This window comes from Xyrauchen texanus, chromosome 44 (assembly GCF_025860055.1).
Source record: "Xyrauchen texanus isolate HMW12.3.18 chromosome 44, RBS_HiC_50CHRs, whole genome shotgun sequence".
NCBI lineage: Eukaryota > Metazoa > Chordata > Actinopteri > Cypriniformes > Catostomidae > Xyrauchen > Xyrauchen texanus.
In genome coordinates, this window is record NC_068319.1 from 20,549,971 (window position 1) to 20,694,149 (window position 144,179).

Consider the following 144,179-nt stretch of genomic DNA (forward strand, 5'->3'; position numbering starts at 1 on the left):
ACTCCCAGCCTGTTTCATTACTCAAAACCGCAATCATGGGTAAGACTGCCGACCTGACTGCTGTCCAGAAGGCCATCATTGACACCCTCAAGCAAGAGGGTAAGACACAGAAAGAAATTTCTGAACAAATAGGCTGTTCCCAGAGTGCTGTATCAAGGCACCTCAGTGGGAAGTCTGTGGGAAGGAAAAAGTGTAGCAAAAAATGCTGCACAACAAGTAGAGGTGACTGGACCCTGAGGAAGATTGTGGAGAAGGACCGATTCCAGACCTTGGGGACCTCATGGAAGCAGTGGACTGAGTCTGGAGTAGAAACATCCAGAGCCACTGTGCACAGGCACCAGAAACAGCGGCAGAAGCGCCTGACCTGGGCTACAGAGAAGCAGCACTGGACTGTTGCTCAGTGGTCCAAAGTACTTTTTTCAGATGAAAGCAAATTTTGCATGTCATTCGAAATCAAGGTGCCAGAGTCTGGAGGAAGACTGGGGAGAAGGAAATGCCAAAATGCCTGAAGTCCAGTGTCAAGTACCCACAGTCAGTGATGGTCTGGGGTGCCATGTCAGCTGCTGGTGTTGGTCCACTGTGTTTTATCAAGGGCAGGGTCAATGCAGCTAGCTATCAGGAGATTTTGGAGCACTTCATGCTTCCATCTGCTGAAAAGCTTTATGGAGATGAAGATTTCATTTTTCAGCACGACCTGGGACCTGCTCACAGTGCCAAAACCACTGGTAAATGGTTTACTGACCATGGTATTACTGTGCTCAATTGGCCTGCCAACTCTCCTGACCTGAACCCCATAGAGAATCTGTGGGATATTGTGAAGAGAAAGTTGAGAGACGCAAGACCCAACACTCTGGATGAGCTTAAGGCCGCTATCGAAGCATCCTGGGCCTCCATAACACCTCAGCAGTGCCACAGGCTGATTGCCTCCATGCCACGCCGCATTGAAGCAGTCATTTCTGCAAAAGGATTCCCGACCAAGTATTGAGTGCATAACTGAACATAATTATTTGAAGGTTGACTTTTTTGTATTAAAAACACTTATTTTATTGGTCGGATGAAATATGCTAATTTTTTGAGATAGGAATTTTGGGTTTTCATGAGCTGTATGCCAAAATCATCAGTATAAAAACAATAAAAGACCTGAAATATTTCAGTTGGTGTGCAATGAATCTAAAATATATGAAAGTTTAATTTTTATCATTACATTATGGAAAATAATGAACTTTACCACAATATGCTAATTTTTTGAGAAGGACCTGTATATATATATATATATATATATATATATATATTATTATATATTGTTTTTCCATATAATAAAAGTGAATTGTGACTGAGGCTCTCAAGTCAAGTAATTTTTATTTGTATATGTCACGAACCCCACTCCTCTGCCCCATCTCCGCTTCCTCGAGCACGCACCCATACACTCCGAGTGTGCTCGCTTCCCGCTCCCTCGCTCCGCCCCCTTGAGCTCGTACGCTCTTTTTCCTCCCTCAGGCTTTCACGCCCGGTTTGCTATTACGAGCTCTCGCTCGTAAGCTCTCTCCCCCCTCTGACACACATGCACTCCGCGAGCGTGCTCTCTTCCCGCTCATCGGCCAGAACATTATGACCACTTACACTCACGCGCTTCCTATCCCCACACATTAGTTACACCTGCACTCGTCTCGTCACCTGTCATTGTTTGCACCTGCACTCGCCCCTATAAATACACCATCCTTCCGTTTGTTTCCTGTTGGTTATTGTATTTAGATTCCTGTATATATTTAGATTCCCGTGTTTATGCCCCCGCTAGTCTCGTCTAGTTTTGCCCCTGCTAGTCTCGTCTAGTTTTGACCTCCCCACTGTTTGATTATCTGTTTAGCTTGCCAACTCTCTCGTTCCCCTGTCTTTGTTCCCGCTAGTCTCGTCTTGTCCTTCGCCCTAGTTGTTAACTGTTTTCCCCGCTTATCGTTCACCTCCCTCATTAGATCTGCCCCCTTGTTTATCGTTGTTTCCCCGGCTTCCGACCTTACGCTCCCCCTCGACTACTCTCACTGGATTTGCCCTTTTTGTACATTGCACGCTTTTGTGTTTAATAAAGCAGTTTTTCCTCCGACATTGTGACTGTCTCGTCTTGTGTGTGTGTGTGCGGGTTACAGAATAACCAACCTCACCGTAGACAGTCACAATGTACGCCACGGATTCGCGCAGCTCTCTAGAGCGGATTTTTGTGGCGTGTTCTGAGCGCGGATTTGCGGCTGGGAGAGATTACCACGCACTCACGGCCCAGGGACAGCAGGTAAGCACTTTGTTTGACTTTTGTCACCCTGTTCTACCTGTGTCTGTCCCTGAGCCCGTTGATGCTCCCAGCGCATTTCTGAGCGCCGTGAGCCTTCAACCCCCTGAGAGGTTTGACGGCTCTTCGGACGCTGACCAAGGGGTTTTTTTGCGAGGCAGCGGTTATGTAACCCATAGCCCCGCCCTTAACATTGTGGAGCCAGCGGCTCGACTCGTGTGTTTGCGCCAGGGGAGTCGACCCTTGGAGGATTATGTTGTGGATTTTTGTGCCCTGGCCAACCAGGTGAATTTTAATGAGGTGGCTCTGAAGACTATTTTTCAATGTGGACTGAATGAGCCAACCTCATCATTAATGCCTGGTGGTCGCTGCTCCCTCAACCTGGCTCAGTTTATTGACCTCGCCCTACTGTACGCTGGTTCCTCGTTTACTGTGGGGGAGGCAGATACTGAACCAGCGCTCTACACCACGGCCCCCGCTTTGAAGCCTGTCACGGCCCCCGCTTTGAAGCCTGTCACGGCCCCCGCTTTGAAGCCTGTCACGGCCCCCGCTTTGAAGCCTGTCACGGCCCCCGCTTTGAAGCCTGTCACGGCCCCCGCTTTGAAGCCTGTCACGGCCCCAGTCCCTAAGCCTGTCACGGCCCCAGTCCCTAAGCCTGTCACGGCCCCAGTCCCTAAGCCTGTCACGGCCCCAGTCCCGAGGCCTGTCACGGCCCCAGTCCCTAAGCCTGTCACGGCCAGCGAGTCAACGGCCATGCCCGCCACGGCCAACGAGCCGGCGCCCATGCCCGCCACGGCCAACGAGCCGGCGCCCATGCCCGCCACGGCCAACGAGCCGGCGGCCATGCCCGCCACGGCCAACGAGCCAGCGCCCCTGCCCGCCACGGCCGGTGAGCCAGCGCCCCTGCCCGCCACGGCCGGTGAGCCAGCGCCCCTGCCCGCCACGGCCGGTGAGCCAGCGCCCCTGCCCGCCACGGCCGGTGAGCCAGTGCCCATGTCTGCCACGGTCAGCGAGCCAGCGCCTGTAGCCTCGACCCCCCCCCCCCTGAGCCAGCGCCTGTAGCCTCGACCGTCCCCATGGCCACGTCCCCTGTTGGCCGAAGACGTAAGAGAAGGAAGAGGGCCCCTTCTCCCCAGTCTCGTCTTGTGCTCAAGACCTCTGCTCCGCCCTCAGAGTCTTCCACGGCTCTGCAGACCTCTGCTCCGCCCTCAGAGTCTTCCACGGCTCTGCAGACCTCTGCTCCGCCCTCAGAGTCTTCCACGGCTCTGCAGACCTCTGCTCCGCCCTCAGAGCCTCCCACGGCTCTGCCGGGTTCTGCTCCGCCCTCAGAGCCTCCCACGGCTCTGCCGGGTTCTGCTCCGCCCTCAGAGCCTCCCACGGCTCTGTCGGGTTCTGCTCGCCCCTCTGAGCCCTCCCGGTCTCCGCCTCACGAGTCTCCAAGGGCCCCTCACGAGCCTCCTAGGGCTCCTCCTCACGAGCCTCCCAGAGCTCTACCCCTCGAGTCCCTCAGGGCTCCACCCTTCAAGCCTCTCACGGCTTCGCCTCTCGAGTCTCTCAAGGCTCCATCCCTCGAGTCTTTCATGGCTCCACCCCTCAAGCCTCTCATGGCTCGCCTCTCGAGTCTCTCAGGGCTCCATCCCTCGAGTCTTTCATGGCTCCACCCCTCAAGCCTCTCACGGCCGCCTCTCGAGTCTCTCAGGGCTCCATCCCTCGAGTCTTTCATGGCTCCACCCCTCAAGCCTCTCACTGCTTCGCCTCTCGAGTCTCTCAGGGCTCCATCCCTCGAGTCTTTCATGGCTCCACCCCTCAAGCCTCTCACGGCTCGCCTCTCGAGTCTTTCAGGGCTCCATCCCTCGAGTCTTTCATGGCTCCACCCCTCAAGCCTCTCACGGCTTCGCCTCTCGAGTCTCTCAGGGCTCCTCCCGCCTCTCAGGGCGTCCCCTCTCGAGTCTTTCATGGCTCCACCCCTCAAGCCTCTCACGGCTTCGCCTCTCCCGAGTCTCTCAGGGCTCCTCCGCCTCTCAGGGCTCCGCCCCTCCGAGTCTCTCAGGGCTCCTCCCCTCTCAAGCCTCTCAGGGCTCCCCCTCTCCGAGTCTTTCAGGGCTCCTCCTCCTCTCAAGCCTCTCAGGGCTCCCCTCTCCCGAGTCTTTCAAGGCTCCCCCCTCAAGCCTCTCCGAGCCTCCCAGGGCTCGGCCTCCCGAGCCTCCCTACGGCTCCCCCTCCCGAGCCTCCTCACGGCTCCCCCTCCAGAGCCTCCCTACGGCTCCACCTCCCGAGCCTCCCAGGGCTCGGCCACTAGAGGCTCCTATGGCTCTGCCTCCCGAGCCTCCTACGGCTCCCCCTCCAGAGCCTCCTACGGCTCCACCTCCCGAGCCTCTCATGGCTCTGCTCCCTAAGACTCCAGAGCCCTCTAGAGATTCAGCCTCTGGAGCCTCCTGCTGGCTCCGCCTCCCTCGGCGCCACCTCCCCGGCTCTGCCTTCCAGAGCCTACCAGGGCTTCACTCCTGGAGCCTCCTACGGCGTCACCTCCCACGGCGTCACCTCCCTCGGCTCTGCCTCCAGATCCTTCCAGGGCTTCACCTCTGGAGCCTCCTCTGGCGCCACCTCCATGGGCTCCACTTCCTGAGCCTTCCAGGCCTTCAGCCCCTAAAGCCCCCTTGGCTCCACCTCCAGAGCCTTCCAGGCCTTCGCCCCTAAAGCCTCCTTCGGCTCCGCCTCCTGAGCCTTCCAGGCCTTCGCCCCTAAAGCCCCCCTTGGCTCCTCCTCCAGAGCCTTCCAGGCCTTCGCCCCTAAAGCCTCCTTCGGCTCCACCTCCGGAGCCTTCCAGGACCCCACCTCTGGAGCCAACTACGGTGCCGCCTCTGACGGCTCCGCCTTTCACGGCTCAGCCCGGACTTCCTTACCCTCTACCTGTCCTGTGGCCTCTTCCCTGGCCTCCGGACCCTATTCCTGTCTGGTGGTCACCTTCCAGACCGCCGGACCCAATCCCTGTCCTCCAGTTGCCTTCCAGACCTCCTGACCCAGTCTCTGCCCTATGGCTGCCCCTAGACCTCCCGACCACCCGCCTGTCCACTATGTTCCCCTGACCTTGCCTTGAACTGCCCGTTGACCCCCATGGACTGTTTCATTCCCCTTTTGTGCCTTCTGTCCCCTCGAGCTCACACGCTCGTTCTGTCCCCTCGAGCTCACACGCTCGTTCTGTCCCCTCGAGCTACGCAACCCAGCGTGGCCGTCAGGAGCCGTCCTATTCAGAGGGGGGAGTACTGTCACGAACCCCACTCCTCTGCCCCATCTCCGCTTCCTCGAGCACGCACCCATACACTCCGAGTGTGCTCGCTTCCTGCTCCCTCGCTCCGCCCCCTTGAGCTTGTACGCTCTTTTTCCTCCCTCAGGCTTTCACGCCCGGTTTGCTATTACGAGCTCTCGCTCGTAAGCTCTCTCCCCTCTGACACACATGCACTCCGCGGCGTGCTCTCTTCCCGCTCATCGGCCAGAACATTATGACCACTTACACTCACGGCTTCCTATCCCCACACATTAGTTACACCTGCACTCGTCTCGTCACCTGTCATTGTTTGCACCTGCACTCGCCCCTATAAATACACCATCCTTCCGTTTGTTTCCTGTTGGTTATTGTATTTAGATTCCTGTATATATTTAGATTCCCGTGTTTATGCCCCGCTAGTCTCGTCTAGTTTTGCCCCTGCTAGTCTCGTCTAGTTTTGACCTCCCCACTGTTTGATTACCTGTTTAGCTTGCCAACTCTCTCGTTCCCTGTCTTTGTTCCCGCTAGTCTCGTCTTGTCCTTAGCCCTAGTTGTTAACTGTTTTCCCCGCTTATCGTTCACCTCCCTCATTAGATCTGCCCCCTTGTTTATCGTTGTTTCCCCGGCTTCCGACCTTACGCTCCCCCTCGACTACTCTCACTGGATTTGCCCTTTTTGTACATTGCACGCTTTTGTGTTTAATAAAGCAGTTTTTCCTCCGACATTGTTACTGTCTCGTCTTGTGTGTGTGTGTGCGGGTTACAGTATAGCGCCTTTCACAGCACACATCATTTCAAAGCAGCTTTACAGAAGATCAGACATTAACAGAAGATAAAACTGTAATATCTATAATGTCTTAGAGTCATCATTGTGTAGTTTGATAAAATACGATTGTGAATTGCGTTAATTATTAAATAATAATTGTATTAATTACCCCAGTGAGCAAGCCAAAGTCTTCTGTGGCAAGGAACGCAAAACTCCATAAGATTGTTGATTAATGGAGAAAAATAACCTTGGGAGAAACCAGACTCAGTGTGGTGGCCAATTCCCCTCTGGCTAACATCATAAATATAATGCCAATATTAATTATGTATAGTTGAAGTCATGGTTTAAAATTATTAAACTAAGTAAGTGTTAAGGGTCAGTGTTTAAACAAAGTTTTTTATGAACTGTAAGATTAATGACTGATGTCTTTGAAGTTCATCCTGGATTAACTGCAGAAGTTCACATAGATGCAATTGTCCTTGTTAGTAGGCTGATGAAAGGTTTTGTTGGCCATAAATTGTTAGTCTATATATTCCATTTCAAGAGTGTAGTCCATCATTAGACCGAGGTGATGCAGGCAGAGATCTGTAAGGTGCATCACAGTTCAACATTTCGGTGAGGTCTATCCTAAGTCCAATGTTCAGGCAATGGCATACAAAGTATTGCATGTCTTATGGTTGGAGTTTGTATCAGTTCATCCCCTGAAGTCCATCGTAATAGACTGAAGTGATGTTTGGCTGGCACCGGTTGCTATTAGTCGTCATCAGAGACACGTCCAACACGAAGCTGGAATGCAGCTGGATCCAGACGGTTTTGTGGACCTCAGGATAGGAGTCCCGAGGTTGAGACAGGGAAACAAATAAAATAATATAAGCATAGATGCCATTCAATTTATTGCAGAGTTATGGATCATGATCAATGTTTCTGGTTCCAGCAGACCTAACTAAAGCAGAATAATTGTGAGTTGAAGGATAAATAAGGTGAATGCCTGGCTAAATAGATGAGTCTTTAGTCTAGACTTAAACTGAGGGAGTGTGTCTGCATCTCGAACAGTGTTAGGGAGACTATTCCATAGTTTAGGAGCCAAATATGAAAAGGATCTACCACCTTTTGTGGATTTTGATATTCTAGGAACTATTAACAGGCCAGAATTTTGCGATCGTAATGAACGTGATGGAATATAGTGTGGTAGAAGGTCACTTAAGTACTGCGTAGCTAGACCATTCAAATCTTTGTACATAGTTAACAGAATTTTTCAATTAATACTAAATTTAACAGGTAGCCAATGTAACGACGATAAAATGGGGCTAATATGATCATATTTCTTGGTTCTCGTTGGCACTCTGGCTATTACATTTTGAAACAATTGAAGTTTATTTATTGATCTTGCTGGACATCCTCCCAGTAATGCATTACAATAATCTAGCCTTGAGTTCATGAACGCATACATTTTTTTTCGGCATCAGTAACAGAGAGCATGTGTCTTCATTTAGCAGTATTTCTTAGGTGGAAGAATGCTGTTCTACATACATTGGTAATTTGATTTTCAAAGGACAGATTGGTATCTAATATAACACCTAAGTTCTTCGCTGTTGAAGATGATGTACCAGTACATCCATCGAGAGTCAAATTATATTTTAGCAGCTTATTTTTAGAGGTTTTCGGTCCAATAATTAGTACCTCTGTTCTGTCGGAATCAAGTAAAATTTTCATTGATACACTCACATTGAAACAGAATTGTGAAATCTCATCAGGTTTTGAAGAAATATGAAGTTGGTTATCGACGGCATAACTGTGGAAACTTATTCCATGATTCCTGATAATAACTCCCAGGGGAAGCATGTACAAGGAGAAAAGCAGAGGCCCTAAAACTGATCCCTGTGGCATTCCATACTTTGCCTTTGTTTGGTTTGACAATTCCTCATTTACATAGACAACGTGGTAGCGATCTGCTAAATAGGATCTAAACTATGCTAATGCAACTCCACAAATGCAAACATAATTCTCTAGCCTATTTAAGAGAATGCCGTGATCTATCGTGTCAAATGCAGTACAAAGATCTAAAAGCACTAGAAGTGAAATTCAGCCACGATGAGATGATAAGAGCAAGTCATTTGTAACTGATAAGTGCAGTCTCTGTACTGTGATGAGGCCTAAATCCAGACTGAAATTGTTCATATATAGTATTTCTCTGTGGAAATTAACATAATTGGGAGGATACTACCTTTTGTAGTATTTTCGATATAAACGGGAGATTTGAAATCAGTCTATAACTAGGTTACAAACAGGCTACTAACACAGACTCGAGCAAGGCGCCAACAGCAACAGGTAAAATACACACAAATGAATCGGTAGAAAAACAGAAAACATGAAACACGCTGTAAAATGACAAAGGATAAAATGACGAACGTATAAGAATAACAATAAGCAATGCTAAGCAGGCTAGCTGGCTACAAACACTCATGCAGCCTGCTGTCAGCAACAAGAACTCCAGTGACATCTCATTCCATGGAGTTTCAAGAAAGAAAGAAAGTCAAATGTGTTTGGAACATCATGAAGGTAAGTAAATGATGACAGAATTTCCATTTTTGGTGATAATATATTCATATAAATATAATATTAATATAATATGGATATTTAGAATACACATCTATCACTTAGATGAAAAATATTGGCCATCGTCCATACAGACTGACAGAAGTATTGAACACTGCTGACATCTTGTGTTGAACTATTGGAAAGCCCACCTGGCAATAAATAATTCAATTAATTTTAGTGAGAAAAATAAATAGATCTGCACTTAAAATGTATTAATTTACTAAATAGACCATCCAAGCTATTTTCAAATTAATATGTGTGATGTCTTCGTCTATATGTTAAAATTGTAAATGCTAGTAGTATATTTATATAATATTGAACTGGACAATGTGTACTTTTACAGTAAAATATAGTTAAATATTGTCCAGAATCAGGGGAATTGAGCACGCATTGACGGTGCCAGTGGGGCAAGCACAGCCTTAGACACAGGGTTGCATAGGAGGTTATATGCCACACAAAGGGTATTATATAGTTTGTGCTGCAGATGTCTGCATAGCAGAGGCCTTAGGGTTGAATTTGGGGTGGTCACTGAACCTTGCATGTTTTGACCTGCAAACTCCCCACGAGATTCTTACTCCCCGCTAAGTGATTGGTCCATATCCAAACCTAGCCCTACCCCTAAATATAACCTAAATAAGACGCAGCTGTATTTTGAAGAACTACCGCAAATAATCTTAAAAGCACCATTTTACCTTCATTGAAATTGTCTGTTTCCACTCATGAGTTCTTGTTTAGAAATAGGTTTATGTACAGTAATTGTCCACTACTATTTGTACACTGAATACAATATCCAAACAATACACTTCAGTTTTATTTAACAATCAAGGTTGTTGTGGTTTCTAAAATATATATTTTAGAACATGTATTTAACATTTTTGTCTTTAAATTTGATTTCATAAAATAATTAAGTACTTAATTATTTACTTTAAGTAAAATGGTGTAAAATGTAGGCTAGTTGATATATATATATATATATATATATATATATATATATATATATTGGGGAGTAACGGAATACATGTAAATGGATTATAAATATAAAATACAAAATATAAGTAACTGTATTCCACTTCAGTTACAATTTAGTCCTTTCAGATGGAAAACATACATACATATATATATATATATATATATATGATGCAATCAAAAGTGCATTTGAACAGCGGTGAAACACTTTCTTATGATTAGCTACATTCATACGAGCAGACAGAGAATTAAGTTTGAAGTTTGGTGCAGAAGAAATATATAGGTAGCAGATATTTAGGTTTTTCAGAGAATTTATTTTTAACATGTGTATTTTCTATAGTCAAAACAAGTGAAAAAAATCAACCAGTGCTGAAGAAGTAATCCAAAGTATTTATAATACGTTACTGACCTTGAGTAATGTAACAGAATATGTTACAAATTACATTTTACAGCATGTATTCTGTAATCTGCATACCTGACTGTATACATTTCAAAAGTTGCCCTCCCAACCCTGTCTGTTTTACACCAAGAATTACGAGCAAATGTCCTATCATGTATGCCCAATGAGTCGGTGGTCTCTATTTTTTGTTATTATGCAATTATAGTATTTCTAAATTACCGATTGACCTGGCCTGGAATTTGATCTATAAACATAACTTTAGTCCCCACCATTATTTTATTTGGAATAACCAGGATATCCAATACAAAAATAAAATGATATTTTTTCCTGATTGGTTCAATAATAATATTCTTTTGGTTTCTCAACTTATGAATTCAAACGGTCTTTTGTTTTCTTTTTCTGAATTTTTGTCAAGAGTAGGCCTACTGTATTCCAGTTACTCAGGTTTGGGAATGTGTCCACGCTGTAGTATTTTGGAGAAAAAAATGTTTGTTTGTACGTACATCTATTTTAACTAGTTTTTCTTTGCTTTATAAAGACGTTTTATTTGGTTTCCACAGTTTTGATAACTTAAAAAGTGAGTATTTTCTGATTAATCTGTTTATTTTTCTTGCCAAGTTCTTACATAAGTGTACATTTATGTCTATAAAGCCTCTATATGCACTTTTTTGTAAAGACTTGAAATATTATTTAAATACTCTTTGTACCTCCAACAACTCTAAAGCATTGAAAACCATTGCACTCTGTAATGAATATAATGTCTTGGCATTATTGTAAAATATATCGTCTAGGTTACGTATGTAACCTCCGTTCCCTGATGGAGGGAACGAGACGTTGTGTCAGAGAAGCGACACTAGGGGTCTCTCTTGAGCGCCGATATTCACCTCTGAACTATGAAAAAAGGCCAATGAGAGTTGGCAACCAGTATTTGCATGTCCCGCCCCCGGACATACGGGTATTTAAGCGGCGCAAATACGGGAGTTCATTCAGGATGTTTCTGAGGAGCCGGAAATGGTCCGGTCACAACAGTGGCTCGGCACAGCGACGTGGCAGGGGAGACACAACATCTCGTTCACTTAAAAAGTGGCATGCGCTGAGCCGTGTACGTGAACTGCTGATACAGGAGCGAGCAGGTATTCTTACGTGCAGAACGAGCAACTGTATCAGGCTGCACGTACCCTTCCCCAATGCCCCATTTAAGCCATCAGACTCCTTATCGTTACCCTGGAGGGGGGAACAAGGTGATGGCCTCCAACATGGGAACGGGCCAGCCTGGCTGGGCCTCTTTTCTCTCTATGTTTCTCGCATAGAGCAACTACGGCCGGGGCCCTTACACGCATTGAGGGAAGGGGGTCTTAGCCCTCATTCAGGGTGGAGAAGACCCCTGCGGAGGCCACACCTACATGGGAGGGGAGGCAAACTTTAGTGGCAAATACATCAGATGGCCTAACTTAAGACCTATGTGGAAAAGTTGGTGCGGTGGTAGATCCAGCCTCGTAGAGGGGGGAAGCATACAGCACAGCGACCGAGGCAGCTGTAACTGCCTAAGGGAGACACGGGAGTCAACTCGTGAGGGGACAGTACCGTGGCATTACACACAGGGGGAATCCGAACAGGAGGCCTTACCTGTGGAGCACCTATACCAGTACAGGGTAGCTTGCGGTACCCGCAGTGGTTTGGGTCAGCGAGTTCCTCCGCTGAACTGCAGACCCACAAGGGCTAGGGAGGAGTCAACCAGCGGCCCAAAAAATGGGATCTCCTGGGAACAGAGGCGCACTGTTTTCCCTTGGTTAGGGGGAAAGGGCGCTAGGCGCAAGCGGTTCACCCGGTCAGATCGTCAGCGTGCTACTGAGTTCTACGGGCTCGGACCTGAGAAAACACGGGACGATACTGACTCAACTCGGAGATTATAGAATCTCGCAAAAGTGTTAGGTGTTGCCCAGCTCGCTGCTCTACAGATGTCTGCTAGGGCGGTGCCCCTAGCCAGTGCCCACGAAGACGCAACACTCCTGGTGGACTGAGCTCGGACCCGCAAGGGGGGGGCACGGCCTTGGTGTGATAAGCCAAGGAAATGGCATCGACAACCCAGTGGGCGAGTCTCTGCTTGGAGACAGCGTTCCCTTTCTGCTGTCCCCCAAAGCAGACGAAGAGCTGCTCAGAGCGTCTAGTGCTCTGTGTGCGGTCCAGATAAATACGTAAAGCACGTACTGGACACAGCAGTGAAAGGGCTGGGTCTGCCTCCTCCTGGGGCAGCGCTTGCAGGTTCACTACCTGATCCCTGAAGGGTGTGGTAGGAACCTTGGGCACATAGCCCGGTCGCGGTCTTAAGATCACGAAAGTGTCTGCCGGACCGAACTCCAGGCAAGAGTCGCTAACAGAGAATGCTTGCAGGTCCCCGACCCTCTTGATGGAGGCGAGCGAGAGGGCCCTGAGTCCAACTGAGTCTAGCGGCTCGAAGGGGGGTCTCTGGAGTCCCGCGAGGACAACCGAGAGATCCCAGGAGGGGAACAGGTTAGGCCGGGAGGGAGTCAACCTCCGGGCACCTTTTAGGAACCTGACAATTAAGTCGTGCTTACCAAGAGACTTGCTGTCTACTGTGTCGTGGTGGGCTGCGATAGTGGCGACATACACCTTGAGGGTGGAGGGGGACAGCCTCCTCTCCAGCCTCTCCTGTAGAAACACGAGCACTGACCTAACCGCACACTTCTGTGGGTCTTCGGCTCGGGAAGAACACCAGTCTGTGAACAGACACCACTTTAGGGCGTAAAGATGCCTGGTCGAAGGGGCTCTGGCTTGGTTGATAGTGTCTATGACGGCCAGTGGTAGGCCGGCTAGCTCTTCCGTGTCCCGTCCAGGGGCCAGACGTGGAGGTTCCAGAGGTCTGGGTGCGAATGCTAGAGCATGCCCCGTCCCTGAGAAAGAAGATCCTTCCTCAGGGGAATTCGCCAGGGAGGGGCTGTCGTGAGGAGCGTGAGATCCGAGAACCACGTCCGGGTGGGCCAGTAGGGGGCCACCAGAGTGACTTGCTCCTCGTCCTCCCTGACCTTGCATAGCACCTGTGCAAGAAGGCTCACTGGGGGAAAGGCGTACTTGCGCAGCCCCGCGGGCCAGCTGTGCGCCAGAGCATCTGTCCTGAGGGGAGCCTCTGTGAGGGCATACCAGAGCGGGCAGTGGGAGGTTTCTTGGGAGGCAAACAGGTCTACCTGGGCCTTGCCGAACCTGTCCCAAATTAGCTGGACCGACTGGGGGTGGAGCCTCCACTCTCCGCCGGGCAAGCTTTGTCTTGATAGTGCGTCCGCTATCACATTGAGGTTGCCGGGATGTGAGTGGCGCGCAGTGACTTGAGTCGCTGCTGGCTCCAAAGGAGGAGACGACGGGCGAGCTGTGACATGTGGAGGGAGCGTACTCCGCCTTGGCGGTTTATGTAGGCCACCACCGTGGTGCTGTCTGTCCTGACTAGGACGTGCTTGCCCCGAATTAATGGAAGAAACCCCTTTAGGGCAAGAAAAACAGCCAGCAGCTCTAGGCAGTTGATGTGCCAGCGCAGCGGGCCTCGGTTCCACCGGCCTGCGGCTGCGCGCCCATTGCAAAAAGTTTGGAAGCGTCGGTCGTAACCAGAACACGTCGGGACACCTGCTGCAAGGGCACTCCTGCCCTTAGAAAGCAGAGGTCTGTCCAGGGTTTGAAGGCTTGGCAGCAGGTAGTGGTAACTTTCACCTTGTGCATGCCGCGGCGCCATGCTCGTCTTGGAACTCGAGTCTGGAGCCAGTTCTGAAGTGGTCTCATATGCATCAACCCCAGCGGTGCGGCTGCCGCGGAGGATGCCATATGCCCCAGGAGCTGTTGGAAACACTTTAAAGGGACCACGGCACCTGGCTTGAAGGAAGCGAGGCATTTCAGCACTGACTGAGCACACTCGTTGGAGAGATGTGCTGTCATTGAGACTGAGTCTAACTCCAAACCGAGAAAAGAGATGCTCTGGACCGGGGTGAGCTTGCTCTTCTCCCAGCTGACCTGAAACCCTAAAAGGCCGAGGTGCTTGAGCACCTGGTTTCTGTGTGCGCATAGTAATTCCCACGAGGAGGCCAGAATGGGCCAATTGTCGAGGTAATCGAGTATGCGTATCCCAGCTCCTCGGAGCGGGGCAAGAGCCGCCTCTGCGACCTTCGTGAAGACGCGAGGGGACAGAGACAGGCCGAAGGGGAGGACTTTGTACTGATATGCCTGGCCGTCGAACGCAAACCGCAGAAAGGGTCAATGTCGAGGGAGAATCGAGACGTGGAAGTACGCGTCCTTCAGGTCCATCGCTGCGACCCAATCTAGATGCCGGACGCCAGGTAGAATTTTTTTCTGGGTGAGCATTTTGATCAGGAGTTTGGACAAGGTCCGATTGAGAACTCGCAAGTCCAAAACTCGGTCGTAAGCCGCCGCCTTTCTTGGGTACAATCAAGTAAGGGCCGTAGAAACCCTTCTTCGTTTCGGTTGGAGGGACAGGCTCTATCGCGTCCTTGATTAAAAGGGAGGCGATTTCTTCGCGCAGGGACTGAGCGTGTCTGTCGTGCACTGCGGAGAAATGAACGCCCACGAAGGGGGGCGGAGACCTGGCAAACTGAATTGCGTAACCGAGTCGAATGGTCCAGTGCAGCCATCGCGATGGGTTGGGCAGTGAAAGCCACGCCTCTAAGCTCCGTGCTAGGGGCACCAAGGGGATGAGAATTTTGGACGTACCTGTCGGGGCTTCACAGCGGTGCGGAACAGGTAACGCGGCGTCAGGGGGCAACGTGGCATCCCGAGGCTCTGGTGCTGAGAGCAAACTCAAAGCACTTACCTTGCTCCGCGCACCCGGCGGGGGGCGGGTTCGTGACTGAGGAGGAGGTCCGACGCTGGCGTCCTCTGGACTCGTCTGAACCGGCAAGCCAGGGAACAGTCGTGGGGCTGAGGGCGGGGGTACCGCATCCAGGAAGCCAGGACTGTTGAGGCCTGAAAGCAGAGTGCCGTGAGAACGACATTTGCGGGCCATGTGACCCAGAGGTAAAGGAAATAGTTCTTTTATTGAGAATTTGGGTACCAGCAAATGAAAAAACAAAGGATTCTCCTCCCGGCCCTCCACCGGGGGACGGAGCGTTCTTACCACCTCCGGAGCTAACTTCTTGCACTCTGGGTCCACTGTCTCAGGAGTGCCTGGGAGCCTTCCAGGTCCTCGATGGAGTCCGTGAGACAGGGGGCGTACACTTCCCGCAGTTTGCTCGACGCCGGGGCTGAGAACTGGGCCTGGGTTGAGGCGGAGCAGAAGGTCTTCTGGCCGTGGGAGGACGCTCTCGGCGAGCAGATGGGGCCTGGGCCGTGGCGGCAGGCTTGCGGCGAGGCATGATGTGGGAAATGGCCTCCGTCTGCTTCTTCACCAGGGAGAACTGCTGGGTGAAGTCCTCAATGGTGTCGCCGAAGAGGCCGAACTGGGAGACAGGGGCGTTGAGAAAGCGAGTCTTGACGGCTTCACGCATCTCAACCAAGTCCAGCCATTGCTGACGTTCCTGGACCACCAGTGTGACCATCGCCTGCCCGAGCGCCTGCGCTGTGACCTTCGTTGCTCTTAGGGTGAGGTCGGTCGCTGAGCGCAGTTCCTGCAGCGTGTCGGGATCAGGGCCACCCCCGTGTATGTTTCGCAGTGCCTTGGCTTGGAGGACCTGCAGGAGAGCCATGGCATGCAGGGCGGAAGCGGCGCGTCCGGTAGCGCTGTAGGCCTTCGCGGTGAGCAAGGATGTTGCTCTACAGGACCGGGAAGGGAGTACAGGGCAACCCCACCAGGTGGTAGTGCTTCCGGGGCATAGGTGGAGCGCAACAGCCCTATCGACCTGGGGAATCGCCGTGTATCCGTGGCGCGTTCCGCCGTCGAGGGTGGCGAGGGCGGATGAGCAGGTGGCGGTGCGACGAGTGGAGAGGGGTGCTCTCCACGAAGACATCAGCTCATCATGCACCTCTGGGAAGAATGGAACGGGGGGGGGGGTGAGGCTGTGAGCGCCGCCCAGCACCCAAGAACCAGTCGTCCAGCCATGATGGCTGTGGGGAGGATGGAGGGTTCCAGTCCAAGCCCACGCTGTTGGCTGCCCGGGAAAGCATATCAGACATCTGTGCATCGGCCTCTTCCTGGGCGTGCAAGCCCGAGGGCGGCAGCCCAGAGGAGTCCTCGGCATCAGATCCCACGCCCTCCGATGTTGCGGCGAACTCGTCTGCTTCCATTGCAAGAGGGTAGGCTGACTGGCTGTGAGCCCTCTGACACAACGAGGGCTGCCGCCACCTCGAGCGGGGATGGGAGTCAACGAGCGTGTCGGGGCGCGGGTGGTCCGAGGGGGCGTACCCGGCGGAGCTGCACCCGCTGCCATCCCCAAATCGCCTCCATCGCCAGCCGCATCGTCCTCAATCCCGTGGGAAGAAGGAGCGACGCGGGGGGCGGCTGGAGTGGCTTGCTTACGGTTGTAAGCAAGCCGTGACCACAACGTTGTCATGGTCATGTTCTCGCAATGAGAACATGAACTATCCACAAACGCAGCCTCGGTGTGATCGCTGCCCAGACACACGAGACAACGCCTGTGGCCGTCAGAAGCGGAGAGTACTCTACCGCATCCAGGAACAACACAGGGGCGGAAAGGCATCTTGAAAAAGACGCGTCCTTAAAAGGACGTTCAACGCCGCTGTGTTTTTGCTCTTTTAGAGGAAATTACTCTTAAATAAAATCACTCTTTTATGAAAAAAGAAAACGTAAGAGATCTTTATTATCTGCACTGTCGAAGCGCTCAGGGGCAGGAAGTGCACAGCCGTGCAAACAGGAGAAAGCCGCTGTTGTGCACCGAAGAATCCAACAGCACACAGCAGAGGGATAGCAGGAACTCGGTGTGTACACGCAGCAGTTGCAGACACAACCATCGGCTCCCTTAGAAATTTTCTGAATGAACTCTGGTATTTGCGCTGCTTAAATACCCATATGTCCGGGGGCGGGACATGCAAATACTGGTTGCCAACTCTCATTGGCCTTTTTTCATAGTTCAGAGGTGAATATCGGCGCTCAAGAGAGACCCCTAGTGTCGCTTCTCTGACACAATGTGGAGAGAGCGACAGAAGGGGAACTGTAGTATTGCGTACTATGTATACCCCTGGCTTGTTCCTAATTACAAAAAAAAAAAAAGGAAAAAAAAATGTATGCGAAGACCAAGCCAATAATAGTCTTTAAGGGGCGGAGCGACAAGTGACGTGTAGCCCAATTCAAAGGAGGTTCTCGTAATAAAACACAATTCACTCAACGGTGCAGCAGCATCGCGTTATTAGATTGAAAATGTTCCAAGTCAAAAGCTCTGGCAGCCACACCTATCATCACTTATTTCAGGTGGCCATACGCAAAATCCTAAAACAGATAGGAGGGCATATGATGTGTGCCTGCGTATGCCCTACCGTGCGTTCAGACCAGAGGAGACGAGAGCGTCAAAATTCGTTCTGGCTGCCCTGTCAACAACGCTATCGAAAGGTGCGTACACACTGCCAGAGACATCGCGCGCGACAACGACTCCATACCATTCATTTTCAATGAGAGCACAGCGACTTCTGGCGACACGAGCTGTCGCGACCGTTGGCGACTAGATGTGGGCGTGTCCAGCGACGCGACAAAGTTGAGACAAGTTCAACTTTATTCAAATGAAGAGCGACTTACGGAAGCGACAGCCAATAGGAGAGAAGATGGGAGAGCTCACGTGATCCTTCTCTCTCTCTCAGCTCTTGCAGTAATGGAAAGATGGATGAAAGGCTAATTCTTGCTGTTTGAAATTTTCCAGTGCTCCATGAAATATCTCTTCCCACGTACAAGACATTTTTTTAGAAAAATACTGCGTGGAAAGGTGTATCTGAGATCGCGGGGATTTTATGGACCCAGACAGACCGGCATTTGCATTTTCGCCGCAGATAAACAGCCGCTATGGCAAACAGCACGCCTTGTTTCTCATTCATCTTTGATATAAAGCATTTTATGTACTGATTCCATTTATATTTAGTCTTTTCGCTCCAAAATGTTTGTTTTTAGTGGCAAAAAAAGAGATTCGCTGTCAACAGCAATGGAATGGCATCCATGAATGTCATTTATAAACGTTACTAGGCAACCAGTAGTGGGAACGCCCACTAGCAACTTCACCGCCAGCCACTGGCGACCTGCAGCGACAAAGTCGCTGGCTGTGTGTACGCACCTGAAGATTCGTGAACGCTCTAGCTGCGTACACACTGCCAGCGACACCATCCCATTCATTTTCAATGAGAGCACAGTGACTTCTGGTGACACGAGCTGTCGCGACCGTTGGCGACTAGATGTGGGCGTGTCCAGCGATGCGACAAAGTTGAGACAAGTTCAACTTTATTCAAATGAAGAGCGACTTACGGAAGCGACAGCCAATAGGAGAGAAAACAGGAGAGCTCACGTGATCCTCCTCTCTCACTCTCTCAGCTCCTGCAGTAATGGAAAGATGGATGAAAGGCTAATTCTTGCTGTTAGCAATTTTCCAGTGATCTATGATATGGATATGGTATATCCAGCTGCAGCTCTTGCACCAGCCGGTGGTTCTCGCCATGCTGACTCCGAGATTGAATGGTTTTGTGGACCGGCGTTTGTGTTTTTGCCGCAGATAAACAGCCGCTATGGCAAAGAGCACGCCTTGTTTCTCATTCATCTTTGATATAAAGCATTTTATATACTGATTCCATTTATATTTAGTCTTTTCCCTCCAAAATGTTTGTCTTTAGTGGCAAGAAAGGCGATTCGCTGTCAACAGCAATGGAATGACATCCATGAATGTCATTTCTAAACGTTACTAGGCAACCAGTATTGGGAACGCCCACTAGCAACTTCAGCGCCAGCCACTGGCGACCTGCAGCGACAAAGTCAGAATGCTTGGTTCTGTGAACTATATTTCAAGGAGGCGCAAAACATCCAGACATGTCGACCAGTATCTTTTTGCTGACATATCATAAGTAGCTTATATCCTCATGAAATCTTTTACATGTGAAAGTAATCGATCGATCGATGGCAGAAAGTAATTAAAATTATGGTTGTTTGTTACCAAAATAATCCAATAGGTGAACCGCATCAAAGCTCATTACCATAATGTTTCCCGCACTTGAACTTTCCACTGACGCTCAAGATGCGCCGGCCATGGACGCGCTGCTTCTCGCTGCGGAGAGAGCTGGCTGCCATAGAAAATTTATGACTTCCAGTCGATTTGACGCTGTCGACGCCTCTGGTCTGAACGCACCACTAGACTACACAACCAGAACCTGTTTCTCTGATTTTGTATCATTACATCTACAAGGCACTGCGCAAGTATTTGCTATAGCCTAATACAATTTATATCACTTTGAAGCTTACGATTATTGTTCGTGGTAACCAAATAATAACATCCCTAGTTAAAAAAATAAATAAATAATTTAGAATCAATATTTTTGATAAAACATCATGATGCCTGCAGTATCAATACTTTAGGATTGATCCGCCCATCACTGATGCTAAGTACTGCATTCTTCAAAGGACGCATCCTACCTAGCACGCAGCCTTCCAAACGAGACACAGCGATTGCTTATGCCCCCTACACACACTACGTGACTTTCAAAGATGTTGGATCTTGGTACCGTTCATATTACACAACTGTCTGTCTTGTCATGGAATTCGTTGAGTTTTCAAATTACACGAGGAATTGGCTACAGAGGTGAACACATTACGAAACATTTCACAATTTGACAAATCCCCGACGACTCTGCCTGGACTCCAAATTACTTTTCAGAATAGATTACAGGGTAAACGGTGAATGGTCTGCACTTACATAGTGCCTTTTTAACATTAACGGTATTCAAAGTGCTTTACACTGTGACTCATTCACCCATTCACGCAAGGTGCTAGCCTGCCATTGGGAGCAACTTGGGGTTCAGTGTCTTGCCCAAGTACACTTCGGCATGTGGAGTCGTGTGGGCTGGGATTCAAATCACCAACCCTGTGATTAGTGGCCAACCCACTCTACCAACTGAGCCACAGCCGCCTCATGTGAGAAGTGATACGAGATACGAAAACAAATGATGTGTGTGTTTTTAATCATATATTTTATTGGTTACATTATGAAAAATCGACCTATTTGCTTACCTGACTGTCCAAGAGAATTGACAATTTCTCTTCAACACTTCTCTATCTCCACCTGGTTGTGGTACAGTTCAGAAGAAACATCAAATAGGCACTGATGCTCCTGCCAATGTTCCACAAATTTTTCCTCCATTTCTTCGGTCCAATGAGACTTTCTTGATACCACAGCCATAGTAGTTGATGTTCTATTGCAGGTACATCAGGACTTCACCCACTGAAACTTCCCTTGCCCCGTTTCTTGCTCTCTCATTGGCTTTAGGTCAACACTGCAGTTGTATTCAGTCAAAAAATATTTCACATTGCGTGATTTGGAATCGCAGACAGGTCCAGATATTTAACATGCTAGATATCTCACTGACATCGGCGACGTGTCGGCACTTCTCTCAAATCATGTCATTGATAATTCATACATTGCCTTTGTCGCTCACAGGAGCGAGCTCTGATTTGCCTATGATTTCAGGCTTTTGTCGGCAATCTCCACAAAACTATCGGTGAGTGAAAATCGGGCTTAAAATCATGTAGCGTAAACTCTGTATTAATGATTCAATGACTCATATCATAAATGATGCTCATTTGTCGCCACCTGCTGGCATAAAGATGTAATCTGTCAAATATGCCAAAATGAGAGAAAAATACTGTCTGTGGAAACACATGAAACATACATGGATAGTATGTTTTTTCCTTTGACACAAACAATATGACAAAAATTCTCATATGAAGCTTTTATTGTGTGAACATCGCACAATGCTGCTACAAAAAAATGGTGACAAGACAAATGACTATGAACAGACACATAATTGTTAGACATTCTCCATTGTAAGCGTGCAGTGCATGATTTGATAACACTTAAGCAGTATTACTGGACACTGCAATGCCACTACTGAAGGCAGTAACAAACCTGACAGTGGATGTAAATTCTATCCTTAAAGTAGCAATGGATAGACAACTGACCAAGCTTCCAAACCCAAGTAAATGTGAAGACAAAAAGCTTGAGCTTAGATATTTCCACAATAAACACTGTATTAGCTTTATTTGCACAAGAAGGAGTCATAGATTGTAGTGTCTTTTAATGGTCAAACTGAATAAATTATATAGACTCAGGCTCCATGCATTTTTTTTTAATGAATGATCAAGAAAGACACATTTTTGTATCAGAAATGTTGATATAGTGATTGTTGAAACTGTACTTTTACATATCAACACTAATAATAAATAAAAAAAAACATGATGTAGAGCGCCAAACATGTTTGTAATACAATAAATTAAGTTAGATCACATTGTAAGTGTAGTATAAGTGAGTACAATAAAAAAAAGTGATGGTCTACGAATAAAACTTTGTGTAAATATATAGGCCTATATTATAAATTTCTCTGGGCACTTTGAGAATTGAAAGGGACATAAGGCGTAAACAAGGGGGCTGGAGAAGTTTGTGAAATTAGTATTCCATCACTTATAATCCACTTCACAGATATGGAGCTTGTCTTGTCTTTAATATGTACATCGTAGACGGACATAGACTGCTGTATATGTGATTGAATAACAACTGGTTATGTGGTGTCATCTTGTTTGCTTATCTTGGAATATCTGCATAGCATCCGTTTTATATTAGAGTGGATTTTATTGGTCTCTCAGGAGGGAGAGAGTTTGAGTGTCCAAGTCCAAATGTCAGAAAAGGGATACTTTTTTCTTCAGGTCATTCCGTTTCCATAGTGACAGACGATCAAATTCTGTGATAGACATTCCAAATAAGCTCTGGAAGTCTTCTTGAGACAAATGTCTCTTTAAATGGGGAGACAAACAAAATAAAAACAATCAATCAATCAATCAATCAGTTTATATGTACAGTCAGGGAAGACACGTCCCCCATCCAACCATGTGATTACATCAAATTGTCCTGATTATTGTTTTCTCCAAGATGATATAGGATTTCCATTACAAAAATCTATACAGTATACAACATTTATTTAGCCAGCTTTAAATCATTGTTTTAAAACCCGTTTTCTAAAATGATTCCAAATGGAATAATAAAACAAATTCTCCCCTTTTTCTCCCAACTTGGAATGCCCAATTCCCAATGTGCTTTTTAAGTCCTCGTGGTCATGCAGTGATTCGCCTCAATCCGGGTGGCGGAGGACGAATCCCAGCTGCCTCAGCGTCTGAGACCGTCAACCCGCACATCTTATCACGTGGCTTGTTGAGCGCTTTGCCACGGAGACATAGCGCATGTGGAGGCTTCACGCCATCCACCGCAGCATCCATGCTGAACTCCCCACTGAGAATGAACCACATTATAGCAATCACGAGGAGGTTAACCCAACATGACTCTACCCTCCCTAGCAACCGGGCCAATTTGGTTGCTTAGGAGACCTGGCTGGAGTCAATCAGCAGGCCCTGGAAATCGAGCAAACTCCAGGTTTGGTAGCCAGCATCTTTACTACTGAGCTACTGACTTTTGGAAAAAGTCGCTGTACTCTTAATTTCAAACTGACTTGAAATCAAAGTGAATAGGTGCCCTTCAAGATAAATATATTTTTTTGTGATTTACCTCTAATCTGGTCCTGTCAACACCTGGTGGAAGTTTACTGCGCCCTCTGTGGGTCACAACCAGCATTTCATATGGATATATCTAAAGGGAGGGAAAATCATGAAGTTTTGTGAACATTATATGCAGTACTTGTCCTTTTTGTTTCACTAGACACAGAAAACTGTCCGTCTCACACACCAATGGCTTGCTCAAGAGAGAATGCGTACTACATGCTCAACCTCCAAAGTTTTCAGTTCGATATTAACTACAGTGATACAACCATATTGAATTCTACATTCAATGGATGCAAGGCTTAAAAGCAACATGAAATGTGAGTGAACGTATGGCATTGCGTTAGAAAATAAAAAATGGCATGAAAACTTTGGAGGTGTTCTTATTGTGTGTTAAGGCCGAAACATACTTTGCACTAGTACGTGAACACAGACACTTCTAGCAACTCAAGCTTAGTGCCACAAGGGGCACTATAGCAGACAGAGTGAACAGTTTTACTACTGTCATAAATGGAGCAACAGTTCAAAGAGAATATTGCTGAGCAAGTATGTAAAATATATTTAAAGCAACTTGCATGAATAATAGCACATCCGGTTTAATAGCACAGACTTATAAAGGTAACTCTTTCGCCCCTTTGATTACTGAGGTTTGTTACCACTACAGTAATGCAAGAACACAAGTTAAGCATGTCCATCTGGACCACACGCATACTGCGTACGCATACTTGCGTAAAACTTGTTTCTGACCTTAGATTCAAGTTACTATGTCTGCCTCACCTTCTGTTCCAGAATACTAGGAAGAGAGTTTCCTCTGTCGATTCTCGCAGTCTGTGGAAATGACCCCCAGGACAAAGGAGACCAAAATGAGACCGCAAATTTAAAGAGGGGGGCCTCACTACATCCACAGTAATGAAAGTCATTTGACTCATTATTAATAAGCATGCTTACAGAATGAAGTCAGAAGCCATGGTTAAAAGGATAGTTCACCCAAAAAATGAAATTTCTCTCATCATTTACTCTCATCATACCCTCATGCTATCCCAGATGTGGAAGACTTTCTTCTGCAGAACACAAACTAGAATAACATTTCAGCTCTGTTGGTCCATACAATTCAAGTGAATGGTGACCAGACTTTTCATCTCCAAAAATCACATAATGGCAGCTTAAAAGTAATGCATATGACTCCAGTGGTTTAATGTCTTCAGAAGCATTCAGATCATAATTTAAGTTTGTTTCACATTCTGTGGAGATTTTTGGTAAACGAGGATTTAAATATTGATCTGTTTCTCACCCAAAGTGATTGCATCGCTTCAGAAGACATATTAAATCACTGGAGTCATATTGATTACTTTTGTGTCCTTTATGTGATTTTTGGACCTTCAAAGTTCTGTCCACCATGCACTTGCATTGTATGGACCTACAGAGCTGAAATATTCTTCCAAAAATCTTTGCTTGTGTTCAGCAGAAGAAAAAAATGAATACACATCTGGGATGGCATGAAAGTGAGTAAATAATAAGAGGATTTTCATTTTTGGCTGAACTATTCCTTTAAAGGTGTGTATGCTAATGTCTGCTATTCAGTGCAAAGATACATTAATAGCAGGAAGAGGTAAACAGGAAAGAATATGGTGTCCATCAATTGACCAGCTGTAAGCATATTCTAAAATGCCATAGTCATGCGTATTAAATTGAATTAACACAACCATCTTACCTGAACACCTATGGAATGTACAAACAAAAAGATAATAATGTGTTAAAAGTATTAAATAATTTTGGAAATATTCTGAAAGAAATAGGCTATTTATAATATGTGGAAATATTAATATACAGTATGCGGACAGATTGTGTTTTTTACATTTTGCCTGCTCGTGCAAACTAAAACATTACCTATTTTTGCTTTTCCATTGTCTGTGGAGGTAAAGTCTGCTGATTGCAGCTACATGAATCAGGAAAAAGAATTACACCCATTAGAGATCATTAAAGGGATCATTCAAACCAAAGATCTGTCAACATTTACTCGCCTTTATATAGTTTCAAACCCATATTACTTTTTACCATCCATGGAACACAAAAGAAGAGAATGTTAGTCTTAGTCAACATTCACTGTTATTGCATATTTTACTATTCAATGAAAGTGAATGGTGACGGAGGCTATAGCCAAAGTATACTTGTATTTTAACATGTACGCTACCATATGCGTACACGCGTGACGTTAATTTTGTCATCAGCAGAGTGATCGAGCACTGTGCCCGTGCAGCCAGATTTTTCTAACCGTGTGTCCTTTGCGCTCATCCTCTGTTCATGTGCCTGAAATTGTTTGAACTAATTAGTGGGTCCACAAGGTGGCATCACCTACCGTTGTGCCCGGTAGTGCTATGGCGTTCATGAAGAACTGCAAAAAAGATGTCGTAGCACGCTAGTGAACAACAGGAGAAGAGGGTGGACACAACAACAGTGGATGTGCATGTTGAGTGTATGTGTGTGAGACTAGCATATGCATAAAAACATTCTGCCTAACATTAAGTTTTTGTGTTCTATGTTAGAAAGAAAGTAATTTAATTAGTAAGGAACATTTTAACAATCGAAGCAATTCAAGCTTGAAGTACCACATTTATGTTTTCAGCAGGGGGCAGTAAGCGCAACTCTAGCTGTATAGATGTGCAGCTGTACATGCAACAAAGCACACTTACAGACTGCAGACAGCTCAAACACAGCTGGACGGAGTGCAACTCCGAATGCAGGGGTCTAAAGACGTATTTTTCTAAGTTTCAAACTAATTTTAACTTGACACATTGTCCTAAAACACTGTGTTTATGACATGACGCAGTCAAAATGAGACGCTCCAAAAGCGTCCGACAGGCTTATGTTCAGTGATATGAAAATAACCAATATTTTGCCTTCTAAAGCCACTTTTTATATTGACTAATGAATTCTAACTTGTCTGCTACAATAATGTCATGCATTTTAATTATTTGAATGATTATATTTATTGTATATATTATATTAATAATTATTTAAATATGATTCTAATTATTGAATCATTATATGTTGAATTTTATTTTGAAAAAGTAGGCATTAAGTAGGTTTCAGTCTAAGTAAGGTGCATTTTATTTACCAGAAAAGCACGTCAAATCATAACTATCACCAAAACACAGCGAGCGCTTTTCATGAGGAGTTCAAAGTAGTGCCTGGTGGCTTCACGATTGCTATAGCAAAGAGAATAGCTACAGTCTGCCAGCTGATTAATATTGTGGAGGATGAAAGTTTAAGAGATTTAATGGTAGCCTGGAGAGGTGAGGTATCCAAGCCACATCAATTACTTACTGGGGTACTTCAGGGATCAGTGCTTGGGCCACTTCTATTCTCTATATACACAACACCACTGGAACCCATCATTCAGTCACATGGTTTCTCTTACCACTGCTACGCTGATGACACATAACTCTAATTGTCTTTCCAGCCCAACAACACCACAGTGACTGCTCGAATCGCTGCCTACCTGGCAGACATCTCGGCCTGGATGAAGGAACACCATGTGCAACTCAACCCAGCCAAGACCGAACTCCTTGTCTTTCCAGCCAACCCTGCTGTTGAACACAACATCACCGTGCAGCTGGATACAACTACAGTATCGCCTTCCAAAACGGTCAGAAATCTAGGGGTAACTATTGATAACAAACTAAATTTCACAGATCACATTTCAAAGATCATGTAGATTTACACTCTACAATATCAGAAAGATAAGACCCTTCCTCTCTGAACATGCCACACAACTGCTTGTTCAGTCACTTGTCATAACAAGACTGGACTACCGTAACTCTCTCATTACAGGCCTCCCTGCATGTTCAATTAGATGATCCAGAATGCAGCAGCATGTCTGGTCTTTAATGAACCTAAGAGAGCACGTTACACCACTCTTTGTCTCTCTCCACTGGCTGCCGGTTCATGCACGTATTAAATTCAAGGCTCTGATGCTGGCATACAAAACAGTCACTGGGTCTGCTCTAGCATACCTAAAATCATTTATGCAGAGCTACGCTCCCACCAGAAGCCTGCGGTCGGCTAAGGAATGTCACCTTGTCATACCAACACAAAAAGGCACCAAAACACTTTCCCGGACTTTCAGTTTCATCATAACACATTGGTGGAATGACCTTCCCAACTCCATCCGTGAAGCTGACTCACTCTCTGTCTTCAAAAAACTACTTAAAACACATCTTTTCCATGAGCACTTAACCAGTCACTAAGTTGCACTTTAATCTGTTTTGAATACTATTCTGATTCTAGTGAAATTTTGTAGTATAGCACTTTTGTACCACTATCTCCTTAAGATGATTCGCTTATGTTTTCCTCTTTTGTAAGCTCCTTTGTATAAAAGCATCTGCCAAATGAATAAAAGTAAATGTCAATTTAATGCACATTGCGATGAATATGCAACCTATGGGGAGACGTGGGTTGCAACTCCCAATTAGACTTTGGGAAAAGTGTTTGGTGCTATTTCAGTGCATTTCTATCTTTAAAATTTGGAAGGCTTTGTTTCTTTTTTACTAAGAAGGAAATAAATGCATTTTGACAGGAAAATAAATATATAGAGTCAAATTACTTACAAACTTACAAAATCTGTGATGAATCGCAATTAACTGCGAAAATGTATGCAATTAACTGCGATTACAATTTTTAATTGACTGACAGCACTAATAATAACAAAACAATTGTAAAAATTATAAGATGACCTCTTTAAATATGAATTAAAAAAGAAACTATCTCTCCTACCCTAGTGAGGCCTGTTCGACTGCAAGGAGGTAAAGAGGCAGATTTGTGTGCACTGGCTGATGATCCTGCAATGAAACATGAAAGAACAGTGGTCATTTTGAGATTGAGCTATCCATTCAATTTGGACAGGGATGATATAGGCAATTCATAATTTGAACACTGGGTATCCTCTGTGACTTGCTCGATGGGGCAACGTGCATTATATACTCTTTGTGCATTATGTACTTTTAAAGATCAGCAGAATGCAGTGCATTTCCTGATTGCATACAAACATTATATGGATGCACATGGACATACAGTACACCCATAAAATAGGACACAACCCCACACTTACTGTTGAATCTTTAAGGTAATACAATGTTTAATTTAAAAAGTAATCTTGACTTGTAATATATGGATCTACTATATCAAGAAGGTTCTGGTTATATATATTAAAGAGATGGTTCACCCAAAAATGAAAATATTGTCATCATTTACTCACCCTCATGTTGTTCCAAACCCATACAACTTTCTATCTTCCATAGAAAACAAAAGGAGATGTAAAGCAGTATGTTAGTCTCTGTCACAGTTCACTTTCTTTGCCACTTTTTCCATATAATAAAAGTGAATGGAATAATTATTGCTATTATTCGTTTTTTTGGGGGGGGTGAACTATCCCTTTGAATCTCCCTAAAAATCATTTACGCTGTATTGTATTATGTTTTCTACAACAGATTGTTTTCATATTAAATAATTCAAACACAATTTGTATGCACCTTTGAACACATCACATACCCAAGTTTATGTTTGTCCCATCTGGCAGGGAACGTGTTTTTCTGCGAGTGAGCACTGATTTCTCTATTTCCTCCTTCAGGATCAATTTGCCCAAGTTGGACTGTATCTGAAAAATTAACAGGCCAGTCATGATTAGAGAGCTGCATTAAGGCCTGGCCTCATGTGCATGCATATCCTTCAAGCAATCAATTTAATGGCCTCAAAACAAAATACTTAATCATCAAGCTGTAGAGAAATGAATCCCAGTCCTGCTATATTCAAGATAGACTCAAGACGGTGAATGACAGTTTTGGGGGTAACGTGATAAAAGTAATGCATGTTACGTAATCAGATTTCGTTTTCGAGTAACGAGTAAAATAACAATATTTTAGACCGTAATATTTGAGTTACTTTTTAAATAAAGTAATGCGTTGCTTTTGTACTCCTCTACTGTCCCTGTATTGCAACAAATTTGGAGTAAAAGTGTACAAACTTCGGGGCGTAAACATAGTGCATGATTGGCACTGTAGTTCTAGAGTGTGACACCAGAGACTATTTAGCAGAGAGAGACGAGTAACTTCTATTTAATGAATGGGAGAAATTGGAACACCCAACCAAGAAGCTCTAGCCCCCAATAGTCAATAGATGTATAAAGGAAGTCCCACCTTGTAGGTAAAACAGCCAATCACCTTTTAGATACAGACATCGCCTGTCAATCAACTTGCTAACAAGCATGCGCATTTCGCATTTTAGCGTAATATGAGGTCAGCAACATTCAGTTGAGTGAAACGCGATTGATTCATGTGTTAAAACACACTGCATTAAAAAAATCAGTAAACACATTTTGGCTTAAACAAGGATTATACGACTAGTCTTCCACTGGACACGACATGATACACAGGGTGAAATAATCACTCAGTTCACTAACTTATGCCACCGAACTGCTCCATGTTACAGCTCCCGTAACTGGGAGAATGGGATGAGAAAATATTCTGGATCGGTCTCTCTGCGCAACGTTCTACATCGATTGTGTACGCAGAGAAAATTTCTTAGTTTCTAAAAAGATTCTACTTTTTTTATATAATAAACAAGTAGCTTGATTCATGAAACAAACCGTTTTTATTACATTTTGGTAGCATTAAAAATGATTCCATTCAAGTTGATTCAGCATGCGCCTTTGAAGTTGTGGCATCTGTATGCACCGTGGATCAACTCAAAACAAGCGTGCACTAAGATGACTGAAGTGAACAATATTCATTTATACATCAGACTTATTCCTTGAACATATAAGGCTGGCATTCCTCACTGAATTTTATCCAGAAGTTGACTCTGACATTGTCGATGGGCACAGCACGTGACATATGATGCAGGTTTAAGTGTTGGACTTTGCTGCTTTAAGTTCTTTATTCATGTTGGCTGCCATGTTGATGGAAAATATGCATATTCATGTTATTCATTCTTTATTATAAATATGATATGAAGACCTACTTTCTAAATATCTGTTTGTTTACTATGTTGTTTTGACATGAGTGTTGTACAGTAGCTAGCATGACCTGTAATGTCTCTTGTATGCAATGCATGGCTTATTTGTATGGAATGCATAGCAGAAGAGAAAGTGGCAGTCTATTCCAGTGTTTCTGAACTGTGGGGAGAGTGACGTAGTGAAACTAGTAACTTGCAATCGTTTCTTTTTCTTTTTCTAGTCTGTCAAAACAAGCTCTTCTGGCACTATGGTTCATTATATGATTTAATGGACATAAACATGCTCGGCTCAATATATGACAATCTTTATTATGTGTAATATGAGCAATATTACTGTCCTGAATTTAAAACAATTTGGTCATGAAGTTCACCACTGTGACAATTGTTTCCATTGGCTGGTGGGTTTTAAGGCAACAATTTACATTTCCGTGACATTACACTCCTATATAATGTGTTTTGGGCACAGCATTTAATAATGTGTATTAAAAATGTTGATGCTTGCCCAGTCTCAAAGCCCACGGCACATGCCAGGGCTGTCCAGTGATGATAAGTGACAGTGGCAATGTTAGTCATGAGAAATATTTATTTGAGCACTTGAATTGGTCAGCAAGAATGACTTTTTAGCAAAACGGTAAAAGCTTATTTGAAATGATCTATGCAAAACCTAATTAATTCATGAGCTTTACCATTTTGTAACATCACAGCCAGCATGTCAAGACTTTCTGCTCAAACCTTTTGAAGTTCCTGTTCTTGCAGTCTCTTTGCATCTTCAGTAAGGTCCTCAAAATCATCATCCTCGATTGCTTTCCCCTCCTCAACTGCCTTCCTCCTCCACTCTATCTCTAAAAGAGTTATTGACGGGATAAAAAATATGACCATAACAGTTTAAGACCAGCTATGCTGTTAGGGTTAGGACTAACTCTTTAGTACTGGTTCGGTGCTGGTCTAGCTAGCTGACCAGAATAGCCAAGTTTCACAAAATGCAGAGGCAGGACCCAAAAGCAGAGTTAAAAAAGGGTATTTTTTTAAAATCAAAAAACAAAAACCGGGGCCTTGGTAGCTCAGCGAGTATTGACGCTGACTACCAGCCCTGGAGTCGGGAGTTTGATTCCAGGATGTGCTGAGTGACTCCAGCCAGGTCTCCTAAGTAACCAAATTGGCCCGGTTGCTAGGGAGGGTAGAGTCACATGGAGTAACATCCTCGTGGTCACGATTAGTGGTTCTCGCTCTCAATGGGGCACGTGGTAAGTTGTGCGTGGATCGCGGAGAGTAGCATGTGCCTCCACATGCGGAGTCTCCACGGAGTCATGCACAATGAGCCACATGATAAGATGGGCGGATTGACGGTTTCAGAAGCGGAGGCAACTGAGACTTGTTATCTACCACCCGTTTTGATATGAGTAACCGCTTTACCAAGAGGACCTACTAAGTAGTGGGAATTGGGAATTCCAAACTGGGAGAAAAGGGGCTAAAAATAATTAAAAAAACAACAACATAAAGTTCCCACAAGGGGTAATAACAAAAATAAACTACCCCAAAGGGGAACAAGGGTAATCCAGGCTGGGGCAGAGGGAAACAGGAACCAAGTGGGGGAAACAGGACCGACAGGGAAGACTGAAAACACAAGACTGGAAACAAGACTGATTAACAAGACTAATGGACAGGACCAACTCTAATACACACAAGATGGCAAGTAATGCGGCCAAGATGACATAAGTGCAATGCACCCACATCAATAACAGACAGACATGAAGCACAAGTGTCTGGATCCTGACCGAAACCGAACCAGGCGAGTCAGGGAGTCAGGATACAGAAACCTTGCTCCCGACACGAAACAAGACGGACCGAAGAGCACACGGCAGGGAATAAAACCGAAACCATGCGCTTGCACAAAGACAGACAACGAAACACAAGACAGACATGGGACGATGATGCAATGGTCCTGTCAAACCAAAACCCAGGCTGACAGAGTGACAAGACCATGACACCAAGGTTTTCACCAGCAAAACTTAGCTGGTGAAGGTGATACGCACCTGCATACACCTAACATTTTAATAGTCTTTGGCTTACAAAACTCAGAGTAACATGGAATTGATTAGGCTGGATAAGACACAATATATAAGACTGAGAGATGTGAACTTGTACCAATGGTTGTGCATTTACCCATAGTAGCTAGAGAGGGTGGACAGGGCCAGTACTCTGTCTCTATCTTTGAAGGCTGGTTGGGATCAGGTGGCTGGGCTGCTGGGAACTTGGAGGACTCAATGATATTATCCTGTTTATAATTGTATGTTCCAGTTTCTCTGTCTGAAGAGAGGGAGAAGATAAACAAACAAACAAAAAATCACCAGCACAATATTACCAGTCGGTATATTTGAAAATCAATTCTATATGTAGTTAAACTGTCCCTTGATAAAGACCTCAGTATACTTAAAAACATAATAAATAAATAATAAAGAACAAATACCGTGTTTATAAATTGGAGGCTTCATATAGATGTTTGAACCAATGTCTGAAATAAAATTTATTAATAATCATATAATGGTGCAATAGATGTACACCATGCAATAGTTGTGCAGTTACAGTAAGAAATAGACATAAAAAAAATTTAAATAATCATTATTTGGCAAAAAAAAAAAAAACTTTAATACATTTTCTGACCTGGTCTGTGAAAGTGCTGCAAGGGGCCCTTGGATGTGAGGCTGACCTTGCGAAGCTGCACTGTGGAGTCCATGCTGGATCCTCCAGGAGACCCCTGCTCAGACCCCTCCTTTGCCTCTTTTGAGGCAAAAATCTAAAGAAACAAGAAAGTTGCAAGCATATAACATGCCTTCTATTATTCGAAATGTTCAAAATGAAATGTTTATTCTTATGGTAGCATAACCTTTTTTGTGCTTAATCCAAAGTGCAAATTCTGACAACATAGGCACAAACTTATGCCTGATTGTAAATCATGCTAACAGCAGCTAGTTTTATGCCATTCTTCATTGTTAAGCTACCAAGTAATATGTAGGTTCTATAACTAAAATATTACTATGAACTCAAAATGTTCAAGAATATAATATTTTATCTTCTAAATTCCCATCTGATTCCCATTGATTCCAATTAAACACCATCATCCTTTCAGTGAAAATAATTCTGAAATAGCATTGATTGAGTGGATAAATAAAACAAATTAACCAATTCTTTTTTTAAAGGGATCGTTTACCCCAAAATTAAAATTCTGTCATCATTTATTCACCCTCATGTTGTTCCAAACATGAATAGCTTTCTCTCTTCTGTGGAACACATGTGTGAATAAAAGATGCACTGAGAGTGAATGGTGGCTGAAACGAACATACTGTCAAACACTCCTTTTGTGTTCCATAGAAGAAAGAAAGTCATACGGGTTTCGTACAACATGAGTGTGACACAATGATGACAGAATTTTCAATTTGGGGAGAACTATCTCTTTAATTTTTCAGAGAGATTAATGTGGTAGTTAAAGCTTGTGACCAGTGACTATCCTGATTGAAAGGCTTGATGTCTCACCTCAGGAGAAGGAGGGGGCGAGATGGAATGAGGTGACATTGATCTCTGGAAGAGACAGGGAGAGAAAACAGAACACACACATACATGCATTGTCTTCAAGGCCTGACATTCAAATGGCTCAATACTCTATATCAGACACACAAACATACACACAACAAATCATTTAACATGCATTAACACAGTTTGACTAATAACAACATATTATAGTTAAAATCTACATCTCAAGCTAGATAAATCTATATTCCTGTTCTCCAGAAAACATATATTGATTTTACTCTGTTGTACAACGTGCAATAAACCTTTTCAAATGCATCCCGATGGAACAATGAAACAAAGACTTGATCTAAAAAGAGACTCGGGGGCAAATTCACAAAACAGTTGTGGCAGTTTGCGCAAAAACTTGCGTCTTATTCACTAACCACATAAAATTATGTTTAACAAGCCGAGAAATGCACGGAAATAGCGCTCCGCTGTATTTAAGTTGTTAATAGTTTGGAGAACAGCATTATAACAAAACATGTGCTGTAGTCAAGTGCACTTCAGATGTCTGGATTGCAGTGGTGGAGTAAGGCAATACATTCCCAGTGAAGCATGCTAGATCCTGATAATCTGCTTCATTCGCCATCACCTACAGTAGGACTCACAAACAACCCCCATGTTGGGAAATTGCGCTGTGAAAATTGCATTAGTCACAAATTTTTTATGCAGATTACCATTAGTGAAACGAGGGCTAAAACAATGCAGACCGCATGTGCAAATAAACAATGCTATTGAATGTTGAATTTATATAGTGCTTTTTCTGACAATACACTCAAAGTGTTTCAGGGGACTCTCCTCAACCTCCACCAGTGTGCAGCATCCACCTGGATGATGCGACGGCAGCCATAGTGCACCTGTACGCGCACCACACACTAGCTAATGGTGGTGAGGAGAGAGTAGAGTTATAGAGCCAATTTACGGATGGAGATTATTAGGGATTAATGGGCACAATACATTCTTAGTGAATTCCCCCCTAATTCTCTTTGGTTTGCTAACCTCTCTGCTTTTGGAGAGACCTATCCGATCCAGGGCAGAGATATTGAAATGTGGCTCGTACACCATCAGATCTGGCCGTTCCACCTCAAGTATGGCTTTGTCTTTGGGGATGGCTGCCAAGTCCTTATATCCAATAACCTGATTGTCCATTCTTGCCTTTGGGGAAAAAGAGAGAGTGTAAAAACAGCTCGATTTGTAGAGAAAGAAATAGTTGTCATCTGAAATGCCTTGTGGGGTTCCTTGAAACTGGGATATCGAGCAGGTGCTCTATGCTAGATAACAGAATGGAATTTGTTATCTTTGAAACCGAAAGCTTTTGACTTTTAAGGCCGGTATCATACCATAATTGTAAGGACTAATTGACTAAGCTTTGCCAAATTTAGCTAAAATCATGATTTATTGTGCACAAATCTGATGGACTAAAACTAAATGACATACCACAATAGAGGTGGCCGGTGAGCCAGGTGCACTAGGACCACGGGAGGACGGCGCCGTCCCTACCTGCAGAAGTAGGCCAAATCAGAGGTCACAGGTCATAATTTAACTGCTCTGATTTAATGACAAGTTGTTAATGAAAACTAAGATCAATATCTAATATTATCAATAAAATGGATGACATATCTGTCACTTTCCCACGCCCCCTTTTATTTCTTACTAAGTGAAAAAACCCAGCACATCTAATCATACTTTAATGATTTTACAGGGACAAAAATAAAATACAGTGGATCAGCCTTTAAAAAGGTAAAACATATCATAAAACCAATTATAATGATCAAAATTGTCAAAAAAAACAGCATATTCAGTAAAGCATCATAACATCCACAAATTACCTTCTGCATTACTGGAGCAAACTATAAAACCACGTCTTTTGTTGTTCCAGTCACACAGTTCTGCAATAAAGCATAAAAGGGGCAACCGTGAATTGAAAATTGAAGCAAATTAGTTTATGGATCTTAAGAGGCAGCAGAAATTCAATGGTGCATTTAGACATGCTATGCTGAAGTTGGACAAATTTATTTGTGGCACTTGCTGAGGCAAGCAGCATTATTACTATTGCTCATACTTAACGTTATGTTTTTTTCAAACCCCTAAACCCCACACATTTGTGCTATAGACATAACCGATATGTCATGTGCCCTAAAGGGATAGTTCACCCAAAATTTGTATTTCTCTCATCATTTACTCACCCTCATGCCATCCCAAATGTGTATGACTTTCTTTCTTATGGTGAACACAAACGAAGAACATTTGCACAATATTTCAGGTCCATATAATGCAAGTGAATGGTGGCCAGAACTTTGAAGCTGCAAAAAGCACATAAAGGCAGCATAAAAGTAATCCATATGACTCCAGTGTTTTGATCCATATTTTCAGGTAGTTATGTAATAGGTATGGGTGAGAAACAGATCAATATTAGGGTCCTTTTTTATTATCAATCTCCACTTTCACTTTCTTCTTTTGTTTTCGGCGATTCACTTTTGCATATCGCCACCTGGTTGGTAAGGAGGAGAATTTATTGTTAAAAAGGACTTGAATATTGATTGTTACACACCCACACCTATCATATCACTAAGACATGGATTTAACCACAGGAGTCTTGTGGATTACTTTTATGCTGCCTTTTTATGCTTTTTGGTCTTTCAAACCATTCACCACCATTAACTTGCATTGTATGGACTTACAGAGCTGAGATATTAATTTGAAATCTTTGTTGGTGTTCAGCAAAAAAAATAAAGTGATACACATCTGGGATGGCATGAGGGTGAGTAAATGATGAGTGATTTTCCATTTTTGGGAGAACTATCCCTTTAATAACAACAAAAACAGGTGAAAAAATCCCACACACGTACATTCACAGTACTCATTTTGCAACAGTCTAACAACCACCCACAACATTCTAGCATTGTGGTGGTAAGTTTTGGACACATTTTCTTCATAAAATGTAAAGATGTAGTTTAAGTATGCTCTTGTACAATGCTCTGCTACGAGTTTTGATATAATAAAATATAGACCACAATATTACAAAGATTAAAGATAAAATGGCATTATCTGTTATTTACAAAACAGCTTGATAAAATTCAGTGCAGTTAATCTGAATTCCATCTGAATGTTGCTGTTTGGGCATAAAACATCACATTAACCCATCTGACATTAGAAGAGTGTATCACCAGAACAGTCCAGAAATTTAGGTAATCCATTTAATTTCCCTCCCACTGAGGGTGTTCAACACACCCACAGATATCAGGCACATTTCATAATTTCCCAGAGGATATTAAGATAAAAAGGTTATTCAAAATGTTGCATCTGTAACTGCAAAAATGTTGTATTCAGAAATGTATATCCTTTGTTTTATGGTAGAAAGATACCACATAATTCCTCTTAAAAGGACAGTTCATCGAAGAATGAACGTCCTGGCATAATTTACTTACCCTCATGTTGATACAAACCCATATTATTTTCTTTTCTTACAAAAGGAGATATTTAGCAGAAGATATATGGAGAAAAGATGCAATGAAATGAATGGTGACTAAGGCTTTGGAACAAAATGAGGGCGGGTAAACGATAGTAGAATTTTCATTTTGGGTTCAACTATCCCTTTAACAGCTGCTTTCAGAATGAATAGACCTTGTATACAGCGGTGCCATCTTTGATATTTTGATCAAAATGTGACTGAAGAGACTGTATGTCTATCCCTCACATGTTAAGTTTTTCATTCACATCAAAAGTCCATGATGGCACTACTGTAAATAAAGTCTATAGGCATGAAGGAGAGTCCACTAAAGGGATCAGTGGATTAATGTCTTTCTGAAATTATACTAATTTATTGAATGCAGCAATATCCTGTTAGTGTGGGGGAAGGGAAGTGACATCAAGCTTGCTCACCCAATTTCACCTTTACCAGCTTTACGGTCCAATAGAAATCTCAGATATGAGCTACGCTACATTGCCCATTGAATTTACTAGGTTCTATCTAGCATCAAAAACATTTCAATGAGCAAAAGTAGGAACGGAAGACAGTTTTTGGGTTGGCACTCACTCACTGAGCTAATTAGCTTTCACGGTCATTTCAATTTCATATAAATTCGAGGAACCAACAACCCAGACTATTTTGAGACATGACTCTCACTCGCCTAGGAAACAAGCTCTGAGTAGAGTACAAGAGCCTCAAGGCATTTTAAATCCAATTCTTTGGGTCAAAATTTGTAGATAATGAAGCTCTATTAGCAAAAATAGCTTTTTGATCCCAATTCGGGGTAAGTTCTCACTGGGAGCTATTTTTTTTGTGAAGCTTTACGCCATCCACGCTCAACTCACCATGCGCCCCATCGAGAGCGAACCACATTATAGTGATCACGAGGATGTTACCCCATGTGACTCTACCCTCCCTAGCAACTGGGCCAGTTTGGTTGCTTAGGAGACCTGACTGGAGTCACTCAGCACACCCTGGGATTCAAACTACAGAACTAGCATACCCCAGGGGTGTTAGCCAGCATCTTTTACCACTGAGCAACCTACTGAGAATGTTTTTTTTCTTTAGATATAAGGGTAAAATATGACCTGCTCATTTATTGACAGTTTTCAGGGGATTCATCCAACATAATATAATGAGAATTCAAAATTATATTACGAGATGGCTAATTCGGAATAAATCACCAACCAATCATACACGTTTCCCTCGTCTCCTTCAAAACCCTCATATTTCATTTCTTCCATCATATGCATTTTATCAATTTTGATCAATTACAATCAAGGGCACAGGTTGAAATTTAAGGTTAGGTTTAGGTATGCAGTTCATATATCACAAACACGCACGTTCTGAACCCGGAAGTTTCACTCACTTCCGTCATACACAAAAGGGCTTACAGTTCAATCATAGTTAGTGTTAGGGTCTTTGTAAAGTGTTACACTTCTTTGTCAGAGTGTAAAACAAAAGTTTGCACCTCCATGCTTCCCTGTAAAAGACAAAAGGCAGTAGGTCATGATTTCTAAGTCTGTACCAGCATCACTGTTACTATTATTCTAACAATATATTTTCCCCTTGTCTGATCTCAGCCATTAAGAGCTGTCCCTGCTAGTTAGGATGGTTACTGATCAGCTCACAGTCCACTCATGCGTGAAGGACGTTGAGAGACCTTTTGTGTGCTAAAGAAGCTCAGCACCTCTTTACTGACAAGATTGATCACCCTGAGCAAAATGTAAATGACCTCTCATCTGAGACGGAGGGACCCATCTGCATCAAGCTGTCTGTAATTCAAATTCAATCTGGCTAAAAGAGGGTCCCTGAGCACAATGCTCTGATAAAGTTTGATTTACCAGTGATTCACATGCTTGGGGGAACATTTAGTCCTTCAATAAATACTGAAAGTATATGGGTAACCTATATTTCAATTTGCAAGCATGGTCTATCTCTACCAACTTGCTAGTTATTTACTGTATGGTCAAAACCAGGGCCGTAAGTAACCACTATAGACACCACTTTAGACTTCCACTTCCAATATTCAGACTCTTTAAACTGACCCCCACTTCCATTTTTATATGATGTAGTTTGAAGAGAATTAAATTGTATTGCTGGTGCACATCACAGGTAACCTCAAATGGAGCCATCTGCTGTTCCAGCAGGAATTTGATACTGCAAATAATCACACTATGTACTTATTTCAGTGACAGACTTCTAAATAGGCAAAATTGTATGGAATATAAAAGGCAAAGACAATGTCATCGAAATAATGACCCAACTGATTTTAAGGTTGAACTGGGTGACAGCAATGGATCAGATACACAGAAATCTGTGGAAAATAAATTTGGACAATATTTTGAAGACCCCAAGACACTGCTTGATGAGTATTGTCAAGTAGTTTTTTTTCTTGTGTTGACACATTTCCTTTAAAACAGGAAGTTGAGGAGGGACATATCGAACACCTCCACCTTGAATGGGAAAAGACTGAAACCTCAAAACGGTTGGTCAATATTACGAGAAAACAAGACATTTCAAATCAGCAATAACATTTGACAACAATCATACAATAAATTCTGCTTCTTAGGCTCAGATCACACTCAAAAACTAGAGTAGTCAAGTTAATGATTTTATGCATTGCACTGCTGCCACACGATTGGGTGATTAGATAATTGCATGAATAAGCGGTGTACAGGTGTTCCTAATAAAGTGCTCAAAGAGTGTATATGGCCACAAAGCTAATTTACATGAACTAAAATCCACAAAACTCCAATGGTGTCTTTAAGATTCACTTATCCACTTAAAGTCTAATAATGCTTATAACTTATGAACAGCATGTACATTACTATCAGTATAAAATATAAACTATTATAAAGCATACTGATCAAACTCCTAAGAAAACAGAATATATATTCCTTTACCTTACCTACTAAGAAGCAAAATTTCAGATCTATTTTAATGTTTCTTAACCGGCCACTACAGAAAAGAGAGATTGTTAATAAGGAGGCAAGGCAGTGCACTCATGAGATCAAGAGCATGCCTTCATGTCCTATCAAAGAGGGAGTTTTAGTGTGCATGAGTAAGCAGTGAGGAAATATGAATGTAAAACCCTCACACCCTTATTGAAGCAAAAAATTACATTAAATAAATAACAACTTCTAACGTAATCACAATCACACATGTGTCCAACCATGAAGCTATCCCTTCCTTGAAATCTGTCCTTTTCTTTAATTAAATGAAATGATATCTTGATATTTAGTCCTATGCAGTTTATGACACAAATGTATTAATTTTTGTTTGTTTTGCTTTTCTTTATATTAGTTAAACCAAATCGAATCATTATTTATATGTTCAAATTCAAATCTGGTTGTTATTATATTCAAACGAAATATACAAAAACATGCAAATATACAATTATAATTCTCCAACAGTTAAAATCACAAATCTCTTGAAATTGTCCAAACAAGAGTCAACTTCACACTGGACCATTATACATTATTTGAATTAATTGCGAACATTGGTTTGGTTTACCCAAAATAAAAACTGAAAAGTTATCTTTATTGTATTCCATATTTCATTCATAAACTGTACAGAACTCAGCATAAAGATACCATAGATCTCAATAGATTAAAACTAAATAATCAAATAAAACAGAGAATTTTAAGGAATGATAGCTTTAAAATTACCAGAATTACATGGGCAGGATACACAACAGAATTCCACCTCAGCTCCTGCTCTGTGATGAAGAGGAAATCCTATGCTGAGAGATCCAGACTTCCTCTCATCTCTGTCCTGTTCTCCTCAGTCCTTGCCATCTCCCTCTCTCTTTCTGCACATTGCCTATAAGACCCCACCCACTTCTCTCTCCACCCAAACCGAAATGCACTTATCTCAGCAGAGCAAGAGCAGCCAACGCCCAATCAGACCCATCGGTTGTGTCGCCGGGGCAACGCTCCGTCTGACGAGAATTCTCCAGGCAGTGTTGATGGATACAGGATACATTAACTCAGTGAGGCCTTTCTGATCCATCGGGAGCACATGAGATAGGGTGAGGAGCTTGGGAGCTTCTACATGGCCTTGTTTGTGTTTCTATCTTGACATAAACAGCCCGAGGAAGCCCTCCTTCTTTCTTGTTAGAACAATGCTGCACACCATGGCTCATAAACAACCCCTTCCTAACTCCACCCCATCTTCTGAGCAGACTGTGGTGCACGTGGTCTGAGCAGCCATTTTTCTTGTTTCCAAGCTCTGTTTTATTCCGACTGAAGGGATATTCAGGTCATAAACCTGCAAGCTGTGTCTTCGGATTGACAGGGCTTAAGATTGTCTTGTCAGGGTCTTGCTTAGTTCAACTCGTTAGTCTAACTGTGAAGATCAGACCAGCGAGGAGACTGACTGCTGGTTTTGCTTAATCAGATTAGACTCATTGATTAAACCTGTGATGCTTCCCAGTTCCCTTTCATAGTCAAGCACTTCCCTGCAATCTGAATGGCAGGAAGTGACAAAATATCAGTCAGCCAGCTAGAATCTAATCAGAACTCTATTATAATGGATTTCCACACAAAAAGTCAATTTTACAATTTTGTATTAGATAGAATACAACATTAGCAACACGTCTTAATCCTAAACTACACTATCAATCCAGGTTTAACAAGGAAAAACAGTTGTCCAAGTCAAGAATATACAGTGGGGTCAAAATAATTAGACAACCTTAAAAAAAAAAATCTAAGATTCAAAATCTAATTTAAACCTGGAAACAACCAGAGAGAGATGTTGTGGATTTTGAAATTTGATGACGTTAATTGAATATTTCAATAAAACTATTTAAGATTCTGCACTATTTCTAGGTCACTAATGAATAAAATGTTGTGACATTGACCATGTTAACTTTATACAAGAGATCAGAATTTCTTGCTTCCATTAAAGGAATAGTTCAACCAAAAATGAAAAATCAGAATTTATTAACCCTCATGCCATCCCAGATGTGTATGACTTTCTTTCTTCTGCTGAACACACATGAAAATTTGATCTCAGCTTTATTGATCCTTTCAATGCAAATTAATGGTTGCCAGAACTGTGTAGCTCCAAAAGGCACATAAAGGCAGCCTAAAAGTAATCCATAAGACTCCAGTGGTTAAATCCATGTCTTCAGAAGATATATGATATGTGTGGGTGAAAAACAGATCAATATTTAAGTTCTTTTTTTTCTATAAATCTCCACTTTCATGTTCACATCCTTTCTTTTATTTTTGGTGATTTGCATTCTTTGTGCATATCACCACCTACTGGACAGCAGGAGAACTTTTAATAAAAAAAAGGACTTAGATATTGATCTGTTTCTCACCGACACCTATCATATCACTTCTGAAGATATAGATTAAACCAATGGTTCTCAACCTTTTTGATTCCAAGGCCCCCCCATTGTCAGAGAACATATTCAAAGCCCCCCATGTAGGCAATTAGATATTTATATTATAAGATATTTTCTGATACTACTACTATAATGGTGACAAAGCTTGTTTTCAAAGTTTTTTAATGAAAGAAACTAGTAGCGTCAAAAGATAAAAAAATAATCATGATAAATTTGTGATTCCAGAAATGTCTAGAACTGTATAATCTTACAAAAAAAAGCACGCTGTTGAGTGGAATTATTACATTTTTAGCATTTTCAGTAAGTGTAATTATAATAATTATTTAAAAATGATAGTAATCTACCTTATTTTAGAAAATATTAAGAGATCTGAGGTCCACCTGGAAGTGTACTGAGGCCCCAAGTGGGTCCTGACCCCCTGGTTGAGAAACACTGGAGTCTTATGGATAACTTTAATGCTGCCTTTATGTGCTTTTTGGATCTACAAAGTTCTGGCCACCATTCACTTGCATTGTATGGACCTTCAGAGCTGAGATATTCTTCTAAAAATCTTAATTTGTGTTCTGCTGAAGAAAGAAAGTCCTTTAGAGAGAATTTTACACTGCGTGCCCAATTATTAGGCAAATTGTATTCCTCAGGATTCATTTTATTGTTGAACAAACACAATGCTCTCAGTCAATCCATAATGTTATTTAAACTCAAACCTGAATGTTTAACAAAGGAAAAGTGAGTTTTGTCTTTCTCGGGGAATATAAAGGTGTGCACAATTATTAGGAAACTAAATTACAAAAACTATTTCTCCCAACTCAATTGTTTATTCTCAATTTTTAGTGTAGGTGCAACAAATAAGTAACAACAAAATGACAATTAAATAACATTTTTGGCCTTTCAAAAATATTCAACGATCAATATAGCCAATAACTGCCATGAGCCTTCCATCCATGGAGTCTGTCAGTTTCTTGATCTGTTCATGATCAACTTTCGCTGAAGCAGCAACCACAGCCTCACGAATGCTGTTCAAAGAGGTGTATTGTCTATCCCTCACTGTAAAGTTCACATTTGAGAAGGGCTCACAAGTTCTCAATAGGATTTAAATCAGTTGAAGAAGGGGGCAAAGTCATTATTTGGGCAATTTTGAGGACCTTGCTGGCTAGCCAAGCAGTGGAGTACTTGGATGCATGTGATGGAGCATTGTCCTGCATAAAGATCATGACCTTATTGAATGCTGAGGACTTCTTCCTGTACCACTGCTTGAAGAAAGTACTTTCCAAACTGGCAGTAGGTTTGGGAGTTGAGTTTAAGTACATCTTCAACTCGAAAAGTTCCAACATCATCCTTAATGATAGCAGCCCATACCAGTACCTGACTCGAAGTGGTGCCCTTTGTCCATTAGTGATCCAGCCACGGGCCCATTCATCTGGACCATCAAGAGTCACTCTCATTTCATCTGTCCAAAAAACCTTTGAAAAGTCTTCTTGTATTTCTTTGCCCAATCTTGACACTTCAACTTGTGAAAATATTCAGTGGTGGTCGTGTTTCAGCCTTCTTGACTTTGGCCATGTCTCTGAGCACTTGACACCTTGTACTTCTGGACACTCCAGGTGGTGGCACTGGAGGATAATGGGTTCCTGGTAGCTTCACGTTTAATTCTTCTCAAGTCTTTTGCAGATAATTTGTGCCCCAGTTGACTATTCGCATCAAAACGTTTGATTGTCTGGTGGTCACGCCTCAATAGTTTAGCTATTTCAAAAGTGTTGCATATGTCTGAAAGGCATTTTACGATATTTAACTTTTCAATGTCAGTTAAATCTCTTTTTTGGCCCATTTTACCTGAGGTAATGAAGCTGCCTAATAATTATGCACACCTTGATGTAAGATGTTAGTCACTTTCGCCACATCCTCCCATTACACAAATACATACCACCTGAAAATGATTGAATCCAATAAGCATTCAAGTTCATATGGTTTGGAGTTGGAAAATGTTTATGGAAGTAATGATAAGATCAGAATACTCACTTGCCTAATAATTGGGCAAGCAGTGTAATTTGGATGAACTATCCCTTTAAATCACACAAGATGCTCTTTGAAACATTCTTAAATTATGGTGGGTTAACATGAATAATCATTTCATATAAACTTGCCATCTTAAGCACATGTTGTCATTAAAATAAAAATAATAAGAAATTATAAAACTCATGTTCATTTTCCAATACAAATATTATTTGAAACTAAAACATTTGTATTAAATTGACAAAATGTTAAATAATTTCACTAGCTCTCTCAGATTTTAGATCAAACTGCAGGTTGTTAATGTCGAGGAAAGTGATCCATATTTTATTGCTGTATAACTTCTACAAAAAATCAGCCTTTGCTCCATATGGACCCAATTGAATGACAACATTCAGACATATCACTTCCATTAAGTTCTGCTACTTCGCTATGACATTGATCTTCCATTCAAATCCAATCTTAATCAAACAGTGAAGGAAAAGGAGGTAATTCACCGTCTAATTGGATTTAAAGTATCAAACAGATGTTCAGTTAAATACTTGTATGTTAGTTTCATGTATCTCCATCACTACAAACTATTTTCATCAGTTGTATTGCCTGATCTTCACTATCATGGAGAATATAAAATAAATGCACATCAATATTCAGCTACAGGTGGAAATTCCAGGTGTTCAATGTCAGCAGGAAACATGTCATCAGGAATTAAGGCATCTCTGGATCTCTAGACAGTCAACATCTTACATTGTGCTCCTTACATATGATGATGAGAGTCACAACATCATCAATGCTGTCAAATCAGAGTGTGTGTCTGTTGTTTTATTAGAGGAAACATGACAGCAAAAAACTTGTTTGTTTGTTCATTTTGTCGATCTTTAGTCCCCACAAATATGAATCAGATCTTTCGGTATTAGTCAAACACTGGTCATTTAATCTAATCGGTGCAGCTGTTGGGGGCGCGTGTCATGCGCGTCATGCGCGTGGAAGCAATAAGACTGTTGCTGTTTAGGTTCCTTCATTTATTTACTCTTTTTTGGTGTTATTTCGTGACACTCAGTGCTTGAAGTGGGCGGTTAGGCTACTCACCGGTACGCAGTACCTGCAATTCTTTAATTTAGTCTGCAGAATACCAGCAGATTTTCTTGTATAGGCTACCACCACTTCTCAGATTCTCCTGGTACGATGTCATTTATTCATTTAATATAAAACAGTGGATGCACTCCAATTAACCCCCTCCCTCCCCCTCCTTATTCTTCATAGTGTTGTTGAAGGTTATTGCAGTACATGGCCTAACCAAAAGGACACAGGCAAATTTGTTTCCTTGTTTGACTTTTAAAATCGTCGTTTTCATTTTTCAAATGAAAATACAATTCCTAGTTCCCTTCTAGTCATAGTGAGGCTCTTGTGAGCATATAGGACATTTCAGATTATGCGTTTGCGTCCTCGTTTGCATCTGTAGGTACGTTAGTGTGATAAACGCTTATGATAAATTACTTTAAATGTTGACAAAAAGTCACTCTTAACACTCAATATCAAAAGAAAACTAGACTCCTAAACCATAAATAAATCGAAACAATTTGATCATTTATAGACCGCTCAGTTTTCTTCATCCCACGCATCCCCAGCCAGCCATAAGATGGAGAAATAGCTCACCTCTTAGAAGCTAAAACAGCGGTTTATTTCGGTCCTTCACGTCCCAAGAAGCAGATTTTTAAGGTCCACTCAAGAACATCGCATGTTTTACGCGTTCAATTGCTCTCGTCACATTTGGCCGTGTCTCAACCCCCGGTTTGCTGCCTAACTAGGCGGCATTTTGGCCGTAATAGGGAATTCCGAGTCACCTGATTTAAAACGCGTCGATGAAGCCCAAAATACGCTGTCGAGGGATTGGACCGCGGCCATTATGGAGGAAACGGGCGTCTTTGAAGCATCTTTTACTGTATATGACGAAGTCATGAGCGAAATTAAAGGTATAACAACTGTATTCTAGACGGGACCGTAGTTCCCCCCGTTAGGGCAAATATTTCTCCTGATATTGACCCTCATGTGTCGGTCAAACCCCCTCTCACACATAAGCGCTGAGCATGAGCGCATGCAGTATGCTGGAACGGATGGAGACATGCAATGGGCATTTTTCCCCTTCGGCCTTTAAACGTCTTGTGATAATTATGACTTTCAAATAAGCTATTGTATACATTTAATAATATACGATTTTGGGACGTTTAAGCAATTTAAGATAAAGCTATACAAACAGGGTTAGGACGATTCTATCACATTAGGCTACTAACTTGAAATGCACATGATAATATTTGTAAAAAAAAAAAATTAAACACGTTTAAATAAGTAAATTACACATAGTTTTAACATGTCTTAACCACTAGAGGGCGTAAAGCATCTTATTATTAGAAAGTATTCTAAGACAAAATATTTAAAGGTGTAACATATTTTCTGTATTAAAGCATAAAATTATCATAATATGTAGCCAAATCCCCTCCGACACGTCTACTTACGTAAACTTTGATTATAGTCCCAATAAGGAAAAAATTATTAATGCAGCGAAGGACAAATTATGAGAAACTTATGAATGATTAGTTCACCTCTTGAGTCTTCTTTTCCAAGTCGTTTGTTGAGTTGTCACGTGACAGCCGTATGTGCATAGTGTATATGGCTATCATGTGACAAACAAATGAACAACTCGGACCAAAAGAGTTGAAATGTGAACTAATAATTTATGTTTCCTGTACAGTGCCTATGCGGTTTTCACGTAACAAACGAACGGAGGTTGCGCAATGCGCATGCGTGGCCAACACAAAATGAACGAATTACTCTCTGAGACTACTCGTTCTTCTGAGTCACATAAAAGATTCTTTCAAAATGAACGAACCGTTCATGAATGACCCATCACTACATACACAGCGCACTGCAGCCATGGAAGCCAGCAATACATCTAGCTAACTCTGTCAGAGTTATAAAAAATCCACATGAACTGGTTTATAATTTGCAAACAATAAAAACATTGCAAACGTATACATTAGCTGATCAACTTAGTGTAAGGCTCGTTGCTTGCCATTGTCAGTTTGCTCATTCCTGTTGCATGTCCTCAACCTGGCAACCCATGTGAGCGTCGAGTCTGGGGAGGAGGGTCGGGGGAGACAACTCTCTCCAATATTTTTATATTTTGGACCGCAGTACACATTTTAAACGCTTGATGTCAATGTTAGATTTTACTCTTTTAATTTGAAAAAAATAAATAAAAAGTATATTCCACATAATCTTTTTCCAGGGACAAAATACCACACTGACCAACCATCACATCCTACATGTACAACGACTGAAGCACTGAACAACAATGGAGAATCTTGCTGGTCTCTTGAGTACTCATGTGTGTCACCATGATAACATTCCCGGACTACCACAATATTAATATGAAAAATAATGCTTCAGCCTTCCCTTCATCCAGAGCAAGTACTCGTCCTTGTGTCAACATCTTTACATTCAGTACTTGCTGATATCCAGGTTTGGGAGGGTTATTTAAATGTATTCCACTACGGATGACAGAATACATGCTGTACAATGTTAATTTGTAACATATTTCGTTAGATTACTCAAGGTCAGTAACATATTCTAAATACTTTGGATTACTTCTTCAACACTGGTAGATTTGTTCACTTGTTTTGACAATAAAAACCAGTACAGTAACACAAAATCACCATGTTAAAAATATATTCTCTGAAAAACCTGAATATCTTATGCAGTGTTGTTTCTAAAGCAAGATAAATCAAATTGATCTTGTTTTAAGGATTTGTAGATATTTTTTACAGGAAAACAATACAAAAAATATTATGAAGTGTACGATTTTTGCCCTAATATTAAAGGTCTTACCAGATAAATAGAAATTATGATATAACATGAATTTTCTTGATAAGAAAATATGATTGTGACTGGTAACACCTGCATGTAAAATGGCTAGAAATAGCATTTTAGCTTAGCGTAAAGCTGACAATTTACACAAGGTTTATTTCTATTTCTTCTGCTCCAAATTTCTCTGTCTGCTCGTATGAATGTAACACATCATAAGAAAGTGTTTCACAGCTGTTAAAATGCACTTTGGATCGCAACATTTTCATGTATCAATTTTTTCCATCTGAAAGGACTAAATATTAAATGAAAAAAATGACAATAAAATGCTAAGTAATCTCTTCAGTATTCAAAATCCTTTTTTTTTTTTTTAATGTAACTGTATTCTAATTACCAATTATTTAAATTGTAACTGTTGTAGAATAGTTATTATATTTTATAGCCTATATGTAACCCCGTTACATGTATTCCGTTACTCACCAACCCTGTTGATAACACAAACTATCATCGAAATTAGGTACTTGCAACACATTAAGGCCCAAGGCTGTGTGTCCACCAATGCATTTTTTGCAACTGAAAATGCCAAGCGCTCTTCTGAAAACGACCAGCTGGGAGCGCTTGAGAGGCGCGGCGTGTTTTCAGCTGAGACGCTTTGGTTGCTATGACACGGAATATCCGCGTAAGTAATGTGTTGTAAGTACATCATTTCTCAGATAGTTTGTGTTATCAACAAGTACTGAAATGTAAAAATATCGACACAAGGACGAGTACTTGCTCTGGATGAAGGGAAGGCTGAATTATTATTTTTCATATTAATATTATGGTAGTCCGGGAATGTCATCTGTTACACACATGAATACTCAGAGACCAGCAAGCTTCTACAATGTCGTTCAGTCATTGTACAAGTAGGATGTGATGGTTGGTCGGTGTGGTAATTGTCCCGCCCCTCCTCCACTGTGACACGGCCTAAGGCGAAACTTCCTTTCTATATCAGTTGACCTTTGGTCGCTCAGAGCTGCTTGATTGAAGTGATCCGTCTCTACTAAGAAGTACTCCGCTTTGACTTAAATCACATGGTATGATGCGTAAAGCTCATCCGGGTCGGAAGGCGTCAGCATGGACACGGTTGATGTTCTTGCATCTCTGGTAGGGAATGAGTTATTATTTTAAAAGTGTCAAACACATCACTTTATAATCGTGTGGAAGCCAAAATTAATACTTTATTGACGTGCTGTTTACATATAACGACATTCCTGTACCGAATTAGGAACCAGAGTAGTAAATCTAGATTCCCTAGTTAGCGTGCATGCTAACAAGCAAGTTAGGTGCATGTGGCAAAACACAATGACAGCACTATGACACAGTGATACGAAGTCATCTCCATAATAACCACATATATCTGTATTCATCTTAAGTTGAAATGCTACTTAATTCATTGATTATGATTAAAGTCTAGGCTCAGCCAAATCAATACATTTTGTGGCCGTAGTTGTGAACTTCAACGAATGTAGTCTTTTATTGCATGCATTGTTTTTTTTAATGGGTTGAACTTTGTTAAATTTGAAGCGAGAGCTGAAATGTTTAATTTAAATATGTATTTATCTTTTTAATGAACAGGGGGTAGAGGGAGCAACTAATGCTGCGCATGCGCTCTCTCTTCCAGCTGAAGCATATGGAAATGATGTGAGTGGGGATGTTTTGATATTTGCAAATTAAGAAGGTTCAGACTTCTGATGTGATTAAAAGAACTAGAACAGAAGAGAATTTAGATTTTTAGGGTCATCGTCATACCCGTCCGTGTCAAATTTGTCCCTTCTAGGCCCAATTGGAAGTAATGTGGGCAATGAAAGCCTACAATCATGCAGAAATTTACTTTAATGTAAGTGATGGAATCGATCAAATCTATCATGTTATTTGGAACGCTCGAATGTCTAACTTAATGACTGCTTATTTTTCTAATCCACAGCTAATTTCCTCGGTTGATCCAAAACTTCTAAAACTAACAAAATCAGATGACCAGATCTATACGAAATTCCGGGAAGCTTTTCCTGACCTTAATATTCAAGTTCTGGATCCAGAGCTGCTGAAATCTGCAGAGGCTAAAGAGGTTTGTAAAGTTAAGTCTTATATTTGCCATGCATTTCTCATGGAGATTCAGTTCGGTTCTCCCTCATATGTTTTGTAGAAATGGAGGCCCTTTTGTAACCAGTTTGATGGTGTTGTAGAGGACTTCAACTACGGTACACTATTACGTATTGATTGTCAAAAGGACTACACAGAGGAGAACACAGTATTTGGTATGTGACGCTAAAATCTGCAGTTTGCTCAAATCTGCTGATTTCCTAGGAACCTAATTAGTGCATCTTATGGATGATAAAAAATAAATAAAAAAACACCAGAAGTGCTCTAAAAATAATACACTTAAGTGTTGCTTAAATCACTTTTTTAAACTGCTCATACATCTAAAACTGTGAGTGGCCTGCAGGTTGTTAAAATACGTTTTTATTTCAGCTACAAGAATCCAGTTTTACGCCATAGAGATTGCGAGAAACAGGGAAGGCTACAATGAGGTCGTCTACAATACCAACTCTAAAGCGAAAGAACAGAAGAAACATGCATGTTAATCATGTCAACAGATTTAAGGTGGCCATCTTCGTGTAGAGGAGCCCTCCCGTATGCTTAAATTCAAACAAATGTCCAGAAATGGAGCAACAACAGTTAAATGTCCTGTGTAAATGTATGTAATAAGTTACTTTTCTCATTTGTACTCAACTAAGTGTTGAACGTTGTGGATTGTTCAGTTTTGATTTGTATTTGTAATGTATTTTTTTTTTCCCCTCTCCTTTTCCCTGAAAATGGCTGTTTAATCTAATGTAGTTCCCGATCATTACTTCCCTTGCTTAACTTTAAAGTCAACATGAAATCAACTGACCCATTTACTATATATTTTGATAAACATTATTCTTAAGGAAAACAAATGCTTGTCTTAGTAATATTTAATCTCACAATGTTACAACTTCCTTGAAAGTCTCAGTTTCAACCCCTCTCAAACCTCATGCCATATAGACACCACTTTTTATGATTCAATTGTTTCCTTAAGGATACAATGAGTTAAATCCTACCTTTTTTCTCATTGAAAATCCAATTTTACTTTGTAATAAAATGGGTTGTGAACGCCGTTTCGTGTTGACCATTAGCCCTGAACCATGTGGGACTGCTAGTCACAAAATGTACACATACTAGTACAAACCAATGATGTTTATTTTGCAGTCACAATGCTTACACTATATGTAGCAGACATCCAAACAATTCAAACTTACCACTCAATGGACCCAACACACATTCGCCAAAAAAAAACTCATTCACGTCAGGGAACCAAGAGAAAGAAAAGAACTCAAATGACCATCCATGAGTGTAGGACTTGGTTAAGATGAGCTAGTTCTTCACAAACAGTTAGCAGCAACATCTGTTGAGTAGCAAAAGTTGCTAATATATTCCATTTGGGTTTCAGTATTATTCTGATGCATTGCATTTTTCTGTTATTAAAAATAAAACAAATCCTTCTGAGGGAGGGGGACATCAAAAGAAAAAAAAGTGGTAGAGTTTAAAGCTATAGACAACTGTTGAGAGTGATCCACTTCTGTTGTGATGACTCAAGTACAAGGGTCTTTTATTTTTAAAGGACACGGCAACATTCTAGAGGCTTCACTACTGAAGAACACCAGATCAACAATAAAGCCACAAGAGACCTTAAAGCCTGTGATGTAAAAAAAAAAAAAAAAAAAAAGCAGGAAAAGCAGTTGATGAAAGCTCAGAGCGAGCAATGTTACCACAACCATAAGTCACTTTATCTAATCAAATCCACTAAAGACAAGATCAAACCCATCAGAGACAAAGGAGTAGGGATCAGTTTAGCGTGTATTCTCCTTTAACGGAGGTCTCAGAATTAATTATACACCAGGGCGAGGCCAAATCGATAACGGTCAAGGCAGAGGCTGTTGTTTTAGGACTTCCCAGGTAGCAGATGAGAAAAACGGTCTCAACGATCAAGGCTGGGAGATGTCACGACGGCCCAAAGAGGGCAAGTTGATTAAATATTCAAAATGACTTAAATATTCCAAAGGTTATTAAAAAGAATGTTCTTGGTTCAATACAAGTTGAGCTCAATTAACCGCATTTGTGCATAGAGTTGATTTCCCTCCGTTTCAAAAAGCAACAAATGTGGTTGCACTGAGGCACTTACAATGAAAGTGAATGGGGCCAGTTGAGAAACGCTAAAATACACTGTTTGAAAAGAATAGCCACAAGAGGCAAATATTATACATGTTTTTGTACTTATGATAAGACCTTATCTGTGTAAACTTATATCCAATATACAACTTTTTTGTCATGACAACAAAACCCTGTAATCCTGGTATTGGGTATAACTTTACACAGATATGGTTAGTAAGCAATGTTTACATCTTGCCTAAGTGCCTTACTGAAACAGCTTTTTTTTTTTTTTTAATAATGAGGGGGCAAATATACATTATTTTCTTGTGATAATCAACATAATGTCACAAATTCTGTCAATTGCACTTTACTTTTATTGAACCTAGATCATTCCTTTAAACAAGGCCACTGGAATCCATTTGAACCTCTTGTAGACATTACTGCTCAAGAACATCTGAGGGTATAGTGTATTTACAAAGTCCTCTGTGCTCCCATTTTTGATCTATAGTTTCAAATGAAAGAAAATGTACAACATGTGATCCACCCTGCCCCGCCCACCCATCAATCCCACCACTCATGCCATAATCCCACATGTCACCCAGATATAAATGATTCTTTCCAAACAGACAAACCCACACTTCAGAACAGTTGCACTAAATTACTAGACTGTAAAAAGTTTTCAATCACACTCATTATTTGTCTTAAATTGTAATCATTATAAACATTGTTGAAAATGTTATGAAAAAAAATGTACACTTTTTTTTTTTTTTCTATGTGTTTCTATACAAGGCAGGCAAAAGCAGAGCACTATGTATACCAGCTCATCCAAAACCCTTCCTCCCACGGACACTCTCACGCGCACACGCACACAAACTATGCCCACATCCCCTCATCCCTCTGAGCGCGACGGACGTGCTCTGCCCACTTGAGTCCACACTAGTACCGTCCCAAACCCATTCCCTACCATTCCCGATCATTACCCTCTTTCTCTCTCTTTGGACTTTGAGCCTCAAATGACAAGATAATGACCGCTAGAAACTGGCTTTAAAATATGTATATATTTATATTTGTATATATATATAAAAAGGGGATGGGAGGGAGAGGAAAAGGAAAGGTGTGAGGGGAGAGTTCGTGGTGGGGATTATTTAGGGACTGGGAAGCGGGAGGTGCAGGCTTGCGCAGTGGTGGTCCCCCAGCATCCGGGCCAAGGGAGGGTGGGAGTACAGGGTGGGGCCGGGCCACATGGGCAGGGCCTGCTGCTCAATGGAATGTCAGCTCATCATATCGTTGCTGTTTACCCCATACGTGGAATTCTTCATGGAGTCATTGACTTCTCTTCTAAATACTGAAAGATTCTGTGTAAACCTGCAAGCAGAGATATAAATCTGAGTTTGCTGGAACAACAAAAACAAACAAAAACTAGATTATTTTAATTACCTAAAGAAAATGTGAGGTGCCTGTTCCTGCGCAAGTCGCATTACAATGATAGGGTGTTAGGAATGGTTGCCAGTGTGTTGCTGGTATGTTGTGCAATTTTGCAAGGGTGGTGCATACTAGCCCAAGTCAAAAGAGCCCATTTCAAAGTCTCTATGATAATATGGTCCCTAGATATAGGTTGGGACCCACCATTAATGTATGGGTGAAAATCACAAGTCTGATTACTTAGAAAAGTAGGGATGTCCTGGTACTGCACTCACATACTTATACTTGTCAAAATGCACTGATATCAAAAACCAATACAGTCTGATTGTCAAAATGTAAAATGTAATTAAATGTAAAAATTCAGTGAACAAATTAAAATGTTTCTGTGATTATTAAACCACAAAGGCTGCAATGTAATTAAATAAACATACAATCTGCATATGCTGTACACTTCGAATTGAATTTGTAAAACCGGACGCTCATACACTGAAAACAGGAGCATAGTGCACTTGTGTGTAGTCGATCAGAGGTCCCCAACCCCCAGGTCGCAAACCAGAACTGGGCCAAGGAAGCATTACTACTGGGTCGCGAGAACTTTCTGGTAAAAATATCTGTGCATCACTGATATACGCCCTTTGCCCTTTATGAGGCACTATCCAAACGTACATAAAAGGTACGATTTCAAAAAACATTGGTTCAACTCTTTCTATAGATTAAGTTAATGTTTACAAACAAATGCTCGCCCTGCCCTGCCCATTCCTGGTTCTTTTGGTTGCCCAGAAAATAACTGCTGTCTATTGGCGCTTTGCTCAAACTGCACTGAAACTGCCCACAAAGTGTATTCCACAGATTATTGGAGATTAGGGCTTCTTTAAATATCCACCAGATCATTGCATCAGGAAAAACACAGATTTTACATAAATTATGATAATTCACAGGTCACCTTCACGGTTACCACGTCTGCTCTATTAGACACAATTTACCCTCAGCAGCTGTTGGTGGATATGAAAATTTTTCTGAAGAAATCACACAAACTGATTGCAAACAACAGTTTTAATTTCCAAAGTGTTGTCGCTGTGACAGATACGAGGTCAAATATGATCTAACGATTAAAGATAATCATATATGATATAACGGAAGGAACAGATCCCGTCTCCACCACTGCAGAACATGGACTACTGTTTGTGAAATGATAAATGAATAAAAATGTAATCCTGTGAAAATTATGTCTATGCATTTATTTTGAATGCAGTAAATAATATATTTTAATCGAAACGGCTGTAATTAAGATTTGATATGGAATATATTCATACTTCATATTATTTATTGTATGTGGTTTAATAATTTAAGCATTGAAGACACATATTTCATTTCTAGTGGTAGTTTTTATAGATCACATTTCTTGTGCTTTAGAAGCTAGTTAAACATGTGAGAGTTAAAAAGTTTAGTTGCTGAAACCAAATAAACATGCTCTCCTCAAATCTCACAGCATTGTTTTTTGAAAACTGCAACACTACAAATTTTTTAACAATAAACATAATATCGGCTAATACCGAATAGAAAGTATCGATACTCGTACTCTGTCTCCAAAAAATGGTTTCAAGACATCCTAATAAAAAAGTAATCGTACACCTACCATCAAGCCGCATTATTTATCATTCATGCCTGTAGCATAGACAGTGTGGGGCAAGCTATACAATAATATAAAGTTTAATGTTTAGGTTAGGGATTTGTTAAAATAGTAATATTGGTAAACTTGCCTTAGCATGTACTGTACTACTAAATATGCTTTATCATGATCTATTCCATAGAAATCAGAGTACATTCCAATTCTGCATCCATGAAAGATTTTGATCGCTTAATTGCGAAACAGGTTGGAAATCTCAAAAGAACAAAAAAAATTACCTGTCCCTGTTTTTTGTGAGTAAGTTGCGCTCTATGCCTTCCATGAGATTTTCAAAGCATAAGTGCATGGCTTGCTGCTTTTCTGGTGGCTGGCTGTTCACAATGCTGTTCCTCAAGTCTGCAAAATACTGTATGTACAAACACAATGTTCTGTTAAAGTAGTGCTCAAAAGAATGACGAGGCCTCTCATTCAACTGACCCCAATGACTTGATAGTTTGAGATTTACTCTTTATATATAAGAGCATCACACCTTCTCATTGAGTAGAATTAAGCCAAGCAGTGGCCGTGACATTGACCACTGATTCCTACAATCTTCAAAAATAATGATATTCAACACTGTGGACAGCATCTGGAAAGTAAGATTGACAAGAATTCTGTCAGATTAAATAGCGGTAACACATTTTAAAAATGTAAAAACATATGACAGATAAAGATTTTTTTTTTTATAATAAACAAATGACCTACTAAGTAGTGGGAATTGGGCATTCCAAATTGGGAGAAAAGGGGATAAATTATATATATAAAAATCGAATAGATCATTTCAATAATAAAATGCATTGACCTGCTAAAAAGGTATGAAATCCTTCGTGATTTACAAAAACTGAAAATGAGTATAAGACAAGCTGCAATCTTAAAATCTGAAGACTTTGAAAGAAAAATAGGCCAGAAATGAACATATACAGACAATATTAAAACACATGCACGCAAGTTGGTCTACCTATCATTATGAGGACTTTCCATTGACATAATTATTTTTATACTGTACAAACTACAGATTCTATCCCCTAACCTTACAGAAAACGTTCTGCATTTTTACATTTTCAATAAAACAATTTTATATATATTTTTTAAGCTATTTAAATTATGGGGACACTAGAAATGTCCTCATAAACCATATTTATAGCATAATACCTTTGCAATTACCAGTTTGTAACCAAAAACATTGTCCTCTTAAACCACATAAACATGCACGTGCACTCACCTTAATAACTGCATGTGGAACAACAATTTATGCTTTTATGATCTAAACATTTATTTCATACTAACAAGAAATGTGCATTTCAGAACTTAATTGGCACTGCTAGCTTTAAAAGCCTAAGAAAGCTGCAGATGGAGCTCACCTGTTGAATCATCTCAGGGTGCTGCTGCATTATGTGAAGGAAGCGATCGCTCTCCTGGGCCATGGGTGCTGCTCTTTTCTTAGTGCTGCGTGACAGCTGCTTAAATAGATAAGTTACTATGTGGTCCAGGCTGGAGCAGCAACCAGTGCAAACCATTGTGTCTGTGAGAGAATGGAATAATTCAAACACCACATGACTAAAAGAGGACTTCAGCTTTATGCCTTAGGCCTGACAACTTAAACAGCCATCACCCATGTAAGGAACATCTGAGGGAAGGGAAAAAAAAATGAAGTGCAACGTTTGTGATGGCAGTCACATTGAGGCAATTCTGCTTACCAAGTGCTGTGAGGCCCTCTGATATTGAAGACAGGATGTACATGACCACATGAGGCTCCAGACTGGCAATGAAGTTCATATGGTCTTGGGTTAGCACCTCCAGAAGCGAGTAGTAAGACTGACTAAGCTTTGGATAGTCCTGCAAGAACAACCACCAACCAAAATCAACCAATCCAAATTATTACTGATACTTGTAATCCTGTAAAGAAGAGCTGAATTTACATTTGTATGAGCTGCCATAGTTGAATACAGAGAGTAATGTTACCTTCATGCCCTCTACTTAGGAGTTCAGAAGCAGTAATTTGCAACGTAATGTGCGTTCAAGCGATTTTGGTTGGAACTAAATGGCCGTGTTTGACCATGTCAAATATTTTTCCCACTTTTTACCTACTAACAACTCAGAAGCTAATTACGTTATTAAGGGTGTTTTCGCACTATCACTTTTAGTGCACACCCGGGTCATTTGATGCTAAAAGTTATGCAAATTTTGTAGCTGGAAATGTTGTTTTTCTAAATAAGATGCACACCTCCATATCGCAACCAAGTCTGCTTAAAAAGGTGGTCTTGGGAATGGTTCATGTGAAATTTGGAACGGTTTGCTACTGACATGAACACGCAAAACCTAAATCGAGGAAATTATCCACTACTGATGGTGTATAATTTACATCTTTACATGTTCCCAGCCACACTTATGACACAACGTTATTATGCATTTCTGCTAGCCTCAAAATAAATTGCCTTCAGAGAGCAGCTTGCATTCTTCACATCTCTTGCAATGCATCTGTGGCAGACAAAATCAAGTGCTGTTCTGTTCTGTGCATGTGAAGTTTTGGATGTAAATCCAAAAGATACAAATACTTAATAATAACACATTGAAAGAGTTGTACAGCTTCACAATAACAACAATATACTGTGGTGTTGTTCACATATGTTCATCTTGTAAACATACAAATTTCGAAGTGACTTGAATGTTTCATTATGAATAGGGCTGGGTGTCGCTGCAAATGTTTTTGATATCGATACGGATATCTTGACTTCCGATACCGGTTCCTAAACGATACTTTTTTCGATACTTTGGTAAAAAAGAAAAAAAAAAAAAAAGAAAATTACGAACACCAGTATTACCGCTGGTTGGACGCTGGTTGGACGCTAGATGGTACTATGGGATCATTTTCGGTAAACATAGTTAGGGTTAAGCTTCCACAATAAAGCGAAACACCTTGATTTAAAACTTTGAACTTTATTTTTTATTTATTTTAACTAAAAGTTCAAATGAAACTGGAAAAAAATAAGTGCATTTAAACTGTGTTGTTTAACTTTTTGAAAGATGGCTTTACAACAGTTCTGAACATCTCTCTGGCAAAGAAGCTTCATCCGTGCATTCTCCACCCGTCGGTATTTCGTTATCCAGGAAAATATATGTGTGTGAATAAATTAGTTTTTTTCCCTCCTTCACAATATATATATATCCAATTACATCGGAAACATCAGGGCTTAGGGATTAGTGAATATTCTTGCTTTATTGATTTTGCATTGAAAATGTATTTAAAAAAAAACGAAAAACTTAAAATCAAAAACAAATTTCTAAATTCTAATTGCACTCCAAACTAAACGAAAAAGCACATATATATAATATATACACACACACACACACACACACACACACACACACACACACACACACACACACACACACACACACACACACACACACACACACACACCTTTCCATTTACTGTCAGGCAAGTATCTGTCTAAACATGCAGGTGGAAAATTACTTGTACAAATGAAGACATAAAAACAATTATAAATGTAAAAATAATAATAATGATGATAAATCACTTTTTTAATTATTTCTACATTTTGTATTATTTGATATAGTTTGTATTATTTTACAGGCTGCTGTTCTGTGGATATAAAGTGAACTGAACTCAAAAGCACCTCCTGAACTGAGATGTCTGAGGTCATTTTCAGCACTCATAAAAACAAAAAATTTGAAGGCAGAAACAAAGAGTGAGATTCTTAGATGCGCGTGTTCTATGAGACCGCATGCTGCGCCTCTGTATCAGCGCATCATATATGCCCATATACGGCTTTTCTGTCATCTGTACTTAATAATATAATAAAGAGTGTTTCTTCAAACACGTGTCTGTGTCTACAGGCAAATTATTTGTAATATTAATTTGATAATAAATAATAATAATAATATTTGAATACATGGGAAAAACAAGCCAAATATTGCCATGACATCGTCAAAGGCATCAGCTGTTGGTGATCACTCTGACCATCATTGATCCAGGGATCATCGTCCAGTTTGCTCAACCAGAATGTGCATTTCTCTATAAATGAACAAAATGTTCAGACAGTCTCTTGCTGTTTTTTCCGACACATTTAGAATCATTACTGCTGTGGCTCGCTTCCCGTGTGCGCTTGTAAAAATGATATTATAAAGGCTCATTATTACGGTTTAGTATTTCTCTGTAATGTAGAACAGTGTTCGCAATGTTACTGATAACGTTCTTTCTCAGCCCTGGAACTCAAACCATTTTCTGATACTACTGTTTTTCCTTGATGCCTAAACACAGCCAATCACCAGCACTTTTAGATTTGGGCACATCTAGCATGCTACATGCTTATTACTGACATACCCCTTAGGTATCGAAATTTGGTACCAAACGACAAGAGATTTTTCAATACTCGATTGTTTAGGCAATTCGGTCGGTGCATAAAATGTATCGAATTTGATACCCAGCCCTAATCATGAATATGTTTTATGCCACAGAGCTTGGTTCAGTATGCTAGAAGTAACAGATCTCACCAAAAGGTCACTGTGAGGGATGGACAAAAGCAGCTTTATAAATGTCTGCAGAGAGTTGTCCAATGCATCATCACCATACAGTCGGAAGACGCCAAAGTTGACATAGTTGCCACTTAGTACGGCTTTAAGCATGGAGAAACATATGGAGATTCCCTTCAGTTTCAAAGCGTACACCTGATCTTTTGGCACCTCACCTAGCGTCAGGATCCGATTCCCTTGAAGTGAAGAAAATATAATATGATATCATCTAAAAATTTGTATAACTTTTGCTTTGCAAAGGTAAAAGAAACACAAGACAAGGTCAGAAGGAGAAAATGTACCATATGTTGTTATCATCTTGCTCGTCTCCCTAAACAGCAGGATGCCATTTGGTGATGACACATCAAATTGTAATCTCTGTGACCTAAATGATGAAAAAACCCTCTTATGAGCCACAACACATGCATTGCTTGAAGATGGTGGTAGTGCATGTACTACAGATTTTGTACCTGTTGTGGACGAGCTCAGCCATGAGTTTGAGGACCGGTGTAGTGCAGGCCGGTATATGGTACCAGAGCTCTATCGCCCTTTGTAAGATGGGAATATAAGATGGGTAACTGTGCAGAGACATGTCAGTTAAGGAAGATTTTGAAATTAGCATCCCATCACAATCTAAAAAGGCAATTTGGCTTTGAGAAATCTATATTTGTATCATTTTATTCACAACTTTTAAATAAATAAAAAAAAAATGAGTTAAAAACGAAGAGCCTAATTAATAAAAAGAGCATAATGCAAACAAGCTGTAATGGATACATCCAGTCAAATAGCATCATAAAGCTGGTCTTGGCATTGAAAGCAAAGGCAATTCCCCTCAAATCTCTCACCAGTCCTACTAAAGTCCTCTGAATGGAAAGAGAGAAAAAAACAATTCTCAAAGATCATCACAAGTAAATACTGGGCACATCATGAAGGACAGTTTTGAATGGTAAACAAAAGAATATTTCAGAAATGCTGCATGGAATTTTGAGGTGATGTTGTACAATTAAGAATATCATATCTCACTTTTGCTTCTTGTTCATTGAAGGTGTTGGTGCTGAACATCTGAGCGATGGCCTCAAACGCTGCAGTGAGAGGAAGCATGAACTGCTCAAACTGGTCCTCATCCTCTCCTGTCAAAGACATGACAGAGCATAACAGTGTTCTTATAATTGATATGCTTAATATATTAAAAGGGGTCACATCATGAGAATGTTCTTTTTATACAAAACAGCTTGATGTACTACAAAATACAGTAACTTCCAGAACCCAAAACTTTCTTTCCAGTCCAAAGCTAATTGCACTGATTGAAACTATGTTGCAAAAACGTTCTAATGCCAGACAGATTAATACATTATCATATGACTTCCCAGGTTACCACATCAACTAAACTAACACAAGTACAATTTGAATAAAATGTGTGAAAGTTCACAAACTCTTTATGATTGTGTGTAGCACCTACAGCTCTGCATATCCTTCTAAAGGAAACCAATGTTAGAAACGAGTGGCTGAGATTTATAATTTACACATGTTAATGACATTAGGGAATGACAACCCTGACATTAGGGAAAAATTATTAAAAAGACATGTATGAAATTACCCTTTTATTGTTTTGTTACATAGTAGTTACAATAAACAATGTGAATTGAACTTGATATTAAGAAAGCCCACTGTATTTATAACTTTAAAAGGTACACTCTTACCCAAATCAACCATAAGAAGTCTTCCCAGGGCTGTGTAGAAAGTGGTGCGACACCTCATGTCACTGAGGTTGGCCTGATTGTTCACACCCAGGAAAGAAAAGTGCTCACTCTGTCACATGAAAGAAATGAGAAATCAAAAGTTTGTTAAAGTATTAACTGACAAAAGAAATGACGGTTCTAAAAGGGGAAAGCTCAGGATGGTGACTTACTGTATGGTTGTTTAGCATGAATTGAACAGCGCTGAGTTTTACTAGTTTTCTAACACTGCTGTATGTAAGAAAAGAGGTTAAGGAAACACACAAGACAGTATTCACTGTCACAACATCTCACACCATTCTATATGCTTGCATGAAATGGAGGTTAATCAGTTTAAACCACAAGGCTGATATTATCAAACGTTATGTAGATAAGGATATCCAATAGAGAGGTCGTTGAGAAGCTGTAGTGTCTTAGATGTGATTGGTTCACACTGTCCCCAGTACTTCAGGTTGGTGATTCTGCATCAACACATTACTTATTAGTTATTATTATTAATAATATTGTACATATCATGAACCAACATATACTCACATTTTTCCAATGAAAACACTGAGTACCATGGTCTCATCATTTAGGCCAAGAACCTCCGATAGTCTTCGATACAACTGGGGATCAAAATAACATTGTTATCTTGTATACTTTAGCAGGTTATGCTTGTTACCTGCTAAACTTATGAAAAAAGGATTCTAAATTAGTAGTTGACCAATATTGTTTTTTAACAGCTAATGCTGATACTAATATCTAGAGGTATAGGCTAGCCGATTAAATTCTGACTTGTATATTACAAAGACATACTAGTACAAATACATTACTAAACAACATTTTGTGAGTGAACACTTTTTATACAATTTCAATATTCATTAACAACACTGTTGGTACATTTTGAAACGGACACAAATGGGAACGTCAAATTCTGTTAATCAGCCAAGTGGGCATTTTTATTGGCCAACACAAATTATCTCAAACTGGCCAAATGTCGACCAATTCGGCCAGCACAGTACATTGGTTTATCACATCTAATTCAAGAGGAACATGGCCAAGAGAAGCAACCAACCAATAAAATAATTCAAAAAGGTGGTGACCCAAATCCATAATGACAATAGATTTTGTTGAGAAAATGGGGATGGCTCAGAATTAATAATTTTTTTTAAGAGCAGTTTTAATATGTCTTTCTACTTCACTAAAATGTTTTTCTACATCGCTTATCTTCGCTGTTCACAGTTTGGAAACTGAGCGAAAGGAAAAAAACTGCAGCTTAGTTGAGACAATATGCTTTCATCTCCGACATAAACGGTTTATTTTCAGCTTACATGTCCATAAAAAAAAAAAAAAAAGTCTTAATAAGAAAAAACAAAGCATTTAAGGACAACAAAGCATACAGTCTGAGTCAACTGCAGAGTCAGCTGTCTCTTTTCAAAGCCCAGATGCAACACCATCAAAATGGACAAACATTCAGAGAGTTCAAAAGGTAAAATACTGTAAACGCTTAAGAGATCAATAATTAATTCACTGCTAGATGACTTTTTTGTTTTTGATTTGCTGTCCAAACAAACACGTAAAGGAGGCATTCAAGCTTTCAAAATCTTGAAGTTTGTGCTCATGCATATAGAAAAACAGACAAAACAAACAAATGCACTAGCTCTAATTACCTTTGATGATTTTTGCACCTGGTCACCGATGTAGATTTTGCGAAACTGTTCAAAGAAACTGAGCATGGCTAAATCGAGCTTCTCATTTCCTGCTTGGGCCAGCCGCGAATCGGTGAGATTCATCAACTGCAAGACTCTGAAAATTATGAAATACAAAATGTACATTACAGCAATAAGTCACAAGAGGCTGTGCTTTAGAATCAGTAAGTTTACAGGTACTTTAAAAATGTATTTCAGTTGGACTAAAACAAAACAATGATTGACTGATTAGTTTCTAGAGAAAGCCGTTTCTTTTATTTGCCATTTTTGACCTAATATTGACCTTAAAACATGCCAGTATATAGCATATTTTGGCAACCCAAAAACAAACACAAAGACAATGTTAAGCATCTTTTAATGAACCAACTAGCTCTCAACGGTGTTTGATATAATGGCAAGTTCTATTACAAAATTAGCATGATTACTCAAGGATAAGGTGTTGGAGTGATGGCTGCTGGAAATGGGGCCTAGATGGATTTAGCCATAGATTTGATCAAAACTGACTGAAAATACTTTGTGATCAGTTGAATGACACTTTGGTGAATTAAAGTAACAATTTCCTTCCGAAACAGCAAATTCCGTACATAATTCCAAACTTTTGGCCGCCAGTGTATATTGATTATTTTTTACCATGGGTTGAGTCAGAACTAGAGCATGTGAGCGAAGCGGAGCGGTGTGACGCTCAGCTCAATATTCCGCTCCATGCGCGTGCGCTCCACTCAGTCGCTCGCGTCCCAAGCGAACGCTCCACTGATGAATCGCTCACGCTCACCGGTAAAACAAATCCCGCTCAGACATAAAATGTCTCTGTTGGCTACTTGCTTTCTGTTTGTACTTTGTAATGAATATCTGGAATACATGTATAAATTACAGTAGCAAGGATTGTAAATAGAAGTTATTTCGTGGTGATTCTGAATAAAAGTCTGTTCTTTTTAGTCATTTAAATGCATTAAATTAACTTAATTAAAAAACATGTCTAGCCCTTTGGCAAACTTGCCTATTAAATGCAATAACTGAAAAGGTATATTTGATTTTCGTTATTTTATTTCCGTGAACATAACTGCAGTTGCAAAACAGGCATATTAAAACGCACAAACAAGATGAAATGCATGTAGAACTTCACAAAACACGTATGGACTATAATGCTCATAAAAGCACACACAGGTGAAATGCACTTAACAACATCTTATCAAAGCACACCTGGATGATTTACTGGCATTAGTAAAAGAAACGCGCGTTCTAAAGTTTATCTATTAATTTATTTTCGAATGGTATAGGCTATAGCTCACTTTTTGCTGCACTACCATGTTTGCATAGCACATCCTCCTGCTTTCTGGCAATGTGACGCTTTAGATTCCAATATAAATCTTTGCTAACTCTCACAGTCTCTCCACACTCCCTTTCAATTTCTCCTCCCTGCTCGTTCTTAACTGTGATTTTTACTGTGCATTTATGCATAAGGCTCGCAACTTCCTTAAAACAATATTTGAACTCCATAACCAACCCACTATTGCTTTAGCTAATTCACCGATTCTCGAACTAGCAAATCACAATAGGGCATTCCGGGTAGAGCGAGCGGCGCTGAGCGGACGGAGCGGAATCTTCAGAAAGGCGCTCTCCGCTCAGGAGGAAGTATTGCCGCTCCGCTCCCCGCTACGCTCACGCTCCGCTCACATGCTCTGGTCAGAACTATCTGATTAATCACAAAATGTTTCATATTTGAAGCATAACAACAAGCCAGTGTGTCCAGATGATTCCTCACCGACATACAAGCTCTCCATCCATGGCATCCTGCTCATCTGTGCTGGCAAAGGACACTCTTCCTCCAATTACTGCACCAATGATGTACACCAGCCATGTCAAACGACCTGGACAAAAAATAACACAAGTATACTATCAGAATTTGTGCATTCTGATAGGTGAGGACTCTGAAGATGTGCTTTATGCTCACCCTCCTGCACTGCAATGTCCATCGTGCTGGAGTTGGTGGACTGCAGCAGCTCCTGGTAGGACTGGGCGGACTGATCAAAGAGCTGGACCAGGAGGGCACAAGTCTTCTCATACTCGCATCGCCCGATAGTGGAAAGCTGATCTAACTGTTGTTGCACTAAGCCGGCATCATCCAAGGGGTCTTCAAGACCATCCCTATGTAGACCAGACATAACGTTAATATAACATCTGCCAATACCACAGGTACCAATTGTCCCCGTCTTTAGTACATTCCGTTAAAGTTTTAGTTGAGATGTTCTCAATCTATTACATAAATTTACACCAAACCAATTGCTAAAACCTATTCACCAAGTCCAAATATTCCAAAGGTTATAAAATGCAACAAATGCATCTCTTTGTCATTCAGCTTGAGTCTAGAAAATTAGTGTGCATTGATCGCCATTTTCTTTTTTTTCCAACATTATTAATTTCTTCAGCAAATTCGGCATCACACTTTGTGAGACAAGTTTTGTTGGCAAAAACTGCTTGAAAATGTTTTATTCTTTAATGGTTGCATTGGATTGGTGTGGTTTAATGTATATTTATGCATATACTACAAGCTGCATTGCAAGTCAACTCCTGAAATTTGATCTCTATTTAAGAACTCACTCTACCTCAAAATGATGTGCACGGACTCTAGGCGAGAGGTGATGTAGGCCTTGGTCACCTCGGGCGTGTAGGTCTCTAGCATGTGGGGCTCTGTTGCCTTAACATAGGGGACAGAGGCTGCCAGTCGCTGCCACAAACTCAGCAGATAGTGCACACTGTTGGGGGCAAACTCCCAGTGCTGTGACACATCAAAGTTATTATCATCAGTCTTTACAGAGCCCATTTTTATATCATTTTCAGTTTATTTACATTTCAGCAGCAACTTGACAAGTAATTGGCAACTGGTTGGTTTTAGCTTCTGTAACAATTGCAAACATGACTGAATACAAAACAGAAAAGAAGTCAGTTCTGTGTTTAGCATGAAAAGTTTGACTCACCTGCAGACTAGTTACGGTGAAGTTAGCAATCAATCTTATGACCTCGGGGTAGTTCTCTACTTTAACAAGCTCTCCCAGCTGATAGTTACTCTTGAGTCGCGCCAGCAGTCGGCAGAACTCATGGTAGTTGTTTGGGTCCGACAAACTCTATAAAACCAAATCAGGATATAAACAACATAAATGCTTTTACCTAAATAACCTCAGATGTCAATCTTTCAAAAACAGTAACACTTAACAAGGTTGTATTTGTTAAAATGAGGTAATAAAATAGTTATAAACTAACAATACATTTTAGCATTAAAAAGTGTAAATATTAACATTAGTTAATACATTATGAACCAACATGAACAATGCACAACAGTATTTAGATAAATAAACATTAACAAAGATTAATAAATGCTGTAAAAACTCACTGTTCATTGAAACCTAATGCATTAAATAATGTTAAAGAGTATACCTTTATTGAAAAGTGTTACTCACGAACATTGTCAGAAACATGCCAGTTCATATATATATAAAAAAATATATTTTACATAAAGGGAAATAAGCCTTTATAGGACCATTACAATGTTTTGCATTGTAAACATCAAGCATGTGCATGAACCTTCACCCCGACCTCAGGACTATAATAGGAAAAGTCTCCTTCGATTTACTGTAATGCACGAAAAAATAATGGCATATTTAAATTGTGAAGTATTGTAATTGTCATGAAAATAATGTCAATGCCAAACATCTTAATGGTTTAAAATAGGCTTTATTTTCTCCATGTTTCTTTAATATTTATATTTCTGCTTCTTATAAATGTTATAGTAATATTTTAGAATAAGGTTGTATGTGTTAACATTATTTAACTTTATGACTTACTACAAATATCAAATGAACAATCCTTTTGAGCAATAATTAATCTTGGTTAATGCTAATTTTAATTTATACAATTTTAAAATTCAAAGTTGTATATTTTAACATTAGTTTATGCATTATAAATTAACATGAACTAATTAAAATTGTGTTCTTGTTAGTTCATGTTAATTTATAATGCATAAACTAATGTTAAAATATACAACTTTGAATTTTAAAATTGTATAAATTTAAATTAGCATTAACCAAGATTAATAAGTGCTGTAAAAACATTATTCATTGTTAACTATACTAATAAGAAGGGGGGGTTAATGCATTAATATAAAAAAGGGGAAAAAAATAACTTTATTATAAAGTTATATCAATATTGCTTATTTTCCTTTTCTGGGGTGAAATATGACTTGAACAATTCTTTGTGAGATTCCCCCACATATAAAGAAAAAAAAAAACACCTAAACTCAAGGGCTAATTTCCATGTTACTGATATATTGAGCAGTATGTTACAATGTTTAAGGGTTTTTCTTACTAATATTTTTTATGTATCTTAAAAAGGCACTTAACAAGTAAACATACTTGAGGGTTCTCCAATATTCTCTTCACACCATCAACTAAATGGGAGAGGAACTTTGCTCTCTCTGCATTGTTGAAGAGAGACCTCCTGACGGATGCTATTTGGACTAGACAAGACAAAACCTGAAGGAAAAACAAATGAGCAGCACATTTAACACTGAACAGCTCACACCACTAGAGAAGTGTCAAACAATATCTGTGACGCTTGAATGGTGTTGTTTATCTTGACGTGCACATTAGGCTGTTTATCTTGCACTCACCAAGGGAGACAGTGAGGGAGGGATGGAATGATACAAATCAAAAAACAGCTGCAATGTTGAGGAATCCAAAAAGGCTGCAAATGAGAGAAAAAAAAGCCAAGTATGATTAATAAGCACAAAACATGAACAACTTTCACAAGCTTTTTGTATCCATGTCCTTCAAAATAAATAACAGGCCTACTATTTCAATACTTCAGGGTTCCCACACTTTTTGACTAATACTTTTTCATGATCTTTCCAGTTGTTCATGATTATTCGATAAGGATTGAAAAAAAGATGATGATGATTATATTTCCATTTGTATGTCAGGTGCCAACATTTGGAATTAAAGGTTTAGTTCACCCAAAAATGGAAAATCTGTCTTAATTTACTCTTTTGTTGTTCCAAAGATTATTTTCTTCAATGGAACACAAAATATGTTACTTATAGAACTACTCACCTGAGATATTCTTCTAAAAATCTTTGTTTGTGTTCTGCAGAAGAAAGTTATACACATCTGGGATGGCATGAGGATGAGTAAATTAGAGAATTGTATTTTTTGGGTGAACTAATCCTTTAAGATACAAATTTTCATGACTTTACAATGCTTTGATCTGATCAAAATCTTAAAATTCCCCAGATATTTCAGGGCACAGTAACAAAACATGAGACCTAAGTAAAAAAAACACCATTCATTAACTGTTCATTCACATAAATAATTCACTAAGCTCACCTGATCTCCAGCTGGTGGGGATCTGGACAGTGCACAGATCGTCTGATGACTCATCGGTGGATGTACCGATGAAATCAAAGTTGAGGCAATTGTGGGCCAGTTTAAGTAGCTGCATGAGCAGCCCATGCTGGCTCTCATCATTTAGATTCAAGTTCTTTCCAGATGCCTGTAAACATACAGAAGAATACAGTCACTGAACACATCTGAGCCCTTTATAAAATGTTGCAAGCTGGTTGAGCAGTCAAGAACCAGAATATAGGCCTACTACAGCTTTTCTGAATGCTCTATGAGGAGTCTCCATTGAGCATAATTCCCACCTGCTTGAGGAGGTTGCAGGAAAGAGTAAAGATGTCAAATAAAGAGGAATCTCGAAATGACGAGGCAATCTTCCTGTGTTTTGTAAGCGGATGTGTTGAATCTGCCTGGAGAAACAAAAGGAGAGTTTAAGAAATCTGTTATCCATTTTTAAGTGTCTTTGTACATTTGTAAAACTCCTTTTGGGAGAGAAGGTGAAAGTCTCACTGAATTTTTTTTAAAAACTTACTTGGTTAATCTCACTGGTTAACTGGGAAAGAATTGTGACTCCTATGATGCAATGTTCAACACTATCCTGAAACAGAATAGTAGCAGTTTCAATACTTCCAAGTAACTTCAGTAAAATAGTCAAACTTAATATTCGATAACAAATTTTGTCCTTAGGCATTCAAACATGAACAAATACCTCAAGAGTATGAAATGTTTTTTTCATACTCTTGAAAAAGAGTATGAAAAACTTATACTTTCAAAAAAAGTTTTGTTTGAAACTGAAAATTAAAGATGATTTTATCTATATTTATCTTTTGGATATTAAAACCACATTTAGCCCACAAAAAGTGCATAGGAATACATCAAAACGCACAAATGACATACAATGTATATTGCTTCTGGTGATTGAGAGTTTAAAAACAATGGACATTGCATTTGAAATTTTGCAGGCATTGTACTTTGTTGTACACTGAAATGTAAATGCCAAAAGGGCATTTGTATTATGTACCACATTGTGCGAGAACAAAAAGGAAATTGCAGACTGAATTGGCACCTACATGCATAAATGGCTCAAATTTCTGGAAGACATTGAATGCAACATTCAATGTCTTCCAGAAATTTGAGCAATTTATGAAAATTGCATCAAATATATCATACAGCAAATATGTGTCTCATCAACTGTATATGCAGTCTCTTTATCTGGCAAAATATCATCCAGCATCAGTTGTAGTTACCGTTAAATCCAATTGAACCTTGATCATTGTACGTGAATAAGTTAATATTTATGTGAATGTGTTTTAAAATAGTCTACCAAGATTTTCAGTCCATTTTCTTTTTTGGACATATAATGCCTTATTTGGCATCTCTTCCTAGATTATAAATGCAACAGGACAAAGCAAGAAAACATTTTCAGAAGAAGTAATTAATGTACTTAAGTATATTATTTTCTTTAAAGAACACTTAATAAGTGATCTTACCTGCAGGAATCTTGTCACATCGACAATGACATTCCTGAAGATGTAATCTTCCTTTTGGCAGTCAAACCAGCCAAGCTTGGTGATTCTGGCATAGAGCTGGATCAGGGCTTGTGTCACAAAGGCAGCAAGCTTTGGCCGGGTTGCCAGATAATTAAGAACATAATTTCCTGTGAAAATGTATCACAATTAGGCCAGACTTTATAACATTTTTTTTTTTTTTTTAAAGTATCAGCAAAATAAAACAATTTCCTGGAGGAATTAAAACCAGCACAATCCAATAAAACATGAGATTGTGGACCAAACCTGTATGACTTGCTTTATTATGCACAACACAAAAAGAGATGTTTTCATGAATATCACGGTTCTTTCTTCAATATAACAGCAGTGGATTGTGCCTCACTTTAAAACTAAAAAAACAGGACCCAAAAGTATCATAATAGTGGTCCATGTGACTCCTGCGCTATATTCAGTCTTCTGAAGGCATCCAAAAGATTTAGGTGAAAACAATCTGAAATTTAAGTCATTTTTCAGCGAGAATCTTGATGTCTCTTGCACGTTCATGAGAGGCCGTTTTTTGTGTTCTTCATAATAAAGAAAGTCAGATTAGTTTGGCACAACATAAGGGTGAGTAAATGATGACAGAATTAAAATTTTGTGATGTACTATTCTTTTAAATAAGTTAAAACTGCTAAAACTCAAGATCAAGTTTAAGTCCCTGTCTATCTTTTAAACTTACGAATGTCAATGCGTTGCTCCAGGGGAAGTGGGTTGCTTGTACGCGATACCAACTTAGAGAGACAAGTCGCAGCCAACAACTGAGAGTACGAGGACTGTAAAGATTCCACAAACACAGTGTCAGGTTAGCAATTTGCACTGCAGGACAATGGAAGCATAGTTCCATTTCAAGTAGTTGCTGAACTCAAACAAATGGAGGAAGAACAGGGATTTTTGTGAACATTGATGACAGATCATTCCAGATATCTTGTTCTTCACAGTTCCCAAAAGGGTTAATTCTTACACTTCCTCTCTCCAACAACAGCTGGCATTTACTCAGGCAGTCCGGACTGTTGGTAAACTCCACCAGGGCTTTCTCCGCCTGCAGACGCGTGGTGGTGTCTGTGGTCTCATATAGCTGCTTGCACAGGATCTCTAGCTGGGCTAGGCTCTAAGAAAAGAGACCCACATGAGTTTAGTGCAAGCAAAATAACATACAGTGGATATTTGTGGAGACAAAGCAACAAATTTCCAGTTCTTACCCATTTTCGAAGAACACACTAAAGGCCTTCGCACATCAAATGCAATTTCTAGCCGTGATTAACATTTGAAATAAATACAATGGATTCCTATGAAGCCATTCATACTAGAGGCGAACATTCGCATACTGACAAAGCAATGTTTTTTTATTTTTTTTATTACAGTGAGTGTGCTGATTTTTATTTTCCCAGCAATGAGATGTCCTGACCAAAAAAATATGAGCTTTGGATCACGTGTCAGGAGCCGCTGCAGTTTCCAAAATCAGTACAACCGGTGGCGCTAAAGCACAGAAAGCTGTTTTGACCACCAACTTTAAACACTTGAGGAAACAAATACTGAACCAGAAGTGAGGACGTACAATTTATTTGCACAAAAAGGCTTAAAAACAGAAATTTTGTTCTCATTCCAGTTCTCGTAAAACAATTCATGTTGCCGCATGTCTGCCTTGCACCCCCTTTAAAAAAAAAAACTCAGATCTTTTGTGGATTGTGTTTATAATGTATTCCCTTTTGATGCATTTCATCTTACACAAGTTCTCTTATATCTCTAATATAATACATATTGAGCCACAAATGTAGTTGTTTTGCCACAAAATAATGTAATTGTTATTGCTGTGCTATCATTAAGTCGTTTAAAAGCTGTGCTGCCATTATAAGGTATAAAGGGTCAGACTGAAAATGGGTGTTTTGATGTCGTCATGTTTTGGCTAATTCATAATATGCAGTAATAGGGTTATATGTCATGAGTAAATGACCAATCAACACTGTATTCGGTATTTGTGGGGGAGAGGTGGGAAAGAGGAAAGCAGCAAGAAAGATGCATCACCGAGAGGACAAGCCATTTTCAAAGTAGAGTTGGGCGATCTGGCGATTTTATATCGTGATCGTTCTTTAAGATGTCCACGATCTACTTTTATGTCCTCATAATAATGTTAAAACTAAAACAATGACTGCCTATTAGATGGCTGTGCTGATTGGCCAAATTATACCACATGTCTCTATCATGCGTCTTTCATGCGTGGTGACGTATTAAAAAAAAAATTCAAAATGAACTAGCAGCATGAGGGATGAGGAGCTGGTGCCGAAAAAAGACTCAAAATCAGTTGTGTGGCAGTGGTTTGGCTATGCACCGTCAGACATGTCTCAGAGTATAGTTATATGTGAACTTTGTTGGGTAACGGTTGGCTCTTCCGGAGGTAATACAACAAATCTTTTCAACCACCTGAAAAGGAAGCATCCGAAGGAACATGCCGAGAGTGTTTCACTCAGGTCGGTAAAACCCCACTCATGTCGGTAAAACCCCACTCATCTGTATCTCACAAGGTCCCGAAATATAAACAGTTATCACTGGAAGACACATTAGAGCAGTCGAAAAAATACAACAAAAGCAGCAAACGATGTAAAGAGGTGACAGAGGCGGTCACCTTCTACTTTGCTAAAGATATGGTGCCATTCAAATCTGTGGATTTATTTTATATAATATAATCTATTGGCTGCTGATTGCCACTTGAAGTTGTAACAGAATGTTTATTTTACAGAATGTGAAAAGTGCACACCTTTGTGTTGTTTATATTGTATTACTGTAATATCTGAGTACTTTAAAATTGTGTGTTATTTAATGTTTATATATTGACTGCTGATTACAACCTTAATATTTCAAATAAAGTTGATTCTTTAATTCAACGTTGTGTTTTAAATTGTACAAATATTGACTGCTGATTACAACCTTAATATTTCAAATAAAGTTGATTCTTTAATTCAACGTTGTGTTTTAAATTGTACAAATAGATACATTTAGGGCTGGGCGATAAAACAATATCAATATTTATCGCGATAAAAAAACTCCATGATATCGACAATAAGCTTTTGAGTAATTTTTATATTTAGCCTGTGTTCTACATCTAGACATGCGTGCAGCAAAAAACACTAGCAGTTTGGCTTTCTTGTTGTATGTTTCCACTGGCGCGTGCTGAGCGAATGCTTTCAATTCCTTCCTATGGAAGCCGAGCGTCAAGCTCGCGAGGTGGATTGTAATATTGACAGCAGCCTCAGACTGTATGAAGTTGCTATTGCACCCGCTACGCAGGTCACCGCGTTCCAGACCCCAGATTGATTCAATCTTGACTGCAAGATATCATGGCGACGGTTATGCCATCTCATCGTCTCTAGTGAGCAGCGCGAAAAAAAACAACATTGCTGGTTACATCATATCTGATCTTTCTGCACTGTATTCTTGAATATTTTTCTCTAGCACTGAAACACGCTTCACTGATGCCCTGTCCCAGGCAGCACCCGCATCCTCTTTTCCCCACATGTGCGTAAACAAGAGGTGCGTATTTCCAGAGAGCCTTTAGACCATAACGTTTTTTTATTACTAAATGTAAATGTTTATTAATCAGTATGTTCCAACCCTTATACAAACAAATAGATTTCAGTTCTAATTTTGTGAAATTAGATCAGATTTCATCATCTCTGACAAGGATGAAATACAAAATAATTACTAGTTTGTAGCCTAGTCTCTCACTTTAATGAAAATAGGAAAAAATGGTCCATTCAGACTTCTACATTTTCAAAAGTTTCTCTCTGGAGATACCCCTGAACCACCACCATACAGTATCATTCCTCATTCACAAGGGCTTTTATGCCCTCATACTTGGATGTCTCTATGTAAAGAAATATGAAAATAATTTTTATGTAAAAATAATATATATATATATATATATATATATATATATATATATATATATATACACTGTCATTATGATTCAAAATGAACAGATCATCTTATACCATTCATATCCAAATGCACTCAATTGATAAACTCATAGAAGATCCCTCAGACACCACTGCATTTTCTGTGTCTGGGCCCCCATGCATAAAGACTATTTAGACTTTTTAAGATTTTGTTTTCTCTTCTTTTTTTTGGAAATTCCCAAAAATGTGCAAATGTGATTCAATATCGATATTGAATGATATGAAAAAGAATATTGTGATAATATTTTTTGCCATATCGCCCAGCCCTATAGATAAATCCATAGAATTGTTCCAGTCTGCATATTCTCTATAGTAAATCTCAAAATAGGGAAGATTGCAATTCAGATCATGGATCGTGATATGATTTTTTGGGAAGATCGCCCACCCCTATTTCAAAGGTAAGAATTCAGATACTGAAGTCCGGGTCCTGACCTCGGATTTGTTCCATCCGAACCATGAGATATCATGACAACGGTTGCCCATCTCACCGTTTCTACACTTTAGGTTAGCAGCGCAACAAAACAATGGAGCGGTGTAAACCACAAGCACTCCAGGGTGTAGAGAGCACTAATCTTTCCGCGCTATATCCTTAATTATGTTTCTCTAGCACCGAACACGCTTCATTAATGCCTTTTTGCGCTCCTCACTCATTGTCCCTCTACACCGGCCCGTGACATGAAGCGCCACATTGTAGAGCTGCATACATGGTTATTTTAACAACAGTAGACCATAGCAGAAAAAAAAAAAAAAAGAAGAGTGAGCAGCAATATAGATGGATACCGGAACTGTTTGCTAAAATACACTGCAGAAAATGAAGCAGAAACAATTTAATGTGTCTGATGTGACTCCAACGGTTCAGCTAAGCAAGGTTTGTGAATAGACAATTGGTTCCAAAGCGCCTTTAGACTAGAAACTACTTTTTTCCCCATCTAAAATTTGTGTTATTAATCAACATTTTTCAAGCCCATTGATAATATATTTTGTGAAAATTAATCAGAGATAACAACATCTCTGGCATGGATGTCAAGATAGACAACCAAAACTTTGAAATTACGAGTTCTCTGCTTATGATCAAAAATAGTTCCATTATTTGATAGTCAGCACCTTTATATTTAACGACAGCAAACAGTATTAAAACTGCAATATTAAGATGTATATATTGTTTGTTTTTGGTAGAAGGAAAATATAAAAACGTTTCAAGTCTTTTACATACATTTTCTCTCAGGAGATACCCCTGAACCCCCATACAGTAATTTTCCTATGTATATAAACGGTAGAAGATCCCCCATATCCACTACTTTGGTTGTCTTTGGGCCACGATGTCCTCATTCTTGCCCGGTTTTTAAGAAACGTTTTGACTGTTGATTTAATATGTACATTTTTACTGGAATGTATAACGGCCCCAAATATTGGTCATCGGTCTCCTTGATTACTAATAATCATTATTGGTATCGGCCCTAAAAAAGGAAAAAAATAAATAAATAAATAAAAATACATAACTTAAATAACTTCTATTTAAAAGTCCACAAAAACAGAAAATAATATTCTATAAAACACATTAGTACATTCTTTACATGCACATTTTGAAAAATTCCACATATATTTTGAAGTTACTGTACCAGGCCACTTACAGAATACCTGTTTTGAATACGGAAGACTAAACGGTTATTGGTGAAAATGCTAGTGATAAAATTGGTAATACAAAGAAAGGCAAGCAAAGACCAAACTTGAGTTATGCAGCAACAAGCCTTTGACTGTAAACAGCCTTTTATTCCCTTGTGAAGCATAACTAAACAAAATCAGAATCAGCAGAAAAAACAGCAACCGCAACAAAAGCAGAGCTTCAACGTTAGTGTTAATGTACAAAAATGTTAGCAATTGTGCTATTTCAAAATTTCTTATTGCAATAGTTAGTACAGGCTAACTTTTAAAAGCACAATCTGGAAAAATTAGCAACTTGAAGTTTGTATTTCATGCCCACGCTTGATGCAGCCTGTTGATAACTGGATCAAGAGCCCCAAAAAGAACAGGGAGGACCCCAAAAGATACAAGGAAAAAGAGATATAATGCATTTTGCATCCTAACAGATAACATGAAAGTTGTATTTGCAAGGAACTGCGCTGGCGAGATAAGAGGAATCCAATTTGAAGAACCCAAGATGAAGACGCCATGCATGGGTTTTACTAGAACTAATGTCATTATCAACATATAATATGGTTATGCCTACTTCGATCCCACCAGTTAATGGCTGAAATGCACCATTTATATGCTTTCTGCCCCCAAATATTGTACTCAAATTCAGTAGGGCCATCTTTCACAAAGCAACAGTTGAAGTTGTCAAGCCTCTACTAAAAATGAGTCTGAGTCATATCAACTCTCTGGTCCAAGATGCAATCGCTGCCACTGAAATGTCTTTGAAGACAGAGGGCTGTGTCTGATGCGCAGATGGTTTTAATATTCTATTACCGCAAATGGAATGGTTTCTTTACCACCTAGTAGGTAACAGGAAGCTTGACAACAACACTGGAAAGCTCATGTTTACAGTTGCCTCTGCATATGAGAGTCAGGTTAACACCAGCAACATCCAACACACACACAGGGAATAAACAGTTATACAACAATAAGTGTTTAACCCCAAGACCTGCATGACCGTTGCCTCCAAATGACATGCCCTGACATTGTCATGGACAGCTTTTTTTTTTACAAGATAATGTGCCTGAAAAACAAGTGCAGTGTTTAACACCTATGGTGCCCAAAATGCTGTCTAGGTAGGCAGATCAATACGTTTTCAAGACACCGCCATATTGAAGCTGTCAAGAGCAACTATTGATGATGCGAGAGAATGAGAGGAAGCAAAACACAGTTCGTTTAATGCACTTTTTCTGTCCATTATGTCCGAAACGAGGTTGCCAAGTTGGTCTAATTAATCACAAGCAATAACAACAGTGGCTAATTAATTTAGATCGGATTTAAATTTAAGGTGCGCAGCCTCACAGTAGACATCATTCGTTTAAATAAGTAATTAAATTAAATGATAAATACAGACATACACGATCAAATAGGTTCATAAACAAAATTACATATTTAATATATATATTTTTTTAAAAGTCCACGATTTATTTCTGGTTCGATTCATTACTACCCATTATATTACTTCATGTACTTATGGCAGTTATTCAGAGTAATTTAACAGCAACACTCAAAATAAATATTAAAATCATAATTAAAAAGGGAAATGTATAGGCAATGCGAGATGTTAAGGTATTATATAATTTTAACGTGAAAGCGATTTCTGTTTGGGCTTTTGGTTTGGCGAGGTGGCGCGCGGGAGAATCTCGTGAGTTAGCACGCGAGCTAGAGGCTAACAGCGCGAGGAGGTGCAGAGCGGTGAAACAGAACACATTTGCTTACAGAGATGACAGATAACTGAATGTAAATGTGCTGGAGGACTTATTGAGATGATTTGCTAGCTGAATACGAATCACTGTCACGTATGTCTAAGGCCAGTGCATTCATTGCATTGCCAGCGACTGGATGAGGGATGATGGCTTGTTTACAATGCAAAACATGACTGTCGCTATAGAGTTACATGCTGCAGAATATAAACGATATATCTGGTTCTGCCGTTAATATGTGCTGCTTAAAAATACAGTCTTTTGAATCTTGTTTAAAACAACGTTCATCCATGCTGCAAAGTTGTATCGTATCCTCTACCAGATAGTTAAAAATCAACATAATGACAGGCCACAAGTCAACACTTGGTAATCGCATCCAATAAAGCATGCGGGTCAGTGTCTCCCGCCGCGCGACGCATACATTTAAAATACAAAAAACGCATAGCCAAAATAAGCCCGAGAACGTATCATAAGACTGCACTGGATAAAAAAACCCATTAATTTAATATTAGCAAAACAAAATAATTTACTTACCTGCACATGATCCGCCATTTTGCTCCATTCATGCTCCTCTCACTCCCCCTGACAACGAGCATGCGCGCATCGGTCCACAATCACTGGAACAGTTACGCAATTTGCGCATGCAGTAATAAAGTCAGATGGGCGCTCAATGCTTCGAGAATACCATTTCAGATGCATCTACCGCCGAAACTAGCCTTTGTTTACATGTCTCTTAAAGTGAAACGGCGAATTCAGATATTAGAGGTCACGTGGATGTATGATTCCAATAATACAATATGATTGACTTGTACTGAAGTTGAGAAATAATTCCAATACACTTTTTAAAGAGGCTTATGTGTGTCTATTTGAACACCTCGTCCTACCTGCTTTAAAATGTGATGCTCTTGAAAACATATGACCGACATTGCTGCTATATGTTCAAGGGCATGATATAATTTGTTATCAGTTTTAATGTTTGCATTTTGCCAATACCTTAATACATACTTCTGTATAGGTCTTTAATATTGCCATTTTTGGTATATGAACCAACATCATAATTATTTTTGACATCAATGATGCTCATTAATTTAGTGTCATAATGTACATGGATTTGTTGTTAGTTTTTCCAATCATCATTATTATTATTATTGACAACATGCACATTGGACATGTACATTATTGAATACAAAATGCACGTAGATTAAAACAACCGTCAGATAAATCAAATAAAAATAATACAGTTTACAAATTATACTAATAAATCATTTCAACAGTTCTCACTGCTATACTTTTCTATAGACATTAAATCATTTTGCAGTTTTGTATATAAACCAATAAATAAAAAATTCAACTCTTGAACTTCCATTCATAATTGAAACATATATTACAAAAGAAAGCTTGACATCACTTACTATCCATGGGACATAATAATAATAACTTAAAAGGAGATTCTGCAATTAGTTTTTCTATATACATATTGGGAGACTTCCTTTACAGTTAAGCAATTCCAAAACATGAGAAATGGGTTCTGTATTGCACAACTCAGAATATTCAACATCTGTTGACATGAAACCCATCTTTGTGTTGTGACATATGGATTTCAAAATAAAAGCCCAATATAAATGGCATTTGGTACCCTGCCTCTTAGCCACCTTGAATAAATAATAATTAAATTGAACATTCATGGAAATGCATATTTAATGAAGCCATAATTTTTATTTTTCTCCGTAGTTCTCACTATGGTTTGTGACACTTTTGTTTATCTTAAGAGTGAATTTACAGTTAATGATAAATCAATTAAAACTAATCCACAAGCAATATTTTCTACAGTCATATTAATGATCTACATAATTACTCTAGAAAATTTATGAAAAATGAAAAAACATCATAAATAATTATGATTTAAAATTAACAGAAAATGTAGTTTAGGATGGATAAATAGATAGACAGAGAGACAGACGATGGATGCATAAATAGACAAACAGATGACAGACAGACAGACAGACAGACAGACAGACAGACAGACAGATAGATAGATAGATAGATAGATAGATAGATGGATGGATGGATGGATGGATGGATGGATGGATGGATGGATGGATGGATGGATGGATGGACATTTTAAGTGTTCAATGAAGTGAAAGACAGCGTTGAGTCAGGGAAAGGATGATATGTGTTTCCACCTTGAGTTCATATTCTTTGTTACTGTAAAGGTTTTATAGCACTTTGACTCACTTACTTTCAGCCTGTCACCAGTTTTGCAACTACCATTGAGGAACTTACCAACTGGAGACAATGCCCTGCCTTTCAAAACAGAAACAGACAAACAAGCCATAAAGTGGTTTCTTCAACTTGTCAGCTTCTGTTGACCTGTTTACATAAACCTTTATGAAGCACCCCACTTAAAGCACTTTTCCAATGTCTGTGAGAGCAAACGAAAGCACACATGGTGACAAGAGATGACATTTAAAAAAATAAAATAATATACACTTAAATGAAAGGCTTAAACCAACTGTGAGGTTTCACATCCTGAACATAAAAAAAATTATTAATGCAGCCAAGCAGCCTGATAAGTAATAAATGAGACATTTAAAAACATTTATGTGAAATAAGTAATATCAGCTTGTTTATTAGTCATGTCCCCTTTAAAGCCATAATACCTTATGGTACTTAGACAGTTCCCTACAAATCATTACTTACAATTGTCTGGTGGATGAATATATGCACTTAATTTTGTGATAGCCTAAATATATATATATATAAACACTGATTAGCCACAACATTAAAACCACCTGCCTAATATTGTGTAGGTCCCCATCGTGCCACCACAAGCCACAGAATGCTATTCTGAGATGCAGGTTGCTGCTGTTTTGGTGGCACGAGGGAGACCTACACAATGTCAGGCAGGTGGTTTTAATGTTGTGGCTGATTGGTGTGTGTATATATATATATATATATATATATATATATATATATATATATATATATATGTGTGTGCTTGTGTAAAAATTTGAATATGTAATTTTACCAGACTCCTGCAGACCACAATGTGAAAATGACAATGAAGATGACAGCAGAATATCACATGACAGAATTTTCAGCATGTTTTTGCATTTAAAATAAAATACAGCATTTGTATTCAACAGTTGTTGTATCACTCAGTAGTTTCACTTGCTTAACCCATACTTTGCATTCAAGGAAATGTTAAATCTGAAAAAAATAGGGCCAACTGAATCTTTCCAAAACACCATAAGACAATTTTTGCTAAATATTTCTCAGGTTAAATGTATTTCTGAAATACAATTTATGAATTGAAATACATACATGAATTCTTGGCTAATTAATTTGTTTATTTTTAACCTTTCTACTCATATTGCTAGTAAAAAAATATATAGTCAGTTTATGCACCTTTTGTGACAAACATGCACCAATAACATGTTGCAACACTATACCTGGTAAGCTGTCTGCAAAAATGGGAAAACATTGCTTTGGACAATATACATTATAAAAATTGTACAAAATGACAACATGTAAAACGCATTTGAAAACCTTCCTAAATATTCATGTCACAAGAGAAAACATTTATGTGGATACCTACTGGACCTTCATAATAAACTGATAATACATAATAATAAAATATAAAAAAATAATAAAACATGCCATTGTCACTGTTGTTTGTTTATTGAGTTCATCTGTTTTAAGAGCTAATGTATTATACAAATATGACAGACTAATACTGAATTTTAGTTTGGATCATGGCATTCACAGGAATTACCCTAATTTAAAAGGGTTTTGAGCTAGTTTTATTTAAACCAGCACATTGCAAAAAAATTAATAAATAAAAATGTAATTTCAATCCCTTTTATCTACTGAGATTTAGCACTTGTGACAACTAGCACCGGTCTCCCCTACTACTTACACTACAGTTTTGATATCAGATAAATGGATGTGTCAATGTACTTGTATTAAAAAACTGAGAAAAATAAAATACATATGGGACCACCATTCGTGTTGCGGGGAGGCGGGACCCTGTTTGTGATATGATTTTATGTTTGTGAGTGTGCTGTAATAGCCTCCATTGGACACAGAGGGGAACTCTAGATGCATGATCAGAACTGTGTCTTAACAAGAACATCCATTCTAGTTCAGCTGATATGACCTTTACACAAGACAGTTTCCTGCGGTCTTTTCAAATTTCTTGAGTTGACAAAAGTACCTATGTTGCATAACTTTTGCACAAGTTCCACATTATAAAGCACAAGTATGAAATATCTTCTAATCCTGTTCATTCGCAATGCTTTCAGTTTTATGTCCTGTTTGCAGATAATGTTAAGTTTTATAGGCTTATTTTATGTTAATCTTATTTGGGATGACAAATATGTTATATGTAATATATGTAGAGCATTTGTTGTTGTAAGATGTAAGAAAAAAAGGAATCTTTCCCATGATCATGTAATTGATTCTGGTGTGGCAACAATAGGATGTTCAATCGTGTTCACACATTTTACAGATGTCAAGATATTTAGTCTTCACCCATAAATAGTGTCAAACAGGAAGAATCATATGAATATGAACCTAAGCCACAGCTGCACAGACACACACCCACTCATCTGACTTCTCCAAGACTGAATTACACTTCATGTGAGACAGGAAGTAAGATTGACAAATCACTTAAGGTCAGTCTGCCATTCACAAATGCCACAATCTTAACAGCAATGCATCTTAAATGCAAGCATACAGTTATATGAGTTATATAAACATACTATTTCTATTTCATAAAATAGTGAAAGGGTGGGATATACGTAGATAAAACTAAGTAAAATCCTGCTGAAGAATCATGGAGGAGGACATCAGAAGAAAAGGGGTGCTTTACATTCACCAGCAACGCTTTGGCAAGGTGAGAGTCAACATAATTAGCAGTATTCAAGTATTTTCACAAGATAAGCTCAAGAAATGCATTGACGGATGCATTCAGCATGCATTGGTGGACTGAGGGCTACAAAGATAGAAACTGCTGCCATTGATACTGCCATTAAGTTTTTATAAAACAATAAATAATTGAGCACAATCTACCAATAAAACCTAATAAATAAATACAAATAATGTCATGTTTGTATATATAATTGTAAAACAAAAAACATTAAAATGTGATGGAGCAATTTTTCTTCAGAATATCACATTTTGTTATGTATTGCATCTGTATAGTGTGGCATCTCAGTAGCTGTCTATTGGTACAGGGTTTTGAATTATTATTGATTTGATTATTATACTGACACAATGAGCATACAATGAGTGAATTAAAAAAGTGGGTGCTGGATCTTCAAATGTTTCAAAGATGATCTCAGAATTAGTGGGGAGACAAATATAGACATTTCTAAGAACAATAATGCTGCTATGCCCCTGAAAAAGTTGAAGTTATAGATGACAACCTTCATAGACATGGTTCAAATGTAAAGCATTCATTTGTTGTGTATGTATGTGGTAACACTTCACATTAAGTGTTATATTCTACATACATTATATTTGTTAACATTAGTAAATGCATTGGATATCATAAACTAACAATTAACAATATTTTTACCGCATGTATTAATCTTGGTTAATATGAACTTATGAATGTACAATTGTTAATCGTTAGTTCTAAATGTATTAACTAATGTTAAAACATACACATTTTATTATTAAAAATGTATTAGTATATGTTGATAACAAACCGCCGATACAGGCTGCACTGGTCAAGGGTCTGTAATTTATATTCGCTCTAACTGTTACTCATACAGTATTTTAAACTACAGAATAAGTTTATTTTATATACATAAATCCAACTTGTCACCAAAGAACCACGATAAAAAGTTTATAGTTCTTATACGCACAGTCAATACATCAAACGCAATCTTCCTTTGATGCGTGCTGCCATTTGATTAAAGTACTTGCGGTTGATATTTGTAAAACAAACAGCTACTCAAAGAGTCTTTTCATGCACATGATATGTTTATTTTATGTAACAAACAGCCTAATTGTCACCAAAGTACCGTGATAACAGTCCACAGCTTGTATATGCACAGCCATAATATCTAAAAGCAATCTTCCCATGCATGCAGCCATGTCTGCTTAGGTGGAGATGCGTTTTTACAGTTAAAAAATTTATAAAAAAATAAAACAAATACAAGACAGCAGACATAACCCATTTGTTCAAATGTGAATTTTATTATTAGTATTTTATTTTATTTTTTATGACAAGAAATCACAAATTAAAATGATAAAAAAAAAACATGTCCCCCACTACCCGCTGTATCACAGTGTCATATACAAAAATAACTCACTCCAATGGGCACTACATGGGAATTTAGACCTTACACATGAAAAGCTTAACCAAGTTTAAGAGGTGCTGTAAAAGTATTGTTCATTGTTAGTTCATGTTGAGTAATGTAGTTAACTAATGTTAACAAATACAACCTTATTGTAAAGTATATACTGTATGTATGTGTATATGTGCAGTGGACACAAAAATGTTTTTGGACACTTAAAAATTAACAGTATGTCTGAAAGTCACAGACAAAAAAATTATATCAAACCAAGTGGAATCAGCAAACAAATTATACTAGACATTCAATTATATTAACCATTTTTTAAATGACTTTTACTCAACTAGTCTCATGGTCATGTTTTGTGAATTTAAGTATTTTTCCTTCAAGTGTCCTAGTAGCCACAGGTTTAGTTTATTTTACACTAACATTTGACAAACAGAAAGTGTTCAAATATACTTTGTCTTTTTAACTTCCTAAGACCTGAACATGACTGATGTGTGCATTTTCCATTCCCCTTTTTATCTGTAAAGAGTAGACCTTCAGAAAAATGCCAAAAATAAATAAATACAAAACATTCCATAAAATTGATGTACACATATTTGTACTAAATTGTGACATATTCATGTTTTTGAGACATTACAGACATTAAATAAGAAATTAGAATATATAATTCTGATTCAAAGTACAACCCCAATTCCTAATAAATTTGGGACAGTATGTGAAATGCTAATAAAAAAAGGAGTGAATTGTAAATTATTGTAATTGTAAAATTGCTATATTGAAAGCACAACAAATACACATTATATGATGTTTTAACTTGTGAATTTCATAGTTTTTTTGTAATAATTTAAGACTAATAACAATTTGACAAGTTGAAATAACAAATACAGTACATCAGAGTATGTACTGTATTTGATGAAGGACACACTTCTCAGCTGGTTAAACAGTAAGTTATTTTGGTATGCAGGTGAATAGTATGAACAGATTCTGTACATCATTCATCCGGTGACGTGGGTATTGACCCATGACTCGAATATATGACATAATAACAACAATCACGAAAATAATGTACTCTGGTTTTGTTAAACAAGCACAGTGATACAACTTTCTTGATATACAGTATATCACTTACTTTTGAAAAGAGCTGTCCGCACTTCAGAATCTCAACAGAAATAGTAGGTTAACTGGGTATTTCTTGCTTACTGTATAATGAATGCTGAGGTTTCAGACATACTCCTCCATTGGCAGACTGTTTTTGACATACTACTATAGTAGGAAAGTATAGCTATTCAGACTGCATATATATATTTTGTCTTTTAAAACGTAAAAAAAAAAAAAGAAATTTTATGAAAATATTTTGCTTAAAAGTGTGCTTGTTCTATATTTATTAAATCATAATAGTTATATCTAAAATATATTTCTAATGCAAAGATATTGAACCATACTAAGCATTTTATATACTATAATGTGCATGTATCATCCTCAGAGATGGAGAAAGGTGTGGTGTGTGGTGGTGGCAGAAGGCTGGCGCAGTGTGGCACGATTGGAGCTGTACGAGCACAAACATATGTCCTTAAAGGAGGGCTCCAGCAAACGCAAACCCGACAAACGAGTGATCAGACTGAGAGAATGCATACGGATATCAGAAAACAACATGGCTGACTGCCCCAAAGACTGTGCCACCTTTCTTATGGAAACATCGGAGAAACTTTATGTGTTTGCTGCCCAAAATTCAGAGGTGAAAGGCTGGATCACAAGCCTGTGTGAGCAGGCATTCCCAGTAGGTTGATTCACATCAAATCACAGCACGTAATGATGATACATAATCACAGTACATTTGCTAATTAGGTAAGACTGGGGGCAATGAACTCACTGACTGTAATGATGCATTTCTGCCTTACTTTAGAAGCATAAATCAAGCTAACTTATATATATATATTATTTAATGTAAATGTATAGCATTATTCTTAGTGTTATATTACCCTGCCATTCATAAAAAAGTGTTTCTATTACAGCTGCTGAGGGATTGACAATAAATTTGGCATCTTTCGTAATCCATCCCTCTCTATTCTTTTTCCTCTTTTAAAAAGTTGTGGAAAAGTAATAGTGGATGATGTCTTTTGCTGTTAGAGCAAATGTGAACACAAACATAATATTTGCTACAGAAGTTTAACCCACTCTTGAAATCAGGGCCCTATGAAATCAGTTTTACACCCCCCCCCCCCCCCGCGCCCTAATCTATTGGAAGGTAGATTTGTAATAGTGTGTGAGTTATAAAGGGAAATAATAAAAAAACTAATGCCCCTGTCTCTCCTACTGACCACATAATACACATTTCCAGACACAAATGAGAATTTTTTCAAAACCAGTTGTGTTTTTCAGGACGTGCAGTCTGATCAAAAATTAACAAGACAGAATAATATCTACCCTGAATCTGCGAGCAGTTACCAGTCCATGGAGATGCAGGAAAACTCTCTCTATGAAACAGCAGAGATCGGTAAGGCAACTACGGTCAAACTAAAAACCAAAATATAAGTACATGCTCTATCCATGTAAAATACATGTTCTATTCTTTACTATTCTACCATCTTTATCACTCCAAATGGGGTTATAGAGGCATAATGACCCTAAGAAACTTTAACCTTTAAGATCAAGATTAGTTTAAAAATATTTGTATTACTCTGTACTGCAGGGGTGGGGAACATCAGGCCTCAGGCCCGGGAGACCATTTTACCTGGCCCGCGATGCCATTTGAGAAATAATTTGAAAAGAAAAAAATGACCTTGATTCAATTAACCTGAAAAAAAAAAAATTCCTTTCAAATAATGTTTAAAAATAATTTAAAATGATAACAACACAGTACTGAATTCTCAGGGCCATCAAAGCCTTCTCTGATGGCCTAACATGCCAAATAAATAAATATTTTTCAATCACCTTTTTGCCTATGTAATTTTAATCACTCTCCACTCTTAATTAATCTACAAGCAAATAGAGAAAAACTAAAAGTTTATTCCTTGATGCTTACAAGCAAAGTGTGACAAGCCGATGCAGCTCATGAGTCTGAGGTATTTCCATAGAATCCCTCAACAGTGCAAATGAATGAGCAACTAAAGTCAGATTGTCAGATTCATCAGCCAATCAGATTTATTTATTTGTTCTTGGTGGGTGTGATCTTTAGGATATGTCCCGGTCAAGGCCTTCTAGCTGGCATTGAATGATGCAATCACTCTTTAAGTGATGTATGTAATTTAAAAGCGAAAGAAAGAGATCCTTATGGATTTAAAAACACAAGATGTTCTACATGACTGTGTGATTACTTAATATATTAATCAGGAAAGGAGGACTAATTTTCACTTCATGTAAATTGGTGTTTTGTGCATTGTTATAACAACATCAGGAGTTAAATTAGGCTTGCTTGAGCGTGTCGGATCAAGTTAATTTAGTGCGTTCCATTCCACTTTGTAAATCTGATTTTACAACTTCCTACTTATAACCTACTTATGATTTTACAACTTCCTAAATATGATTTATATTGTTAAGCCAGTTCTCGCCTTCCGTTTACATCATGCTGGTGGCTCCCTGGCCTGAGAGAACAAGGGAGGAATGTGGCAGGGCGGAGGGCGAGGTCAGGTCATGATGCTGCACACCTGGCCCCTAATCAGACTAATCAAGCCTCAGAGAGGGATAAAGGCTGACTGGAGAGTGCAGTGGGACAGGTTTACAGGCAGCTGTCTGAAACCTTTGTGTGTGTTCGCCTTTTTTTCAGTTTTCTTTTAAAACTATTGTTTATATTGTCAAGCTGGTTCTCGCCTCCTCCTTTCCTTTGATCCCTTTACAGATATATTTTTCCAGGTATTATAGACCTCCTTGGTAGATTCATATGAAAAATTATGATTTTTGAATGTCTGCTTTTTTTTTTGTTGAGAAGTTCATTTCACCAAACAGTCATGCTGCAGTTAAAATGAGGCTTGCTTGAGCATTAAGTGTTCTGGCTTTCGTGCGTGGACGTGTTTTTAAAATGTAAATTGGTATTACTAGTTAGCTGCGACATAATGTATGCTGCCCAAAGGCATAGGGTGTCTTATTCATTGTGAAACTGTGTTTTCTTAATGACATGAATCACACTGAATGCCTAGAATTTTAATGCCCGGCCTGCCACTGAACAACACAAAATATTGTATAATAGACAGACCTTTTAGTGTTTTTGGTGTGTGAGCACGTAACGGAATGCGAACATAAAGTTCAACCTACAATCAGAAATTGCAAGCAATTATATGGCCCGCGAATAATTTCTTAAATACTAAAATGGCCCTTAATGGAAAAAAGGTTCCCGACCATTGCTCTACTGCATACAATATCTAATCCATTATAAACCCCATGGTATCAAAGTTGGAGTTTTATAATTTTTTGTCGGTTTATTAGCAAATTACTGCCTATTATCTATTTAAAAAAAAAAAAAGTTGATTCCTTTTTCAATAAGAAATATTTCAACAAAAGTATGAAAACTGCACTTGTCAAGCGTTTTTATTGGGTCTTCAACTTTCCCCAAGGGTTATAGTGAAAAAAAATATCTAAAGAAATATTTTTTTATATTCTGTTCAACATGACATGGAAATGTATGTGGCATTTAGAGAGGATTAGGAAAGTATAATATATCCACATTTAAAAAAATAGGATTCCTATATTTATTTGATACAAAATAAGTGTTTTTAGTTTATTATTTCATTTGCTGAAGAGGGATATCGCTTACATTTTTTCCACCTTAACAGGTGATATTAGAGATGTTGGAGGGTCAGATAGGAGAGAGAGAAGCTATTTTAGATTGTCCTGTTGCAAGGACGAACAGCCTCTTTTTCGAGAGAAACCTCAGGCCTGAGCCAAATTGCCCATTTGGGCCACAGGTGGCCAACCTTGATTCCATTAAAGGACAGTAAAGAGGGGACACTGTTTTCAGGTATATGTATAGAGAGAGCTTATTCAGGGGAGATGACAAATGAAATGAAGCAGAGGGTTGAAAGCAGTCCTCAAATTCACCCAAGGCCATTTCTTATTGACTTCCTTTTCATTTCAGCTTAAGATCTTCTATTGGCCCATAAGTATCTTTGAGAGTAGGAGACAACATTTGTCAGGGGAGTTTTGACATTTTCACAGATATCCTCTGTTTGACCCCCATCACCCACAACAACCCATCATATAGTGGGAGCAACTTTTGCAAAGGCAACCTCCAATCACAAATGTAGTGTTTAATTGTGTTGTTGAAAGCTAGAATCTCAGCCTCAAGTGCTTGTGAGTTTCAGACAGTGTTTGTCAGAATATTTTGGGAGCTGAAAGAACAGAAGGCCAAAAAAAGAGCTCTAACTTCCGTTTTAGCATTGTTTGTGAAAGACCTCAGACTGTCAAAGGTCTGGGTTTCATTGTGCTACTTTTTAGAGCGGCACTCGCAAAAATGCAAAAAGAGTGGAGGAATGAGAGAGGTCAGCAAGAGACAAAGAGAGAGAGAGAGAGAGAGAGAGAGAGAGAGAGAGAGAGAGGATAAGGAAACTTGCTTGACTGAAAACCAGAACTTTATGAACTTGATGCAGTTCTATTTTCATCAGAGGAGAGGTGACATTTCTTCATTTTGCTGTTCCAAATGCCATCATATAAGAATTCTTTAGATAAATCAAGACTTCTCCATTTATAAAGAAGAACTGGACACTATTCAAAGCTATGAGAGCTAAAGACTATTCAGGTTCTGTAACTTATCCTTGAATGCAAAAACGTGTAAATCTCTTTGTATCAAACTACACCAAAAGGACAAGTTTCTGTGTCATTGATTGAGTATCTGAGGAAATTGCTCTCAATTATGAGTAAATCACTAGACTGACTCATGAGCATTAAATGACTATTAATTGTGCTTTCTAAGGCAAGAAAACATTTTTTAAGTGATTTTAAGCTGGTGGACAAAAAGAAAAAAAAAATCCCATACATTTACACTGAAGGAGGATCCTGAGCCATGGGGAACTGTATAAAAACTTGGGTGGCAGTAAATAACCACCTAGCAAACACCCATAAAGCCCAACAACAATCGAATAGCAACATACTAAAAAACACTCAGAACACATAAATAACCACATAACAATTTCTTGGCAACGACTCACATTATTTTAGAAAGTTATTAATAAATGTTCTTAAATGTACATTTAACAAAATGCCCATTATTCAAATAAAACGTACAAACTAACAGAATGTTTTGTAAGAAAAAGGTAGTTCCATATATTTGTCAAGCCGACCTGAATTACATTGCAGTCAAGCTGCCTGTCTCTTAAATCCAATGTGATAGTTAGCTTAAAGATATCTGCTAGAGGTCAGGCTTGCAGCACTTCAGAGTTAATTGGATTGCAACCATCCCCTGACAGATTTGATTGGACGAGCAAGACTGTTTTGAGTCGCATGGTTGTGGGTGGTGTATGATGTGTTTTTTTAAGAAGCTTGACATCAAAGAAACACCTGCAAGCAGGTGGAATCTAAACATTTACAAAGCTTTTCATGTGATGCTGAAATTCTCACAATCAGAAAGGCAAGCAGACCAGGCATTTTTGGCATCTGTCTTAATGTTTTCATAACCATTTAAACAGCATCAGTGATTTATTCATAACATCTTTAAATGTTTCGGAGTGTTTATGTGAATGTTTTTTAAGGCTGTATGATTGACAACGCAAGCAAAGCAACACATGAATATCATCTGAGACTTTTTAATAGTCTTTGATTTAACAGATGCAAACTCAAGCTATGTTTGCAATGGAATACTAGCATGCTATGACAAACTGGAGAGTTTATACTGAATATTGCCTACAGTATTTTAAAACAGCACATACTGTACTTTTGGTCCTTATTTTAATATTATTTTATGTTTCACTAATTTACTGATATGTGTGTGTGTGCTGTTGCAATTGTTCAGAAACATCTGACTCTTTGAACCCCAAAGCGTTCTGAAACATTTGTGTAAAAGAGTTTATGTTTCAGATGTTGTCAATACATTAATATTTAATGTAATGTTTCGGTGTCTATGCAAACGTACCAAATTAAATGTGTGACTGAATCACAATTTATGTACGAATACCTACAAATATTAAAGTCCATGCATAGAAATGTGCACACTGTGCATTGTATACATACTGCAGAAATAGTATGAATAGTATGCTATTTTGAACATAAACTAATGTAATGTTAACATGTGTTTCACACATTTTCTGATTTGTGTGTGCATTTGCAGTTGTTCTGAAACATCCGATTATTTGAACCCTACAGGATTGGAAAACATATGTACATCTCTAAAGTTGTTTAAATATAAAAGGGTTTATGTTTCAGATCTTGTCAGCACATTGATATTGTGCGTTTCGGTGTCTATGCAAACATTCAAAATTGTATGTGTGATTGAATCTTTACATACGAATACGGTCTCAAGTCCAAGACCACATTTTCATGGACTTGGTCTTGTCATGAACTCGTGAGTACTTTCACTCGGTCTTGACTCAAACTCGAACAAGTGTGGACTCTGACATAATATATATATATACAGTATACAGTGAAAGCTTCGACTTATTTGACAAACATTTTTGACTGACAATATTAGATCTTCACGTATGTCCCGCATTTCAGTCTGCTGCATAGAATCAGAACTAGTGATGCCCAATTCACAAATAAATAATTCTACTGAGTTGGTCCTTTTCAGCGAATTGGCCAAACAGGTTAGCAAATACAGTGTCCCTCTTGCCACAACGCTGTACTACCGCTGAAATTGCCGGGAACCTGTCTCGGCTCCTCAGCGCAAAACCTAAATGAGTGGTTGCAAGCCATCTCCTTTTATATCCGTATGTCGGGGGAGTAGCGTGCAAATTCCACTCGCCAATTCCCATTGGCCTTTTCTCAAAAATCAGAGGTGTTTGGGGCACCCAAGAGTGACCCCTAGTGTCACTACATCGACACTCTTTCCCCCCATCAGGGAATGGAGGTTTCAACAGTAACCAAGACGTTTTTCACGTACATTTTGTTAACATTGACATCCCATAATTGTAATACCGATTTGTTCTTTTAACCTAGAACGTGTCATTTATTTAATTTTTATTCTCAGTTGGTAATATTGTAAGCTTAAGCTTAAGAAAATGATATGTGAGGTTTATTTGATATATGAGCCTATATTCAATAGTTCTTTAAAATATACAATTAATACTTTCATAAAAAACTCTTGTCTTGGACTCAGACATTACTGGTCTTGGACCTGACTCGGATTTGACCCTCTTCTGGTCTTGGTCTTGAGTCGAACTCAACCTACTCTGGTCTCACACTGGGCTTGGACTCAGATGAGCTGGTCTCAACTAAAACACTGCACCCTGTACTACAGAAATAGTAGGCTATTTTGAATATAATCTAATGTAATTTTAACATGTGTTTCACATGTTTCCTGATTTGTGTGTGTATTTGCAATTGTTCAAAAACATCCAATTCTTTTAACCACAAAAGATTTGTCTCTAAAGTTGTTTAAACGTAAAAAGTTTTACATTCAAGATGCTAATACTGTACATTTTGGTGTCTTTGCAAACATACAAACTTGTGAATGTAATTGAATGACACTTAATGTACAAATGCTAAAAAATAACAATGTGATCACGGTGCCCATGCATAGAAATGTGAATACTACACAGTATACATATTTACAGCATATATATGAATAAACTGCAGAAATATTATGAGTAGTATACAATTACAAACATAATCTCAAATTTGTCGATGCAAAACAGACAAAATGGGAATCTGGATATGTGTAAGGAAAGGATGAATAAAATGGGTGGTGTCAGATGAAGATGGATGACTTTGACAAACATTCAGTTTGGGGTAGTGCTGTTGATGCTGTAGACCATTTTAAGCCCATAGATGCTTAGTGTGTTCACCCATGAGCTAGACAGGAAGGAAGTGGTGTGCTTTCTTTCTTTCTTTCTTTATTTCTTTCTTCCTTTTTTTCTTTATGTTGAGACATAGTTTGTAGTATCTGTAGCTTGCTGCTGGGATTACATTTACTATATCTTGCCTTCCTTTACTGGAAAAACTCCAGACACATCTACAAAATACTCTGTGCAGTCCCTGGATACTTGTCCCTACTATCTTATTTATGCAGGTGTTGCAGTTTCACATTGAAGTGAACTTCACATCGGCCTTGTGGTGGTCTCTAATAACACCACTGACAATGCTGTGGTTTTGAGCGTGCCTTTGATACAACTGTGGGATAAAGGCATAGCACATGAAAAGAAATCAAATGAGAGGCAGTATTTAATTTATTTTTATTTTTTTTTATCACACATCGTTTGTGATGTCTTCAATTAGTAAACAGATGATGCTTGAGAAATAAAGCGAGAAATTTATAAATATATAATTGTGCTACCCTACTATATATTTCACAGCTAATGTATCAAGTAAATGTATCATCTCTTCTCATTTTTGTGATATGCTGATGAACAGAGGTCATTAAGACTCTTTTTAATCAGTGACCCAACAATCAGAGACTGATTAACACTTTGCCAGTTCTCATCAGACACCCTTGAAATCAAGATGCGTAATTTAGCGTAAATCAATGAACACATAAACATAATTGCCTTGTCCTGATTTGAGTCAAAGCACAGATAAAATCAGGAAAAATTAGCATCAAAACAGAGCATTTTTTTTAACATGATAGCCTAGACAACAAACAAAACTCCTTGACAACAGCATTATTAACATCAAGGGCATTCAAGACACAGAAATGGAACCGCCTAAGTGACTTATTCGGAACACTCAACATACATACAATGCTGCCTTAGAATTTGACCAAAATTAGGTATCTTAAATATAAATAAAAATAAATGAAACATATAAATAAAAAAATAAATAAAAGAGTAATAAAATCAATACAAATTATATTAGGGCTGACTACAACCATAACCCCTCTTAAGCAAATAGTGTATAGCTGCAGGCATCGGGCAGCCCCTAACCCTTTCCCTAACCTTAACCGTGCGTGGAAGTGACACTTCCTTTTGGAGTTGGTGCAGCAGCCTTTTGGAGTAAACCCACCCCCATTAGGAGATGCCGCCCCCATTTGGAGGTCTCTGGCCTACTTGTCTTGAGGCCAATATATACTCTGTGTAAGGACATGAACACAGAGGCTTCTACCTACGATAGCTCGATTTTGTGCATTGTTGCATTCCAAAATGTAGAAAATGTTAGAGAGTATACTTATAACGTTGCATCAAGAGGCGCTATAGCAGACAATACAGACCTTATGTCTGGATCAGTACATCACATATTCTATGTTTTCATTAAAACAGTACAAGATCATGTTTATTTGTGCATGTCCTTGTTAAAATTAATGAGCCAAGCCTTCGCAATTTTCGTGAAGTCATGCCCATGTCTTCTGCCATTTATTAAAGCTTGGATTCATTACAAAGTTTCTGTCTTTAAATCTAATGCTTTAAGACTGACACTAACAACAGCGTGTGTCTGTGAGTCATCTAGGTTAACTCGGAGTCATGCTTTTTGTGTGTACTCTCTGTATCTCTGGATTGGATGCGAACACTGCATGGCTGCATGCAGCTTTCTCCCCTAGCAGCACTACCAACTAGAATGAGCAGAAAAAAATAATAAATCTGACATTCACGGTCACGAGTGAAGCCTCTCAGGGCAGCAAGCCAACACTCTGAGAGCTTATTTCATCCTGGAAGATGTAGAGCGGGGAGGAAATGACAGCTGTTAAAATCTACTGAAGGAACAAAGGCTGAATTTAGACAAGGCTGCATTCTCTGACTTCTGCCTGCTCCCATGGACATCGAATTTAAAATTTCAAAGCTATCTCCAAAGGAAAAGCAGTAGGTTGTGTTCCCTACTGACATCTGGTCCAAGTGCACAGTATGTTTCAGTGACAGAAAAATCTAAAACTTGGTGCAGCTACATCTTCTTATCACTGATGTAGAAAAGTTAGTAAGAAATGAGAGTGGATGTAAATACATTTATTTTTGTTCTGTCCCACTTTTAGATGTTTTGTTGACTTCCAAAAGACTTAGCCAACACGTAACAAGATAACTATAATAATACTTGGCTCTAGAGGCGTAATTTTAGGTAGGGATGATAGGGACTAGGGCTGCACATTTAATTGTATTTTAATCGTGATCATGATTTCTGCCTTTCACGGTTAATTAAGCATAATCGTCTGTGATATTAGCTAGCAAACAGAAGGTGTCAGCCAGGTAAAGTTGCAAATTGTTGTTTATTTTCATTATAGGCTGTGTCTACGCATGATAGACCAAATCACAAGTTCTTTCCTAGTCTGTTTTCACCTCACCTGACCAATCACGCTCTCTTCAGAAGTTCTCTACTGACCAATCACTGTTTCTCTTTCGAGCACACACATAAATACAGAAGCACACCGCAGATGTTTACGAGTCTCGTATGTGTGGCGCACCAGGATAATTATACGCCATTCTGTGCTCGATGCACATAAAATGAATTCCATTTCGTTGTTTGATAATATATGTTTTATCAGTAGTGGTTTTAACCACCATGCAAACCCCGCAATTTCGTGGGGCCCCGGATGTCGGGGGCCCCCCGGCCTAAGTAGGAATGCTCTGTAAAAACCGCTTGAGGGGTGACATGTTGTTCAGGGTACACGTGCGAATACGCTGATGTCTGTGGTCTCAGAGCAGTTCACGAAGCCGACGGGTTCGGGTCAGTAGGACTTTGAGTTCGGGTTTGTAATTTATGAAAAAAATATACAGGCCTTCCGAACTTGTTTCGCCCATGCACGCTCACTCACACATGAATGAGGGGCCGTTTACACTGAACGTGTTTTTGCGTGCTTCTTCTCAGTTTTTCCATTGTTTTTCTATGTTAACAGGTGCTTTATGAACGTCCTTGACTGCTGTACCACGTCTCCCTGTTTTTTCAGTGTCTCATGAAGGACCTGCAGATTTTCAGACACTATGTCAAGTTAAAAATAACGTAAGAGTTAAAAACACATGTCGAGACACCGGCGTTCTGTTTCAGTCGTTGTGCTGTGTCAAGACTGTTTTTAGTGCAGGTGTCACAAAGATTTAGCGCTCTGAACAAATTCAGGCTGCAAAGAGGTGACTTTTAACATTTTTAACATTATTCAAGATTATTCTGCACCAAGCCAAATTTCAGCCTACGATGCTTAGCCTACATAAAATGCAGCCTTTTTCAACATGATGACCAAATACACTGCAGCATTAGAATATAAGCTCCAGGTGAAAGTAAATAAGACAGAAATACATAGCGGTCCACGGCCACCCCCTAGCTCCGCCACTGATTAGGCTTCCTTCAAAATAGACACTTGAGACTGTATAGCAGGGATATAATAATAATAATAATAAAAAAATTATCTTAAAAGAGGACACAAGAGTAAACACCCGAGTAACTGTTTCAATTAGCAGTAAAACATGGGCAAAACGTGCCTTAATTTTGGTGAAAAAAGGAATCATTTACTAGTTTGCAGTTCTAACAACTGTTTTGATAATTGATATGTATTTTGTTCTTTTAGAATCAAGATATAAGCAGTAATAATTTATTTATTGTTCAAATTGTGCAGCCCTGTAATTAAAAAAAGTTTTCAAATAACAGAATAATCGAGATTAATAATCGATTAATGTCCCGATCAACATTTGGACAACTTTATAACACTTTAACTTTACACTATATTTGTATTTTCTATAAAATTTCCTTATTATAATTATGAGTAAATGATTGTCCTACCTTTTCTAAAGTGGCACTTAAAAACAATGTTATCATGTGTCACCTGTTATATTTCTCAGCGCTTTTCTGGATACACCAATCATAGTCGTCTGTAAGATTTAAAAATATATATATTTTTATGTTGATTACGCGGGTGGATTTACATTAGAATTGTACGTGAAATCCTTAAAATTTGTAAATTTAAACAAACATACATTTCGTGTACAAAATATTTCCTGGCAAAAAGTAAAAAAAAAAAATAACATAATGCATTTTGAAACTCATTAACATATCCTACCTCTTCTGCATTACTTTACACTTGCACTGTATATAACTTATTTGTAACTTATTTGTAACTTATTTGCACCTCTGACACTGATTGTGTCAGAGGTGCAGGCTATTCCCAATGAAGGTTTTATTATGCACATTGGAGAAGAACATAAAAAAAGTCATTAATTGTAGGCTAAGCCTAAAAAATACTATGTTCAGGAGGCCTACTTTTTCAGATAAAAACGTAAGTAGGCCTACATATACATATGCAATAAAAGATTATGTGGGAGTGAGGGGAGTTGGAAAGCAGAAAGTGGGTGAAAATGTAAATGTTCCAATGTTCTATTTCCTTGTCATTTTGCACATGTACATTTTTAATTCAGCATTATTTAGCCTAATGTTTATCATTTAGGTTTCCTTTTTTTTGCTAAATGAATAATACATTTTACAGAATGCCACTTTATGTCAGCTGGATATTATTTTCTCAAGGTAAATCTTCTTGAAAAAGAAAACATTTGATTTTGACCCATTAAACTTTGGTTTATCGCATCCCATATTATGCTGTAAATTAACCGGGTTCTTTTGCATATCACATATTTCCTCCTAACTGTGCAGTATTCATTTCTTTGTTTATTTTTCAGAAATTCTAAAAACAAAAGTCTAATATTTAATATGGAGGGACAGAGAAATACTGTTAGAAAATATACTTGTTATTTGAGGTAAAAATGTTATTTTGCCTATTTAACCAGACAGACTTTCATCGGATTTTCTTAATACCAACATTTTGAATATGATCTTTGATACAGTACAGTAAAGCTTGCTTCCTATCCAACACTTTTTATTAAGTAATATAAATATGGTAACTAATTCAACATTAATTCATGCACTACAAATGACAGATGTTGAATGTTTTGTAATACGATTTCCTTGACTTGTTCCAAACCCTGACTTTTTTATCTTTTCTCTTAAGTGAAACACAAATGTTATTTTACTATTAAAATCATGGTTAGGGTTAGGGTTTTGGTAAGGGGTTAGATTTAATGCTTAGGCTAGTAAAATCGCTAATGGGTTTGTTTCTTTTTCTCTATACTATTAAAAGTCGTACCTATTTTTGTACATACCACTCATTCGATTTCAGCTTCTCGTGCTATTATTAAGATGATTTGTCATAAGGCCGGGTCAAACCACTAAATTAGACTGCCCACATCCCTTCAGTCACAAGCCCTCAAAACACATGTCTGCAAAAAAATAGCTAAAGAGCATTTCTGATGGGCTTAAAATGGGTGAGCTCACTCTTAATGGCAGTTTACTGACCTTAGGGCTGCTAATACAGTGGTGAAAAAAAAGTACAACTTTTTTGTTAGCAACCCTACTGAAAAAGTCGCACACATATTTGTCACCAATTAATAATTTATTCAGAGACTGGCAATGGGGGTAACCAATAATGAGTAATTTTCAGCTTGTCATGTAATCTCCCAACATGGCAGCCAACACGATGCGGTGACCCTCCTTATATGTAAAATAAAACAGCCTTTTCAAGGCCACTGATATAACTGGGGTCTTCTCATACAGACTGTACATGTAATTTAATTTTTTTTTAGCAAAAGTACTTTTTTATTTCTTTAGGTAAATGACTCGGTACACCTTTAATAAAATGTGTTTGAAACAGGGTGGTCTTTACCAATTGACTAGATGTTTCCCTGTCTTTTCTGATGTCATGTTAACACTCATGATGAAGTGTCTTTTATCTTACAGTTCGAGATTATCTGGTCATAGCTGTGGGTACAGAGGCTGCGCTTCGGTGTAATCTGTATGGGGAATATATCCTTACTCCACAGTCTGATTGCTTACTCCTGAAGCACTGTAAAACTAAGGAGGTGCTTTTCAAATGGCCATACTGCTACATCAGAAAGTTTGGACAAGATGCGGTAAGCTGGTAAAGATTTGACCATTAAATAACATTTTTGGTGAACTATTCCTTTAAGACTTGATGTAAATATGTCATTTGATTCCACTTGGTAATTTCTGAGAGAATGCCAATGTTGTCATTGTACAGGTGTGAATTTTGTCATCTGCGATTTTTTTATTGAATTGCTTTGAATTTAATTTGCATGCATTTTTCTCGTGGGAGATAAATTACATGTCTCTATTATCGCTCGAGTGATTGTGGACAAACATTTCGGGCCTGAAAATAGATTCCATAGCTTTCTCTTCTCTTTTCTCCACAGCTGTCTTTCTCTTTTGAGGCGGGTCGCAGATGTGAGTCCGGGGAGGGGAATTTTGAGTTTGCAACCCATCAAGGTGAAAGGCTGTTCACTGTTGTCTGTGCAGCCATCCAAAATGTACCCAGATCCTCCACAGCACAGCACAGCCGCCTTAGCCGTGTAGATCAAAGTATAGTCCAAGAAACTATGGCAACAGATGAAACATATGACAACACCACAGTCGCCCTAAGTCTTAAACAATCTGACTGTTTACCTGTGGGCGATATGCAGAGAGCAGTTCAGAAACAGCGTTCACCGATGCTCAACCCCACTTTGAGGAGCTTTTCTTTGAATGCAACAGAGCTACAATGCAAAAGTCAAGTGACAAGCATCAATAACAACCTTGAGAATCAAGAACCAGTATATGCCATAGTGTCAAAAGCTCAGCCAAATCCTACTTCCTCTAAAATGCACTGGCAAAACTTGAGAAAAGCTATCCATGAGACTGCATCTTTTCGAGACTCTTTCAAGGCTGACTCTGACATTTCACAGTCATCTGCTCTTGCGTCCTTTCATGAAGGGGGATCACATGAAGAGACAGTGACCGAAGAAGATCTGACTGATTTGTTGGGTGATTCCATCCAGCAATTAGCAATTAACGATACATTAAAAAACATCAGTGCAGAAGCAATTTACGCAGAGCCACAGGACTACCAGTTCAAAGCTGAGTGGGATTTCAGCGCTGTTTACGATGAACCAAAGGAGATCATCATTGCCAATCAAAGAGCTCACGATGGGGCGGACCACACAGCTGAACATGACTTTTTCTACAGTCCTGACACTGACCCTTCACATGCCATGGGGGCCCAATCCAATCCCAATCAAAGTTCAGTTGAGACATTTTCAACTCATGACAACTTTAAGTTAAAGGGGAGGAGAATATAACATAACGTGATCATTTCTTTAAAATCAAAACTAAGGGGTAATTTGCTACTAATAAATTGATTGATAATTTAATTGATACCATGGTTAATTCTACTTGGTCTCAGAGAATCATGCTACTATAACTATGTTTTTGCAAAATTACTTTCACGTGGCTCGTTGTACATAGAGCAACAGTTTTCTGGTGAAATAAACACTAGTTCACTTTCACACAAATCATGGAAATCATGGCAGAATATCAGTTTATAAACACTTTTCAGTCTGCTCCTCACAAGATGCTATCTTATCGCATCTAATCACTTTTACTATAGCGCATGAGTTGTAAGGCAATACATTTGAACATTTGCATTACATAAACTACATATACAAGCTTGTTCAGTTGTGCCTGATGGAGTGTTGCACTTGCAATGCAAAAGATAGTGATTCTTAAGAGTCCTAAAGAACGCATGAGTCAACATGTGAGCCAAAAGTGACAAGGTTGCTTCAGCAATTGCATTCTTCATATCACACTTGCTTTTATGACACCGTTGATTAGATTTAGGTTTAAGGTTTAGGGTAGGAAGTTTGGTTCCCCATCTGGGGGACTTTTTGAAGGCCTCAGTTACCTCTGAACTTGAGAAAAGGCCAATGAGAAATTGGCAGACAGAATTTGCATGTCCCTTCCATGGATATACAAGTATAAAAGGAGGGAATCATGCGTCTGTCCATTCAGATTTTCTTCTTCGGAGCCGAGTGGTTGTGCGATTAGCGAGCTGAGATCACTTACTTTTCCACTCACCTCTGCAGAGCTTACGCTGTTGGATCCTATGGTGCATATCAGTGGCTTTCTCCTTCTCTGCACGGCAGTGCAGCTTGCTCCTGGGCGCTTTGACAGCGCTGCTAAAAGAGAATATTTGTAAAATAGTTTATTTTCTCTAAAAGAGCAAATACACGGCTGACGTAGCATGTCCTTTTCAGGACGCATTTTTATAAAGATGCCCTTCCACCCCTGTGTAGTTCCTGAATGCGGTCGATTTCTCTCCGTTCCTTATGGTCACAGGCGCTGCCTCTTGTGTCTTGGCAGCAATCACACGCATGTTCTCACTGCGAGAACCTCACCATGGCAACTTTGCGGTCGTGGCTTTCCTTCTTACAGAGGAACTTCACTCCAGCCACCCCCCGCATCGCTCATTCTTCGCACGGGATTGAGGATGACCCGGCTGGCGATGGAGGCGATTTGGGGATGGCAGCAGGCTCGGTTTTGACAGGTAGATCCCCACGAACCACCCGTCCCCTGGCACGCTCGTTGACTTCAGTCCAAGCTTGAGGTGAGAGCGGATCGCCTCACAGCCAGTCTGGTTACTCCCTCGTGCCCCCCGAGCTGGATGATGAGTTTGCCGCTGCATCCGTCGTCTGACGTGGAATACTCGACTGGACTGCCACCTTCGGGTCGGCATGCCCAGTCTGAGGCTGACACCCAAATGGCCAACATGCTTGCTTGGGCCGCTGTCAGCTTGGGGCTGGACTGGAACTGTCCTCCCCATAGCCTTCACAGCTAGACGACTGGTTCCTCGTGTCTGGGCACCACACACAGCCACGAGCCTCCCCGCCCCTCCCTTGTTCCTTTCTACCCGGAGATGCATGGTGAGCTGATGAGGTCATGGAGGGCACGTTTCACTGCCCACAACCGACCTCCTCACTCATCCACTCTCACTACCCTCGACAGCGGGGCGGCCCACATGTACTCGGAGGTCCCCCAGTTCTCACTTCCTAATCTGTCGCGCTGGTTGGCCAGGACCATCTGACTCGGCTACGTGATTCAGTTCACCAGGCCTCTGCCTCCTTTCGGCAGCGTCTGCTTTACCTCGGTGCACAGCGAAGACGCCAACACCCTGCGTGCAGAGATCGCGACCCTTTTACTCAAAGATGCGATAGAGCCTGTCCCTCCAGCCGAGTTGAAGAAGGGTTTCTACAGCCCTTACTTCATCGTTCCCAAGAAAGGTGGCGGCTTACAACCGATATTGTACTTGCGAGTTTTCAACCGGGCCTTACACAAACTTCCGTTCAAAATGCTCACGCAAAGACACATTCTAACTCGCATCCGGGATCAAGATTGGTTCGCAGTGGTAGACCTGAAGGATGCGTACTTCCATGTCTCTATCTTGCCTCGACACCGACCCTTCCTACGGTTCACGTTCGACATCCAGACGTATCAGTACAAAGTCCTCCCCTTCGACATGTCCCTGTACCCTTGCGTCTTCACGAAGGTTGCAGAGGAAGAACTTGCCCCGCTAAGGGAAGGTGGCATTCACATACTCAATTACCTCGACTACTGGCTCATCCTAGCCCACTCTCGAGAGTCACTATGCGCCACAGGGACCAGGTGCTAAGGCACCTCAGCCGTCCAGGGCTTCAGGTCAACAGGGAAAAGAGCAAGCTTACCCCGATTCAGAGTATCTCTTTTCTTGGCATGGAGTTTTATTCAGTCTGAATGACAGCGCGCCTCACCAATGAGTCGGTGCTGAAATGCCTCACCTTATTCAAGCCAGACACAGCGGTCCCTCCAAAACAATTCCAGAGGCTCCTGGGGCATATGGCATCCTCCGCGGCGATTGCACTACTGGGGTTGATGCATATGAGATTCAAGCTTCAGACTCGAGTCCTGAGATGGGCATGGCGCTGCGGCACGTACCGTGTGTTCCTTACCCCCAACTGCCACCAGATTTCAACCCCTGGATAGACCACTGTTTTCTGCGGACAGGAGTCCCCACACGTTCTGGTCATCACAGATGCCTCCAAACAGGGTTGGGGTACCGTAAGCAATGAGCACACAGCCGCCGGCACCTGGACGGGGCCCCGGCTGGGTTGGCACATCAACTGCCTAGAGTTGCTGGCTGTAATCCTTGCCCTGCGGAGGTTTCTCCCACTAATACGGGGCAAGCATGTCTTGATCCGATCAGACAGCACCGCTACGATAGCGTACATAAATCGCCAAGGCGTCGTGCGCTCTCGTTATATGTCATAACTCGCCCGCCATCTCCTCCTTTGGAGCCAGCAGCAACTGAGGTCGTTGCACGGCACTCAACCTCAACACGGCAGTGGACACACTGTTGCGACAAGGTATGCTCAGTGGAGAGTGGAGGCTCCACACCCAGACGGACCAGCTGATTTGGGAGCGGTTTGACAAAGCACAAATAGACCTGTTCACTTCCTAAGAGACCTCCCATTGCCTGCTATGGTACTCCCTAGTGGAGTCTCCCCTCAGGACAGACGTGCTGGCACAGAGCTGACCCCAGGGGCCGCGGCTGTGTGCTCATTGCTCACGGTACCCCGACCCTGTTTGGAGGCATCTGCTATGGCCTTATTCTCGGCTCCTCAGTGCAAAACCTGAATGGACAGACACATAATTCCCTCCTTTTATACCGGTATGTCCAGGGAGGGACATGCAAATTCTGTCTGCCAATGTCTCATTGGCCTTATCTCAAGTTCAGAGGTAACCAAGACCTTCAAGAAGTCCCCTAGTGTCGCTTCACTCGACACAATGTCTCATTCCTTCCATTGGGGAACGGAGGTTACAACAGTAACCTAGACGTTTTGATGACTGGTTATTGTGCTCTTTTACATAATTTTATCATCATCTGAAAAATAACTGCAGCCATGATTGTTAAAAAATATACACATACAAATTATTCAGGGCACTGCAATATTTCAGCACATTTATCACCTGTTTAAACTGTATTGCTAGTAGTGAGATAATAAGACGAAATTTTTGGTGCTAAAATATTGCACACTAAATTGACGCAAATGTTTAGTGAAAAAACAACAGAAGCTCTTCTGCCATTTCATCTATCATGCCTTTCCCTTCAACAGCTCTTCCAGGAAATCTTTGATTGCTAGCCTGAGAAATATTGAAGAAATCTGCTTGGCTGTAATGGAACAGTAATTATTACAGTTAGTGGTACATGCATTGGTGGCAGTTGGGACTGGAGGGGATCTTTCTCTCACAGACTGATTTAATTAACAGTGCAAGGGGACCAGCAGCTTGAAGCTGATTGGGATCCCGACCTGCCTGAGAATGAAGATGTCACAGCGTCCCATTCGTCTCTCAGTCATTCTCTCAGCAGAGACAGACACCTACTGTACCGGACCAGTGCACAATGGTGTGGTGTGGAGAGCCTTAGTTTAATTAATTTTATACTTAAAAAGTTTGTTTTCATTTAATCAGAGGATGATTAATATAAGTAATCGTACAAATTTTAAGTAGTAGTCATATTTTACTAAATTATGTATTGAAATCGAATTAACATGTTATTGAGAACCATTCCCAATCTCTGATGATACCTAAGCAATAAAGAGATCAGCTGGTTAGCCTGTCCTGTTAGTCCCTACTGGCAAATTATGTAACTGTACCATTATGCTGCCCCCCAAAAAAGCCTGTTTTTCTTTTGTCAGCCATTCAAAATTAACCTGATGAAATATTTTTTTTTTTCAAGCATCATATTTATCGCAAATATTTCATTATATTATAATAGATGTTATACCAGTGCCTGATTGTTTTATCTTCATATTTGTATTATGGCTGTCAATTGATAAAATGTTTTAATCAAATAAATGAATTACATAATATGCTGATTAATTAATCAAAATTATTATGGCTCTTGCCATAAATGCCACATTTTTTGATGCTGTGCCATGTTAAATGTAGTTTGAAACTTTTACATCATAGTTTTAATCTCAGGTCCCTAGCAATCAGCTCCATTCAGCTGTCGATGATTTGTTCAGCTGGAGCTGCGCTGACTGCCCCCTACTGACCGTGACTTGCAGAAACATGAAGGTGGAACTTCAAGCTTGAATTGGAAAATTCCTTATTACGAAGTTTACATACATTTAGTGGCTCATGGATAATTGCATTTACACATAATGTTTTTATAATTAATCACAATTAACAAGTTAAATCGACAACCTTAATTTTGATATTTTCCCTTGTCTGCTTCTTTGACATCACAGCCAGGGGTTGCGTTATCCAAAATTCTCCTTCATCTACCGATTTATTGAAAGGTTGATGGAAAATTTCAAATACGTTCCATCATTTTGAAAGATAAATATTTATTTATTTATTAATTATTTCTCCCCTTTTCTCCCCAATTTGGAATGGCTAATTCCCAATGTGCTCTACATCCTCGTGGTGATGTAGTGACTCTCCTCAATCCGGGTGGCAGAGGACGAATCTCAGTTGCGAATTTTATCACGTGGCTTGTTGAACGCGTTACTGCGGAGACATAGCGTGTATGGAGGCTTCAAGCTATTCTCTGCGGCATCCATGCACAACTCACCACGTGCCCCACTGAGAGCAAGAACCAGATTATAGTGACCACCAGGAGGTTACCCCATGTGACTCTACCATCCCTAGCTACTGGGCCAATTTGGTTGCTTAAAACACCGGGCTGGAGTCACCCAGCATGCCCTGGATTTGAACTTGCGACTCCAGGGGTGGTAGTCAACGTCTTTACTCGCTGAGATACCCAGGCCCCCGACAGATAAATATTAAGAAAATATTTTCAACTAGTGCATCAGTTTTGACTTCACTGTCTCTCTCACACACACTCCCGCTGCATGTGTGTGTGCCCTATTTATTGCCTGGTATTAAAATGTGTATTAACAGGCATCCTCACCATTAACCCCTGGTAGCACATTTTGTTCTGATTTCGAGGAGAGGTCTGAATAATTGACTGCATATCAGTAATTACATTAGGGTGTCACTTTATTAATAAAGCACAAAAAAGTATAGGAACAAAATGAAAACGGTGCATAGTTTCTGCCAATTACTTGCATTTAATCTAAGCATAAACATTAGCCTATGTTTAGAGCTGAATAGTCAGTTATTTTAGAGGAGTACCTGCATTAGAGCTTCAGAGATTCATGTGCTTCTCATCTGTGACTATTGTTATAGGCTATCAGGAACATTGAAGAAGTTCTGTGAACCTGTGCATATCCACTGTCATGTATATGCCATTATAATGGATGCTATGCCCCTGAATGTAGTACTTATAAAATTCTAAGTGCATAGTCGCTAGTGAAGGGCTTGAGACTGTGCATGTTCTTTTGCTGCCATCACTCATTCAGAATTCTCATAGCATCATGTTCCTGCACCTCCAGAGTAAGTCACATGACATTTACGTTAAAAAATGTGTGCCCAGAACTAGAGGCCTGCGCGGGCCCCTACCCAGCCCGAATGATACGTCAGATTGTAAGCCCAAACCAAAACAAAATCTTTATCATTTCTTCCCCTAGCAAGTGCTGTTGCAATATAATTTATGTAAGCATATAGGCAACATTCGTAACAATATTGAAACAGTAAACATATACAGCTTTAACAAGGCATGGCAGCCCCTTAGCACACTAGAGCAGAATGAGGAAAAAAGCATTGACTTACCATTTATGCACTGAAGCTTTGCTTGGTGCAAAACCATCTGGAATAAAAAAAAAATAATGCAACAGTCCCCTCTTTACAAAAATCGCTACAAAAAGGCCTCAACTTGTTAAGAAATGTTTCTCCTAATTTGGAATGCCCAATTCCCAATGTGCTCTAAGTCCTTGTGATGGTGTAGTGAATCGCCTCAGTCTGGGTGGCCTCCACATCTGAGACCGTCAACCCGCACATCTTATCACATGGCTTGTTGAGTGCATTACCGCAGAAATATAGTGCGTGTGGAGGCTTCACGCCATCCACCGCGGCATCCACACCCAACAGAACTGATTGCCCATGAGACAAGATGGCAATAAGTAGGTTGTGTTCTTCCAGTGGATCAATGCTCCAGCTAAGCAACTGCCATTGAGGTGAATGTGAATGTTAATAGACAGCTATTTCCAGGTATTATTGACCTCCTTTGAGCAAACAAGCAAGAGAGTGCAGATCCACATTGTATGGTGGTAGAAGAGATCAAGGACAAACTATCTCACAATTTTAGGGGTACTGAGCAAAGAGAACTGACATACACATAATACAAATACAAAAAATTATATATTTCTGTATGTTCACTTTAAAAAGCATACAAAAAGAATGATTCTTTACCCCACCTTTTAATGTATACTTTGATCATCTGACACTAGGGGGCAATCTCTCTCTCCCAACTCATATTGACTGCATGATGTTTGTGTGAGTTCTGCAGATCTAAAAGATGTTTTGCAAAAATACTGTTTTGCAGATCTAAAATATGAAATGATCAATTTGATATGAGTCTCCTGAGAAACCAGTGAGTTTCTGTGGCTCTGATTTGATTTTGCATTCAGGAACATTGCAATGAAAACAAGTCCACTTGAAGTCTGATTTTCTATTTTTCACAAAGAGGGTTGGGTCAGGCAAAAATACAGTTGCGTAACTGAAAAGACACCATTCGGTTAGTTTACACGTGTGAAAAACCCACAAATGCATGCTAAAATCCATACAGAAAAAGCAAAAATAAAGAAGAGGCTTAATTGTTCAACATGATTGATTCTGAGGCAAACCACACATTTCTTTGCCCAATTTTTGATTTGCCCTGTTCTTTGACAGAACATATACTCGGAAATGAACTGATATTTATATTAACTGGCCATCTGTACCTCTCGTCAATGTAAAATTTTGGTTAACTTTAAGCCTTTCTTCAAAATTTTCAGTGATAAAATGATAAGTTAATCCTTATAATAATAATAATTTGATGGGTGTATGGACAGATGGATGGTGGGATAAATGGAAAGTAATGCCATGTCAGCACCAAAGGTTATTTTCATGGGAAAGAGTAGTTTAAAGCATAATTAAAAAAAACAACAACCTTTCACATCACTGTAAACAGATGCTAATAAAAGAGATGTAAGATGTAAGATTAAGGTCCAGTATTTCACAAACACCCACTGCGTGATTTTGGGGAGCTGAGGTGGAGGGAGAGGGAGATATTTGATGAGCGGAAGAGTGTGCCGGTGGTACATTAACAGAAGCCACATAGTCACTGCTAGAGACACTTCCAGGCTTCTTTACGTGCACTAAAAACCTATGCATTGCACAAAATTATCTCGTATTACATACACGCTCACATGGTTTGCAAACGCTTCTTGAATGTGCCGTTGCTTTTGGCCAATGACAAGAACAGAAAAATACTACAAATTTCTGGTGCTCATTTTTGTGCTAATTTTTTGTGATTGGTTGGACGGTACAGCCCACCCTCATTGTTTGCAACACATAGCCTGCCCCCAAATTGCTTTTAACCAATGCACAAATAATTAAAAATCAAATATTTGATTTAGTATTGTGTTTGCAAACATTTGATTGGGTGGGCAAGACTCACATTTGCCCATGCTTGCATCTGGCCGCACTTGTAAAGTATTATCGAAGATTGAAAATGTATGTGTATATGTCTCCAAAAAATGTCTCCCGCTCTGCTTCGACTCTGGCCTTAATTATAAGTCAGATCTATAGAAGCTCCTCCACCAGTGTCATCCAACAGCTTCAGAGGCATCTCACTGATAAGACAGCTGGATGTTTAATGAGCCTTTTCTCTCTCTTTCATTAGTTGTTGGTGTCACACTGTGGCTTTACACAGGCTTTCACAGTGCTAAATAAAAGCATATATAACCCCCCTCCCTCGCCCAAGTTTTCACTGGGAAAGCGCTAAGGCAACCAGGTTTGTTCTAACACTGTGGTCTGTGGGTGGTAGGTAATCTGATTAGTCAGTGTTCACCCTCATCCTACTCTTACTCTTACTACTCCTACTCTTTTATTACAGGGGGAAAGGGGATGATGGATGTTTTTTATGGGTTTCATTGGAAACATATACCAGATGACACATATACATTTGCACGCAAACTACCGGGGGAATTCACTCAGAATTAATCACACCCACTAATGGCGTTGTTTATGTGCACATGCTGTCTGCGTTGTTTTAGAACTAGACTCCTGAACCGGCTCTTTAAAATTTCGAAAGTGTGCTCAACGACACATCATATCTGGATAAACAGCATCACATGGGAAATCGACATGTTGTTTACAAAAGTTAATGTACCCTAAAATCAACCACATTCAGCTGATATATTGACAAGCAACAACCTCAAACAGATATTATAGCGTGTTGCGTGAGCAACCTCCAATATGTGTTCTGGAAACCAGGAAGTTTTTTTTGTTCACATAAACAATTATGAATGCAATTTGAAGATGTATTTTCCATTTAAAATAACATTTTTACTCCACAGACAGTTAGGTTTAGGGTTGAGGTTTGTGTAAGGGTTAATAAAATATGCATTCCAGTTCACTGTATTACATCATGTACAACTCGCTTTTGGTGCCACTCCATGGAAATTTCCTTTGGAAACTGGAACTCATGCATGCCCATATGTTTAACAACACTTCCAGCTACCATGATGAATAAAAAATATAAATATTTTTTTTAATCAAATTCAGTTTACCACCTGCTTTCTGTGGGCGGGGCAGATTATGAATAGTGAGGTCCCTGGGGCCAAGTTTCTTTAAGGGCCCTCCTCTGCCAATTATCTTCTAGATTGAATTATCTTAAGTTAAGATCCACACAATCCATTTTCACTGATGTAAGTCTCTTTTTATACTCTTTCTGTTATTTACAGTCAGATTAATTCAAATCATACAGATGTGGTTAAAAAAAAAACATTCAGCTGAAACAAATTCGCTGAGCAGGCGCTATTCCTAAAGAGACAGTATACAATTTTAGTGCTTGTAATACGTATCAATGTAAACTCAATGTAAATAATTGTAAAAACTGCAAATTATGAATACAAAAACAAGCATGTAACAAAATATGTGATAAATGTGTAAACATACATAATTTAAAGGGATAATAATACATTATTAATACCTGCATTCTGATACCATATGCAATTTCTTGACATATTATAGTTAAAATGAAGAATCTGTACATTTTTAAAAAGCTAAAATGTGATTTCAAATGATCTCCAATCATGTAACTGTAGGGTTGCATTGCAGTGTACACACGGAACATTTTTGACTGTAAATGTAACAGTGCCAACTAATTTAAAAATACCTGTCATAATCCCTATAATTTGATTATACCGTTGTGTGGATCAAAAAAATAAATAAATACTAATCAAATTCTTTCAAATATGCATACTGCTTTATTGCTTTGGAGGCCATTTGATGGAATTGTATATTAACTTTCACTATTTAAGCAACATCCAACAAACTCTGCAAAGACTTCAGGCAGTTCTGGCTCACACTGCTTTATCTGTTCTTACTCATCTGAATTATAATAATAAATTGAATTTGTATAGCGCTTTTCTCGAACTCAAAGTCGCTTTACAGAGCAAGTGAGAGAAAAAAAAAAAAAAGATATTATTCAGGGACATATAGAGTTGGGAGGGGCAGGGGGCTATGGATAGGCAGAGGTGAATAGATGGGTCTTGAGGCGGGACTGGAAGATGGTTAGAGACTCAGAGGTGTGGGTCTCATGGGGAAGAGAGTTCCATAGCCTGGGAGCTGCCCTGGAAAAGGCTCTGTCCCCAAAACTGCGGAGCTTGGACTTGTGAATGCAGAGGAGACAGGCTGAGTTGGACCTAAGGGACCGTGAGGGTTGGTAGGGGGAGAGGAGGTCAGTGAGGTATGAGGGGGCCAGGTGATGGATGGCTTTGTAGGTAAGTACCAGGATTTTGTATGTGATCCGGTAGGAAATGGGAAGCCAGTGTAATTGTTTTAGGACTGGAGTAATGTGGTGCCAGGATTTGGAGCGGGTGATGAGTCGGGCAGCTGCGTTCTGGACCAGTTGGAGTCTTTTTATGTAGTTTGAGCTGATACCAAAGAGTAGTGAGTTGCAGTAGTCCAGTCGTGAGGAGATGAAGGCGTGAATGAGTCTTTCAGCAGCAGAGGGTGTGAGTAAGGGTCTGATTTTGGCGACGTTACGGAGGTGAAAGAGGTTTTAATGACATGACGGATGTGAGGCTCCAGGGAGAGTGTTGAATCAAAAATCACGCCGAGGTTGCGGGCCTGGGGAGATGGGGAGACAATGGTGTCGTCAGTGGTGATAGTGGTGTTATTGGTTTTGCTGAGAGTGGATTTGGAGCCTATGAGGAGGAATTCTGTCTTATTGCTGTTGAGTTTGAGGAAGTTGTGTTGCATCCAAGTTTTAATAGCAAACAGACAGGAGTTGATGTGGGAGAGGGGAGGATTCTGAGGGGATTTGATGCTGAGGTAGATCTGGGTGTCATCGGCATAACAGTGGAAATTCAGTTTGAAGTGGCGAAGTATCTGCCCAAGGGGGAGAATGTAAATGATGAAGAGCAGGGGGCCGAGTATGGAACCTTGTGGAACGCCTTGGGTGACTGTGACTGTTGCAGAAGTGAGGTTATGAAGAGAGATGAAGTGGGATCTGTCGGAAAGGTAGGAATGGAGCCAGCTGAGTGCAGTACCTTCGATGCCAAGGTCTTTGAGTCTGGTGAGCAGGATGTTATGGCTCACAGTATCGAAGGCTGCACTCAGATCGAAAAGAATAAGGATGTTAAGGGAACCGGTGTCAGCGGAGGTGAGGAGGTAATTGAGAACTTTAAGGAGAGTGGTTTCTGTGCTGTGTAGGGGGCGAAAACCAGATTGGAGAGGTTCAAATTGGTTATTGGCATGAAGATAGGTTTGTAATTGTGAGGCAACTATACGTTCCAGGGTTTTAGACGGAAAGGGGAGGGTGGATATTGGGCGGTAGTTGTTAAGGGAAGAGGGATCCAGACCAGGTTTTTTGAGGATTGGGGTGACAGCGGCAGTTTTAAAAGCAGAGGGGACAGTTCCAAGGGACAGTGAGGAATTGAAGAGGTTAGTGAGGTAGGGGCAAAGGACAGGGAGGCAGGACTTCACGAGTGGAGTAGGGAGGGAGTCAAGTGAGCAGGTAGTCGGTTTGGAAGAGCTGATGAGTTTAGAGATTTCCAGAGTGGTGACCGAGTGAAACTGGGAGAGGAGGCAATGTGGAGAAAGGGGAGGGAGGTCAGGAGGGATAAGGGGGAAAGGGGCCGTGTTAGGGACTAGATTAGATACTGGGAAGTCGGATGCAGGGGATAGAGATTGATAAATTATGTTGATTTTATCAGTGAAAAAGTGAAGGAATGAGTTACAGAGATCCGGAGTAGAGGTAGGGAGGGTATTGGTCCGAGGCTTGATGAGGTTGTTCAATGTGGAGAAGAGGGTTCTGGGGTTTTTACAGGGGTTAGTGAGGATAGTGGAGAGGTAGGCAGATTTGGCAGCAATGAGGGCATCTTTGTAGGCAATGAGGTGGAGTTTATAGGCTTCATGGTGGACTATGAGCGATGATTTTTTTGTCAGGCGTTCTAGTTGGCGGCCGGTTTGTTTCATTTTCCGGAGTGCAGGTGTGTACCAGGGTGACGAATTGTTAAAGGTGACAGTTTTTGTTTTGAGGGGGGCCAGAGTGTTAAGGGAGGTACACAAAACAGAGTTGAGGTGGTTTGTGAGATCATCAGGTGAGGTAAGGGTTGAGTCCAGGTGGAGAGTGGTGGAGAGCAGGTCAGAGAGATGATAGGGATCAATAGATATCAGGTTGCGGAATGTGATTTCTCTGAGGAGGCGGGGGCGTGGGGTTGGAGAAGGAATGGTGAACCGTATCAGTTTGTGATCAGAGAGGGGAAAGAGGCATGGATGGAGGTTGAGCACTGGTTGGTTAGTGGAGCAGACCAGGTGAAGAATGTGTCCTTTTTCATGGGTGGGGAATGTAACATGTTGGATGAGAGTAAAGTTATCCAATAAAATGGTGAATTCTGATGACAGCTTGCAGGTGGGGGAGTCTATGTGGATGTTTAAGTCACTGAGTAGCAGCAGACGTGGAGAGAGAGATGAGGCTACTGTGAGAAGTTCAGTGAAATCGGAGAGGAAGGAGGGATTTAGTTTAGGTGGCCGGTAAATGAGGATAACTGTCATGGAGGAAAGAGCTTTGAAGACGAGATATTCAAATGATGATACTGAAGGGAGGGTGAGTTCAGAGATCCGGAAGTTCTGATTATAGATAACGGCGAGTCCACCTCCACGGCGGGAGGGGCGGGGTTTGCAGATATAATTGTAGCCAGTGGGGGATGCTTGGTTAAGGGAAAAGAAGTCATCGTGTTGTTGCCAGGTTTCGGTGAGCAGAAGGAAATCCAGCGTGTTGTCAAGGATAAATTCATGAAGGGCAGGGGCTTTATTGTTAAGCGATCGGGTGTTAAGGTGGGCAAAGTTGGGCCGGTGAGAGGGTGGTGAGATGGGGGCAGATTGGAAAAATCTGAGATTATCACAGTTAGCAGTGCGTGTGGGGGGTAATGCAGTTGAGGAGGGACAGTGAGTGGATTTGCAAGTGATTGGAGAATAGATATATTTGATGTGCGAATAGCACTGTAGTCCAGTCCGGGTTTTCTGTGCAGCCAAACGTTGCGCTCAGCGCTAAGTGATCCAGCGGGGGAAGCACTCCGATGACGTGGGAGAGGTGCGACAAAGCGTGCAGGTGACCAGATGGATGGAATGGAATGTCCGTGGTGGAAGTAAACAAACTGCGGCGAAAGCTTCTGTGGATATATCGGGGTCGATGTAGAAGTCCGAGCTGTTTGATGACTGGGATGCAGGATGGAATGGAGAAGTTGATTAGTTCGACCAGTTGCAGAGTTGAATATATGAACATGATGCCGAGCGGAGGGACTGAGAGCTCCGTAATAGCAGTTAGTGATGGACTAGGGACACAGAGATGGAGAACTAATGTAAATGCTAAAATTATCCACGGCATGACAGGACGAGATGAAAGTCTCAGTCACGGCTCACATCTGGTGGAGGTTGCCTGTGAGAAAGAAGTAGGCAATCGGTTTTGCCGCTATTGCACCTAGAATTAGCCGGCACGCGTTGATGAACGCGGGCAGCCAGCCTGCTAGCGGCTAACCGACGAGGTGACAGTCCGGTCGTGGTGCCCAAGCGGCTTCGGGAACTAGCTGAGGGACTGTCCAGAGGTAGAGGTACAATAAACACAAATAAAACAGGAACAAAGAAGGAATAGCAGACAGAATAGCAGACGGAGAAATAGCAGACGGAGAAGCGGCGAACAAACAGCGCTAGCGTCCTCTCCTCAGGATGTGTTTTAAAGAATTATGGAGTGCGTTCTAATCAGAAATGATCATCCTATACCCTATTTCTTTTAGAGACTTCACTCTCCACTGTGAGAGCTTTGGAGGGTTGAAAGGTGTGGGGCTCAATAATAGTGATCATTTTATTTTATTGGAAATTCTGTTTGGAACGACCCTACAGCTTGGCAACTATTTGTATTACTCCCAACCAAGTGCTCTGCGAAGGCATAATTTTTGCTGTCAAATTGGCCATGCAATGGCCCCAAGACCCCAAGACTACATTACACTGACAGAATGTTCAAATGAGGCGAGTTTGTAGGGAATGCTCATACTTTTTTCTGAGTGTAAGACCTGTAAACATGTCCAACTTCTAACTTAAAAACTATTTTAAACTTTCAGACAAGTTTTGTCAAACCAAGATAATAGATTGTCTCGACAAACTTTACGTATCTAGTTTAATCAATAATTTTCCAAACACTTTTGCAGAATTTAGAAAGAATTACATAGGTTCACATGACACATATACAGTTTAGAAAGAACTCTATAGATCCTTTGATGTATGTTCTAGAATCTAGAATTGGAATGCCTTTATGTACATCAGATTTTTAAAGAATTCCATATTCCTTTGATGTGACTGTAATTTAGAAGGAATTCCATTGGATCTTTTGATGTGCATTCAATTAGAATGAAATATACAATAATTTGATGCATATAACCTTAAGAAATAACTCCATGGGATCCTTTGATGTAGAATTTAGAAAAGATTCCATAGGATACTTTAATGTGTAAAATTTTAAAAAGAATTTCATGTGATTCTTTGATGCTTACAGAATTGTAATAGAATTCCATAGAATCCGATGATGTATGTAGAATTTTGAAAGAATTACATAAAATAATTTGATCTTCATACAGTCTAGAATGGATTTCATAGGATTATTAGACACATATACAATTTAGAAAGAACTCGACAGGATAATTTGATGTATGTAGAAGTTATAAAGAATTCCATATAATCTTTTTATGTGTGTAGAATTTTAAAAGAAATCCATAGGATCCTATAATGTACATTAAATTAAGAAAGAAACCCATAGGATTATTTGATGTGTGTGCAATTTAGAAAGGACTCCATTGGATATTTTGACGTGCATAAATTTACAAAGATTTCCATGGGATGCTTAAATGCATTTAGAATTTAATTCCACTAGAGCATTTGTTGTATATCCAATTTAGAAATAACTCCATAGGATGCTTTGATGACTGTGGAATTTAAAAAGGACTCAATAGAATCTTTTGATATACATATATTTGATAAAGATTTCCAAAGTATGCTATGAATTTGGAAAGAATTCCATGGGAGCCTTTGAAGTTCAGAGTTTAAAAATAGTTCTTTAGATCTTATTGCAACGTGTTTCCCAGAAACCATCCATTCTAATATTTTAAATTCCAAATACATGTGATAATATTTTTGTTTGCATATGAATGCTTAGATTGGTTGTGATCTGACCTGTGCATCTAGAGGATGGGTGGTGAGGAGTGTGAATTGTTTAATGTGCTTTCCAGAAATGCCTCTGAATGGCATGTCAACTCTGCTCTGTGTCATCTTGTGAGGACCAGGATCCGTTGAGACTTTATCACATGTGGCCAGGCCAGGATAGAGCTGACAGTGAACCGAACTGACGAATTCATAGCGGGCCACATGACAGTGGCAGACCCATAACTGATGAGCCTTTGAATTGTTCCTGACAGCGACTTGTGGAGAGGGGCACGAGGGCTAACAGGACTGCTTAAATATAATTCTGACCCTCTTTAAAACAACATCTCTAAAAATGTCAGAACCTCGAAATAAATGACTGAAAAACAAATAAAAGATTTCTGAGGTTAACGGAGGGAGAGAAATGTTTTCATAAGCAGATAAATAAGGGGCAATTGCTTGTCACTGAAAAAGATGGTGCCTATTGTTAGTTTTAATAGCCCTTCAGATTAGCGTGTGTTCCACAGGCTGTTATGAGAAACAAACAATGACAAAACAGCCAAGTGTTAGACACAGAGTTGTCTCTATAATGTTTGCTTTACAGGAATAGTTTACCCAAACTAGACAATTCTGTCTTCATTTACTTACCCTCATTTCAACCGCCACAAGACCTGCTTTCTTTCTTGAAAAAAAAAGGTAGTAGTTTAGTAGGATGTCTGAGCTGCTCTCTTCCATTCAATGAAAGAGAATTGTCACTGGAACTGTCAAGCTCCAAAAAGGACAAAAAGCACAATAAAAGCATAATAAATGTAGCCTATATCACATGTGCACTCTATTCCAAGCCTTCTGACGCCATATAATAGCATTGTGTGAGGAGCAGACTGACACTTAATCAATTATTCACTGAAAATCTTGCTTGACAGCCGTGGTCACCATTTACTTTCATTGTATGGAAAAGAGCTCAGACATTCTCCTATAAATAACTATATATGCTCATATAAATTCATATATTATAGCCAGCTAGGGGCTACAATGTGGAGTAACATCAAAGATGCTAGTTCTAGTCTTTATTTCTATGGTAACAGGGCTTTATGTTGTATTTCATTCTTATGTGCATTTTAATGAGCATATTTTTAAATGGAAGTCATGCATGTCGACCCTGAATGAGCTGCACAGTGATAATCAGATTAAGAGATAGCACATTGAATCTGTAAACCAGAATTATCCTAATCAATTTTACAATCTGCCTGCTTACCTGAATTATGAATGCAACGATTTATTCATACTTGGATTCATTTCTCTCAGCATACTGAATATGTTATTACAATCAAGGTTCAAGCACAAGTAAAGTGGCAATTTATACTTTATACACCCCATTTTATGGCTCTGTTATACTGTGTGTGAAAATATCCAATATTTGAATTTGTAAAAAGCAAGCAAGCAGAAATATATTCATGACTTTTCCTATGTTTGTGACAAAAAGAGAAGTGGAAGAATATTTTAAAGGAATACTTCATCCAAAAATATATATTGTCAAACTTTCATAGAATGAAAATAAATGGGGACGGAGGGTGTTGAGATTAAAAAATGACAAAAAAAGAATTATTAAAGTAGTTCGTAATGACTTTCGCTATATACCAATCCTTCTGAAGTCATACAATAGCTTTGTGTGATGAGCAGACAGAGATGTAAGTTATTATTCAATTAATATCTTGCTGTCTGCTGTAACATTCAAATCTCATTTGCACCTCTGCATATTTAAACTTGGTCGCAATCAGTTATGACACCAGAGAACCAGTGGCATCATTGGTGCTGTCAGATATTGCATGATATGTGTTGATACAGCATATTTAAATGTACGCAAACATAAATGAGATTTGAGAGCTATGGCAGAGAGGAAGAAACCCCTACTTGGGTGACATGCCTTAAAAATGTACAGTGTCTGACCAGAAATGCATTTATGCTTGCAAAACCTTCTACAAATTATAAGATGTGTGGCAGGTGGAATACAAATAACAGGGGTTAAACTCAGACAATTAGCAGATTACGCCACAATGGGATTTACACCCAAAGAATTAGTTAGTTTATTCTAGCAAGGCACTCAAGTTCGTTGATTGATTAGCCAGAGACAGTGGTCCAGCACAAAAATATAATTTTATTTCTTTTTAAAATCAAAAGCACACACACACACACACACACAATACTTCGTTCCAACAAGTGTTTGGTCTTCACTGCAAACCTATAAGCTAATTTATCACAATAAACAAGATACACTAAACACAAAATCAACAAAACACACACAATCCTTACACTCTAATCAGAACACACTCTAATCAGAACACACACACTCATCAAAAAGGGAAAGGGATAGTGCGGAATCTTACCAGTGGGAGGCTAGTGGCTCCAGCAATGAGCATCCGTGGAAAACACCCCAATCACACATGCTGAGTTCACACACAAACATAAGGAAATGACCACAATCGGTGAACACACAGCCACTGCACACACCAAGGGACCCACCACCGCCAGAGGCACTGCTCCCACTGACAGTTCTTCGCACCTGAACAGAGGAGAAACAGATGAAAAGTTAACCACACAATTTCATACACACAAATTACAGTAGCCCGGTGGCTAATAAAGCACCCGTTCTAGGCCCAAGATTGAACTAGGGCTAACAATATAAATGAGACAAACAAAACACCATAAATCAAAATGAACAATCAAACATAAACAGAACAAAATAAACCATACACAATAATAAACAGAATGACAAAAATGCCACACTGAGGATCAGCAACTTCCAAGGTCTCCCGTCAATGTGAACAAATCAAACAAACAAAAAGAATCAAAACAGAACAATCACAACAAATAGGTCCATCACTTTGGATATCGACAGCAGGAGAAATACAGGAGTTCACAGAAATAAACACCTCAAACAACTTAGCCAATGCAAGTTGCCCGTTTAACTTGAAGTAACCGCGGGGCCGGTGATATTGGTCCCGTGGAAAAGAGCAGCCGGATACGAAGAAACCGTGGGCTGGAGTTACATGAAAAACATACAAAGCAAAGCAGCAGATGTTCGGCGTAGATGTAGCCAACCAGCGGCCGCCGACTAAATAGCACTCCCTGAAATACACAGGATGCCTACTTACAAACATATCCCACCGTAATCATTCACTTATCACTCAGTGTAGCCACATACATTACCTATGATTAGCAGCGTTAAGTCACGAGCCCCAAGCTCTGATTGCCACTAGCAGGGTGCACACTCAGCTGGTGAAAGGGCTACTACAGCACCGGAGATTCTACAACAAAACATTCCCTATAAGCCCAAATTATAAAGTCAAACAAGTGGAAGGAGGAACGGAGCTAGTCATACCTGCGGCGCTACGATGAATCAGATAACCAAGGCAGGCATCAGGTCACTAGGCAGGTAAACAAGGCAACAGTCGCTTGCCGGTGATGTCACTTGTCAAACGAAAAGTCCCGGTTTATAAAGGGGCTTGGCTATTGCGGTTGGCTCGCAGTTGACTGCCCAGAGCCACTCACAGCACAGCAAATTAAGTAACACTTGGGGAGGCATGAGCCAGACAGCTGCATTCTGCTACAGATGCTTGCGTGCGTTTTCTCAAAGCTTCTTTCAGTAATGATTCTCAGGGCTTCAGGCCAGAGGAATATACTCCCAAGACTAGAGCTGCAAGTCTGAACGAGGGATATCATGGTGTGCATCAAGCTCATTGACAAAGGACAGACAACTAACTATCTGTACCTGATGCTCTTCGATAACCCTGCACTCTAGGGCAATGTCGGGGCTGCTTTCTGCAGCATGCATTCAAAACTCTCTTCAGCTTAAGAAAACACACTGTGCACACACCCCAGACCAGATCAATGGAAGTATTACAGCTGGGATCACTGTGGTTTCTTCCACTAGAATACCAAGATAGGGATTAATATTGTTTCCCGAGGAATCTAAATGCCTTATTCGTATCGGCAGGCAATTCCAGTGCAGACTGAGATATTTCTTTCGTTACTGTTTGTTTGCTGTGTTTTTATTGGAATGGGAGTTATTCATAACACCAAACATATGTAAGATTTGACAGATACATAGCAAAATCCCCACAACACAATTCTGCACTATGAATATAGATAACAGCCATATATATATCTGACATCTGTACATGAAAAAAGCAAATAGCAGAACGTGGATTCGAATGAAAAGACTGAATCAAATAACTGATCAAAAGAACATTATAATAGAGTTGGGAAATGAATGTCTCATAGGCTATGATATAAATAAATATGAGTATATGAACACTTCATTGAAATGGTGTGTAATTTCACGCTGGTGCTAAAACAAATTATGTAATTTAAACCCTGTTGATTACTCTAATAATAGTGTACCAAACCATGGTATACTTACAAGTCATTCACAACTTTATGATGTTCTCATGCAGTTAACGAAACCTATATAATAGTGCAGTTACTGGAAAAGAGAGGATTATTCAAATGAAAAATTACCCTGATTAATTTGTCAAATCCAGTACCAGGATTTCCATTGCAATAAATGTAAATAGTATTCCTTGAGAGCAAGTTCTATAAAAAATATCTGTGTGATTTTAATGTGTAAGATGTGAAATAATTAGAGCAGTTAATCCTTAATAAAATAATTAAAATAAAACAATAATTAGACCATTATAATAGACTATAATAATTATAAAATAAATATAATTATAAAAATGAATTAAACAAATTAGTAAATCATGATTTTTTGTTGTCCACGTAATATTCCAAGTAATAAGCTCTATGAACAGCAACTGTGGCATGCTGTAGATTACCATGGACAATATTTTCAATTTATATAAAAAAATAAATTAAAATCAAATCAAAAACATTTACAGTAATTTACTAATAATGGAGACATAGCAGGCAATCATAAAGCACAGCAAACTATTATGAAAGTTGCTATATTGCTTTAATAATATACAAGACTGGCTATGTGTTTGTAACAGTGTTATAGTTGCATATTTTAATTGGAAAACTTAAATTGTAAGTGCATTATTATAAAATATGCTTTTTTTTTTACAAACGAGAACTGATTTTTCTACAGAGCTTTACTTAAATGACATCCCACAATACAATGACTGCAAATGACTTAATACTGGTCAAAATCTCATCTGCAATTGATTAATAAATAAATCTGCCATTAAGAATTACATTTTCTTGGCTATGGGATTTGGGATTTATGTTAAGTGTTGCAACATTGACATCTGTCCTGTGCTGCTGTTCATATTCCAAATAGTCTTTAGAAACCACACAGAATAAAAATAAACATTATCTCATAATATAATATAATAATCGTATACATAGGACTGTCAATCAGTCATTAATTACATAATATGCAGATTAATTACTTTAATTCATCGCAATTAATCACTGTGACATGGCGGAGGGCGGGGCCGGGTCGTGATTCTACACACCCGGTCCCTTATCAGGCTAATCAAGCCTCCGGGAGGGATAAAGGCTGACTGCGGATGGTGGTGCGGGAGAGAGAGAGCGCTTACGGGCAGCCCCGTGTGTGTTTGTGTGTCTGTTTATTTTATTAAATGTTGTTTTATATCATTAAGCCTGTTCTCTCCCCCTCCTTTCCATTAATCCCTTTACTCTGGTGCTGAAGACCCGGGAAGGAGGAAGGATACGCCGTAGTGGAGTTCTTGCCGCTACCATCCACCCCAATGGATCAGCCATCTGCAGGGGATGGAGGAGCCCGGCCGCCTGGAAGCGGAGGAATGGCCGCCGACCGTGAGGGGAGAAGGGGCTCCTAGCCATCCGACTGGAGCGGTCAGGGCCACTGCCAGGGGCGGGAGAAACCCCTACCAGCCGCTAAACTCAGCGGGGTCAAGAGAGGACTGCCGACCGTGCGCAGGGAGGGGCTCCCGGCCAACCGCCTGGAGCGGGAGAACCGCTGCCGGGGGAGACCCCTTCTGTTCCCTGAGAACGCGGCGGGGTGTTCTGTCCGCCAGGGGCCGGAGGACTGCCTCCGATCCGCCTGGGGAATCGCGGCTGACGTCCGTTAGAAGGTGAAGGAGTGGCCGAGGACCAAGGCACGGCATATCGGAGAACCGGCAAGTAAGTGTTTTTTTTTTCTCTCTCTCTTTTTCCCACTGTCAGTCCGCATTGGCCTTTTTTGTTGTTGGGGGTACTACAGTTACACAAAGTACCCCGTATTTTAATCATTATTGTTTCCCTCCCCCTGTCCCCTCCCAGATTCAGGAAGGAGGGGATGACCTGCTGGCAGACGGGGCTTAAGGCACACCCTCCCCCAGGGAAAGAGAGGGGGGGGGGTTTACATCATGCCAGGGGCTCCCCGGCCTGAGAGAACGAGGGAAGAATGTGACAGAGCGGAGGCCGGGGCCGGGTCGTGATTCTACACTACAAGCCTCCGAGAGGGATAAAGGCCAACTGTGGATGGTGGTGTGGGAGAGAGAGAGAGTGTTTACGGGCAGCTGCCCGTGTGTGTGTCTTTTTATTTAATTACATGTTTTTTTATATCGTCAAGCCAGTTCTCGCCATCCTCCTTTCCATTCACTCATATCAATCACATATATCAATATTTCCTGAGAAAGGCCCACAAATAAAAATTGTTCAATATATAATAATTAAATATTTTTGTTCTTGCTTGTTTTGATTAACATTCCCCTCTAGTATCTACACCCCTGCATGTGTCAGACGAAGTCTCACTTTGGCTGTGTTGCATCATAAACACAGTGTTTTTACGTCGCTGTGTTAAGTTTAGCATACAGTAGATTAAAACTTAGATACACACATCACTCAGAGTTGCACTCCACCCTGCTGTGCTGTCAGTAACTGTGGTTTGTTGCCTGTACAGCTGTGTGTTGCCTTTACAGAGTTGCGCTTACTACCCCCTGCTGACTGAGACTCGTAAAAACATGAAAGTGGTACTTCAATCTTGAATTTTTCCCAAGGGATATGATTAAAGATGCACTCAGTAATATTTTCCTCAATTATTCTCATGCAAACCCCTGTTCACATGAGTGGATGTTGTATTTTTTGCTTCATTATATGCAACACATAATTGAAATGTATAAAAACCAACTGAATACTATTCACAAGACTTTAGGCTGTCATTAAAAGTCGTTAACTTCTGCAGCACCGAGTCCCGTGACACAACAGCATGCCTTCAATTTACATGACGCATTCCTATGGGTGCAGCACCAACAAAAGTGCCTCTGGTAAGACATTTCTTTATGTTTTTTAATTGAAACCTGTTAGGTTGTAAAGAGTAGAGTCTCTAGTTTTGTTTGATATGCCACTTTAACAAATTGTTAAATTTTTCGCACGTCAGCGCCCAGACAAACATGATGTCAACATATGTGGATACTAGTACTAAATTTCCTCAAAAAAAGAAAAGAATTTGTTATTTATTTTGAATAACTTTCAACTCTAACATATCTGTTGGTCATTTAGCTTAATTTTAATATACATTTTGATATGTTTGATTTTGTTATTAATGTGCAATATGATTCTATTCATTAACATTAGTAAATGCATTCCTATATATTTGCAATCCATTTTCACATTAAGAATAAACCGGTTCATCCAAAAGGTGCTTCCAGAGGCTTTATATGGAGTTAGGATGAAAATAAGGTGCATTTCAAACTGCTGTGAGACCAGAGCAGACAAACAGTGCACTGGAGGTTAGGTAAGTCACTAAATAGTGAGCAAGGTAATAAATCTGACTTTTTATAGCTTGGTAGTATTTAAAATTTCACAACTTTGTCCCACTGTCCACATATGTGGACATACATTTTTAGGAAAACTATTTGCTCTATATCCACCCTGTTAATGGACACTTTCACTGAGGGATTTAATTAATTAATTCCTGCCTGACTGTGAATAATGAATTTCTACAATGTCAGCTTTTATTGTAAACTATTGAGTTCATTGATGCTGCATCCAGGCCCATAGGTGTCAGCGTTAAGTCCAAGACAATGTGAACAAAATCGTGTGGATCTTTAATTGCTTAACTTTTTTTTGCGTTATCTTTTTTTTTTTTTATGAATCGCACAAAATAAAAGCATTAAATCGACACCTGTACTTTTAAATGAACTTTAGGAGCCCCAGTAATTATCATTACAAAATGATAAATCAATCAATAAATAAATAAAACACTTCAGTTTAAACCAAGGATGCAAGGGAATACAACCCAGACAGACAATTAATAGCAAGCTGTGAAATGTCTCTGGATACTGGAATTGAAATGTCTTGAAAAAATGTCAAACACAAGTTTTCTAAATTTGTCTCATTACAAAGTCACCAAGTCTATTACTGTAAATTCTCATTCTCCAAATCTACCTAGAGAACCATTTTGTTATTCTAAGACTGTCTTGGCTTCAGCAGGAGCACTCTGAAGAAAATGATGATGATTGCTTCAGATTTGTTTGCTCGAGCCTCAAACAATTCACTATGAAGCATCCCCACTTACTTTCACTCTTTCTCTTAATCATCCATCATCAAAAGCATCGATATGATTGCAGTCTGCATCTGGGGAGAGCAGTTTCTTTACAGACAAAAATAAACAAATCAAATGAGCTTGAATATGCTCACCAGTCCTGTAGTAATTAGGCTTGCTCAGAGCTCTTGTCTAAGTATCTTCTCCACACTAGACTGCCAGTCATCTCTGAGCACAAATAGCTGTTTTTCGCTCCAACAAGTGAGTGACAGATTTTATTGCAACCTTTTGAGACAACTGAGCAAGACTCCCTTTTTTCATCTGGTAATGGCTGTAGCATGGACTTATTGGAATTGTCAGTGGCTACGGTGGGGTCAGTTGACTGGCAATAGCACAAACATTCATAGAATAAAGCTGAGGTTCCAATTTGGCTGTGAAAATAATCAGTGGCGAACTTGCGGCAAGTTTGTGGAAAACTTGCCATGAACTATCGTTTTTTGTAAGGGAGAAAAACAGATTTGATATTTTGACATATCTGATTTTTGGTCCTATCTGTTTGCATTCACTTCAGACATAACCTACTGTGTTTACATTAAAGATGAAGTGTATACTTTCTGTGCGACTAGTCTCACAAAACGGAATTGCAAAGCAAACAGCCTAGCTATGTCCCACTTCAGAACTATTCTACAGCATTTTTGTAGTGTAAGTAGTGTGAGTATTGACTGCAAACTGAAAATTCAACGGAAAGAATAGTTTGACGAGTACCCGGATGATGTGCTTCGTCAACCAAAATAACAGAGTGTGGAATGTTGGTCACTTCATGCACTCAGTGGTCGTGGCCTAAGTAATGAAAGGGGTTGGGTTACCTGGCAAACCAGCTGGCCTGACAAGGGGTGGGGTTACGAGCTGGCCTGATAAAACAATTGTAATAAATGGTGTATGTGCCAACTAGCGTAACTTCTGAAGAAGAATTTGCACCTTGCAAATGTTGAAAGAGATGAATCCCTCACACTGTGTGAATATGTACATTATTTGATATATAATTGTTAGACTGAGGTTGGCTAACATGCTAAAGATAGCAGCAACACACATTTAAATCAACACTTCCTTTGTCAGCTGAAAAATAGCAGATGCTTCCGTGTAGTAAAAAACATTAGTGCTTCATTTGAGACGATACTACACTTTGAAAATTCATACACTAATTCATACACATGGCTGAGTACATTGTGCATAGTGTAATGCTGCGTTCCATTCAGTCTGATGTGGAATATTCCTAATTTATATTTTCAATCTCCAACAATAAAGGCATTCCATTGGCAGATGCTCAGAAGATGATGTGTAAGGAAACAAAACTGTAATGCTCCTGTTAGCTTAGCAGGGGTTCAACTGTACCAGAGACGTCTCCTAGCAACCCAATTGATAAACAATGTTGGAGCACTAGCATTTGTGCTACAGGTTTACGATTATCAACAGAGAGTACAATTTATGTTTTGAACACCTGTCTATGCAGACGTTTGTGAAACAAGCTTTAATATCATGTAATGTAGGAATTTTGACTCATTTATTGATATTATTTAATAAATGTGAATGTTTATCACTTACTTTGAATATATCTCCAGGTGCCAACATGTTTGTGTGACGTCACACACCTGCATCTCGGCAAAATCAAATTAGAAAATGTCCGCACTAGTTTCCAAGTTGAATTTTGACTTTAAGTGGCGTTCCATTGCACTTTTCCTGGTACGAAGTTGGAAAATCCGACTTTCCGAGTTAAATGGAATGCAGCATAAGTGCAGTATATAGTGCATCACTTGAGACATAGCTAATGACTGTTTACAAACTAATTTTCAAAATCAATTTACCTAAAAAATATTATTTTACAAGATATTAAGATATGTTTTCAGAGAATAGGCTCTCGTGCATTACCTTTATTCGAATGCAGTCAGAACGTAATTTCTTTATTTTACAACACAATTCCAAGTGCATGGAAATAAGTTACATAAAATGTATATAAAAATATATTGCTTTATAACTATTATTTTTATATGAATGCTTAACTTTTATATGAATAGCCAACTATGATTGCAAGATCCATTGTTACCAACAAAATGTAGTTCAACGATTTGGTGTTTCCTGAAACTACAGTTATTTTTACCTGTGGTTAGAAGCATAGTTTCTTGTTAGTTTGCTGTGTGGACATAATTTCATTTTGCTGAGAATTATATATATTCCATTCCATATACATCTTTCATTCTGTCAAGACTTTGACAGCATTTACATGCACGTAAGAAAACTGCTTATTCCAGGGTTTTGCAGAAAACTGTGTTCTAAACCATCACATAAACGCAATTGCAGCCGTTTAAGGGATTAAAGGCTGTTAAGAGAAAGTGATTTAACACACACAGCTTTTGTTGGAAAACAAGGCTTTATGTGTCCATGTAAACAAATAAGTGAATTTCTTATGTTTTTGAAGAGTGCGCATGTGCTATGTGCTCAAGTGTGTCGGGGGAACCCTGAAGTCTGATGTAAAGGGAAACGCCACTATTGCAGCATTATTACATAGTGCACACAGCTTTTGTGTCTTCAGCAACTTTCATGCATTAAACAGCTTTCTTGAGTATGTGTAAATGAGCAGTGGTGGGCCGTGCATTTAAAGTCTAGTCCCTCAGTGAGATTAAGAAAACACAGTTTCACAATGAATAAGACACCCTATGCCTTTTGGCATCATACATTATGTCGCAGCTAACTAGTATATCAACTGACATTTAAAAAATACGTCCATGAACGAAAGCCAGAACTTGAAACGACACTTAATGCTCAAGCAAGCCTAATTTTAACTGCAGCATGACTCTCCCGATCAGACATTCAAAAATTATAATTTTTCAAATGAATCTACCAAGGAGTTCTATAATACCTGGAAAAATCTATCTAATAATATTTGTGATTTAAATGTTGCTTGCAATAAATTTTGTTTCGTCAGGGTACACTGTTATGCTGCGCTCCATTCAAGTTGGATGTGGGATATTCCTAATTGATATATCCGACCATTAATGCATTCCATTCCCCGATATTCAGAAGATGACGTTTAAGGAAACAAAACTGCAATGCTCCCATTAGCTTAGCAGGGGTTTAACTCTCATTAGAGATGTCTCCAAGCAATCCAACTGATAAACATTGATGCAGCGCTAGCATTTGTGCTTCAGGTGTACGATAATCAAAAGAGATTATAATTTACCATGTTCTATACACCTGTTTCTGCAGGCATTTATTAGACAAGCTTTAATATCATGTAACATGGAAACAAACTCCTTTATTGATATTACTCAATAAAGTGAATGTTTATCACTTACTTTGTATATCTTCCTGAGTGTCGACATGTTTGTATGACATCATGTACCTGCATCTCGGCGAAATTGGAGTTGAGAATTTCTGCACGAGCCTACAAGTTGTAATTCTGATTTGAAGATGTATCCATTGCACTTTTCCTAGTAGGAAGTGATCCGACACTGAATGCTCAAGTAGCCTAATTTACACTTAGAAAACTCCTGATGTTGTTATAACAATGCAAAAATCACTTACCAATTTACTTGAAGTGAAAATCAGTCCTCCTTTCCTGTTTAGAAATTAATCAATCGCACAATCATGTAGAACTTCTCGTGTTTTAAATCCATAAGGATCTCTTTCTCAATGGCAATAACTGCAGTGATGACAGCCGACTCGTCAGCAAGATCTCGCGCTCTTAGCTTTCAAATTACATACATCACTTAAAGCATGATTGCTCATGGCCAGCTAGAAGGCCTCAACCGGGACATATCCTAAAGACCACACCCACCAAGAACAAATAACTCAATCTGATTGGCTGATGAATCTGACAATCTGAATTTAGATGCCTATTCACTACCATGTTGAGGGATTCTGTGGAAATCCCAAAGGCCTGAAGGGTTGGAGCTCAGTCTCACACGCTGCTTCAGCAAAGGAGCATGGCTTCGGGCATGCGATTTGTGAAACAGTTGTCACACTTCAGAACAGCATCAAGGAATACATTCTGACTGGATAAACTTTGAGATTTCGCCACTGTAAATAAGCTATTATGATTTAATGTCTGCAAAATGTATTACTCTTCCCCTGTGTAACATCATTAACGACAGCTCTGGTTCAATATTCGAACCAACGTGGTTCGAAAGTGCGACATAGTTAGTACGGTTTTGGGAAACAGTCATCAATAGCTAGTTAATTTCTACAATGATGCATTGCACTTCGGTGCTGAAGCAGTGAGTTCCGTAGTTTTCCGGGAAACGCAACCCTGTTCGGTTCATTACTTGGACATTTTGAGTCTGCAGTTTGCAAATGGATGTAAAAGAGTGCACGGTTAAGAGTGTGTGGATGGTGCAAATATATTTTGGTTTATTAAATATGTACGCAAATAACTAATAAAAAAATTACTAATGACATAACCAAGTGTATTTTTAATCAATTCTAATGCGTACATGGGAAATTGTGTGGCACAATTTATGTGTATGCAACGTTTATACATCAGGCCTCTAAACTCTCAAGTGTTTTTGATGTTTGCAACAAGGGCTCAAGGTTTGGCTGATTAAAAAGATCTAGATAGCCTCTGATGGTAGATGTTGTAACTACACCATTCTTTGGGCAAAAAGCATCTTTATCCTTTGAAGGTCATTCAAAAGCAGCTTATTTCATTATATTATAGTAGATGATTTATCAGTGAAAGATTTTTTGGAGGGCTCTTTACAGAGTGAAATGGAGATTTTCCCCTGTCTACTGCTTTTGATGTCATAGATTTTGCACTGGTAGGATAGCCGCTAGTGATGTTCATTTTCCTTTGGCACCAGAAAAATTAGTTACATATCACTTTTGTGTCTCAGGCTATTGGTTCAAAAACAATTGTGTCCACACATGTGTTCTCCAAGATGGCAATTGAAATTGCATACTTTTTGCAATAAAGCTCCTCACATTAATCCAAGGATGCAACGGAACAAAAAAAAAAAAAAAAAAAAACAGACAGACAGACAGGCAATTAATAACAAGCTGTGAAATGTCTCTGGATACTGGAATGGAAATGTCTTGAAAAATAATGTCAAACACAAGCTTTCTAAATTTGATGAAACTGTCTCAAATTCACCAAGACCTCCTTGGTTAGCATGCAACAAGATATAATGTGCCAGATGTATCTGAGAAAAAAATCTGTATTGGTTGATTGTAAATGGAGCAAGAGTGCTTTGGATTAACAGAGCTCTTGTAGAACATGACCGTGGGTGGAAAGCTGCATCGTTTGTTTATGGGTGGAGAGTGAGTCAATTAAACTGAACTTGGCTCAGAGCCCAAAGCGTCTTTGCGTCTCATGTTCCTCAGTTGAGTTTTCCCCAGGAGTATGAATCGCTCCTCAAATAATTTACACGAGATAAGATAGTGGAAATCAAAAAAGTTGGCTTGAGGCAGCTTTGGTGCTGCAGGTACAACTAAAGAGTGCTTCTTCTGCAATGGCTGCCTTTCCACTCTTCTTCAATTGTTTATCCAAAGCAAAGGTGGTGCCAGCATTTTTACTGCTGGGGAAATTTATTTGGCAGGAGTACAGCATCTGGATCTCGTAAAGTTGTTTAAAATTTCATAGGTCTATCGCCTTGAGTTACAGCGCACTGCAAAGTAATGAGGTCGTATGGGAGGGCTCTATTGATTCACATTCCCTTATTGCCAGCCACTCAGCCCTGCTTCAAAGCCACAATGCTGTGAGGACGCTGCACCGCCAGATGGCTGCCCTCAGACTACAAAGCTATTAAGCTCTTAATGAGAACTTTTGAATCAAATTGGAGTCACATCTAATTGACCGCCCAACTTTTGTATCCATCCCAGAGGTTAAAAAGGATTTTGTTGTAAATGCAGAGGCACAAAAAGACATAGGGGCATGGGGCCCACTCAAAGGGGGCACCAAAATCATAGTTTGCGCACATACCAATTTCAGCAGCAGAACTTTTGACCTACTGTTGCCGAATTCACAGTGTAATCAGTAAGGGCCATTTGCAACTTGTGGGGGCATGTACTAGGGAAAAAAATTCTATTTAATATTTGATACCACAGTGAGTTTATTGCATTTATTGAATTTTTTTGTGTACCTGATTTAAATATTTTTCATATTGTAAATAATGTTCAATCTACTGTACAAAGGCCTTTAAAGGTCATGTACATTGCCTTTGGGTTTTTGGCTCCGTGACTGTATTTTCTGTGTTTGTGTGTGTGTTGGTGTTGTATACCCCTCAACTAATGGGTATTTGCGTTCTTTTCTAAATAGAAACAAAACTAGTCTCTCGACTGTTGAATCATGCATGAAACCAAATCAGAATTTTTCCTCTACCTTATTCCAGCATAGATTATGCATGCATGATAGAGGACAGTAATGAGGTGGCAACTAGGGCAAGAGGCTAGCTGGAGGAGGACCAGTGTCAGCAACTCCTGTGCTATAATGAGGCACGTTAGGGACCAGGCTGATCCTCTGGGCTTTTCCCTGGCTCCATGTGGGACCTGATGTGTGACAGAAAGTCAAATGGCTCCTTATCCTTATCCTGAGGCAATGAAATGCTAAATGCGGTCTTCCAAAGCTTTTGTGTGCATTTATACAGTCAGAATTGTAATCTGATGCCCAGTGAGGTATTGACTCATTGCTGTGGTGAGAACTCTGTGGTGATGGCCACTCCCTGCAAACTTGGATAAACCTGTCTGTATGTGATATGAAACTTCTTAAACTGAGGTTGAGGGAATAGCCCCATATGGCCAAGGTAAGTTTTGTGGAAAACGAAACCATAATTTTAGCCAACCATAAGGCTTAATGTTCTCAAAAACTTGTTTTGTAAATATACAGTATTTATACAGTATATTTCTTAAAACTACGACAAATGTCGGAGACATGGCCTGGCAGGAAATGCACCCTGATCTAGGTGATCCAAGTTTGAATTTGACTTATGACATCTATCAACTTCCTTCCTCCTTATGCCTATGGTTTCTTTTCACCTATCCATAATCCTATCCAATTTAGTCCTTAAACTTATAAAATTAAAGGAATAGTTGACCCAAAAATGGATTTTCTGTTATTATTTACTCACCCCATGTTGTTCCAAAACTGTATTTGTTTTTTTTTTGTGAAACACAAAAGTAGACATTTTTAAAGAATTGTTACGCTCAGCACTTGCTGTTCAACAAGTTCAAACACCCACCAAAAATCTAGCTGAAAGCTGCTTTCAATGAGAAACAGACTGAACTTTATATCTTCATTCACTGATAATCTCGCCTTTCCCCTGAAGCTCAAGTCTAGCCTGCATTCGCATCCAGAATTCAAATGAGTAAATAACTCGTCATGTTTGGTTACAACACACAAGAACCAACACTGTTTTGGTGTAAATTATGTTGATTCGCCATAATATTTTGATTCTGAAGACAAATGTGGGCGAGACGGCACTTAAATTTCAGTATGTTTTGCTCACAAAGTTGTTGTATGGCTACTGAGAACTTCTACTTATATAATGCTTTTATGGTACTTTTGTCATTGTATAGCAAGAGCTACGTAACAATGGATAATTTTCACATTTCCTATTTTTCTAAGTAAAGTATAGTGGGGTAAACTAGTATAGTGGTGAATGAGAGATCACAGAAAATAATATTTTGTGCATTTCCATATAATCCGATAGCACAAAAATAAAATAAAATAAAATAAATCCACTATTACTTTTCCAGGACTTTCCAAAAGAGGAAAGAATAGATAAAGATGGACTACGGCAGGCCGAAGAGAGAAAGATGACCAATTTCATGTCTCTTGCTCAGCAGCTGTATATGAAACCCACAAGCAGTTTTGATTTTTTTTTTAATTAATACCAGAGTATTATATCACTAATAATAAGGTTATAAATGTATATTAAATAATATATATATATATATTTTTTTAATATAAATGATTTATTTTTGCTAAATTTATGCTGCTAAATAAGGCTGAAACGCATCACCACAGTCTGTGATAAGGGTCCATTTCTACTTTTGTTTTCACAGAAAAAAATTGCAGCATACAGATTTGGAACAACATGAGGGTGAGTAGATAATGACATAATTTTAATTCTGGTGTAAATTATTTCTTTAATTAAAAATGAAAATTACACATAAAGGAAAGAGTCTAGTCATGAGAACAGTATTGTTCTCCCACCAAACAACCTGCTCCCATCTGGCTCAGGGCTTTTTCCGCTTGTTCCGTCCCTGTAGTTTCAGTTCGTTTTAGATGTCAGCTCTGGCAGATAACAAACTGTTATCAGCTGGGGTATGGGCCCTTTTGTAATTGCCTTTCACTCAAAGACAGGACCTGCCCGTGATGTGAGCCCCATTTTTGGCCTTCGTTTTCTCTTCCCTTCCTTTACCCGCCCCACCAGCAGCAACAAACACAGCTGATGCCTGATGCTACGCCTTCCAGGGGTAATGATTGGATGTGTGAATGCAGAACATTGCAGCCTGACTGGTGCCTTCCTCTGTGGCTCTGACAAATACACAAACAGAGAATGCAAAATGATTAGAAAATTTAAGAAAACTGGTCAAAATAGCAAAAAAGATGCCATGTTTTCAGACCTCGAATAATGCAAAGAAGTTCATATTAATTTTTAAACAACACGATACTAATGTTTTAACTTAGGAAGAATTCAGAAATCAATATTTGGTGGAATAACCCTGATTTTCAATCAGGAAAAGAGATGCTCTGAACTGGGATGAGCTTGTTCTTTTGCCAATTGACCCAAAGCCCCAAGCGGCAGAGGTGCCTGAGCACCAGGTCCCTGTGAGCACAAAACATGTCCCGCCAGTGAGCTAGAATTAGCCAGTCGTTGAGATAGTTGAGGATGCGGACGCCCACTTCCCTTAGTGGGGCAAGGACTGCCTCTGTGACTTTCATGAAGGCCAAAGGGTAGGACTTTGTACTGATATGCCTGACCCTTGAAGGCAAACCGGAGAAAGGGTCTGTGTCAAGGAAGAATCGAGACATGGAAGTACGCGTTTTTCAGCTCTACCGCCCCAAATCAATCCTGATGCCAGACGCTCGCTAGAATGCGTTTCTGTGTGAGCATCTTGAACGGGAGTCTGTGCAGAGCCCGGTTCAGAACTCGCAGGTCGAGGATTGGCCGCAACCTTTTTTGGGTACGATGAAATAGGGGCTGTAAAACCCCTTCTTCTGTGACTTGCTCGCTCGGCTCCGAAGAAGATATCTGATGTGTGAAAATTCCACACGCCAATTTCCATTGGGCTTTTCTCAAGATCAGAGATGTCTGGGCACCGCAGGAGCAACCCCTATTGTCAACTCATCGACACAACGTCGAGTGAGTGACAGATAGGGAACAAAAATTTGCATTTTACTCAAACAAATACCTATAGTAAATACAGAGAAACTGCAGTGATCCCTTAAATCTTTCCACAGCTATATATATCTATATATTTTTTTCTCTAATTGCTTTATTACAAAAAGTGTATAGGGTGTTTAGTGACCCAAGATATGTAATATTGTTGCAATAAACTGTATATTTGTGCATCTGTAAATCAAATATTTTGGCTTATTTCATATCTATATAAGTTTATAATCACAGGATATCTATTTATTTCTTTAATGCAAGACATACGAGTACTATATTCTTAAAAATGACTACTGTATTGCAATGATTTTCTGTGCAGCAATAGTGAATGACGAGTATCCGATGCGTGTGTACACATAAATATTATACATGCCATTTGTTCCTCAAGGTGGCACTGTTGTTTCAGTGATTGACTTGACTAACATTTGACATTGCTATTTGATGGCTATGCAATGGGGAAGTAAACTATAATAAATAAAACAAGAAATTCTGAATGTCTATTTAGACTCAATAACTGGCTGAGAAGACACATATATGGAGCTTAGTATGTGTTTGACACCCAGCTGCTTAATATTTCAGCATGGAAGTAGGCTTATGAATTACATTCCAATTTTATATAATTTGTTGCATCATCTCTTTGATATACTAAAAAATAAAACATCAACATATTACAAAACATATTCAATTCTATTATTTTCTAATTGTTTTGAAAAAACTTTAAAAAGTAAACACTGAATTTTACAAAGATACGAGCCGGGTTGCTAAAGACATGAGGTATGTAATAATGTTTGGCGAAACACCAATGCATTTAAGGGTTGAATTCAAAATGAGAGTTCTACATCCAGGAATTGAACTGGAATTTAAAAGACATTTTAATTTCAATTCTGAATGGTGCACAACCCTGGTATGCAAACACACAACTACCAAGAAGAATGACTCACAAACATATGTGCACCTCAAGCAATCCACAAATACTTCTCCATCTCCATCTGTACTGAGATTCATGACCACTTTCAAGAGAGACAGCATAGGGAGCCACATACTGTATACACAAACATAATTTCATCTGACTGCATGGTTGACTAGCAAATTATTATTCCTGTGATTATCAATGGAGAGTGAAACCATAAGGGTTGTAATTGATTTGGACCCAGCAGGTACATTCCTCAAACGATGATCTGACTACCTCTCATCCCACACATGACAATACAGCAGTCCTTTATGTATAGGGAAGCGTTGACTCGCAAGTTCCCCTTCTTTCACTCACTCGACGTTGTGTCGATGTAGTGACACTAGGAGTCACTCTTGAGAGCCCCAAAACACCTCAATCTTTGAGAAAAGGACAAGGAGAATTGAGCGAGTGGAATTTGCAGATGGGTATAAATCAAGCTGGAATACCCACTCTCATTCAGATTTTTTCTTCGGAGCCAAGCAGTTGTGTATCAGTGAGCTGAAACCCACTGCTGTTCCATTTAACTCTGAAAGAATCATATGCTGTTGGATATACGGCACATTCCAGCGGCTTTCTCTCCTTCTGCACGATTAGTGCAAATTACGCCCCTGGGTGCTTTGACAGCGCTACCAAAAGAGTATATATTTCTGAAAAGAGTATATTTTCCTCTATTAGAGCAACACATTGATGTGAACGTCTTTTTAAAGATGACTTACCATCTTTGTGTGATTCCTGCTCAGTCTGAGGCCGACACAGAGCTGACCGCCATGCTTGCCCCGGCCGCAGCAAGTGTCAGGTTGGACTGGAACCCTCCATCCTCCCCTGAGCCCTCATGGCTAGATGATTGGTTCCTGGGTTCAGGGTGCCCCCGGTCCCTTTCTTCACGGAAGTACACAAAGATCTGATGAGGTTGTGGAGGGCACCATTTGCTGCCTGACACCGACTTCCAGGTTACGCTCTAACTCATCCGCCCACGGGTACACGGTGGTCCCTCAGGTGTATAATGTGGTTGCGGTGCACCTATGCCTGCAAAACACTGCCACCTGGAGGGATTGTCCGGCACTCCCCTCCAAGGCCTGTAGGATTACATTGTCTCTGTTGACCAAAGCCTACAGTGCTGCTGGACAGGCAGCCTCCGCCCTGCATGCCATGGCCATCCTGCAAGTACACCAGGCCAAGGCACTGAAAGAGCTGCAAGTGGGTAATCCTGATCCCGATGTGTTGCAGGAGCTGTGCTCGGCGACTGACCTCGCCCTCCGGGCGATGAAGGTCATGGCACGATCACTCGTGCAGGCGATGTCCACCTTGGTGGTCCAGGAGCACCACCTGTGGCTGAATCTGGTCGAGGTGAGGCTCTCAAGAGCGACCAATAGTGTCACTAGATTGACACAACGTCTCGTTCTCTACAGTAGGGATCTGAAGTTACGACAGTAAGTGAGACATTTTTACATAACAAAGTTTCCTTTTTTCTGGCTTTAAGGTGATGATGAACATTTCCTTGAATGGAACAAAAGATCAATCATTTGGCTTTATTTCTGGGGCATAATTAAAAATCCCCCTTTTTTACAGACCCTTCCAACAAGGTGAAACGATACAGAATCTTTGATACAAAGGTAGCTATACTTAAAAATAAATAAAAATAAGAAATATATAAATAAATACATAAATTATTTTGATTCATATGGAGAAGCTGTAAAATGTGGATACTGTATGTGTGCAGAGGGAGTGATTGTGCATTAAAAAATGTCACTGGCCAACAACCAGATGCTATTTAATTATTAATTATTTTAAAAAGGTGAATTACATGTCAGTTGCTATGCACACAAAAATATGTCATCTAAAACCATATCCTGTTTCACTGGGGTGGCAAGATCGGCTCCCATTCTCTCTCTCTCTCCTTCTCTTTTTTACATTTTCGTGCTGCCTCTGCAAAGGGCTTCTTGTGTCCTTTTCTGGAGCTATTCATCCTGCACATCTATCATCCAAACTCATTGTGCCATGCTTGTTATTTTCCAATTTTCAGCTGGTGAAAGAAATTATTTACTCATAATCGTGGCTCTAAATTAAACAGCCCACATGGAAAACAATGTCATTTTCAGTGACTATTTTTTGAAGAGGCTATCCAAATAAATTACTACACCATTGCATACTGGTTACAGCATCTGAAATGTCATTGTATGATAATGTGATGGGGACTCAAGTGCTCCCTACCTGAGATAAACTAAATTAAGGAAGAGTACTATTCTGTCATATTTTAAAGAGTACATTCAAGTCAAGTGGTTTTTATTGTCGTTTCAACCATATACAGTTAGTACAGTACACAGCAAAACGAGACAACGTTCCTCCAGGACCATGGTGCTACATAAAAACAACAAACATTCTTAACAGATGCTGGTAATGTAGCGTTTGAATGAAAACCTTTGGAGAAGGAGCCATGAAGAAAAAACGGGCATTCCTGTTGTGCAGTACATTTTCATGTTCCCATCCTATATTTTGGAATATATTGGATAAATTATTAAACTTGTAAAGATGGAATTGATTTAATTTTCTTTAATCACAATAAAATAATTTAGTGAGCTGTCTAGTTTTGACCTCCCTACTGTTTTACCTCTTAGCTTGCCAACTTGTTCACCTGTCTCCGTTCCCACTTGTCCCTAGTTGTTAACTGTTTTCCCGCCCTCGACCCTCTTGTTATTGTTATCTTGATTCCCGGCTTTTGACCTCACTCTTCCCTCGACTACTCTTCACTGGATTTGCCCTTTTTGTACATTGCACGCTTTTGTGTTTAATAAAGCAGTTTTCCTCCGACATTGTGACTGTCTCGCCTTGTGTGTGTGTGTGCGGGTTACAGAATAACCAACCTCACCGAAGACAGTCACAATGCGTCACGCTGAGGATTCGCATGCTCACTAGAGCGGAGGAACACGCCACATTCAGCCGAGGAGCTACGGTGTGGAAGCATGATCGCGGCCACAGCCCAGGGCCAGCAGGTACGCGTGCGATTTTTGTCACCCCAGCGCCACCTGTGTCTGTCCCTGAGCCCGCTTATGCTTCCCATGCGTTTTTGAGCCGTAAGCTCTCCACCCCGGAGAGGTTTTACGGCTCTTCAGACGCTGACCAAGGGGTTTTTATGCGAGGCAGCGGTTGTGTAACCCATAACCCCGCCTCGGCATTATGGACCCAGCTGCCCAACTCGTGGGTTTACGGCCAGGGAGCCAAACCGTGGAGGCTTATATTATGGATTTTTGTGTCCTGGCGCACCAGGTGAATTTTAATGAGGTGGCTCTGAAGACCATTTTTCAATGTGGTCTGAATGAGCCAACCTCATCATTAATGCCTGGTGGTCGCTGCCCCCTTAACCTGGCTCAGTTTATCGACCTCGCCCTACTGTACTCTGGTTCCTCGTTCACTGTGGGGGAGGCAGACACTGAACCAGCGCTCCACACCAAGACCCCCGTCTCGAAGCCTACCACGGCCCCCGTCTCGAGGCCTGTCACGGCCCCAGTCCCGAGGCCTGTCACGGCCCCAGTCCCTAAGCCTGACACGGCCCCAGTCCCTAAGCCTGACACGGCCCCAGTCCCGAGGCCTGTCACGGCCCCAGTCCCGAGGCCTGTCACGGCCAACGAGCCGGCGCCCATGCCCGCCACGGCCAACGAGCCGGCGCCCATGCCCGCCACGGCCAACGAGCCAGCGCCCATGCCCGCCACGGCCAACGAGCCAGCGCCCATGCCCGCCACGGCCAACGAGCCAGCGCCCATGCCCGCCACGGCCAACGAGCCAGCGCCCATGCCCGCCACGCCAACGAGCCAGCGCCCTGCCTGCCACGGCCGGTGAGCCAGCGCCCATGTCTGCCACGGTCAGCGAGCCAGCCTGTAGCCTCGACCCCCCTGAGCCAGCGCCTGTAGCCTCGACCATCCCCATGGCCATGTCCCCTGTTGGTCGAAGACGTAAGAGAAGGAAGAGGGCCCCTTCTCCCCAGTCTCGCCTGGTGCTCAAGACCTCTGCTCCGCCCTCAGAGTCTCCCACGGCTCTGCAGACCTCTGCTCCGCCCTCAGAGTCTCCCACTGCTCTGCAGACCTCTGCTCCGCCCTCAGAGTCTCCCACGGCTCTGCTGGGTTCTGCTCCGCCCTCAGAGTCTCCCACGGCTCTGCCGGGTTCTGCTCCGCCCTCAGAGTCTCCCACGGCTCTGCCGGGTTCTGCTCCGCCCTCAGAGTCTCCCCGGCTCTGCCGGGTTCTGCTCCGCCCTCAGAGTCTCCCACGGCTCTGCCGGGTTCTGCTCGCCCCTCTGAGCCCCTCCCGGGCTCCGCCTCACGCAGTCTCCAAGGGCCCCTCACGAGCCTCCTAGGGCTCCTCCTCACGAGCCTCCCAGAGCTCTACCCCTCAAGTCCCTCAGGGCTCCACCCCTCAAGCCTCTCACGGCTCGCCTCTCGAGTCTCTCAGGGCTCCATCCCTCGAGTCTTTCATGGCTCCACCCCTCAAGCCTCTCACGGCTCGCCTCTCGAGTCTCCTCAAGGCTCCATCCCTCGAGTCTTTCATGGCTCCACCCCTCAAGCCTCTCACGGCTGCCTCTCGAAGTCTCTCAAGGCTCCATCCCTCGAGTCTTTCATGGCTCCACCCCTCATGCCTCTCATGGCTTCGCCTCTCGAGTCTCTCAGGGCTCCATCCCTCAAGCCTCTCACGGCTCGCCTCTCGAGTCTCTCAGGGCTCCATTCCTCGAGTCTTTCATGGCTCCACCCCTCAAGCCTCCTCACGGCTCAGCCTCTCGAGTCTTTCAGGGCTCCATCCCTCGAGTCTTTCATGGCTCCACCCCTCAAGCCTCTCACGGCTTCGCCTCTCGAAGTCTTTCAGGGCTCCTCCTCCTCTCAAGCCTCTCAGGGCTTCGCCTCTCGAGTCTTTCAAGGCTCCCCCTCAAGCCTCTCCGAGCCTCCCAGGGCTCGGCCACTAGAGGCTCCTATGGCTCTGCCTCCCGAGCCTCCTACGGCTCCCCTCCAGAGCCTACTACCGGCTCCACCTCCCGAGCCTCCCAGGGCTCGGCCACTAGAGGCTCCTATGGCTCTGCCTCCCGAGCCTCCTACGGCTCCCCCTCCAGAGCCTCCTACGGCTCCACCTCCCGAGCCTCTCATGGCTCTGCTCCCAAAGACTCCAGAGCTTCCTAGGGCTCCGCCTCTTGAGCCTTCCACGGCTCCACCACTGGAGCCTTCTACAGCGCCACCTCCCACGGCGTCACCTCCCTCGGCTCTGCCTCCAGAGCCTTCCAGGGCTTCACCTCTGGAGCCTCCTACGGCGCCACCTCCATGGGCTCCACTTCCTGAGCCTTCCAGGCCTTCGCCCCTAAAGCCTCCTTCGGCTCCACCTCCAGAGCCCACCAGGGCCTCACCCCTGGGGCCTCCTGCGACTCCACCTCCCTCGGCTCCGTCTCCTGAGCCTTCCTCGGCTCTGCCTCCGGAGCCCCCTAGCCTCCCTCGGCCGCCTCTTCTGTCTCTCAATTCCCCGCCTGCCGAGTCTCTCACGGCTCCGCCTTCCAAGGCTCAGTCTCCCAAGTCCTCCACGACTCCGCCTTTCACGGCTCCGCCCCCTGAAACCTCTCCTCACTGGGTCTTGCCTGCTCCCCTTGTTACCGTTCCTCTACCTGTCCTGTGGCCTCTTCCCTGGCCTCCGGACCCTATTCCTGTCCGGTGGTCACCTTCCAGACCGCCGGACCCAGTCCCTGTCCTCCAGTCGCCTTCCAGACCTCCTGACCCAGTCTCTATCCCCCTTGGACTACCCTCATATTGTTTGTGTGTTGTGTGGGTTCTCTGTTCCCTCGAGCTCACACGCCGTTTCTGCCCCCATGAGCTCACACGCCGTTTCTGCCCTCATGAGCTCACACGCTCGTTCTGCCCTCATGAGCTCACACGCCGTTCTGCACCTCGCGAGCTCACACGCTGTTTCTGCACCTCATGAGCTCTCACGCTGTTCTGTCCCTCACGAGCTCTCACGCCGTTCTGTCCCTCGCGAGATCACACTCTCGTTCTGTCCCCCGCGAGATCACACTCTCGTTCTGTCCCCCGCGAGATCACACTCTCGTTCTGTCCCCCGCGAGATCCCACGCTCGTTCTGTCCCCTTGCGCTCCTCGCAGCCGAGCGCGGCCGTCAGGAGCCGTCCTATTCAGAGGGGGGAGTACTGTAATGAACCCCGCTCCTCTGCCCCATCCCCGCTTCCTCGAAGGCCACGCTTGCCACTCCATGAGCGTGCTCACTTCCCGCTCCTCGCCTCCGCCCCCTTGAGCTCGTAGACGCTTTTTTCCTCCCTCGAGCACTCACGCTCTTTATGCAATTACGAGCTCTCGCCAGAACTCTCTCCCCTCTGACTCATGTTCAGATGCACGCCCGGTGGCCAGAACATTATGACCACCGGCACTTTCTCAATCACCCCTACATTATGACCACCTACACTCACGCCAGCATCCTATCCCCACACATTAGATTCACCTGCACTCGCCTCGCCACCTTCATTGTTCACACCTGCACCTTCCCCTATATATATCACAACCCTTTCGCTTCACTCGGGTTGGTTATTGTATGTATTTAGTTCCCCGTGATCGTTGCCCTGCTAGTCTCGTCTAGTTTTGACCTCCCTACTGTTTTACCTCTTAGCTTGCCAACTTGTTCCCCTGTCTCCGCTCCCACTTGTCCCTAGTTGTTAACTGTTTTCCCGTCCTCGACCCTCTTGTTATTGTTATCTTGATTCCCGGCTTTTGACCTCACGCTTCCCTCGACTACTCTTCACTGGATTTGCCCTTTTTGTACATTGCACGCTTTTGTGTTTAATAAAGCAGTTTTTCCTCCGACATTGTGACTGTCTCGTCTTGTGTGTGTGTGTGCGGGTTACATGAGCATGGGGATGAATTGTAAATATTTTTTCTACTTTGTTTTGGGCTATAGTTGCCATATTTTCCATGTCCCTATAGGTGCTTTGTACTTAACCATTAAAGAGGACATGGTGGTGAGAAAATAATAAGTAGGAATAATAAAAAAAAAACTATGCTTTTTCATTCTGTCATAAAAGCTTTGCATTCTCCTGAGAAACACTGCATTCTCTCTCAAAAATATTTTACATTATCTTGCAAATGTAGCTTTTTTACAAGACTTCTGCTGGCTATTTTATGTGCATTCCAGCCAGGGCTGTTTCTTGCTAAAAGTGGTAGATGTGGCTGCTTAGGGCCCCTTGAGCCAGTTGTTCATGGTCGTTTATTTTTTTAAAAAAAATTTTTATATTTTTTTTTTATATACTAAAAGCTTCTAATTAGAATCAGGCTCCAAGAAGGATTTCACTTAGGGCCCCCATATACTCAGAAACGGCCCTCATTCCAGCAATATTCAATCTATTGTGAATCAATCACATTCAACAAGAAGAGAAAGTGAGCACATTAAAAAGAGTATACCCCTCAGACAAGTATAACGGGTATGCACCAAACATCACATTTATTGGCCTATTATTGTTGTTGGTGTGTTGATGGTGGTGTTTTCCCCTCCATAAATATGCCTAGTAATTATTTAATTACATAGAATGTATTTTTCAGGAGAATGCGAAAGAATTTGTGAAAGAATGCAAACATTTCTAAGAAGGCAAAATGCATCGCAAGTGAATGTAAAAGTTTCTCTGTTCGTCTTTTGTAATATCAAACGAACAAGTCCGTTCCTAAATTACATCCTCCTCCTGGAAGTGCCATCATTTTGGTGGAAAAACAACTGCACAAACAGCAGTATTACCAATGGATTGAATTGTGCTGTTTTATAGTATTTGTTGGCTTGTCTCCCTCTAAAACATTCCATCCTGTTAGATAATATTACAGAAATAGGTATAATAACACTCAAAATATCCCAAAATATCAAGTTGACAATGACTAACTTTAGCTATTTACTTGCCTACTTGCATACTTGCCTTACTTATGCTTAGAAGAAAACTACTGTAAACCACATGCCAGAAGGGGAAAATCACTGCATGCAGAGCTCCAAATATCTTTTAAGTTCAAGTCAGAACTTAGTGCAGTATTTCATTCACAGTTAATGTGAGAATATTATGGAATTATAAGATATAATTCTCACAGTCTACCCAAAAACAAAATAGGGGAAACCTATTGCTCTAATTTTAGGGCATGTTGTCACAATGTACACAAGGCAAATTTTCACCCTTGGAACCTGCCATTAAAATGCCTATAATGGGCTTTTCAGCAAGATTTAAACAGTAAAATATTTATGAAACTTAAAACTGTTCATGAAACGATACAAATTTAACACAAATAAAACCATTTATTACAAATATTGTAATTTATAAATTGTACAAATTTGTAACATTTTAAATTAATTCTAAAGTCGCAGTTAAATGTTTCAACTTGCCCTAACCTGACATTTTGAAAAAAATAAACAAATAAATATGTAAATAAATACATAAAACCCTTGTCCTGAGCAGTGTTGGGTGTAATCCAATTACAAATTAATTAGTTACTGTAATCGAATGACTTTTAAGTAAAAAAAAGTTAAAATTACATTTAAAATTCTTTTAATTACAGTTACTGACTTTAAATTAATTTAATTACATTATAGGTTTATGCTTATTTCTAATTCATTATTTATGTTCTGTGTGAATGACTTGTAAAGATGAACAAGAAAGATATATAGACTGAACTGGTTGAGCAGAAACATGTTTTAAAAAGTAATTTAAAAGTAAAGTAATTAGTATTGTGATTCGTTTTTATTAATCGTTAAAGTAATCTGATTCAAATTTCCAGATAAATAATTTGTCATTTGTAGTGGATTACTATTTTTAAGTAACTGGTCTGAGAACAGTTCCACATTTCAGTAAATATCTGCCTTCATTACAGGGCCAGCACTAGCTAGCAGGCAGATTAGGCAATTGCCTAGGGCCTCAAGATTGTTTGGAGGCTAATTACTCTTGGTAATTAGCCAGGGCTGTAAGTTTAATTTCTAGTGCTTGGGAAATGCACAAATGATGCCTATTATCAGCATTGCAACAAATAACATGTAAAATGTAAAATTAGTCGAATGTCTACTTCGCTACTGGGAAATCTCCAATGCTCAAACTTTAGCGCATGGTCATGGATGCATTTTCATGGTTGAGGTAATGTTGCCTCTGCGCTGCACGTGCAGCCGCACTCAAGAGACATGCACCACAATTTTATACACTGCATGCAAAGACTAAGAGCAGCAGAAACTGAGAGGCAATCAAATTAAAAGCAAGATATTATTCTGTTTGACTGCAATTCTTTGAGTATCTAGATGCTAGACTTAAAGATGTTGAGAACGAGCTTAAAGATGTTGAGCTTTTGACTCATCCGACTCAAACACAGCATGTTTCTTAGACAAAAACCATGCGATTCATTCCTCTATTAGGCTATTCATATTAATGGTTGATTGATAAGGGGTTTTCAATGGTCTATTCTTTAACCAGGACAATGAATCGTAATAAAACATTTATGAAGCATTGTTGTCTTTATTATATCAGTGTTTATTAAAAAGCAGGAAATAAGAAAATGTGTTGGCATTTTAGAATTGGCTATAATGTATCGTAACATTAATATTT

The 144,179-nt window shown here is 40.2% G+C and overlaps 4 protein-coding genes across 6 annotated transcripts; 2 read left to right on the forward strand and 2 right to left on the reverse strand.

The window, feature by feature from the left end:
- Positions 1–21,144: 21,144 nt before the first annotated feature.
- On the reverse strand, positions 21,145–46,191 carry LOC127637136 (dematin-like). Of its 3 annotated transcripts, XM_052118059.1 has the most exons (15): positions 46,027–46,191; positions 35,371–35,430; positions 34,979–35,041; positions 34,541–34,696; positions 33,506–33,550; positions 32,636–32,768; positions 32,442–32,486; positions 32,138–32,281; positions 30,707–30,816; positions 28,514–28,619; positions 27,740–27,804; positions 24,822–24,902; positions 23,744–23,794; positions 22,977–23,057; positions 21,145–22,210 (listed from the first exon to the last, which is right to left on the reverse strand). In XM_052118059.1, exons 2-15 carry the CDS (start codon positions 35,377–35,379, stop codon positions 22,097–22,099), a joined length of 1,203 nt encoding a protein of 400 aa, XP_051974019.1. In that variant the 5' UTR covers positions 35,380–35,430; positions 46,027–46,191; the 3' UTR covers positions 21,145–22,096. The 3 variants fall into 3 exon arrangements, with proteins under 3 accessions (XP_051974019.1, XP_051974017.1, XP_051974018.1); XM_052118057.1 differs by lacking the exons at positions 21,145–22,210; positions 22,977–23,057; positions 23,744–23,794 and adding an exon at positions 28,221–28,250 and having other exon boundaries at positions 23,908–24,902; XM_052118058.1 differs by lacking the exons at positions 21,145–22,210; positions 22,977–23,057; positions 23,744–23,794; positions 46,027–46,191 and adding exons at positions 28,221–28,250; positions 40,682–40,815 and having other exon boundaries at positions 23,908–24,902.
- Positions 46,192–49,228: 3,037 nt separating this feature from the next.
- On the forward strand, positions 49,229–51,416 carry LOC127636793 (protein PBDC1-like). The gene is made up of 6 exons (XM_052117528.1): positions 49,229–49,377; positions 49,849–49,914; positions 50,051–50,110; positions 50,198–50,338; positions 50,417–50,528; positions 50,743–51,416. Exons 1-6 carry the CDS (start codon positions 49,348–49,350, stop codon positions 50,853–50,855), a joined length of 522 nt encoding a protein of 173 aa, XP_051973488.1. The 5' UTR covers positions 49,229–49,347; the 3' UTR covers positions 50,856–51,416.
- Positions 51,417–52,493: 1,077 nt separating this feature from the next.
- LOC127636792 (exportin-7) lies at positions 52,494–78,353 on the reverse strand. Its single transcript, XM_052117527.1, has 28 exons — positions 78,305–78,353; positions 71,387–71,533; positions 71,105–71,198; positions 70,369–70,535; positions 69,411–69,476; positions 69,184–69,288; positions 68,867–69,032; positions 68,155–68,228; positions 67,898–68,017; positions 66,467–66,613; positions 66,095–66,267; positions 65,443–65,636; positions 65,254–65,359; positions 63,453–63,588; positions 62,335–62,408; positions 62,178–62,261; positions 61,974–62,034; positions 61,765–61,873; positions 61,088–61,194; positions 60,839–60,927; positions 60,535–60,642; positions 60,367–60,449; positions 60,047–60,261; positions 57,229–57,367; positions 56,893–57,053; positions 56,022–56,120; positions 55,771–55,898; positions 52,494–53,808 (listed from the first exon to the last, which is right to left on the reverse strand). The coding sequence occupies exons 1-28, from the start codon at positions 78,320–78,322 to the stop codon at positions 53,715–53,717; spliced, it is 3,264 nt and encodes a 1,087-aa protein (XP_051973487.1). The 5' UTR covers positions 78,323–78,353; the 3' UTR covers positions 52,494–53,714.
- Positions 78,354–82,380: 4,027 nt separating this feature from the next.
- LOC127636884 (docking protein 6-like) lies at positions 82,381–104,802 on the forward strand. The gene is made up of 6 exons (XM_052117669.1): positions 82,381–82,446; positions 82,555–82,667; positions 85,565–85,858; positions 86,461–86,575; positions 98,857–99,029; positions 99,330–104,802. Exons 2-6 carry the CDS (start codon positions 82,608–82,610, stop codon positions 100,248–100,250), a joined length of 1,563 nt encoding a protein of 520 aa, XP_051973629.1. The 5' UTR covers positions 82,381–82,446; positions 82,555–82,607; the 3' UTR covers positions 100,251–104,802.
- The last annotated feature ends 39,377 nt before the right edge of the window (positions 104,803–144,179 follow it).

Excerpts from the sequence above, each read along its gene's own strand:
- LOC127637136 (XM_052118059.1), bottom strand. Across the intron at positions 30,817-32,137 it reads ACCCTCTCTAGCTACTATGG|AGATAGAGTGGAGGAGGAAG; the intron begins GTAAATGCACAA and ends TAACTCTTTTAG. Across the intron at positions 23,795-24,821 it reads TTTGCACGAGCAGGCAAAAT|ACTGCGAGAATCGACAGAGG; the intron begins GTAAAAAACACA and ends TCATTTCCACAG.
- LOC127636793 (XM_052117528.1), top strand. The coding sequence starts at position 49,348 with ATGGACACGGTTGATGTTCTTGCATCTCTG. Across the intron at positions 49,915-50,050 it reads CTGAAGCATATGGAAATGAT|GCCCAATTGGAAGTAATGTG; the intron begins GTGAGTGGGGAT and ends TGTCCCTTCTAG. Across the intron at positions 50,111-50,197 it reads ATGCAGAAATTTACTTTAAT|CTAATTTCCTCGGTTGATCC; the intron begins GTAAGTGATGGA and ends TCTAATCCACAG.
- LOC127636792 (XM_052117527.1), bottom strand. Across the intron at positions 62,035-62,177 it reads AACGACCTCTCTATTGGATA|CAGCAGTGTTAGAAAACTAG; the intron begins TCCTTATCTACA and ends TTTTCTTACATA. Across the intron at positions 56,121-56,892 it reads ACCCTGAGATGATTCAACAG|ATGCTGTCCACAGTGTTGAA; the intron begins GTGAGCTCCATC and ends CTTACTTTCCAG.
- LOC127636884 (XM_052117669.1), top strand. The coding sequence starts at position 82,608 with ATGGAGGAGGACATCAGAAGAAAAGGGGTGCTTTACATTCACCAGCAA. Across the intron at positions 82,668-85,564 it reads ACCAGCAACGCTTTGGCAAG|AGATGGAGAAAGGTGTGGTG; the intron begins GTGAGAGTCAAC and ends TATCATCCTCAG. Across the intron at positions 86,576-98,856 it reads CTATGAAACAGCAGAGATCG|TTCGAGATTATCTGGTCATA; the intron begins GTAAGGCAACTA and ends TTTATCTTACAG.